Genomic DNA, 133447 nt, shown 5'->3' on the forward strand with positions numbered 1-133447 from the left:
TCCAGGACTCAAGCTGTTTACAGGCAGAGGAGACAAAACCTCATTGTTCTCTGATGCAAAATGGGATGCATAATGTCTATAGTCATTCCGTGGTAAATTCAGCTGCGTTATCACCATATTGACCTCCAGGTGGGTACACACACACACACACACATATATATATTTCTTCTTTATTTCATTGCCTTTGCCATAGGGTGCTGAGGATGATGCTCTACATAACCCTAGTTACACCCTTCTCTGTTCTCTGAAGACAGAGATATTATCTGCACTCCTGCACCCTGTCTTTCTTTGTACTCTGTGGAATATATTCAGTTTAAGCATGTTCTCCCTTGCCTGTTTTCTTCTTTATTCTTGTGTCATATGACACACAAAAGAATCACAAAGAAATCTTTTCTTCTTCTTTTTTGTTGAAAAAATTAAAGCCAAAAGTCATTAAATATGTCAGTCTTCTCTAGGTCATCTGTACCTCTCCTGTTCCTCATTAGGTAATGGGTTTATGCCCGCTGCTGTCTTTACTGTATTTATAGCACCTTTCTCCTTGTTTCCTAACACTCCTCAGTGGTTGTAATTCATTTAGCACAGCAACCTTTCTGCCCTACATGCTTATTTTATTCCTTGATCTCATCCTCAGTAATGTGACCTCATTCTCTTTTTTTAAATGATTCTTCTGGGACTCTCCTATCCTTATCCTACCCTCTGGCTATCAGAAGAGGGTAGAGGTGGCTCTTCTACCATGGGCTTTGTAGCCTGGCTCAAGCACTTACCACCCATGAATGCAGCTCCTTCTTTCCACCCATGCTCAACAAACGTCCCAGGATGTGGAAATGCTCAAATGGGGGGCAACACAAGTCTTCATCAGTAACATAGCATCTACATGACCCACAGGTAGGGCTGTCCTCCAAATTTAGGCCATACCAGGATATGACAGATGAAACTCTCTCATCCACATCCCATGTATCTGACATGCTGTGACAGCAATGGGTGGGAAATTGTGGGCTCTTTCTTTCCCATTCCTCATTTCCACCAGCACTTATAGGAAGGCGAATGGGGCACTACAGAAACATCTCATCCCCCTGTTAGTGAGAGGAAGTCATGGCAATCTGCCCTCATTTTCAAAGTCTGTTGGTCACCTTAGAGTCAGTTAGAGCCTTATTTAGTCTCATTCCTTAGCAGAGATGAGCATTTGCATTTGCAGAACCACTGTGGCAAGTTTAAAAAGGAAGTGGTCTGTTCTCCCCGCTTCCTGCTGAACACAGGAACCGGCACCTCCCAAAACCACCTCTAGAAGGTCTGCAGTGAATTAATGTGGCCTTGGTAAAATTAAAGCTCCTTTGGCAAAAACATCTGTCAGAAAAAGCAAAAGCAACTGCGTGGTAAGGATAACCTGAACAGAAGCACAGGGAGTGTTGAGTGTGTCCCACCAGTCCCTAACGAAAAGAAGGTGATGCGCATTTGAAGATGAAGATAACATATGGATACAACAAGAGGTGGCCAGAGCCTTACCTGTTCCTTTCATGATGCACAACACTGCACCTCCTGCAAGAAAATCCCTATGTTCTTCTGTACCAGCAATGGGCAGAAATATCTGTGGAATGAAGGGGGTGTCCAGTCCCAGATCCTGTCACTCTGCCCAAAACAAATCAGACAAAGAGTTGATCTCAACACCTGTCCAGTTATGACACCAAGAAAAGCTAATCACCATCCCAATACAGGTAGGATATCAATAACTTCCTGTGTCCAGATGAAAATAAGAGTGAATCTGCTGAAACCTGACTTGATCTCACCAGGTAACTTTTCTTATTGGCATTGGATACCAAATAATTTACAACATTCTTGCAATTGTGTTGATACGTGCTGTCTCCACTGGCTGAGCATTTTTTGTGTGTGCGTTACCTAAGTCCCAGAATGTGCCTCCTCAGAATCCTTTCTTTCTGAGATAACAAAGTCTTAGCATTATGAAGCTGTAGAAATGGAAAGCTGTTGTGATTTTAGAACCAGCAATAGAACTACTTGAGTTGAATGGAACCCTCGAAGGCCATTTAGTCCAACTCCCCTGCAATGAACAGGAATGCCTACAGCTCCTTCAGGTGCTCAGAGCCCCATCCAACCTGACCTTGAGTGTCTCCAGGGATGGGGCATCGACCACCTCTCAGGGCAACCTGTGTCAGTGTTTCACTACCTTAATTGTAAAAAACGTTTTTCTTACATCCCATCTAAATCAAAACAGCTGTGGAAAGGAACCTTTCATTCATTAGAGACCACAAACAGGGCTGAAAGCAGAAGTCAAGAAACTTCACTCTTTTCAAGCTTCCTAGATGAAAATCTGATTTTTAACTATTATGAAGATGCATTTTTAGCACTCATTTACCTATACGTCTGGTGCACAAAAACATTGGTTATGATATCACAGAAGCATTCTCCTGCTGACAAGTCTCTAAATGACCCTAAACTTAATCACAGAACAGTGTGAGTTGGAAGGGACTTTAAAGATGATCTTGCTCCAATGCCTGCCATGGGCAGGGCTGCCACCCACTAACTAGATCAAGCTGCTCAGGGTTTCATCCAATCTTTTATCATTGAGATTTTGTTTTGTTTAAGCCTTGGTAATTTAAATTCATGTAGATTCCAAGGAGTTTCCCAAAGCCATCCTGGACCTACCTGCAGTTAGCCCAGGCAGCAGGTGAGTGGGGTTACTTTGTTTTCCAGGCCTGTCTCACCCTCTGTGGCCCCAGCTGAATCAGCAGGACGCAGCAACTTCATATCAGGCTGTGTGAATGCACACTAAAAGCAGCCCTAATTAGTGTTCTTCATGTTTATTTGAGTCACCAAAGATACACGTCAGTTTAAATAGTAAATTTCATCATTGCGTAGGGACTATAGGGCTCAGTTAATTCCCAAATGTGTCCTGGATAGAGCCCAAGATATCTAATACTGTGGGGAAAACACATATTGAGTGTCAAATTAAAGCAACAGCAGCTCTGCTACAAATGGCAACTTCCTTCTGGAGGAGTTAAAGATGGCTGTATGTGCTGCTGCTTTTAAATGTACTTTCAGAGTATTAATAGAGCTGATTTGTTTAGAATAGTTCCTCTCACTCCAGTTCCTGCTTTAACTCATACCCAACTGCTAAGCAGTCTATGGTTGTTCCTTGGGTAATGCACTCCCTCACAAATCCCAGCCATACACAGGTCCCATCTCAGTCTTTTCAGTTTAATGGTTGACAAATGTGTCTGTTTTGCTGACTGCTTAATGAGTCTTAAAGACTTTCCAGGCGTGCAAAAAGATGCTGCTTATTAGAGCTGCTTATAGACTGTTGTATTTGCTTACAGGCTGCTGCAAGTCTAACTTGTGCATCAGTATATTAGGTAAAAAAAATAGAAACTGCAGTGGGAGTATTCCCATTTACACTTGACAAGAGTCAGAAACCAGCACATCAAACTGACAAGATATATACGTAAACAACTACTTCACTTGCGTGGTTATAGGGCAGCTATTGCTCTCTGGCTTCACACTGTGAGCCTCCTCTAGAAACATCAAGGCTCCAATCCTGCCAACTTCAGATCTGCTTAATTTCATGCATCTGGGGTTTATTAATGGCTATACGTAGAGACTTCTTGTTTTGGTGGCCATTCAAAGGGAATATATCTCTTTGTGGAATTGTACACCCATTTTGGGGTTGTATATATTTATTATTTAATTACTTATAGGGGAACAACACCAACAGCTGCCACCAGCACATAAATATGGATATTATCACATGCGTTTCCACCTGCTCTTTGCCACTGGGCCAGTGGTGGAAAGTGTGGATTGAGGGACAAGTGGGGATGCAATAGGGGAGCCCAAGGCAAGGATGCTTGGGGTATGAGAGCAGCTGGAGGAGATGACGAACAGTTGGGGATGGATGCATGGGTGGGAGTGGGGTAAAAATATAACAGAATTTTGTCTATGGTGTGAGCAGGTTTTCACTGACAAATCTACTGCCATCTCTCTCTCCATTTCTTCACAAATGGATGTGTGAGGTGCTGGGATTTGAATGAGCTGTGGGTACGTGGCAGTGCAAAGCGCTTTCAGCAACAAAGAGCCAGATATGGTGAGTTGTACCAGTCAGATGGAGTCTGGGGAAATAAAACACCCCAAAATAGGTGGTCACTGGAATAGAAACAGAAAGAGAAATTGTACATTGACCCTGAGCTCATCTGACCGAGAAAAAGAATAAATCCCTCATTTTTCCAGCATAAAAACCTATGTCATTTTCTAGAGACTCAGAGGCCTTAGATCTCACTGCTTTGTCTTTCCTACTGCTAGTTGGGCATTCAGCCTTAAGAAAACCATTAAGAATATGTTTTCCCAGGGTATCCCGGGCTTTTTACTATTCAATAGCAGGGGGAAAAATGAATTAATATTATCCTGTTGGTTTCACAGACTGAGAGAGGATTTTCCCTTTTTAGAAAAGTCTTATTTTGCAAGTCTTGACTGTACTGATATTAAGCCACGTTTGCTGCAGAATGACCCCGTTAGAGTTTAGCGTGGGCTTGAAACCCACGAGCACGCCAGATGAAAACCATCAGTCTGAAATGAGTGCATCAAGAGAGAAAAGCACTAATCTGAGGGTCTGACCCGATCTTCTTGGGCTGGCCACCGTGTGTGCGTGCTCTCCGCTTTACTCGCGGTGCCCTTGATTTCTCAGGCTGTTTTGAAAGACAAAAAGAAAGTTGGTAATCATACACCAACAGATGGTTCCTGGTTAGCTGCTCTTTATTTAGAGGGAAGCAACTGCGATTCATCAGCTTGTTGTTTTTTTGTTTTGTTTTGTTTTTTATATAGCTACATGATGATGAACTTCCAACTCCAAATCTATTTCTAAGAAATACTGAGCAGCAAAAGATCTATTAATAACAAATGCTGGGCTGACTGGAGATTTATGTTTTCAACGCACATATCCCATTGTTCATAATGTTCCTAAAGTTTTCCAGTTGATACCGTATTAAATATATTGCTTTCACGCCTATAATTAGGCATTAAATATTTCTTACTTTTCTTTAACTTCACCTTAATTGGAAATTGTTAGCAAGTGAGCTATTCTGTGTTTATTTTGATCCTAACAATTTTAGGGGTAATCATTGTTTTCATAGCACCCCACACATGTCAAAGTTAAAGTTAAGAATGCACTGAAAGTTAAGAATGTCCTGACTTGATGGCGGTTTGAACTGCAAATTTGGCCTGCTGCCTTGAAGATGGGAGAGCGTCTTTTTGCAGTAAATGAAGTATGTTTTACAGTCCAGCTTATGCCTTAAGGATGCATTTTCCATTTGATCTCTTTGTATTGATACAGAAATCCTTGCTCAGCTCAGACCCACGAGAAGAGCAGTTTTTCCAAGATATTTTAATTAGAGGTAAATTTTAAAGGAAGCAAATAGATGCTTTTTTGGGGCTTCATGTTTCATGTTTCATATTCATAACTTAGCAGACATCAGCACAGGCCAGCACCAGAATTTGTGAGTGGAAATAAGTGCCCAGATGGAGCAGTATCCAAGATTTCTTTTAGAGATGTGAAGGATGCTTTCACTGATACATATGTTTTCCAACAGCACAAACTCTGAATTGAAATCAGAACTCCTCACTGTTTCATGTAATGAAGTGTGTACAAATTATCTTGATTTTTTTTTTAATAATTTATTTTAAAGAAAGTGTTTGAGATCTGTAAAATAGGGGACTATCTCTATAATTAGTTACCTTATAATGCAGTTGTCATGATTTATTTTAAAGAATTCCTCCGAATTCTGTGAGGAATAGTACCAAAGAGCTCTAATAGCCAAATGCATTTCTTTTGTTCTAAAAAATCCCCATCCAAGCCTCCTCAAATATATAAATCCGTGCCTGAAGCTTAAGGTCAGTTCCTTACATATCTGTGAAACTAACTTACCTTCAAACCAGCCCCTAGCTGGAAGGATTGGACCTCAGTTCAATACTATTTCCAGGTCTCTGCACTGTGCAAGTTCGAAATTGTTTGGAAATGCTTCACCTTTTTCCCAGGTTATTACCACTACCAAACATCTACCTTGAATTTCCTAAAAGGGAAAACAAGAGGAAGAGTCCATCTCTTACAGGTGTTTTATGGACGTACCGCATTCCTGGCCTTCTCACCATGAGTCTACCAGTTTCCTCTGAGGAACACTACATTGCCAGTAGACAAGATCACTGATATGAATGACTCGCTGCTTTGCAAACTGTTGCCTTCTTCACCTTCCCTTTGTAAAAAGCTCTCCTTATTCTTTTTTTATTTTTATTTTTTATGTTTTTTTCCTTCTGTAAATCAGCAGACAGCTGCACATTTCTTCTGGTGTTGTGCTCCCAGTTCATCAGCCAGGATGTGAGCATGCTCAAGCGTTGCTGAAAGGCACCACAATGATGCCATGTGTTAAGATGCCACAAGGAGACACAATGGCAGGTCCCTTAGACACATTCATCCAAAGGCCTGAGCCAGTGATTCCAAAGCTTCTTTCTGAGGACATCCTCCCTGCAGGGAAGCTCAAGGTAGACCCTTTGGCTCATCCAGGAACAGAGTCCATTCCTGCACCACCGCCATGAAGCTAGGCCCACCCTCAGCACCTGGCTGAGGGTCACTGGGGACACCTCCATCTCCTGCCCTGGCTCTTTGGATGCCCAGCTACTGTTGTGCCCCTCCTCCTCCCCTCTTTGGCACTGACCTGAAACCCCCACAGGTCACACAGTGGGCAATGAGATTAGGAGTGGGATTTGTAAAGATGATGCTTTTTTAGACAGATTAACAAACCAGATGCTCATCTGAGGATCAGGCCATCTGCTCAAGCCCTACCTGTACCCAACAGGTCATTGACAGCAGTGCAGCCAGGAGGGGGAGATGATAACAAAACCCAAATGCAGACACCCAGGTATGCAGAAAGACCTCTTGACACAGAGCACGTGAAAGAAAAAAGTGGGAGATGACACTCATGACTGGTATAGCAAAAGGGAGATGATCCCAGCTGCACACATGCTGAAGGACTTCTCTCTTTCAGCACATATAAAGGAGCCCGAGTGTCAGTAAAAAGCATGATTATAATAACTTTGAAACACTGTTGGAGTAGTGTGAACTGAGCCTCCCCTATAAATGAGAGTCAGGGTTGGTCTCCAAAGCCAGCTGTTCCTTTAGTGCAGTGATCTGTCTCCATGCTCACTGATAAGCAGTCTGTGCCCCGTGACTTATAATAAAAGGGAACGATGGTCCCCGAACAAACCCAGAGAAGAGGTATTGATTTGCAAATAGTTTAAAAGAATATTCAAGGGTCATGAGTTGACCCTTTTTCAGCGCTGACATTTTATATCAGGGAGGATCCTATTGAGATGGGAATTCATATTCTAGACATTGTTTTGTCTTGTTTCATAAATAAGTTGAATAGCTTAATTGATTGACACCCGCTGCACTTTCCCAGCTTCCTCAAGCTCAAAAGTACACTGCTGTTTTCTGCCATAAATAATATGAACTTTCAATCAGCTGCCAGACACAAAAAGGAACTGAAAATTCTTCATACAATAGCTGCAGTCTGGCATGTGAGGCACTGCAAGTTTAAAAAGGAGAGCAGTATTTGATATCACCAGGTATTCGTTTTCTTCTTCTGGCAGCAATAGCATTTTTCAACCCAAATGACCTAAAGCCTAAACAAGAAATACCCAGGGGCCCCTGTAGTGAAGAAGGCCATTTTGTCTCAGCATTTGTGTGTGCCCAGAGTGGCTGGGGAGCTGATTTGCAATTCTGTGAATACAACACAGGAATGGACATACAGATCACCAAATCCAGTCCAGAGGTGTTGGTGCAGCTTCCATCCTCTCTGCCCTCCTGGACTCTCCTCCCACTCCATCTCAACTCAAGTAATGGAATTTGTCCTCAGAATCCATACTCATTTCTCTCCAAATTTCAGTCCTATAAACTTCTGAATTTCCAATCCATGCTAATTCATGGTAAACTGAGATCAACATGTTCTCATCTCAAGTTTATTTTTTTAATTACGTATATCTTTTTCTCCCTGAGTAATTATCATCCATGATGGATTTAGTCTTCATTTCCTCTGCTCAGCCTCAGTTGCACAAAGGGAAATAAAAAAGCCTTCTTTAAGGCAATTAAATGATCATGTCAGCAATCCTGGTGACTTTTGCCAAGCTCATCAAAAAGCTAAAAGCTTAAGTTTTCAAAAACTTGGTGCAAAAGTGACTTCAAAAGTACCAAAGATTTCCTCCTAAGGGAGAAAAACATGGATGTAAGAGCTTACCTTCAGCTGTCCAACTTGGATGGAGTTGGCTTCTAACCTCCCTGTGCTTTAATTTCCTCAACTGTAAAACAGGACAACACAGACCTCAAAAGGTAGTAATTAAGGTTTCTAAAGTGCTTCAAGATCTTCAAGTGAAAAGATTCAGTTCTAAAGTCAAAATTTTTTAGTCTGTCATTCTTTCCTTGATACTTCTTAAGGGCTGCAAACCATGGAGAGGTGGCAGAGAGCCAGACTAAAGCCAGTGGAATTCCTCCCTATTGATTACAGTGGAAACCTTCTGTGCAAGGAGTTTCAGATTGAGTGACTGTCATCGGTTGCTAAGACAGAGCAATAAAAACTGGGAGAGAAAGAATACCGGTGGAAACTATTGCAAAGCCAAATGCTAATGTTAGTATTTTTCTTCTTTGGAAGCGGCAGCAAAGAGTTAAGCTTGTTTTTCTTGCTTTCAGATGAAATGTCTCCAAGGACGACCACCATACGCATCCTCATCTGCAATTAATAAATGTTTGGAAGGACACTTTCCCACTCAACATATGAAATTATAGATGATCCCTTAATTCCCTAGACATTTGCAAGCCTTCTCTTGTCAGAATTGAATTTACTACAGCTGATTACCCTGAGAATGCACTGACCTTCTTAGCTCCTGCTGTGGTCTTTATTTTTTCCATGGCAGATAATATGGGGACCAGAAACCAGGGACTTGGTAGTAGGGATTATGTGATACTAATGAGACAAAGCTTATTGTTGATGTTAACTGTTATTACCACTAAAAAAAAGTACACAGCTCCAGACAGATGGACTTCACTTTGTTACACCACGAGGGAGCGAATGAATGTTGACAGTAGCAGCATCTATTTAAAATCTGGATCACATCTGGTGCCTCTCCGAGGCAGACCATAACTGATCAATCAGAATTATGGCTCTTTGCTCTCCAGACGAGTTAGAAGAAATTCATTATCTGTTTTGAAGCCTGCTTCTCTTTCATCTATTAAAAATGAAATAAGATTCATTGTCACTGGATCCATTTAGCTCCTGATAGGGAAAAAAAGAAAAAAAGGATGGTAATTAAACTAACTAGTGGCTCCACATCTGAAGACATGATTAATACTTTGAAACACTGTGCATGTAGGTAGTTGGCCTGCACCAGCCTTCAGTTTCTTAGCTGACAAAATAAATAGCCTAAGATTGTATTTCAGTATCTGAAATTCACCCCCAAGTGAATTTCTTCAAGCTCTGTCAGAGGTTGATATCTGCCTTTCAGTCACATTTGGCCCTCGCACTGAGCATGGCACATGCGAGATGTCACCCTGTGGACAGCAATGTCCCCATGGTGCCTCCTACCCTGAGGATGTCCTGGTCATCCTATGCAACCTCTCCTAGACCAGCAGCTCTGAATGATGAAAATTGATACTGAAATGCTGGGAATTCTTCCATACACGTGAGGTCTGTTGTATTAATACATTCAAAAAGATGATGAGAGCCTTGGCTTACGAATGTCTAAAAGTACAACATAAAAAGATTTGGTCTGGACCACTTAAGTTTCTTCATGCGATTTTTCTGATTACAGAGGGAGGGTTTTTTTGGGACTGATGATTACAAAAGTCACATAATTGTGAATTAACATCTGAAAATCTTGTTAATGATTCCTTCTTTACTGTGTGTTTTCTCTGAGATCCACCAAAGCACACCTCAGAGAGTGGCATTCAAAAGACAGTGAAGTTTTATTTCTCTCATGCACACCATTTAAATAATATATATACTGAAAAAATAAGGCATCATATAGTGATTACACTTGGAGATGGTAAAAGAATAAAAAAGTATTTCAGGGACAGTGAAACTCAGAGTTCAGGTTCCAAACTATTACTTGTGAAGAACAGCTTAAAATCCTCATCGACAGTTGTGAAATACCTCTCAAAACTCATAGTCAGTTTCCTATTTTTTATCTATTTGTGCTAATGAAACCCAGAGGAAACACCTCCATTCCTGTGTGGAGTGGAAGCAGTGACCGTAAGCTTTCAACAGGGGATCAGGTGTGCAAAAGAGACCAGCACTGTGGTTTCCTGTCCAAATCCACATTAGTTTCTTCTGTAGCAGAGACAGCTTAAAAACAAATGTTTATGGATCACATTCAAATGGGTAAAGTGCAAAGATAAATTATAATAGCTGCCCACCCCAAACTGTTAAACTACCCTCAAAATCAGGTGGGGCAGATTAAAAGCCATTTACCTACCATACATGTGAGGATGTTGTAGAAACTTCACTCTGAATGACATATCAGTGGTGTTATTCCAGCAGTACCAACTTATTTGGAACTGCTATGAATTGTGGATGACAATTTTTTAACCAAGAGGTAAAGGCTAATGGTGATGAAGGTGGAGATTCCCATACAAGTAAGTTAAAAACACAAAGCGTTTCAAGACAGCCAATTACTAGAAGCTGCATCAAATACAAGTAAGCTATAAGGAAGGACTGAAGACTAAAAAGAAGTTGTTTGCATTAGGAACAAGAGTATCTCTATCTTTATTATTAGCCCATCAACAATAAGAATATCAGAAGAGTCAAAAATAATGAAGAAATTGGAAGTATTCATCAGATATATTCATTCTTTGTCAGGGAAAAAAAACACAGGTTGTATTCACATCACAAGGAAATAAGGGATGCTTTTGACTCTAGTCATAATCCACCAGTGTAAAACAGTCAGAGCAATGCATTAATATCAGTACGTCCAGATACCTTCCAGCAGGATTGCTAAAAGAGCAGATTGGGAAGCTCTTCTGGAGGCTGATTTTAATAACTCAAAAAGTAAATATTTGATGGCTAGGAAGAAGTGACACAAAATTCAGTATTACGCTCCTTGAAAAAAAGCATTTCTTATCAAATTTTGAAAGATGGAGGAGGTTCGCTGAAGATTAACAGCTCTAATCTGTAAATCTGTGGTTGGCTTTCGTGAAGCAGTAACAGTTTTTTATCAGTGCTGTAGTGGGATAAAGCCGTGAAGCAAAGTGGTCCAGAGCAGCTGCAGAAACACGTAGTTGATACGAGATGCTCTTCTCCCCTCTACTTTTATGCACGCTTAGGTAATTAACCTCCAAAATGAAAAAATATAAAGTATCTGTGAAAAAGTAGAAAAGAAGTAGCCAGACACATCTAATCTTTACCCAAGTCAGGAAGCATGGGCTGTAAATCACTGAAATATCTTTTTTTCCCCCCTTACTTTGTTTTAATCTGTAATTTCTTTGCTGAAATAAAGGGCGTTGAAATCCTTGAGGTGAAGAGATAAATTCCTACTTTGCCCTGAACTTTCTGAAACACTCAGCACACGCTTCCAAGCTCCAAACCACCAGTCCTGCTTTAAAACTGTCCCTGTTGGGTTGGGTGGGGTTGAACTCACAGATCAGGACATGGGAATGTAGAGAGGTATCCAAGTCCCTGCTGCAGTCACTGGAAACATAGTCAACACCATCAGTGAAATCTGACCTCCCCATTTCTAAGATGTGTCTCTTGACTCTTTTTAAAAGGGAAGGAAAATGAGAGCGTTCCCCCAAATGCTGCATGTGCTTTTCTAGCTCCAGACAGGAAATAGCATTGCATCTCAGCCAGGTTAGCAGGGCTAAATCCGTTGGCATGATACGGAGCATGACTGTTCTCCCCAGAAATCCATATTATAACCATCTTTACCTTGAAGCATGGAACTAAGAAATGATCAGCAGGTTTGCTCAATCTAAGCCTTAACCTTTGGCGGAAATTCCCCCACCTCACAAACAGAGTAGGAAGCACATGCACAGCTTGAGAACCAAAGGCATAAAAGTACATTTTTATCAGATCTTAGAGGATCAAGATACGCTGCCAAGTGACTATTTATAGGTACTTGGTTGTTGCACATGCTTTGCAGTATTCCAGAATGTACTAAAAACAGACCCCAAATGGAGGCAATACCCTGCAGCACCACCTCCGATGACAGAAATATTTTCCAACCTGCCAATTTCACACCCAAACCAGTGCCTGTAAAATATACACCATGAGGAGAAACAAAGAACTGGCCCTGGAGTTTTATCCACAATTAAAGAAAACCTGCCAATTTCTCAGCAATCAGCTATTTCTGTTGGAGGTCCGTCAGACGCTTTGTGGATGATATGCGTTTCTCAGCTGTTCTCATTTGGAACAAGGGTATAATGCAGGTGTACTGTAATTTTAAAAAGCAATTGGAGAACCTGAGATGTTGGCTGAACTAGGAGGAATCCCATGGTGGAACTCAGACTCAAGATTATCTAGTTTGCACTCATAGTCTAAGCACATTTCCATCCCGGTTTGTGCTTGGATTTTAGTGCAAATTGCACATGGTTAGACAAGACAAGGAGATTTTTAAATGTGTTGACAGTCTTTTTGCTTTGCAAGCCATGCCCGTTGTCAGTTATGCACCTCATAATCTTCAGATATTTACTCCTGATGTTTTTTCTTCAAAACCTTCTATTTCACATTCCTTGGGTATTCCTCAGAGCCCTGCCCCATCCTCCCGCTTGAACATCACTCACACACCTTCCCCACACGCCAAGCATTACACCGCTTGTTGACTTACTTAACACTACAGCCTTGCAAGATCCCAAGATGCTTGTCATCACAACATTTAGTAACGTAAATATTCTGTAAGAAAAATGGAAGTTTTTGTAAATTATTTTTTCTATTCCCTTTTCTATTGTGCTCTTACTGACATTTTTCCCCAATAAAATTATTAAAACTGAAACTTTAGCACTTTTATGACTTTCAAAAGAAGCTACCAAGCTGAAATGTATTAAAAAAATACACTGAGCTAGACAGAGAGTGCAAAAAGCCAGTCAAAAATGAGGGTCTTGGCAGGAGTCAAGGTTTCTCCAGATGAATTGTAGAAAACTGACAACTTCTACAAAGCTAGACTGAAATCTTCAGCAGTGAAATCGACCTAGCAAAGTAGAGCCCTTTCCCCAGGGTCCTTGCAGCACTGTTTGCCATCAGCCGAAGACGCTTCCTGCTCCATCCCAGCCCATCTGGGAGGTTGTCTGCTTTTTCCCAGCCAGCCAAGTCCACTTGCATTTCCATGCTGGCTGCCCAGGGCCATCCCCTTTTAGCCCATGTGCTCACTTGGCATGCCCCCAGCCCCTTCCCCCTTCCTATGTTTGTGTTACTACTGTCTACACATATACAGATTGCAGCCCGATCACCATGTTGGCACTTCAAATGCTCAGCACCTGTTTTGAAGGTTAACAGATAGTGACAAGTATAATCACAGCCTCTGCTGAGTTTTAGCCTGCCAGCCAGTTGATTATTTCAGTATTTCTAGTAGTTTGTTTCTCCCCGCCACACACATACCCCCTCACTCTGTAAGCCAGCTCTGCAGGCAGTTGCAACACACTCCATTTTGGGAAGATGCCACCTTTTCTTTCTCCCCTTCCTGGTGGTTGACAGCTTTCGATGCTGTCCTTCACCATGCCAAAGCACTACACCATGACACAGCTCCTAGATTGATGCTCCTAGGCTTTGTCCACCTGTTGTTGGTAGGTACCACCTCATGAGGAGAGGTTACCCCTGAGGCACCAGCCTCACTTTTCACCTCTATGGGCTCTGAGCTCTGTGGCCAAAAGGATTAATGAGCCACACAACTCATGGTTGCATGCTGTAGGCTTGGAGATTTGAGCTGAGGTCACTGAAGGCAGGAGAGGGAGGGATGAGACACAATGCCAGCTCACATACCCTCATCTAAATGTGCCTGTGACCAGAAAACTCCTCCTAAGCCCAGTGTGCAGGGCTTTCATTTGTAAGAGGAAGTGCTTTGACAGAGTTCTTTGTCCCAGGCAACCTAGACTAAAGTGTTGTGCAGGGAAGAAAATAGGGAAAAGGACGTTATTTTGCTTTCATTTTAGACCAGATAGGAGAAACGAGGCCCTCTCCCTTCCCTCTAAAGATGTCAGCGGGACTACGGTTGTTTGAAGTCCATCTCTGTTACCAAACCTAATGACCCAAGCTAAGCATCACTGATGCCAAATGACAGTCTTCTTTTCAGGATGCAACACACTGCAATTGATTACTCAGGTTAGAAAGCAAACGTCAAACTTGGTGGACACAAACTGGATGGGCAGAGGCAAAAAACGCCAGGTCATTGCTTCATAAAGCAGACAACTTGTTAAAAGATGATACATTATTTTTTCCCCTCTTAAACTGGAGGGAAAAAGGATTAAAAAAAAATAAAATAAAAAGCAGCTAGAAATGATAAATTAAAGGGTCATCATGTCTGCCACACAAAATAAAGCAAACATAGTAGCACTGGAAAGAGCTGTTAGGAGATGACAGTCTTCAGTTCTTGTTGACAGTGACGTCCATTGCTTACTTCCCATGTAGCAGGTATGTGTACTAACGTCACACCAGAGCCAACTGAAGGCAGCACATTCCTGCAGATGAGTGGTAGGGTTTGATGTGAGAGGGAGGGACAAGCCTGGATGGCAGTGATGCCAAGATGAGAACAGACAGAGAGAACAAGCCCTGATCCCAATTGCCCTGTCCATGGAGAGGGCTGGCAGATACCAAAATGAAGGAGAAGGTGGGACTGGCTCCTGTGTATCACAGAGTGCCTTTTGTAGCATCTGAAGGCACTGGTTTAGCAGAAGGCAGATCAACCCAACTGGTTTCATCTGTTACCTGGACCATGGAGTGTAAAGACACAAATGCAGGTGATTACAGCTCAGCCAGGGCAGCTCACACAGGTTCATCATCCATTTGGTGGGACAGAGTCTCCTCCATTGCTCTAGAGCACTGGTACATAAAAGCTGCTCTGGATGCTAAGAAATGACTTACCAAAACAGTTTACAGAAGCAAAAATGTTATTTAAAGGGTGCTGGCTCAGGCTACACACCAGCAGTTCTCTGTTGGAGGCCAACAACCCTTCTGCAGCAGGAGACAGTGTGAGGTGAGGAGGTGGGTGCCAAGTTCTCATCAACCATTTCAAGGCACAACACTGCTGCTAAATTTAAATGAAATCATTTTGCACGCTGTGCTCTTCCCAGTCACACCAAGCAACCTGAACCCAATCCACAGCCCAGACTTATTTCTGTTCACCTGGTGACCACACATCCCTCCAGAATATCCCATGACTTCAAGGTTTCCTGGGACACCCAGCCATCATTGCATGGGAAAGGCCAGAAAAATGCATGGAGGTTGCTAATGTGGCGAATCCAACATTCCCAGGAAGAGCTGGGATTTGCGTGCTGTCTAATTATTGCATAACACAAGGTGATGTAACTCTTCCAGTACAAATAAGGGCTGTGTTAACAACAAAGTTGTTCCCAAAGAGACCTAACTTCACAAACACTTTTTAATTATTTTTTCTTTTCCTGAGAGAAAGCAAATGTTTTTCCCTTCTTGAGACAGGGGAGGAGGAAATAGCTGCTCACAGCTCCTGTGTCCTCAACTATACATCAGATTGGTAAAGAGCAATGAAGCAGCCCATTGGCCAAGCTTGTACTATTAAATTCAAACTAGTGATGCCACAAGAGTTTTCCCAGTATCATATAATCAAATGAAACCAAAATTTCCATTCCAACTGCACTAATGCTATTGGAATGATGAGTCGGGAAACACCAGGAAAGGTCATGCTGTAAAATAAGCACTTGGCGCTTAGTTTGCAGATGAGCTTGGGTTTCTACATGGCATGGATAGGGGGTTATTATCCGTCTTGATATACTTTTTTTTTGTTGTATTTTAGAAGCAGAGCTTTTAGAAGCCTGAGAAACAATATGTTTGCATAACGCCTGTAAAAAATACCAATAATTAAAATACACTGCAGCATATTGTTAATCTGATATCAAAAATATCCCAAAAGAGAACAACACCATTAGCAAGAAATCATAGGATATGTCCTCAGAAAAAGGAAGCGACACAACACACCTATATTCCACAATGACATCCACAAGTTTCCCATTTGTCAAAGCCAAAATATTGTCATGAGCACAGCATGTCTGAATGAGATCCAAGATGGGTGGGTGAGTGGGAAAAAGCCAGATCCTTTTATTTCTTTTCCTCAAAAATTTATGAAAGGAAATAGTAATTTCATTTACAAAGGCTTTCTCTTTGGAAACATCTATTTTAAAAAGGGAAAAGGAGAAAACACCAACAGCCAATTCTAGCTACATATGATCTTGCCAAAGCAGTCTTTGTAATTATTACTCAAGAGAGATCTGGGCTGAGACTTGAGTTCCCCAGTGTTTATGTAATTAAATGCATAACAACATGAAAGAATTTGTTGTTTTTGCCACGGTCAGTTGTGGCCTGGTCTGAAAGCTGTGGCCAAACTATCAGTGTCAGGCCCTGTGACTTTGCTTTTCCATAAGTAATTCCGTATGGACTGCATGTGGTCTCCAAACAAAGGCTTGGCTGATAGCACCCAGTGTCACTGAGCACAACCCACCCCAAAAGCTCCCAGGCATGCATCTTGTACAGTTCGTTCCCGATGATGATTTCATCACAGGATTCATCAGTTTCAGCTGCTATGTAAAAAAAAGATACAGAAGAGAGGAAATTTATTGACTTGTTAATGCTGAATTCCTCTCTGTGAACCAGCAAAATAATATAAAGCAACTATATAAGACACTTGACCAAAGCCTTTAACTCCAAATAATTTGGAAGAAGACTCAGATTTCTGTTTCAATATCTGTTTTTACCATGGAGGATAAGCAATTTTTGTCATACAGACTTGGAGACATCTCTGTTCATGATAACTTGTCAATGGGAAATAAGAGAGACAAGTGAATTAGTCTTTCAGTCCGTGTGTATGAAAATGGGGATGGACATCTGGGCTGTGGAGTTTTAACCTAAATATCAGCTCAGGATCACGTGCATTTGGGACTCTAGAAAATAAAGCCATCTATATCACTTGTGCATAACAGAAAACAGTGGACAACAGGAAAAGCCTCCTTTGAATTTCAGCTGAAGGTCTTATTTGATCTACAAGCAAAGATCTACTCCCTGACATGTGGCTGAGGGGAGTCTCATGCCACTGAGTCACTCCCCATCATCAGCAAAGCTCCATCCAGACTTGGTCACCAGGGCTGAAAAAAAGCCGACCCTAGCATAGGAGGCAAAACAGGGAGATCATCTTCTATCTCAGCTCATACCAACATAGCACTTCTCATCTTGAGCACCATAGAGTAACAGCATGGGAGACACCAGCCTTGTTCATCTTTCTTGGTTTTCATCCATGACTCAGCAGCTGGCAGCACGAGGCACCCCTGCTCTCCCATCCCAAGGGCATCACATATATATTCACTTTAAATATAGGGAGGTGATCCACTCCTCTAGCACTGATGCTTAGCCAATTAGACTGGTCTGAGTGTCCTCAGCATTTAAGCAGATCACTGACAAAAATAGAAAATCAGAAGGACTTGGGAGCTATTTTGGTCTAGGCTTTGACTGTAAAAGGTATGGCTGATAATTGAGACCACTGGCTCCATTACAAATAAATGCTCCATTTAGAGTAGACGGATGAACTGAATCAAATAGAAGAGCTTCTGTTTTTACATCTTGGTAAGTGTTTTGCTATGAGAAATACTCTTCACTTGGTCTACATTGCCTTATCCCAATGTCCCCTACCAAGAAAGCAATTATCCCCTACTGTCCCCAAATATCTTCTCTCTTTCATAGATATCCAACTACCACTGTACACAAATACTTTCAGATATTGTGTTTTGATTTGGAGCGCCACTATCCATACATGAAAATGTAGCTCATATCTTAAAGCAATATGAGAGGACTTCAGTTTCAAGTAGATAAGATTGCTGCACTAAACCATTCCTTGGAATGCAATATCCAGCCTCTGATCTCTGTGTGACTCAATATTTTCCTCCCACTATAGCATGTGAGAAATGTTAATGGTCTTTTTTTTTCCCAGCCAACACCTGTGAGAGGGAGGGAAGTATCATTATCTCAGTTATACAGAGGATCACCATTAGCAGAAACAAGCTAAGGTCAAGGTTATCTGAAACGTCTACAACCCAGCCAGAAATAGTTCTTCTGGGTCCTTCTGAGGGTTTGACCACACACTGAAAAAAGGTAAGAAAGCTGGTCAAAATTGCTCTTGGAAGCCAAGCTTCCTGATAGTAGAAAAGCACATAATTCAGCAAAAAGCATCACAAATGCCAGTGGATGAAGGCTGAAACAAAGCACTGAAATAGACTGTATTTTTCATAACTGTCAGGATAACTAATCTTACCATCATCTCCCAAAGATAGAGTGGAATCTTCATCACTGTCAGTACTTCAGTCAAGAGTGGATGCCTTTTTCAAGCTCATTTGGAAGATAAGAGCTTGATGTGAAATGATATCTTATGGTCTGAATTATGTAGGAGGTTAGAATGAAAGATCATCATAATCCCTTCTAGCTTTAAAGTCTATGACAGATTAGTGTCTTTTATATGGATGGTTCTTGCTCTCAGCAGATGCTGAATTATTTCAGCATTTAAGTGTTTTGCTTCTGGTTCTGATAGGATTCACTGTTCCTACCATGCTGCCTTCCAGCTCTCTACCTTCAAAAGAATGCTCTGATGGTAAGGGTTGACATGAGCTTTGTTTTCCAGTCACCATTTTGTTCTAACAAACACTGAATCCAAAAACGGACTAACAACTCAAAATAAGACAGTGGCAGAATATCAGTTTACAACCCCTTCCTTAAGACAGGCATGTCAACTGAACACATGGGGAAAATGCTTGAAAAGCACTTCCTGTGCTGTTTTGCTCACTTTGCTCCAGTATGCCAAGGGTACTCAAGAATACACGTCTTGGCAATTTTGAAACTATATCTGGAGTGCCAAGATATAGCAGATGATACCTCCTAACACATCACCTTGGACTACCCTTGAGGAGAAACTTACTACTGGAGTCCAGACTGACTGTAGAATTATGGAATAATTCATGTTGGAAGGGGATTCTGGAGATCCCTGCTCTAACCTCTGCTCAGAACAGAGGACTCAGCTTCAGAGCAGTCAATATTGTCAAGGATGGAGAGTCTCCAAAAAGCCAACTATGTGAAGAAGAGCAATAAGTAATGGAATCAAATTCTTCTTGGCAGTGGTGAAAAGTCTAGTGAGGAACAGTAATGAAGGGTAGAAGAAGAGATAGAAGCTCAGATTGGCCATTAGGACACATTTATTTATTTTCTGGAGGTGCATGGTGCAGTTCTGGGACCTGTATCTGGAGAGGAGATAAAAACTCTACCCTTGAGGTTTCCAAGACTCAGCCAGACAACAGCAGAGTTGGTCAGGCCTACTGTTGCAACAGTAATGCTTTCAGTGTGGGATCAGACCACAGACCTCCAGGAGCCCTCTTCAAATAGTGTGTCTGTGTGAAGTACATAACTCAATGGATCAACCCGTCAGTGGAAGTCAACACAGCTTTTATAAAGACAAGCCATGCCTCACAAATCCATCAGATATTTCTGGAGAGTTGTCCGACATGAGGGTCAGAGCTGTTTTATTGATTCACTGCATCCAGTTTCTGAAAAATACAGACAGCTGATTTCTCTCTTTTAAGAACCAATAAAGGTTCTTAAAGAAATTACTGTCATGAAATATCATAAACTCAGAAGAATGAAATACAGGAAGTTAAAAGTAGGCATAAATAATTCTGTGTTTGCACACATACATATAACAATGCATGTATATATGCATGCATATGTTCCTATGTGTACATAATTGTGTGTATACGTATATAATACATACATAATAAGCTTCTGGAAAGTCCCCTGAGAATTCATGCTGAATTTCTTCTGTTTAGTACCACCACAGTGATCTGGAAAAGGGATGAGCAATGGAATGATCAAGAGATCAGCTGCTGTAAGTTCTCCAGGATTTTCAGATCTAAGTCTGAATATGAGAAACTGTGACAGGATGCTGAGTGACCAGGCAATGAAACCACTGGTAAAATGAAGTGTCAATAAGCACAGGTTAATCTATGTAGGAGAAATCATATTAGCCATACACAGAAAGGAAAAGGACTGGAGTCATTGAGAGTAATCATCTGACAATTCCAGCTCAGTTGCTTTGAAAATGACAGGAATAACCAGAGCAGGGCAAAGAAAACAAAAAGGAGATTGGAAATTTTAAACAGATCTAGTCAATTTTCTCAATAAGGAGATAGCAAAAGGCTTGAAAGGGCAGCCAACTGCCAAGTAACTGAATCAACTCTTCAGCTTGAAAAAAAAGCTAAGAGAGGGATGGATCCCTGCTTGCCATGGCACCAGAAATATATTCTTCTATCTGTAGTTTTAATTTCCTCCAGATCTGGCTTAAGTTCTTTGCAAAAAGCATGACTGTTCACAACTCATACCGATGTACCCAGATGTCACCCATAACAAGTGAAGAGAAGAGGGCAATTAGTAGCCTAAGTTCATTTAGGTATTTCATTCTGAAATGGTCAAATTACATACAAGTGACAAGATCTACCAGAAACCCGCCATTTTAGTCTGCAAATGTAGACTGAGAGAAGGAAAGAAAGCCAGAGACAGACCTCTGACTCACAGGTGTTCAAGTGTGATAAGAATAAACAAGAAATGGTTCAAAATGAGCTGCAACTTTCACACCCACCAGGCCCATAATGGGACAGTAACAACCATGTATTCTTTAAGTAGCATCAGGAACAGCAGGGATTCTGGTTTAATGCTGTTACTACTTGCTTATTAATAGTATCAGTGGGTGGAAACTCGTTTCCAGTTTTGTATGGGAACAAATCATTCGAGAAGCCTCTAGTTTCTCCTAAAATATCAGCATCAGGGGGACGTGACAGGTTCAGTAGCTTGGAGAACAAAGTCTGGGCACTGAGAACAGCAGACAGCAAACCGTACTGCATGTGCCGTGCGGGGTGTGGTGCATAAAATCTATCTCACTCATTACTGTCCTCAGGAAATGAATCCAATGAGGTAAAAGCAGCCCACTTTTCTGACCTAGAAGAGATTCTTCCAGGCTTTGACCACACGTGGCTGTAAAGAATAACTGAATCATTTAGATTGGAAAAGATCACTAAGGCAATCTACTCCAACCATCAACCCACCCCCACCATGCCCACTAATAACACCACTCAGTGCCATATGTACATGTTTCTTGAAAACCTCCAGGGCACCTGTCGGAGGCTTCTGTGATGGATGAACAAATGCATTTTCAGTGGACAGAAGACAGTACTTTCTAGAGAGACTTCCACACAAGCTGCTAAATGTGCTGTAGGAGTTACGATGTAGGACATGAAAAACTAGGATGTCAAAATGGCCTATTTAGTAGTTCCTACACATACCCAAGCTCAGCTTTCCAGATACCATATACAGACCAAAGACCTTCACCACAGAGATCTTTGATGAGCATCATCTAAATGGATGGATCCTGGCATAATCAGTGTTTAAGTTACAAACCGGTGCTGCTCAGCAGAAGTAGGTTGATTTCATCATCCGGCGGAGTTCTAGAACACTGTTATTCACAATGATGAATCGGAGCAGGCTCTGCAATCATGCTAAAAACCTTCAGCTTTTCAAGTTTTTAGCTTTTGACTTTCAGTTGTACCTGATGGGTGTCAAAAAACAAAACTCAATCACACAAAGCTTTGCAAACAGAGAGTGACAGGAAAGTTGGCCAGCACCCAAGCCCATCCTAACAGGGGAAACTGGCACAGCTGTTTCTGAAAACACCTACACAGTTCACCCATGCACAGAGCAGCTTTACAAGTCAGTCATTAACCACTTCACACCCACTGAGGAGCACACAGGCTATAATAACTTTGTGATGAGGCTCTTGAGCTGAGCTGAGTGCCTTGTAGGCATATAACAAATCTAAATCCTCACACAGCTCTGTTGGGGTCATGGGGAGGTGTGGGAGGAAGGAGGTTTCCATACTGTTTTCACTGGTATTTTAGCTGCCAAGGAGGAATGAGGAATCTCTGCTGGTGCATCCCCACATGCCAAAGATAAGTTACAAAAAGTCAGCTGAGGCATTACAGTACCTGAAAATAGCCACTAGAAGCTGCATTGCACAGTAATGCTCACTGGCAGCAGCTCACTGCACGATATGAGTCATAAAAATTCCTTCTCCACCTGGAAAGGCTTCAACTCCCCATGCTGCAGGAAGGTAACTTTAACAGGGGGACACTGATGGTACTGGGTCCAGGCTTGTCCTATTGAGGATAACCCAACAGACAGTCACAAAAGCAAAACTCATGGAGCTAGAAAGAAGTGGAGAAAAATGAGTCTTAGTAATCTGGGAATTCAGTGGAGACCTGACTCCTACTTCTTGCTCCAGCTGGGTGTCCTTATCATTAGGCCATGCCTCCTGTTAAATCTTGAAGTGCAAGGAATGGACTATGCAGAAGAGAACCAACTCTTCTCTTTCATTTTGAAGAGATCTGCTCTGAGAGAGCAGTTTCCTGCCATGGAGCCCATCACCCTCCAGAGCAGGACAAGCCTCAATAATAGCAGGGACTATTTCCCAGTCACCTTCAGGCACTTGAAGAAGCTACCAGCAGGCACTGGGGGCTGCAGAAAAACAAAACAAAACAACAACAAAGCAACAACCAGAGTGGACAAAAAGAGAGCAAAAGTTTTCTCTCCCCTTCATAGCAGTTATGGAAGGAAATCAAACAACGAGCTGTCACAGGGCTGAGATAACACCCTACATACTGTCTGATGCCCCAGTAAGGAAGGCTCCTTCCCCTCTTCTGAGCTGGAAAGTGTGGGATAGAGAACACAACCCAGACAAAGAGCCGAAGGTCCTTGTCACTTGATAGCATCTCTAGGACCTCCCTTCCAGCATGCAGCCTTCTTCAAGCACGGTGGCTGCAGGCTGGGAGCAAGCCCAGTAGGTGGCATTTCCACAGCTGCAGGCAGGGTGAGGCCACGACTGCCCCATTGAGGACTGCCACCCTCTTGAAGGACAGTTTTACTTCCATCTGGCAGCTGTCCATGCAACAAATCAACCAAGGCATTGTTAGTCTTAAGACAAAAGAGGAGGGGAAGAACAAAAGACAGATCAGAACTGATTGGTGTCTTGTCATCCTCCCCATAGTGTTCTTTCCTGTTTATGAGAAGCTTGCTGAGGGCTACAAAAGAATCTCAGGTCCAACCTCTTCTCCAGAGAGCCTTAAGCACCAAGAGGAGGAAATGAGTCTGGGTTTGGTGACACCAGGCCTGACTTTGCTTGCACATCCTGCCACAAACATCAAGCATGTTGCTGAAGAGTCACAGGAAGACACGAGCTCTGTCCCTTAGGAGCTCTGCTACAAGACTCTGAGTCTGGCAAGAAGGAGAGACTATATATTAACCAAAACATTCAGCCTCCATTTTCTCCTCCAATGACCAAAAATGACCAGCTAAAATGTGTTCATTGCCATGCCCTGGAAATGATCTCCCAAGGTGTAAATGTGAACATACAAACCTTCCCCATGGCACAATAAAGAGAACATCTGTGAGCATCAGTGTTGTTTAGTTGACCAACAAGACAATGTTTTCCTCCCAGTTGCCCTACAAATGCAGTCTGTGGTCTGAAATCCCCTGTGTGGGCACCTGGTATATGCTTGGTGCCATTACAGCTGTAGTTGTGACCTATGCAGGCCTTAGTCCTCCAGTACCCTGCTACATCTGTTAATGGACACCATGACTGACAGAACAGAAAGGTGAAAGCTCAGCTTTTTAGTTACTGACATTCCTCCAAGGTTGGCAGTAAACAACCCACAGCAAACAGAGTGCACCACGAAGACAGTAAGGCAGCAGAGGGCTGAAAGATTTTGCAGGTCAGTGGTGATTTGTGCAGAGATGGCTCCATGTTTGCATGTAAGCCAAACACAAACAGCCTTGTTGGCCATATGCAGGGTGTTATACAAGCTAAGATGAAGAAACGGAGGAGAAGGAATCGGGGGCTGCATACACAGAGGATCTTGCAAAGGGTAGGACCACATGGTAGCTTGCACCCCTGATACAGGGTTGTCCCTCAGAAAGGGACGGTCACAGTTCTATCTCATGAAAGATGACTTTTCCCCTTGCTGCTTTTCAGGCTGTTTAAATTAATCTCTTCCCAGCCAGGGAAGTCCAGGGGCTGTCACTGTGCAGGTTTCTCAAGATCATCCATGCTTGGGTCCCGCTCTGGAGACTACAGCAGCCTCCAGATCAGCCACGTGTAGAGTGCTCTTCATCCCAGTGTTAGGCTGTCAGCCACAGAAGGGCTGTTTTCCATTGCAAAGCTCATACACGTCCCCTAAGGGCGATCTGTACCAAAGGACATGCTTGAGCAGGGGTGACACGTCCCACACGGTCAGTGGCCTATACCCCTGCCAGTGCACTGCAGGTGGCCACAACAACTGCAGGCTGTCCTGAAATTGGAGCCTTTTTGACTTGTTAGATAACATAGATGGTCCATTAGTTTGGCAGCCCGACAGGCCCTGTTGCCAAAAAGCCCATCTTTACTCAAAAGGGACACTGTTAACAGTAACTCAAGAGGATGCAATAGAAGAAAATAAACAACAGTTGAGGCAGTTGGTGTAATTGGCCCGCAGACAAAAATAAATGCGTGCCAGCTTGTGAATACGGCTGCTGAGCATGATTCAGTGCATAAATCATGTGGCATGGAGCACAGGGCAGGCAGGAATAATATTAAGTAAATGACAAAGGCCAGGCTGCCTCTTGGAGAATATCGCAGCCCCAGCCGCCTGGCTTTTCCCTTTTAGGCCTGTTTCACTCACATGTGTCTCCTGATGTCACCAATGCGTTGGTTTCCCAGCCAGCCATAATATATTTCAGCTCCTGGGTCACAAACACCAAAAACCCCCCAAAACCCAAGAAGAATTAAAAAAAAAAAAAAAAAAAAGAAAAAGAAAGAAAGAAAAGAAAATGTCCACCGAAAATCCCAACCATTTCAAGTGCTCTTTGAGTGCCATACATGAATAACAAAGAGGCGCCTGCCATTTATTCCTTTGCGGATCACTTTTAAGATCAGCTTTTGTTCTGTGCTTTTTAGAGCAGCTCAAGTCCAATGGGCAAAAATTCCATTCCCAGGAGCACACAAGAAAGAACCCGGAGCCCTGGGCTGCACATTTCACCTTTACTATTTCATTCTATGCTACAAATGTTCAGCGTGGTCTTACACCAAGCCAGCGTCTCCCTTTGTGCAGTCAGCCCAACAGCTTGGAAACTGGGATTCCGCAAGGAGAAAAGTAGGATGAAGGCTATAGTTGATGTGAAAAAGGCAGACCTCAGCCAGGCCAGATGGGACCCTACTGAATATGAACATAACCCGTGCTTTGCAGATGCTGCCTCTGGACCTTACAGGCATCAGAGGAGAAAATCTCTTTCCTTTTCCTATCCTGACCTGGATACGCATAAAACAATTCAGACACCTACTCATCTCCTAGTTTGGCTGCAAACCATACGCTCTCATCTTTGCTAAGCACCGACCTACCTTTGCAGGACAGCTCCAGTTCTTGCTCACACAAAGGTGGTTTCAAAGGCAGAGGAGACCCAACGCTCCGATTCTCTCCCACCTTCACAAGGACGTTCTGACTTGATGCCAGCTCACACCCATCCTTCACAGAGAGTTAAGGGTCTCCTTCCTACAGAAAGAGCACAGAAACATCAACAAGCTGTCAGCAAGATCTTTCATGCCTCTTTTTTTTCCCCTCTGGAACGGGTGAACTGTTTGTTTCCCTCACAAATCCTGATTTGTATCACTCTATGTTTGTCAAAAAACAGGCAGCTAAGTCACATTGCGAAGCAGCGAGGTCACTATAAACTCTGCAGAAGATCTTATCACTGCAGGCCTAAAACTTCCCCCATCATCTTTGCTTTGACTGCCTTGTTTTCCTGAGCCATATGGAATGATGCTCTCACTGCTTCTCAGCAGAATCAAGACGTGAGAATTCTCAAGGGCTGTGTCTCAGATAAAAAAGACACCAGAGCTTACTCTAAGAGTTGGAATTTTTCCTTTCTTCCGATGACAGAAGAAATATTTGGGCCAGATTTTCAAGGATTAGTTCAAATCTCATTTAGGCACAGCAAATAAATGGCCCATTTTTTCCCCCAGAACTTAGAAGCAGAGTGCCGAGCTCTTTGAAAAAATCAGGTCATGACAGTCACAAGGGGAGATGCCGAAGGCAGAGCCCTCCTACCAAACCTTGCTCCAAACAGCTTCCCCTGCCTACAGCATTACTCCTTTGTGAAGAATCCAGCAGAGCTGGGGCAACATTACACTGTCATCTTGAAACAGCTGGAGGAGGTAGGGCCCTCTGACGATAGTGTTGTTGGGTATAGCTGGTGTATTTTAGCAAACACATTTCCAAGCTGTGATAGGATGCACAGATTCACTGAAACTAAGGCCAAGACGATTCACAGTAGTCATCTACCATGATATCTCATAGCCAATTACAGACATCATTTCCTTGTTTGAATATGACAAACGCATCCACTGTATGAATATATCTCCTAGGCATAAGGCAGTTCAGTGTAAGGTTAACAAACTATCCATGATTTGCCTTTTTTTCCTATTTGAAACCATGCTGTTCACTTGAGAAAGCTGCTTGTGACCACGTGTGGTCACAATTCAATTCATCCCAAGACCTCCAACTGCCTTGTAAATATCAATTAATGACTCACATGCCGGAGACAAGGATAAATATCAACTACCCTATTTAATGGACAGGTCAACTGTTGCATGATGAAAGTTGATTTCATTCAGAAACTAAAACCAAAAGGTCATATGGTCATTTTCTGTTTTAAGTGCTATATCCCATTCCCTGTCTTGCATAATGCTACTTCATGTTATGCAACATTTTTTTTCCCAGTATTTAGCATATTGCTATCTTAAATTCTGCTGGCTTCTCTGATTGTTTATTCTGCAACCATAGATAAGCACTCTGCTGCTTTATCAGAGATCTCCCTTACACGCAGGCTCATGTTTTGAGGCCCCCATAAGCTCCCATTCCTACAGAACAGCATTAATACACAGGTACCAGTAGGGATCAAATCTCAAGACTGCATCACTTGGACAAGCTGTGAAACAGACACAGACTGCTAGTGATTGACCAGACACATATGAAGTCCTGCATCAAGCCTAGGTGGCTGGCATGACTGTTCAGGTAACAGCTGGCAAACCTAAGCCATCACTTGAGGTCCATTTTCAGTATTTGACACTCAGCACCCTCCTTTGTTTGGAGAAGCATCATTGATTTTTAACTCAGATTATCCTGGTGTGTTAAATCGCACCTCACACAGTGTGAAAGAAACAGTGTGATCTCAGGACAGACTGTCACTGGAGTGTGACACAATGGCTGCGGCACATATCTCAGCTACGGGAGAATTTCTGCTCTTATTCTGGGGACTTTCTGCTGCTGCCACATGTAGTTCCAGATTTCTTATCTCCATGTTCATCTTCTTTTTGCTTTTCTCTTTATGGCCAAACCTGTGGTAGAGCCGTGCTTGGGATGACAACACTGACTTTAAAAGGCTGGGCTGATAGGCACCAGGAGATGTATTTCTCTAATGGATAAAAATTAAATACCAAGATATTAACATCAAGCATAACGTGCAACTTTTTTTCTAGTGAGTTTTTTCCTTCCTTTTCTTTTTTTTCTTCTTTTGTGAAACAATGGAGCTATTCTTGTCACAGCTACAACGTAGTAGTGGTGCTACAGGCTGTCCCTTGGCTCTCCTCACTCTGCTCCAATGTCCCACAAAGAAATGTCCTGGTGAAAGGAAGCAGCTTTGACAAGACTAAGACAAAACATATGACCCAGGAAGACCACCACAGGAGTAGCCAGAAGCAAGTTTTGGCACCAGCACAAGGAGAGCAATGGTTGGCCACAATTCAACCATCCACCTGCTTCCTTGTCTTATTCCTCTTGGATATGGGATAGCCCTCACATTGCCTTTGCGTCCAGAGTGCACATGAGCTGGCCTTTCAAATAGCAAGACAAGATACCAAGCAATCTTTAAAAACACATCGTCTTCGCATTTGTTGTGAAAGTACCATGTTCATGATAGCGATACCGCATTTTGAACCATATCTATCAGTCCAACAGCCACGCTGCTGCTTGTTGCTCAAACGATATCTTTAAGGCAGCTTACCTTGAGCTTCAAACTGGTTCCCTTCCCTGTGTCTGTCTCAGATCTCCTTTCTAACCCAGTGATGATGGAGGACTTGACCTAGGAAAAACCACACTTCAGTTTCACAGAGACACAGAATTGCAGGGGTTAGAAGGGACCTCAAGAGACCACTGAGTCCAACATCCTTGCTAAAGCAGGTAGGTCGCACAGGTGGGCATCCAGCCAGTATCTCCACAGAAGGAGACTCTACAACCTCTCTGGGCAACCTGTTCCAGTCACCCTTACTATAAAGAAGTTCTACCTCCCTTAGATATTTATAAATGTTTATCAGATCCCCTCTTGATCTTCTTTTTCCCAGGATGAACAAACACAGGTTACCTGGTCTTTCCTTGCATGGAAGATGTATCCAGGAACCATTTTGGCTTAGAGAGATAAAGAGTAAACCTCACTTTCCAAAGAATCAGAAAATCATGAGTTGGAAGGGACCCACAAGGATCATTGAGTCCAACTCCTGGCTCCATAAAGAACTACTCAAAATCCAAACCCTGTCACAAAGCACCGTCCAAACACTTCTTGAACTTCAGTATGCTTGGTGCTGTGACCACTGCCCTTGGGAGCCTGTTCCAGGCCTCCTGCCTCCAGGTTTGAAGTGAGAATGCATCTTCCAGGTTCTCAAAACGTCTTACTTTTAGGCAGGCTCTTTAACTTTCTTTCTCTTTTTGCAGCACAGAAGGGGAAATGCTAGCCTTGCTGATTGAGAACTTTGTTTCATGGAGTGAAAATCAGCAGTGCAGGGGCAGAATAGAAGCTTGAGAAAGAACCATGCTCAAACGAATGCCCTATTGTGAAATAAGTTTTTCTTTCAGTGACAAATCAACATAATAATCCATCTGTAACGTTAGATGCATCTGTCTGTATTACAGCGAGGGACCATCTGCCCATCTGCATATAAGTTCAAAACACTGCTGGGGTGACCACGATGGTCTCTTAACGAAAGGCATTCAGCAATTAGTACTTAAGTAAAATAATATCCATGTGCTTCTGAGCCCTCATTTGTCCTTCTAACGCAACAAGTGTCGGTAACTTCTTGTTTGTTTGTTTTGATTCCAGTAATTTCTTTTGAGAGCAGGTGGGCAGGAGTAAGCAAGTTCCGATTGCTGTGACAGCAGGAAACAAGCAGAGCTGTTATTGACATATGTCCAGTGTGAGCCTGCATGGCTGCTAACTAAGGGGGTAAAACCGCTCATCACTTCCAAAATACCCACCTGCTCAGGGGCCAGGCTGCAGCAAAGCCATTCACTGCGTGGCTCCATCTGTCCCACAAACAGGCTGTGGTTTTGCTGAGAGCTGAATCGTTTTTGCCTCTGTTTACTTCCCTTTCTCTTCCTCTCCTCTCCCCCCTCTTTTAATTGGAGCTTGCTTGAAAGGTGCAGACACCCACAAAAACAATGCAGCACAATGGGGCCGTTAAAAGGCTTCAACTGAAATCCATGGCAAGCTCTGTTGAAGGCTCCATTAGTGACTTCAAGGCACAGCCCTAATGGCTAGGTGGAGCAAGGGATTTCAGTGCTGACCCTGGGGTGGGAATTGAACCTCAGAGCAAAGCATAAGATGTGGAAACTGTGTGCATTGCATAGTACTCAGACAGCAGTTAACAGGAAACACGTCGTATTGGAGGAGGTCTTCCATTGCCATCCACAGCCCAGAACCATCCTGGCAGGTTGGAAAAATGGATATTTCTATCCCCTGTGCAAGAAAATGATGGTCAGGAGACTGGATTACTCCCAGACTGGAAAGCACAGACTGCTGCGTGGAGGGTCATCATTGATTTCCTTCATCTAGTTGCTTAATTTCATTAGGAAAATACCAGATTTCTTCTCCAATGAGACCCCCCATTTTACAATCAAAGGTGAGAAAAAAAGAGAGAGAACTAATTGTGAGTTTAAGTATTTTTATCAAAACCAGTGAATAACTTCTACTAGACAGTGAAGACATCCTAGGAAAGCATGGTATTTTCCTACTAGCCTGGACCTTCTCCATAGGAATCAGTTACACATTTAGTTGGGCTGCTTGTATTAAAATTAGACAGTAAGAGCTCTTTGCAAGTGTTATTATCAGCAGTACCAGCTTTCCAGTGATAGAGTGACAAGCGGAAGATGAGTGTCCAAACACATGACAAGTTAAGGGCAGCTCATTTCCCTGGGAAAAGCCCTCCTCCCTGCAGTGATGTGGGCTTTCTCACTGCAGTCACTCCCCAGCAGTATCTCTAGGGTATAGATGGGAGAGGACTGAGTAGATGTGAAAGATGCATCCAGTTAAGTGTCTAGGATGGGAAGGAGATGGAGGAATATACACTACACACCTGCCATTACATCCCACCAGTACTACTGCTGCCAAATGGGGTAAATTCCTTCACAGGTTACAAAGCTCAAACCTGCTGCAACGTCTTAAAGAAGAGTTCTCTTTTCATTCATATTTATCCACGATCTGTTTTCTTTTGCCACTGGAAATCCATCCACCAATCTGCCCACCCAATACCACTCCCTCCCCAGCAAGCATCTCACCACCACAAGTACACCTCCCATCAACCCACACCTCTTTTCTCTGTTCTCCACCTCTCCAAACTGCACAAACAAAGACCTGAGCTCCACAATTAATACACGTCCTTGCAGTTCAAGGTTTACAGGATTTCAACACCCCAACCCCAGGAACAGCTTCAGGAATGGTCTTCAACTGGATGCGTTGCCAGTTCATACTCCTCCCACACCCTCCCCAAAGAAGGGCTGTTTTCTTGCCATTGGCTCCAAAGCGCCAAAGGACTCCAGCAGCTGTCTGGGGAGGATAAGAAACTCAACGGATGCCCCAGCAGCGTCAGGCAGGGAGCCAGCAAGCCTGCAGCAGCTCCAGGACCCACAGACACAGCCAAGGGATGAGCAGCGCTATCAAAGAGCTGCAGGTGCTGCTCTCACCCATCTTCCCTTGCAGCACACCATGCTCCCTCTTGGCCCTTCGTTTTATCACGGTCACTCCTGCTGCTGCCCTACCTCTCTGCACAGTTGAGGAAGCTGTGGGAACAGGTGTGGAGAAGACAGATGCACTTTGTGAGAAGTCTATGGGGGTATCTTGAAAGATTTTATGGGTTGTAGGAGGCTGGGGATATATTCTAAGCTCACCTGCTCTGGGGCAGGCTTCCAGGTAGCTCTAAAAGGTACTTCACTCACTTTTGGTGAGGCACTGGAACGGGCTACTCAAGGTGGTGGTGGAGTCACCATCCCTGGAGGCGTTCAAGAAAAGAGTGGATGTCACACTGAACAGCATGGTCTAGAGTAGTCAGAGGCATAAGTCGATGGTTGGACTAGAAGATCCTATTGGCGTTTCCAACCTTAATGATTCTATGACTCTGTGAAAAGCCTTCAAATTGAATGCTTTGCCTTGATGGCCTTGAGGGTCTCACGTGGGACACTTCCTCCTGCTCGCAGCCCAGAACCTAAATTCAGCCTTGCAGCACACCTGTCCCAGCCCCAGCACTGCTGCTCTGCAGCTCTGTTCAGTTTTGGACAAACCCATCCTTGTCACAAGGAAGAGATGAAGACTGGGTGGAAGGGGACAGGGTGATGTAAAAGGGGAAGATGTTCAGCTGGCTTTTCAAAGGTCACTTGCACTGACCTTGGGGACCAAACGTTCTCACTACTCCAAACACCATCAAGACTTTGCATACACTCACAGTTAAAAGTTTCATCTGACAAAGGTGAAGCAGTGCCCTGATGCACGTGGCTATATGCAGCAGCTCATCAATCAGCCCGGCTAATGAGCCAGCCCCAGTTACAAAGCCCAGCTCACTGCTTGGCTGGGGGCCCAGCTGCCCTGCTGTACCCCCCCCCCCTTGCATAAGCATCCATGGGGAGCGCAGGGCAGCCCAACAGCTGGCCAGTTACAAAATGGATTAAGAAACCTTTTGTCCCCAGGCTTGCTCCACTTGCATATTCAAGCTTTTCCCTAGCCCTGGTGCCTCTTTTGCTGGAGAGCCGTACTTCTGGCTCCAGTAATGCCATGTCAAGGCTGCAAAAGACTGGGTAGAAAAACTGTATCAGGGAAGAACTTTTTTGAGTGAAAGGAGTTAACCTGAATGTGCAAAACTGAGGTTTGATGCCATGACAGCAACTGACTTTGGAATAGATGTAGGTCTGGATGCTGGAGTACATGAAAACACAGCATCAGATACATCAGTCCAGAAAAAACAAACCTGTAAAGAGTGGCTCCTTTCCTGTCTGAGAGTGCCAGGAAAGTGCCAGGGTCACTGCCACCCCTTTAATAGCTCCCACTGTGCAAGAAAAGCATGAGCCTGAAGTAGTTCAAGATCTAGGTAGGGCTGTGCATGCACAAACAAGTCTTGCATCCCCAGTCCTTTCCTGCTTATGGATTAAAGTCACATTATTTTCTCGTGTTTTAGGAAACTCTCCTTGGCAAATAGGATGCAAAGACTCACAGCAGTTCCCAGCAGCCCTCAGGTAAACTGATAGAAATGCTCTCCTTTAGAAGGAATATCACGGAATCACAGACATGTATATGTTTCAGACAAAAATATATGCAGAGCAGGACAGCTTGCATTTGCTCCAGTTCCGACACCGTGCCATAAACTTTCTGGTTTAAATGATGATAGGTATTTAATTTCCTTTTTCCTATTCAAATTTAGCTTTATTTCTGCTGATTTCCATGTTGTTTAACAACACTGCACCGCAATGTTGTTAAAAATGTATGCTAAAAGGAGATGAAAATTGTGAAGTCTGAATTAGCAAATAGCAGCTGCCTGCAGAATTACAGCTTGCTCTCATGCACTATTCAAGACTATCCATTTACGTAACCACGTACTCTGTCTTCCACAGGAATGCGTCTTGTTTAGTGAATGGAAAGAACCACCGGGAGGATGAAGCAAGGTCATGCAGCAAAATGGGGTCGTTGTGGAGCCTGCAGTCTCGAGAGCTGCAGAAAAGCAAAAACGGGCATTGCTGTAGCTGTTAGCCACGAGTCAGAGCTCTGCCACTATGGGAAATCCATTTAGGCTGTGTCTTAGAAACCCCACCTGACAAACAGCGGTAGCAAGTTGAATCAAGGTCAAGAGGAAAGGCAGAAGGCGGCAGCTAGGACAGCCAGATGACACCTCAGCCCATCGCTGTTCTGGGATTACTTTCTTCCTCCACGTTACTGCAAGAAGGAGCTCAGCCACATCTGCTGTATGGGACACAGGTGTTCAGGACCCAACAGGACAGCCCTCACTCTAAATTCCCATCATCGCTCCCATCATACGGGCTTACCCGAATCAGGGCACTGAGTTTCTTTGTCCAAACGGAGACACTGTGAAACACTGAATTGTATAGCTTGGGCTTTGTTTCAATAGTTTATAAAGCAAAATGCTGCTTTAAGGAAGTTTTCAGCTCATCTCCGTGGAGTTCACATGGTATTCCTCCAGCTCAAATCAGTCCCAGTGCAGATCTTCAAGTCACTTTCAGTAGTAAAACTCCTATGTGAAAAGAACTGCTGTGTGGGTCCAAGAAGCTGCAGACAGCAAAAGGATCCTCATTTCCCCCAGTAAACAGCAGCTCTTAGCATGCTGGTGATTGCTGCGCTGACCAGATGGTGATGGGAGCAGCAGTTTGGATGACGTTAATGACACACAAACTCCAAAACAACCGATGGCAAAATTCACTTGCAAAATGCACCAGCAGAATGGGCTGCTGAGCACACGGTGGTAACGCTCCTCTGAAAACATATTTGTGTGTGTTGCAGGTGGTGCCAGAGTGGACTTGGATACAGTCAGGTACAGATGTAGGCAGTGGTTTCATAAAGATCATTTAGGCCAAGCTGACAAGATAGGGGTTGATCTTCTGGCAAGGGGCAGCTCCAAGTAGGATCTACGTATTATGGTTGACCATGCACTGGGAGCTCCCATTTCTGCTCCAGAGTACTTTCCTTACCACGTTACTCTCAGCCCCTCTTCCTCCTTTATTTATTTACTTCCTTTTAGCCTTGCTTGGAAATACAAGTTGTACAGCTCCAAAGGAAGAAAGGATATGAAAGGGCTGTGGGAAGCCAGCCAGCTTAATAATCTCACTTGGAGGAAAGGGAAACACGGCCATCGCTCCTGACAGATGCTCTTTACAGATCTGCATTTGTGGAAGAGCAGACATCTCTTCACACATCTGCCCCTTAATTCCCTACCTTCCTTTCTTATACTATGTGCCATTTAAGCCCAGCCTACCAAAAGATTTCAAACTCCATTCTTTCAGCGCTCCCTCAAGTACGTTTTCCCATGTCTCAATACATCGCTCACACCGTTCTCTACTGGACCCTGCACTCCTAAGTGCAGCATCTCCTGTGCTTCCCAGGAACACCTGCAGCTCGTGAGCCTTGTGAAATAAATCGCCGTTTGTGAACCTTAGCCTGAAGCTCATTTTTCTTCTACTAACAGGACCAACTCCCAGCTTCCTTATCAGAAGGGCTGCTAACTACGTGGCCCAATGCCGAGCTTAACCCTGTCTAAATTTAGTGCCTCGCTGAAAAGGATCTTGTCTTTCCCCCCCCCCCCCCCCAACCTCCTCCCTGTTGCAACCATTTCTACAAGTTGCCAAGACTATTTTAAATTCTAATGCTATCTTATCGTTCACATCTGTCCAACATCCTGTTGACTGCAAATTTAACACGCGTACTACTTTGTTAGCTTGGTTGCTAATAAAAATGAGAGATAAGTGACCTAGAAGAACTCTCACAGTGCCATGCAGCGCAGCCTTCTGTTCTGACATCGGCTGCAAGACGGAAGGAAACCACTCCCAGCTCAACACAGCCACTACCAAATTCAATTCACCCTCTGAAAGCATGTTTTCTCTTTTTGCAACTCACCCAAAACAGCCACCACAGATTTTATTCTACAACCCAGAGTAACAGAAGAATTCATCACCTATGAATTTCCTTTAGAGCACATCTTCAATATCTTGCGCGTGATGCAAGGCCAAAGCTTGCCCCAGCTGCAATAACCTCACACCAGTAATTCCTTTTACTCTTGGTTCCCATGTGGGATTACATGAGAGTCTGTAGACAAAGTGCACGGATTCCTTTCAGCTGATTTCTTCATTCCCTGTGTCACTGCACAGCTGTTCAACCACTCATTTTCCTGTCACCAACTAATAAGCCTCTGAACTAGATAATTACTACTTCCGACTTTCACGAAGCTTTGCTCTTCAGTATCTAAAACCACTCCTGTCTGTCTGTGTCTATGAAAGGGCTATTTAGAGTTTTAACAGCTGGCTGCCATGGGGCTGGAGTCCTGAGTTACCATAAGCAAACATCTGTACCGCAACTTGGGAAACCTCTTCCTACCCCAAGTATGTGGGTAGGAATGTGACTTTGTGTTGAGTCTAAACAATGCCTCTACAGAAGGAAACTGCAGAACCCTTCGAGACCTGAGAAGTAAATTTAAAATCACAGCCAGCTCATACTTCAGAGCTGGAATATTACCTGCTCTGTTCTTGCCTTTTCCCTGTTGCTCATTAATAGTTGGTGTTCCTTCTGAAGTTTTTTTCTTGATAAAGCACATCTTACCTCCTTTTATTCACATTCTCTGAGGTATTTTCTTCTTTCACTTCTTCCAGAAGCTTGTCTTCCTTGGGGGAGGAAGAGTCAAACGAATTGCCACATTAGCCTTCTCATTCCATGCCATTACAGTTCTAATCAGAGTGCTATCAAACAGGCAAGTTAGCCCTTAAGTGATCCCAGTTGTACTATTGGTCTCTGCTACAATCCTGCATTAAAGCTGATTCAATTTTACTTACCTCTATTACTCGGTTAAAAAAATACACAAAGAGAAATGTGGTTCTACAACTAGTAATTACAGTCCAGGAGGCAGCTTTGTTGTCCCATTATCCATGATGACTGATCGCCATGCTACAGAGCAATTCCCGTGTATCCGCAAGGAAGAATGGCTATAACTCACTTGATATTCCTTGAATATCAATTGATATTCCTTGACTTTCAGTTGCAGAAAATTATTTCTAATAGCTTGTGCATCTATGTGGCACCACTTGCAAGCTCTTTGCTACACAGGAGCAAATACAGAATGGTTTGGGTTAGAGAGAACCTTTAAGATTATCCAGTTTCAGCCCCTCCATCATGGGCAAGGTTGCCAGCTACTAAAACATGCTGCCAAGAGCCCCATCCAACAAGGATTTGAGCACCTCCATGGATAGGGCATCTACAACCAATCTAGGCAGTCTGTGCCAGTGCCTCACCACTCTCTGAGTAAAAAATTCCTCCCTGATTTCAAACCTAAATCTCCCCTCTTTTAGTTTATAGCTATCCCCCCCTTCTCCTGTCACTATGAGATAGTGTAAAAAGTCAGCCCCTCTCCTGTTGTTAAAGCTCCCCTCAAGAACTGGAAGGCTGCAATCGAGTCTCCCCAGAGCCTTCCCTTCTCCAAGCTAAATAAGCCCAACTTCCTCAATTTATCTTTATAGAATTGCCCCAACCCTTTGATCATCTTCACGTCCTTCCTCTGGACCCAAATACTTGGGGAGCAAGATGCACATGTTTCAGAGCTTCTAAAAGAACTCTGCTCCACTAGCAGCTCCTTCATTTACCCATCTAGGAAGGGAAGGATCATTTTCTGTTGCTACAGCGAGCAGCTACACCATCTCCCACACAATATACATTAACACATCAAGAGCCTAACAAGTCTTTTCAGTGATCTCGCACCTTCGTATGCATGCATATCAGTATTGGTATCGCAGGCCACTGCTGCTGCTAGTTACATATGCAGTAGGAGTCACAAAGCACAAAGAACACTTAGAGCTTTTGACTGGCTATCTCAAAGTTAAAGCTTTGTATAGACAGTAAGCCATGCAAGCTAGTTCAGTAATTAAAAGCCAATTCTTCTTATGCCCAAAGGCTGACCCAGACCACAAAGCTGCAGCCCGAGTAATACTTTGTTCAGTCATTTGTCATATGATTCAAGGTATTCATCCCTCACTTTAATCACATCCCATTAGGTGACTTGGAGTGATACTGGATTATGGTTTATAGCACAGGCTACCATAGGAGTTGGTTTGCTTAAGAAGACTAACGTGATGCAATGAAATGCCATAATCTGAGCCTCTCCAGTTCTATCCAATTCAAAATGTCTATTTTGAGATTATTTTCCCTCTTGATCAGGCAAATCCCCATTCCAGCTGAACTAACAAAACAAGTACGTGTTGCAATAGTCTGCACTGAATAGACTATTATATTAGAGATTATTATGGTGTACGTAGTCACTGAGACACTTCTGGGATCTAGCAGGAATTACTCCCCAGCTCCTTAGACTAATCTGACTTCCTTTTTAGATGACCACAAGTCTGCCCTCCACCCAACTCTGCACATAAATTCCATATTACGGAACATGGCCCAGACTCTACGTTTTCCTCCGACAAAATTCAGGAGCAGACACAAGTGCAAAGCAAAATGTCATTTTATTTATATCAAGGACTATTTTCCTTCTAGTATTGCTGAAGGGATCACCTCCTGGGGAACTGATCATTACAAAGTCCCTGTCTAAAAGTTCAAGTGCTCTTGTTGTACATTCTTTTGAACCACAGAAAACATAATGACCAAGTAGGTGGGCAGCTATTTGCAGTTTTATCCCACCTAAATTAGCGCTGCTTCAGGCTAGAAAACAATTCAAGTAGTAAAATCATGGAAAACGTTAACCTTTAAGGTCACTACCATATTCTGATCAAAAAGTCCTGAATGTATGAAAAGAACATTTGTACACGTTATGAAGTTGGTTTTTGTTTGCTTCTTTTTTTTCAATCCAGACATTGTCAGAGATGGCAGTTAAGTATTTTGGACCAGTTGTCAACCAGGTATTTAAGAGTTCTATCCGAAGGTTTATTACCAATTTCATTATGCAATTCACTTTTCACATTAAGCTCTTTAACAAAAGCAACATATACCCGCACCAGAATCACTGTAGACAGATTTAGTTTTATAGAATGCCCTTCTGAAAATTCATTTCAAAATAGAGATGCTTTTTCTCCAGAACTGTAAAAGCCATAAAAATGCAAAATATCTGTTAGGAAATTTTTTATTTTTTTTATTTTTTAATCAAAATTATTCCTTAATGTTCAAAATAACATTTAACCTCCTACTTTTTTTTGTTGTTGTTGTTGTCATCGTCATCCACATACTGATCAATAGACTAAACAGGTAACAATGGTTCACATTTTTCCCCCACCTGAAACATTTCTTCTAACACAGGCCCAAGATAGGCAATACAGAGATTCAGGGACATGGATTATGCATGGCAAAGGTAATCCTCTATCATTTTAATTTAGAACAACTCTGATTCTAGCACACAACTTTGAGACTCAGTTGTTTTCAATCTGCTCTAGGTCCAAGTCCCCACAGTCTAGAGGAAAGATGCCCTCTTCAGTGCTCTCACAATCACTTGTGTCCTCATCGCTTTCACACACTGCAGCTGCTTTCTTATAATCCCTTGTTTTGAAGCTACCTTGGCATGACCCGTGATGCCTTACTTCATCCAGCTGTTCTTTCATTGGACTGGAACCAGGGGTGATGATGTTCATAAGGTCATTTGAGTCACATGGGGATGACACAATTGTCTTCATTTGCGTGTCATCATCATCGTCTTCATAATCAAGGGAGCAAAGACTTTTGGAATTTTTTAAAGTCTGTAATTGGAAAAAAAAAATACATGAATACATTAATGATGAATGTACAGGAGGAGCAGAATTGATTCCTTTAAGTTCTTTCAATGAGGTGAGGATACACACTTGAGTTTAGAGAAGCATATGTCTAAAGTACTGCAGGAAACAACGTGGGGCGCGAGGAAAAAGGAATGAGGGCATTTCTTTACTACTCAACCTGATTTTTTTGCCTATGTAGATTCCAGTTAGTGACAAAAATCCAGCAGACTCCTTTTGTATGCAGAAAAGTCTAAAAAAACACCTAACTTAACAGGGAACTACAATCATCTAGGCTGATATATTCACCTTCTGGCAAACCCAGAGCACAGCAGCTAGTGACATCAGCGTTTAGGTTAGACAGTGGCAGTGCAGCATAGTCAACAACTAATTTCTCCAAGTTCCCGAGCAGGTAGATAATAAGCTCTCCAGTCCCATAGGAGTCTGCAGCAAGACAAGTGGCACATTTGGGTGACCTCAAAGCATCAAGCAGCCAAGCTTCTGTTGGAAGGATCTTTTGTATCTTTCTCCAGAGCCAGCTTAGTTTGTCTTACTTTTGGTACCATTTGAACATGAGCTCAGGAACTTCAGAGCTATTTAAATGAAAAGTATGTCAAAAGGAGAGGGAGTGCTAACCTTTATTTAAACAAAAAAGAAATCCTCGTACAGCTATAAGAGATCCTTGACTAGAACCCAAAAGCAGCGTCTCTAACAACAGGGCCACATCAACAACAGAAGCTGGATTTTGATAAACGTGAAACTTCTAAATTCTGCCTCTTACAAGCACACAGTGAGCAGAAGGGTACAATAGTCAAGGTTCATCTTCGCAGTGGTAAGAATCCACAGAATAACACTGCGGTGGCTGCCCTTAATATCTCACTGCGGCCTTAACACGTACACGGCCACAGCTTATTACAAGTAGATCCGCAAGGAACAAACAACTTTCACACCCATTTTCAACTTCTCCCCCCTCCCCCCATTTGTCATTTCTTAAGTATTTCATGCGAGCCAATACATTCACATGAAATACAAACATTGCAACATTCATACTATGTCACATTCCAGATGCTTTCCCAGAGCACTGGACAAATCTTCCTACTCCACCACTGCATGCTAGCAGCCACATCAGCTGTTTACCAGATCTGTTATGTGGCTTTTAAGACAAACTTCACTGCTTTCATATAATACAAAATAGATCATTAATTAGCAAGTTATAAGTCCAAGGCTGGAAGGATAGAATCATAGAACAGTTTGGGTTGGAAGGTAGATTTAAGACCATCTAGTTCCAACCCCCTGCTATAGGCAGGCACACCTCCCTCTAGACCAGGTTGCTCGCAGCCCCATCCAGCCTGGCCTTGAATGCCTCCAGGGAGGACCCATCCACAACCTCTCTGGCAACGTGTTGCAGTGTCTCACCACCCTCACTGTAAAACATTTCTTCCTAATATCTAGTGTAAATCTACCCATTTGCAGTTTAGAAGCCATTTCCCCTTGCCCTGTCACTATATGCCCCTACAAAAGTCCCTCCCCAGCTTTCCTGTAGTTGGGAAGCAACTATACAGTTCCCCTGAAGCATTCTCTTTTCCAGGCTGAAGAGCTCAGCTCCCTCTGCCTGTCCTTGTAAGAGAGATGCTCCAGCCCTTTGATCATCTTCATTGCCCTCCTCTGGACCCACTCCAACTGGATCTAGAACTGGATGCAATAATCCAGGTGGGGCCTCATGAGAGCAGTGAGGCAGAGTCACCCCCCTCAACCCGCTGGTCTCACTTCTCTTAATGCAATCCAAGTTACAGTTGACTGTCTGGGCTGCATGCACACATTGCTGGCTCATGTTGAATCTTTCATCAACTGACACTCCCAAATCCTTCTCCTTAGGGCTGTCTTCAAGCCATTCTCTACCCAACCTGTATCTGTTAACACAGTTTGCCTGGACAGAAACAATACTTCATTTAGAAGCTAATTTATAATCCCAAGAACAGTATTTGAAGATCGACCTTTAGAAGAAAAGCCCGCGACCACCATTTTATCACAGGGAATTCACTGAAATCTTTGTTAGCCTTGGTTAAAACCCACATCCTATTTTACATGCAACTAGCTTCAACAAAATTGTTAACCTTGCATAATCAAAAAGCTTTCTACTACCCAAGTTCCTCTCTCCAGTGACAAACAGTTTTGGTATAAAACACATTCCTGTTTTCAGAACACATTTCCACATAGCTCACTTACAGCTTTACACAAGCACAAACGTTTGAGCTCCTTTTTATGACTAAGAGGTGTGAATTTCTCATTTACTTAAAAGCAAATCAGCAGATTTTGAAGCAGAAAGTGTTAGAGGATATTTTAATAGCATCTCTTTGCCTCAAAAAAAAAAGAGTACATTTCCTGTCATATACCCCCACATAGAGGACACTATTTCCAGTCCTTTAAATCTTACTGTAGACATTGGGAAGGCAAGGGATCAAATAAAAGAAAGCTTTGAAAGATCTGCTTTCACTGTTTAGAAAGGAATTCCCGAGACCCCCTTCAATTTTCTTTTATTCAATTTACTGCTAGAAATTAATCCAACCGCACAGCTGTCTTTCTAGAAGGTTTGTATACATAAATGGAAAATTGCCTGTTAGCTGTACTGTGCTGAAACTACTTGAATAGGAACTTTTAGCTGGTTTCAACACAACAGCAAGCGCATTCAACTGGTTCTTTGTTCGCCCACTTGTCGCAACTGCACCGAACTAAAAATAGGTGGATTTATTATCTCACAGCACAATCCCACTTCTTTCACAAAGCAAAAAAGGTAAAAAATTGCAATGCATTCAGGCCCTCCAAACTGCAGCTTTCCATGTTCGGCGGGTACAGTACCACACCTTGCACGCACAATTGTGCTCAGCAGGGAGCCAACAAGTACTCGCTCAATGGTCCTCATTCTATAAAGGATGCTGGACAACAAGACAAAAGAGTCTGCAGTTGGCAATGGATAGAACTCAATCAGCTAAAAGTATTCTTTTGTGTGATGGGGAAAAAAAGAAAAAAGAAAAAAAAAGAAACTCGGGTTCTAAAAGAAGTGAGGCGATAAAATGTCTGAATATTAAGGAAAAAAAAAACTTTGTACTGAAAACAATGGTGGGGAAGGAAATAAAAGAAATCTCTCTAGACCCTTGCCATACAAAGCGAGCACGAAAGCCCAGAGTAGCCTGAAAGGAAGCTAATGCCTGTAGTTCACTAAACTTCAAGTTCAGAAACTGATAATATATTGCTTTCCAAATATAAAGAGCAATAGAAAGGTTGGTTTTGTTTTAGTAACAAAACTGGAGTATTTGCAGCAGTAGTCAAAAGAAAACTACATCATTTATATGCACTGAAACCCAGCGCATAACTGGAGCAGCAGTTCTCATGCTTCTTCCCATGTCCCAGTTTGACCCATTTCCCCCCAGTTTACATGGAGTGGAGGATGCAGCTGCTCCAATAGGTACAGCTGCAGCAGCTGGCACCAGGCAGAGCCTTGGAGCCACCCCACTGCTTCTCAAGAATGGCAGGCTCCTGAAGCCCCAGGCCCAGGGAGAAAGGCAGTTTATCAGACTAGTGACCTGGTTTGCTTTCTGGCCCATCCTGAGACTCCTTCCTATGGCTGCATAATGCAAGAGGTGCTGCCCTAAGAGAGATACCGGCACAGAGGGTTTCTCGTTGAGGTCTCCAATAGGGAGAGGAAAGATGAGGGTGACATCAGTTCTCATGCTGAATCAATCCTGGAATTTCCTGGAATATCAGCAACCATTCCAAGTATAGAGCACAGCAGAGACAGCCTGAGCACAGCAACACAGCTTTTTCTGCTGCTTCTCCATATCCTGCCAACTGATGAAGATGGAGATGAAGCTAGATTGGCTGCGCGCTCTGAGGGCTATGCTCACTCTTGCTCATTTCCTGGACTTGCAGCTCCTACAGGTTCCATCAGATTGGCTCAAAAGCAAATGCCCTGATTGCTGGCAAATCAGTTTAAGTTTTAGCTCAGAAGCACCACGTATAGCTTTGTGTGTTAGGTGTGTTAGCACCTCAGTTATCAGCCTACCCCACAAAAGGCAACAGTCAAGCCCCAGCAATAATTAAATCCAGACAAATTCATTACATTGAAGAGAAGGTGGTAGACTTAAGGACCTGAAATTACAGAAACCATCATAAAACACTGGTCTTAAACATTCCATTCTATCCCATTGAAAAGTGCCTTCTAAACATCACACCCTTTCACAAATAGGTACAAACAGAGGAGCATCCCTCTGTAAAAAAAAAAACCCGCATTTACAGTTTATGCACTTATTTGTATAGATAGTGCTCCAGTCATAAGCACACACAGTGCTGTAAGCCACTGCATTTCGTTATGAAACATCACCGTTCTCATCCCTTCATCACCTCCCACACAAAATGAAGACCAGTAAGAGCAATGTTGTGGTGATTTAAGAAACAATAAACCCGACTGTAGAGCAAACCTCTTGTGGTCTGACCAGCTCTTCTGTCTTGGATGGCACTGAGCATTTTGTCAATGCTTTGTGAATCTGTGAGAACCAGAAGTAAGCCAAGTACATGAAATTAGAGCTAAATGACCCAAACCGCTCTATGATTCCAGGAAAAACAAAGGTGACAGGGCAAGATTTCTTCCCTGTGCAAATGAGAAATCAAAGTGTAGAAATGCATTGCGTTTTTGAATTAAAGCATCTAAAAAGTACTTCAAGTGAAGAAAACACTGCATATACTTCTAAGCAAAACATTGGAAATAAGTTAGATGTAATATTTTTCCCCTCATCAAACCATAAAGCCGGTAGTTAAAAATATTTCTATTTTCGTATTCCACTGAAACAGAAGGAAGATTCCTGACATTCTCATGGGCTAAATCTAATCCTTGACTGGATTCAATCCGAGGACCAAACATACTGTTAGCATTCTGTAGCTCTGTAGTTACTCCTCATTTTCTTGAAGATCTGATGTGTTTATGTATATCCCATTTTGAATATTTGGAATGCTCAGGATCACAACACCTATTTCACTGTCTATACACAGGAAGTAGGAAAAACAACCCTGGATATGAACAGGGAAGAGCAAACCACCTCTATCATTTAGCCATGCAAGCCAACAACTGAAATAACCAATCTTTACATCAAAAAGACTTACTGCTGCAGGTTTCTGTACTCAAAAAGCCAGGGACCTAGTTAAGAATCAATACAAACTGACACACAGCAACGTGGCTATGACTCGAAAATGAAAGTTGTTCGGTACTTTGTCTCTGCCTTATCTTCAAAGGTAATTTTAATTTTTTAGATGTAGGTGCCCAGGAAGAAAAATAAACTGACATCGAGTCATTTCACATCAGATGCTAAACAGCATTGTGAAGTAACAGGCTTTCATCTTCCACTAGCCAGACTGTTCTAGATTTACACATGCTGCTTTCTGGTATAGTCTACCATGAAAGCTGATCTATTTATTGGCCTAGATTTTTACGCTTATTCTAAATTGTGCCACGGTATCCCTGTAAATTTTGTTTATGAGCTGTAAGAACTTGTGATTTAATTCAGCCTTTTTATTTAGTGCCATTAGTTGGAAATAAAATATTCTGTTCCAATGAGATAGAAATACTTCCCTGAAATGCCAAGTTTGTCTAATTATACTCACATCTACAAGGATACAAGGCTACTCATCACATGAAATACCTCACCCAAACCACTGGAAAGGTCTACAAAATGGACAAAGTCAGGGAGGAAACAAGTGTGCTCAATTAACTTCCAGCATATTAAAGGATAGTTTGAGTATGTCAGCTTAAAGGTGTTTCTCTGTACATGATTTAAGCACACAAAGCACCACTGCCATTTTACATTGTGTTTTTTATATAGTTTTGGGTCAGATAAGGACAGTTCAGCAAAGAGCTAACAAATGCTTACAGGAAACTCAGGCACAAGAGATTTGTAGTTGCCATAAGTCCAAGACCAGTCATCACTGATCAACATTTGTTACCTTTTTAAAAGGCAAATTGGAATACGACTGAATTAATGCAATGCTTAAACATGGTCAAGAATATAATCCAATAGCGTTACTAACCTGTAGGAGGTGAACGTATATGGCAATTTTCCTCTTATATAAGACTCAGGGCAACATTAAATTGCATTTTTTCAAGTTTACTGTATGGAATTTTAATTAAGATGCTGGAATCTTACGTTTTCCAAGTCTGTGGATTTGTGAACTGCAACCTTTTACCTCTGCACTTTCAGTAAGTATAAATCACGCAGTCTTTTATTATGGGAATGTGGAATTATGTTCTACAAACAGGCATACCTATTTCACCTGCTTGTAATTAAGTAAGAGGGGCTGAAACTTTTTTTAGTACCAGACCAGCAAGAATAAATACCTACAGATGCTACAAATTATTCCATTAACTAGCATAGAAGAGGCTCACACAGTAGGTTTAACTGTTCTAAACTGGCTGATAGTCAATTTGGTGTCAAGCAAAGCGGAACATGACGACATTTACTTTGTTCAACTGAATAAAGCAGCACTAGACTTTGGCTGGGGAGAAAGAAGATCAAGACAAACACGACAGCTACTAGATACAGCAGCAGTGTTCATCTGAAACACACCAATGCTTTAGAACAGAAGTTGCCTCAAAGGGTAAGCTCAAAGGGCAACTGAAGTGGTCAGAACAGGGTTCTAGCTTGTCTTGCAGAGCAGAGCTGCACTCTGGGCTCTCTCGCAGCCTCAAAGCAAAAGCTCTGCATTAAGGGAAAGGTCCACCTTTGCACTTCTTTATGTACTTTCCTGCTCCCTGCTCTAATAGGGGTGGAGCAGAAGAGACAGGCATTGTGGGATTGGGCCTCAACCGTGTTCAAGCTGCACAAGCTGGAGAGGCCACAGGTTGGTCAAGTCACATCAAAGTGAATCAAAGTTTAACGAGGGACAGGGTGAGGAACAAACAGCTGCACTGTTTGTATTCATATGAGGATGAACACATCTGGTTTTGTAGTAGAGTGGCACAGAAGGAAACACAACCACGTGCTTCCTCCATCAGACATGATGCATGTCTTGCCAAGGCTTTTCCACCTTTCCCGATTCAAACCTTTATTTTTCCTTTCACAAAAGAAGCTCAGAAACAATTTATAGCGCATATCACCATCTTCGTTATTAAAACCAGGTACAAAGGGATTCTTTCATATTATCGGTAATGTCTAATTCATACACAGATTTCACAAAGATGCATTTCATTTTCTGCAGTATATAAATGGATACGTGTTTCCTTATAGACACGCATCTACACATCTCACTGTTGTACTAGTCAGAGATATCAACATTTTGAACAAGAATGCTGCTTAACAAAGAGGACCATTGCTCGCATTATGTTCTCATTCAAGATCCAAACAACAAAAGACTGCCCCTGGCAGCCAAAGCCTTCCAAATTAGTCATCTGACAGAGGAATTAAGGCTTCATAGCACCAGCTCAGAAACAGCAAATAGTCTCAAAAAGATAACAGCAGTTTTCCTGAACATCAGGAATTCCAACTAGATATATACCAATGAGAAGATCAAAAGCTGCTTTATGGAAGCACAACCACTCAATCACACTGTGAAGTTGCCTTGACCATGCCAAAGCATTCTCAAGTAACTGGGTTTAAGCTGACATAGTACAACAGTGTAACACAGGACAGGATTTGACTCTCCCAGCCTCAAAATATGACCATATTGGCTTCATTTCCTGCCCTTTATGTGTCATCTATTTTTACAGAGACCTTCCATCCTAAGCACACCAGCCAAGCTCTCATTCCTTCATGTCTTTGCTATGAGCTGCAAACAATTACTCTCGCAATTGAATCACACATGCACTAATTTTGAGTACACCCATGCACCTCCTCTCCAAGTTCTGGTACATTCATTTTTCATCCTCAAGTCAAACATTTTAAGTTGATACGATGGGTCAAATTTTAAGAAATTAGAGAAGTAAACTTGAAGCCCTAATTCTAAAGCTGCCCTCATTAGTTACTGACAGATGTCAGCCTCACCTATATTATTGGGTTATGCTGGCACTCCATCATAACCAGCATTTTAAGGGATTCTATAATTGGGCCATAAAGCTCACTTCTGCCAGGGAGGGGAGGGGAGGGAGAGGGAAACACAAGCTCAGCTTGGGAACAGTTCCCCCTTCTTCCAATCAGTTTTCCACTACAAAAGTATCTGTCCTAAACAAAGCTTTAAGATCTCATTATGCAAGAGCACACAGGGATACACATGCAGACAAAATACAAGCACTGCCATTAGGAATCTTTTACTTAAGGCAAATCCACAATTTAACATTAAATTCTCACAGCAACATTAGGTAGACTCCTGCCACTAATTATTTCCAGACATGAGTTAAGTTGAATACAATGCATTTGTTTAGAAATAACACAATTAGCACTGCTCATCTTCAATTCCGAACACATACTGTAATCTTCCTGCTTAGCATCTGATTTTGAACACTTTGAACATTTCTGAAACTGCATGCTCAAGAGCTGCTCTTAATATTAAGTCACAAGTCTGCTATAGATTCTTAATACCGAGTCTTTAACACAAGTCTACTTGCTTGGTAAAGAGTACATACAACTTGGATGTTCACCAGATCACATACCATGTTGGAAGCCACAGCACTTCAGCAATGGGTGCTCAACAATTGATATTTTTTGTTTGCATTTTTACAAACGTTGAGTCAGAAAACGATGAGTTCCTTCATCCTTCAGCTGTACTGAGAAAGCAACAAAGTTTGTTTTCAAGTACACAGCTGCAAACTCAAGAGCATGGAAGCAACTCATGCAGGTGAATCACCATGCAAAATCCTAAAGCATTGTGATTACGCTAAAACTGAGCTCAACATCTTGTTTGACTGCAGAAGCATATGTCATCATCATAAAGAAATGTATACCTCCAAGGATGCGGAAAGATCAGCTATGTGGTTTATCTGCAGCTAACACCATGCAGTCATCTCTCAGGTCACTTAGACAATATCCAACTGTAGTCTATGAGAATTGTCTAACTGTAGTCTATGAGAAGTTGGTTTAATGGTGTTAAAAGCATCTCCTCAGTTGCATACACTTGAAAAAGAGAATCTTAACAAATAAGGATTTCTTATCCTAAAAATCCAATGGAAGAATGAATTGGCATCATTAATTGATAGAGGTAAATCAGCATGTTTTCACATGCTTGAGACGTCTGTTGGTCACACCTACATCCTACCATGTACCCGTAGCAGGAACCAACCTTTTTAATGAGAGTAACAAAAGACAAAGTGACAGTTAAACTCTAGAATTTCCAAAGTGATTTTGAGAAACTTCTCAGGTCCAACAGTGAGTTTCAGACCACTTTCAGGAGACGGTGCACCATGTCAGAAAGTGACTGTCAAGAGCAAGGGAAGCCTTACGATCACGTTTCACAACAGCATTCAGTATATGAAACCCAAAGCCGAGTTTCAGAATGAAGGGAGTTGTTTCATTCTGCTATTACAGAGATGCACCACGTTATCACACACAAAAAAACAACAACCAAAACACAACCCTGAAAATTAAGAGAACCAATCCCTTCTCCTAGAATCATCTTGTGTTACGCTCAGAGTTCTCTAATAGATTAAGTTAAAAAACCCGAGAAGAGTGCTCTTACCTCTTTACACCCTCTGCAACTCTACGAGTACCCTATACACAACACTGAACTCAATATTGTATTGTATTCCAAACACCACCACCAATAGTTTTTTAGCATAATCCAATTTTATGACAAGCTAAATAGTAATTAAAAAAAAAAAAGTATCCACAGCTGGTCAAAACCTCGCCTGTGAGTTAATAAGATGGCCCCTCTGCTCATGATGTCAAATGCAGCTGGTCTGGTACTCATTAGCTCTTTCAACAATGAACGCTTACTTGCACATACAGGAACTCGCCAGAAAGGAAAGTAAATCTGCAGCAGATATTGACCTGCATCCTCTTATTCACACATGGCTTACAGTGGAGCACTGTAAACATGTAAAGCTAGCTGCAGGTCTGATAAAACAGCAACAGCATGGAGCAGCTCTGGAAACAGCCAGCTTATGTTTAAGACATTTGTTACAGGGTGCCATTTACAAAAGAATAGGAGAAAACCTTCATCCCTAACGAGATTTCCTTCCCTTCACTAACCCCAAGGCTTATACTCGCTCACTGTCAGCACAGGGAACCTCCAGTACAAGGGCTCACTTCGTAAAGGGCCATTTCAGGTCCAGTTTTGCATTGTGACCCATTCTGCTGATGCAAAGAAAGCAAAATGCCAGATGCTCCCTGTGCCCGCTACCTCCACAGCATTTCATTCACAGCTCCCAAAACCTCCCAGCATCCATTCAATGCAAGTACCCCCCAACCCAGGCTGTCCTGTCACAGCACAAAGTGCTGGCTTGTCTTCAGCTCACTTGATGCTTGACTATCATCTCCCAGCCCAGCCTACTCCTATCTCCTTTCCTTCTTCCCAAGCCTGCTGGAATTTGAACTTTAAATGGATGCCCTCCATAGCAACAATAGACAAAAAAGGACCCTTTGATTGCTCATGCGTTTCAGAAAAGAAAGGAGGAGATTCATCCTGGCTGTGACCTAGCAGGAACTCATCAAGCACGGCTCCCCTTCCATTGCAATGGGATGCCTTTGGCTGTAGCTACTCATTCAAGCTCCCTGCATCTATGTTTCCATTCAAAGAGGATGAATTCTCAGGTTTTCCCTCCCGTTAAGAAATTAAATGTTGATCCTATGAATGAAGGGCAACACCACGCTTGGAAAGCTGCCAAAGGGTTCTGTAACACTCCGCAGTTTGGAGTTAATTCAATACTTATTGATATCCAGCAGGATTTATAGCTGCATTATTTATAAGGGGGGGAAAAAAATCACTGAGCTAAATTTAGACCCTGGCAATAAACTATTTTTAGCACCATCTGTTTTTCTAGTTTTCCTCCCTTGTTTAGGCAGGAACTTTTATCCAGTTCCCTTCTCCTCACCCATTTAAAAGAATCCACAGAGCCCAGTGCAAAGCACAAGGAAAGACTGTGCTGAACATTTACTGTGCGGTGATCCTTCTAATCATGTTTTTAGAAGTGAAAGTTGCTGACTAAGGACAGTCTTGAGCTGATGCAACAGTATATGCTTTATAACAAAACAGCAGGTTTTTTCTTCTTATACATAATGCAAGGGGCAATGCTTCTCTCACAAAGGAGGTTAGTACCAGGAATAAAAAAACAACACCCAACCTGATCATTAACCACATTAAACCATCTGAAAAACACTCCCACTCCTGGCACTGCTTTTCTGGGCAGTAGTTGCCAAGTTTCACCCTCATTAAACCCACAGATACTTTATCACAGGAACATTCAGCCAGGCCCCTGTTAGAGAGGGAAGCATGAAGTGCAAGCAGCTGCTGCGCCAGCACCTTGCCTCTGCAAGATGAGGTGTTTGAGCTGCAGCTGCCACCCAGTCAAAGGCTGCCCCAGACCTCAAATTAACTCTTCAAACTCACATTCTGCTCTGAGCGTGGCACATAGCAGCAGTGGCCTCTGGAGCACAACTAAATGGACTGAGCAGAGGGATTGCTGGCTGCTTGAATGCTGAGCAAGCCTGTAGATCCCCACATGCCAGTTGAGTTCTCAGAAACATATGATAGCAGCAATACCTTCATCTTATTTTCCTGTCCCACATAAGTTTGCTTTTTAGCTAAAATAGTAACTAATATTTGAAAGTTTTACTATGATACAAAGCTAAAAATTTATTTATTTATTACTTTGGAATAAGGCACAAAACTCATCTAAAATATAAGCTCATGTAGTTCTCACCCTTTGCAAAGGGCAGTAAAGGCTACAAAAGCTGGTTTAACTAGGCTTGCACCACAGGTCAGGCACTCCTAGAAGGTGGAAGAGATGTAGAAGAAGCAAAAGTAAGCCCCAGCATGTAGCACATAGGTCAAAATTAAATTCTACAAATGCATGATGACAAACACACGGGCACTTTAACAAGGAGCTCTGAGGACTCTGAAACAGTCAATATTATTAAGATAACACTCATTCAGCACTGTTATAATGCAACAATTCCAAGGTGAGAAGGGATGAACAACCTAACAGTATCATCCAACTAGCTGCACTTGGGGATGCCTCCTTTCAATCTACTACTTTATTTCAATGGAGAAAATGGAGCACAGCACTTCCAACACACACAAACTGCCTGGCAGATGGGAGGGCTGTGCGGGTTTACATCCCACCTGGCTGACACTGCTCAGTTGCCCACCCTCTCCCAGAAGGATCTGTCCCCTTCCAGGGGAAGAGCTCCACATCTGAGCTGTTTAGACAGGACACATTTCAAAGGGCAGCCTGCCTCAACTGAGAGGAGTTCAGTAAAACTTGCTCAAATGAAAGAATCAAGGTCTGCAGTACTTCCAGCAGCCATATAAAACACATGGACAAAAGCCAACTTATACAGTAACTGTCGCAGTAAAATTAGGAGCCATTGCCAAGTATGTTTCAGAATAAAAACTGAGCTCTCAACTTGTAGTTGAATTCCCCAAGGCAGTTGCATAACCTGCAAATGTTACAACACAAGAACAAATTAACACTGGTGATGTACCAGGAATGTAATCGGAGGGTCTGGAAGTCTTCAAAATGCATCTTGCTGCAAGCATCATACCAGGGCAACCAAATTTCACGTGGGCAAGGACACTCACTTGTGTGCACTCAATATCCACCTCTTATATAACCATGCACTTCTACAGACTTGGAAGGCAGGATTTACCTTACTTCTCCTATGGAGTTTATACCCTATTAGCTAGCACTTGTGTGCTTAATACAGTTATTCAGTAAGATATGACTATAGGGACTCATGAATTACAGAGTTGCAGAAAGCAAGTGGTAGAGAAGATAACAAAAAGATTGTTAAAAACTGCCCATCCACTCCACCCTTACAAGCCAGATGGCCAATGGAAAGAAAAATCATCCGCCCTTAAAACCCAGTTATCAGAAAGAAAGGACTTTGTGATTAGCTCTCAAGTCCATACTTACTTAAGACACGGCCCAAGGGCAGAAAAGTGAATGGTATCAAGTCAGAAAAGTCTATACAGGTTCCATTTTATGCCCTAATCCACACAGGGACCTCTCCCTTCTTTGTTATCTTTAACCAAATATGTGCCTTTTAGAGTTTTTCTGGTGGTTTTTGTTGTTGTTTTGTGGTTGGTGGTTAAAAAAAAAAACAAACCTTAATTGAACTTGTTACCCCACTTGTCTTTTGAACAATATTACTCTAGTCTTCAGTGATCACCATTCAGCAATGTGCCTCCATGTCAAGGCCTCCAACAGCAGAGCACAAAGAAATGGTACACAAGTTGCATAACGTGTTAAATTCATACATAATGCTCTTCAGGCAGCCATAAACCACAGTCCCTCAATGTGTTCATCCTAGCTAGTTTCAAATCTAGCCTAAAAGGTCACTTAGATTAACTTGTTCAGTGCTAGCTCCTAATTCACAATTCTTAACCTCAACAAAATGCCTCTACTAGGAAAATGGTATCCATGCAAACACAGAGTTTCCAGTAGTTTCTTTTGTCCTACAATTGATTTTTAAGAACATGCTTGTTTACAACCATTCCAAAAGCATCTGCAGACCCTTTGAACAAGTCTGTATTATGTTTCAGCCAAGCTGACATAGATTTCAGAGTCTTTAATTGTTGACATTCAACAAGTTGATGCAAATTTCAGGTATGGCAAGTACTTACAATAAAGATATATCCCCCTCCTCAAACAGAGAAGAGTATAACACTTACTAGATCTAAATCTACCTTACAGTTGATTAAATTTGGTTGTTGAATCAGACTGCTTCTGGACCAAACACATCCAAATCACTACTTCATGTCCAGGTACCCTCTTCACTAAACAAAGTCAATTCCGCCCATAAAAGTGAATTCTTTCTGCTGGCCACATTTCTAGGGTAAGGATTCCGCCCGCAGTGCTCAAGCAAAAAGCAAATGTGAATTGAGAACATCTTTTTACCCCTCCAGAGAGAAGGCAGAAATGAATTGCTTTGGATTTCAAAGACAAATTTAACAGCTCCTCAAAGAATGGGGATTGGCTAAGCTTTCTAGTTTATTCCACTTAGTATCATTAATTGGTCCTTGACTATTTGGGTCTATGCTATCTGCTGTTAAAAATAGTTTGGGCTTCCTAACAGACAGGAAGGAAAATTCTCACTTATTCAGTAACGAAGGACAGGGGATGTGTCCTCACTCTAGGAGATGAAACAGAAGTAATTCAGTTACTTAAATACTACACTCTGCCTTTCATATTTTTGAACATAAGTATAGATACTCTTTAGTTATCTGTTTGAGGTAAAACTGGAAGTTAAACAGTCCACTGCAAAGTTGATTATTTGTGTATCATTTTAAATCCAATTAATCCATTCCTACTCACTTGACCTAATACACCCCACACATACTAAGCATTAAATTTAACAGGCTTAAGATCAATTTACCAATCCAACTGTTGGCTTGCATGACCTGAAAACACATCCTCCTATGTCAACCACATGAGCTTTGCGAGGCTTAAGGCAACAAGATTTTTTGCTCTGTGTCATGAAATTTTCAAAAGCCTTGAAAATTTAAACTTTAAGAGACTTCAGGTTCCATAGTCATGCATGCACAAGTTAGAGGAGCTAGCCTATTCAAGCAGTATTTCTCTTTTAAATGTTTAACTCATGAGCACCATACCCTGAACATTTACAGCAGTACACAAATCACTTCAAGATCTTGCAGCTCATGTTTTGGATTCAGGTTAGTACTTTATAACAAGAGTATAGCTAAGTACATTCTCAAAGAAAAAACAACCTGCTCTGGCAAACTTCCATGTAAAAGTCAACTCTACCTAAAAACTGAAAGGACAGAGAGGGGACAAAAAGATTTTAGAGACTCAGACAACATCAGGAATGTGTCTCTGGGTTGATTTTATCATTGTGCAGTAATGAAGAACTACCAGCATGGCTCTGTGTTGACTACACTTCAAATACAGCTGATCTCTGCCACTGCAAGCAGACAACACAGCAGTTAGGAGTAACCTTGAAGCGCTACAAAATAGGACATGACAGTTAAGCCACAAGGCACCTGTCATATGCTCTATAAGAACTTAAGATCTTTCTTACTACTTATAAATCGTAACACTACTTCCTACCACTTATTTTTAACCCAGTAATTGCATCTAAACAACCTTACAATGCACATCATTTAAAAAAGGACAAGTTTAACACTAACTAAAAATTTATTTGCCCAGCATTACTCAATTCAGAATTTTCCTCCAACTAAACAACAGCAGACACCACAATATTCTTTTTCAAATACTGCAAAGACAGCAAAGTCCTCCTGTTACTTACTTTCAACCTGCCTTGGTGAATACTGATAAATGTAAAACAGAACTGAAAGATGAGATGCTTAAAATGTAACTAAAAGGCAGCTCTGTACAATATCAAAAGTGAAGAGTACTTGCAACCTGCAAAAGCATTTCCCAGAAGGAAAGTACATTTGTAGGGCTTAACCTGCTTGACCTGTCTTAAAGGCTTATTGTGTTCATAGAACATGGAAGGGTATTACATGGTTAAGCAATCAAATATGGATTTCTTGAGTTAATTAAAAGGGGACAAAAAAGATGATAAAAGGGACTATGGCCCTATGATGGCCCTTCAGTGAAAGACAAGACAATTCCTTTAGCCAGTTGGAAATTACAACAGCAATTGTAAATAAGCTCCTGCTTATTTACACTCTTCTGGGTAAGGACAAGATTGAAGAAGGCAAAGAAGAGAATTCCAAGCACAATCCATAGCAGATATCACCCCATAGAAACATTAAAGTTGGAGAAGACCACTAAGACCGTCTAGTCCAAGCCACTACCACCATGCTCACTAACAATTTCCTCCCATTACAGAGAATTACTCCAGCATTCAGCTGAGAGGACACAGAGCCATGCCCCAGTTATCAGCAGGAACCTGAGTACCTGCTAAAGTGAGACCTACTGCTCCCCACTGCCATTTATGCCAATATATGCAACTGGTTGTTGTTCTACTACCCCAAATCCCATGCAGGAAGCATCATACCCTTATGGAAATAAACTAAAAGCAAATCCTTTCAGCTGATAAAGCAAGTGATGACACTTGGAGGTACTAAAAAAGTACTAGTACTTTTAGTACTAGTACTAAAAGGTACTAGGAGCTGAGCATTGCATTCACTGTTATTCTACGATAGTCATTATACTACAAAATCCACAGCCTTCCTCACTGGGTAACCATGCTATAGAGACAAGCCTTGACTTATTTGTATACATACAAGGCCTTGCTACAGCTTGTCCACTTAAAATAGTGGATTGTCAAACTGACAGTATGATTACGGAAAAACAATTTTAAAAACCAAGTTTCCTTTGGCAATACTGCAAAATCATTCATGTGAAAGAATGTTAATGCTGTTTTTAAAGCTAAAACTAGAGGGTGTTGCCCTTTTACAAGAGAGACATTTAACAGCGCGGAGTTATCCTTTATCAAGTTGTCCTGTGTACCCTTCACTAATTAATCACAACACAACACAAGCTTAAATGCTGAACTTCATGATCCCTGTAGTTCTCTTCCAACTCAGGATACTCTGCAATTGAGTTCACTAGCATTCAAGCACATAGAAGCTACGGCGCTAGGTTAGAGGAAAACATCTGTCCAAGAAGTTGCAGAAGTAAAATATCCTTCCCCTGCTTCTGAAGTTTTGCACCACACCATTCCTGATACACACCAGGATACCACTGGCCTTCTTGGCCACCTGGGCACACTGCTGGCTCATATTCAGTCAACTGTCCATCAGCACACCAAGGTCATGCAGTACTGCAACTCTGAAAAACCTAACGCAAAGCAACCTTAGGCTTATGTTTCCTAACAGCTGCAGCAGATGACACTCCAAAAAGCTTGGGCCAAGAAATGAGCTTTTCAAAAAATTCCATTTCAAGTACTAGTCATTAGTTGCTAAAATTTGTCAAAAGTCACTGTCAGCGAGATACATCCTTTGACCTAGCAAAACTAAGCTGAATACAGAAGGCAACATTCCATCTACTATTCGTCTTGTGGACTTTTTCTGCCTAGAAAATATATTTCATCTCAGATTACCTTCTGCTACACTTCAGAGTTAACTGCTTTCTAGGAGCTCCATTTTGTTCTCCATCACTTTGCTATGACAACAGACCTAAAGTCTGAAGTACCATCTTTTTCACTAGTTAATGCAAATATTTACTTGAGCTACTTAATTGCATATTTAAGCTAGATAGGCAATACCTGATCAAAGTATTTTCCTGAAAGTCAGACACACAGCATAGCAAATGTGTTCATGTGACAAAGCAGTGAAACTCATGGCATGTTCCCTAGTGCTGGGAACAGTGCAGAGTTCTATCCATAACAACAGCTGCTCACCTAGAAAAACCCACACCACCTCCTGGTACCAAAACAACACAAGTCCCAACTTCAACCTGTGTTATCCAAAGATAAGCTGTCACTTTCACTCCAAATGAATATCTATGACACACAAGAATCAGATTACTGGTTCAAAAACTAAGCAAACTGAAGACTCCAGCACCTAGGGAAAAGCCTTCTGATCTAACTCTGTTTCTGGCCTCAGTCTGCACAGATAGGAAGAAAATACTCAATGTCTAGGTAGGAAGCAACTAGCAACGTTCAAAAGAACATCAGTCTCTCTTACTCATCTTGACTTTATTTTACATTAATTTGTATGGGAGTAGCAAATATAAATTTTAAAAACCTCAGTATTTTGCTTGAAAACATACACTAAGAAATTCATTAATTTGACCATCTGATCAATAGGAAAACCCCCCCCCATGGATTCCATGAACAATCAAAACTCAAACTGATGGATGGCATGCTCCCAGACTGTTCATGTTCTGACAAAGTTCTCTTTGCCTTTTACAAACTTAAACCACTCTACTTTAAAACGGAAATCCCCCTCCATGCTCACACACAACTCTTCAGTCCTGTAATTTTAGCAAGGTAAAAACTCATTTCGTCTGCATTTGTTATAAGCCTATTTTATTCTTCCACCAAAAGCCCACAGTGTCTCACAAACACCAATTCGAAGCAATTTATTTTCTCTAACATATTTACACAAATGCAAGTCTTGTAATATGTCTAAATACCATATTGAAGTCAAGAAGTCTTTCCAAACATTAAAAGCTTCACAAAAAGTGAGCTTTCTGCACAGCTCCAGCTAAAATCTAAGACCCACCTCAGCTTCTCTTAAGTGTGAGCTGATCTCACAGGAAGTTTCTTGGGTGGGGACATGAAAACGTTTTAAAATGCCTCTGAACAGTTGAATTATAAGCGTTAGTTCAGTTTTCTGTACATGCCTATTTCTGCTGCCCAAAGCACCAGAGCTAGAGCAGAACACAGTTCCAAAGAAAAGCCACTCTCTGGGAACACCTTCAGCCCCTCTGAGCCCAGATGATCACGCACAACACTTAACACAGCAATGAATGGCAACTCTGCACATACTTTATACCCTTGTAGACATAATTAAAGCATGTTAATACGCTTTTCCACGAGCAAGATATGCAAAGCAGCTAAACAACCAGACTTTGGTCCAGGAGGCTTGGAACTGCATGACTAGTCTTGGAAAAGATGCCTTATCCCAAAAGGAAACGGGTAATTCTTCATAACCACACTGAATTGGTGCTTGGCAAAAAACCCTCAAGATATAACTTGTAATAAAAATGTTAATAGCAACTAATAACTTGCCTACAGAAGATAAACTGACCATTGAACCTTAATTGCTCACTGTACAAAAGAAGAAGACAGAAAGGTTTAGAGCTTAGTAACTATCTAAACATTCTCCTTAGCATCTTTCCAATGGATAAAAGCATTGGCATGTTTATCTGCTCAACTCTTTTATACCATCTACCTCAATGACCCCTATGAAAAAGGCTGCTATGATCACCTAGTCCAATCATCAGCCCATCCCCACCATACCCATTAAACACATCCCTCAGTGCCACCACTCCATGATTCTTGAAGACTTCTAAGGACGATGACTCCACCACCTCGCTGGGCAGCCTGTTCCAATGCATTACCCACTCTTGCTGAGAAGAAGTTTTTCCTAATATCCAACCTGAAGCTCCTCTGGTGCAGTGAGGCCATTCCCTCTCATCCTTATAACATACCTTTTTTTCCCCCCATATATATGCACACTGTAGCAAGACTCAATTTCATAAAGAAGTGAGGCCTGATAATAACTCACAATGAGAGTGAATACATAAATGATGCATCTGAAGACTAGTTAAAAGGCGAGAGATTGCCCAAAAGAGTACATCACGTTAGCACAGTTCCTGAGCTGAGCGGCACCAGCCACATAAGGGAAGGCTGGAATATTCAAGAACTGGATTGAAATGATCTCATGGGCACATTTATAGAAAAGCACAAGGTCACGCTATCAAACTGCATTATGAGGAATTCATCAGTTGGAAGGGTCAGAGCAGGACAAAATACAAGTGACTACAGTCTGCAACACAATCCAGCCTTAAAAGGAGACAGAACAAAGCAAAAGCAGACCAAGGCAGAAGAAAACAGCAGTGTTTCGAGAGCAGAATTTGAAGTAGGAGAGGCTCTTGGGAAGGCTGCTTCAGAAGAGCCCATTTACTTACTCCAGTGGACAAAGGGGCAACATAACTCTTCTTCTATATATGCAAACAGTTAAAGGATCAATTGGAACTCTAGGGAACACGTTCATGTAAGAGCAAGTGGTACAGAAGGTGCTATAACAACATGACTAAGTTTAAGGGATTTCTCTCCCCATCTGTTTTCAAAGAGTCAACCACACTGGGAATGAACAATGAAATCCAAAGTCAGTTAAAGCCCACCATTAGCTGCCACTCGTGTGCTGTTCTTAAAGAAAAATAGAAAGCATCAGCTTCTGTTCTATATGTGCCTCCTGCAATGCACTGAAGCCTAAAATACTGAAATTTCTTTCAGCAATATAATTTCAGTAAGTTTGGCTATACAGCAGCTCTTACTTTTATGGAGATTTCACTGTTGCTACAGCATGCAAGTTTAACCCAGGAAGTTGCAGAACAGAAACTGTGGTGGGGAGAGAGAAAGTTACACAAGAACAACCTTATCACAGATTTCAAAATACATTTCAATTGATCACAAAACTGTTTTGAACACAAATTGGTCAGCGAAGGGTGAAAGCAGGCTGAATAAAATGAATAAACTATTCTGAGAGCTGCATTTTAAATACACTAAAATAAAAAGGAAGCAATATTTGAACAGCCTTCGTTGAAGACTAGCATCTCTGGGCAAGTATTCTTTTAAGGGGAAAAAAAAGATAAATGGAAACTTAGAAAGGAACCCATCCAAAAGTTCTCAGAAGCTAAGCCTCAAGTGTCTGAAATGGAACAAAAAGAGAAGAATAACTTAAATAGCTGGAAGCTTGTATGTTTTGTTGACAAATTAGCTTCCTGAAGAACAAGTGCACACGAAAACTAGAAAAAACATGGGAGCGTGAAGCAAAGGTGTGTAACTGAATTCCTTCATCGGAAATTGAACATTGACATTCATTAACATTCAATTGAACTACTGACATTCATTAACACTTGCTGAACATTTACTGAGACCAAAACAGCAGACATGAGCACAGTGAGGCAGTGAGTGGTGCATTTCAGCAGTAGTAACAGCCACGTGAAAGACCAGCTACATTGCAGATGACCATGCATAGCTGTCTCAGTGTGAAATGAAGAGCATCTTGACCAGCTCATACATGCTAATCAGATAATGATTGTTGAAAAATCGTGTTTTGACACTGAGAATGTGCTCTATCAAATGTTACTGCATTCTTTGTATGTTTTCACTTCCGTGGAAATAAATAGAAGGCATTACTTTCAGAGCAACCTACATACATACACACACACTGCTTAGAAAGAGCAAAAATGACAAAAAACACTGCAGGTACAAGTCACAAAACAACATTAGCCCCTTCTACACATCAACTTCTACTTTAACACAAAAGGAATTACTAGCACTCATAGCTTGCTAACAGTTCCAACGGGGTTTGTTCTGACAGATCAGAGACTACAAATATGACTCTTTGGTAAAAGAGCATTTCAACACCCTGCCATTCCTCTTCATTTCCTTCTCTGTAACCCTCAGTTTTAGTTTCCAAGCATTAACTTCAAGGATGGTTATTCCTGCTGCACAAAAGATAACACTATTAAGATGTGTTACAAACTATTTTCATCACTGAATTGTGCTTGAGCCTTACTCTGAATGAATACAGATCAAATGATCCCCATGGAATGCTTGATATGGGATCTGTTCTGTAATAAGGGAAAGGCTCAACAATGGAAGAAAAAAACAACACAAAGAAGATGAAGTAGGAGCTGCAAGTAGTAGTGCTTACAATACTTTCTATAAGAAATCAAAGCAAAAAAAGGTATATTTTTAATAAACACAGGAGAAATTCATAGCACATCCCAAACCCGTCACTCATTATGTTCTACAGACAATGCACTGTAACACTGAATCCATTTCCTGCTTAAGTCAGAATTCCCGCTACTCTCTCTAGTTAGTGTGGTGCTATGACGTGGGCAGAAAAATACCTCAAATTGTCCCTACTAGTTGGAGTAGATAAGGCAGCTTGTTGGATTTTGCTTAGCATGACTGACAACTGCTTTCATCACTGCTTAAGATAACAAGAGTCTGAACTGAAGTTACTTCACAAGTGTGCAAGGAACTCAAGGCAGATGACAAAGCATGTATCAAAACCTGCACTTGGAGAAGAAATACTACTCGTGTTTTGAAAGACATCTCAAACCAAAGGCTGCATATCAAGAACATCAGTTTCACAAATAGCATGGACTTAAGTAGATGGATGCAAGTAGATTACAACTTAAAACAGTAATGTTAAAGATGGAGAAATCATGTTGTCCTGGAAAATATTTTTGCTGAAAAATGTAAGTACACATCAAACAACTGTCAATAAGTGATGAAAAATTATGTTGGACTTCTAATTTTTATTATTATTTTTAAATTGAAAAACAAGTGTAAGGAAGGAAGGAACACAATTTAAGCCAAGACAGTTTGGGGTGTAAAAGCTGGAAGAGTGGCTCCACAGATACTTAATCTCAGGCTTGGTCATACAAACCATCCTTCAGATGTCAGGGTCACTGGGTCCTACATCTAGATAGCCAGGGATCATTTCCATGACTTGCATAAAGCAGCTTCTGCAGCAGCACAGAATCAGCTCATAGGCTCCTCTGTTTATAAGGGAACTGGAGATACTAACATCTGATGGTCACAGCATAACTCAGAAGAGGATCAACAGATGTACTGCACCTCACTAGTACAATGTATAGGATATTTATTCCTGTGATGGAAATATCGGGGTGTTTAGCCATACTCAAAACTAGAAGGCATAATCAGTTTTCTGGGTGGTACTCTAAAAGGGAATCTTAAGCATTTTGACAGCAAACAGTGCATGAAAAATCCTCAGAGAGAAAGCAGCAAAGCAAGACACAGTAGCAAAGCTCTATGTAACACAAAGCAAAAGGCAAAGAGGGACTTCCCCAACAGTAATGTCTGAGAAACAGAACCTGAGGAGTGGTGAGAGTGAACTATTTAAGTCAGCACATTCATCCTGCATCATAAAAGAAAACCTCATGTTTGTGCTTAATCAAGGCCCCTTGCCCAAAAATGTTCTAGAAAAGTTCAAGCACATGCACTATTTTAAAATGATTAGGCAGAAGAACTGGCAAGAAAATGAAGAAAATGCTCTGCTATGATCAGAAAACCACACCTGTTAACAAACCTTCTGACCTGTACGACTCTAATCTGGAGAACAGTTATCAGTTCTGTTTCATTGCAGAGAACTGAAAGCTGCTCTTGACAGCAAAATCATTTAAAGTGAAAGACTGAAAAACTTAAAAAGTCTAATATTGCTCAACCTAAAAAAAAGTATTTCTAACTAAATTAAGAACTCTGTTAGCCAGCAATTCCAGCCTTAAGTAAAGGAGCTTTTTCCTCATAATTAAAGAGAATAACAAACCACATTGATTATTGTATTATTATGATGCTTCCAAAATGAAGCCTTGGAAGGCCTGCATCCCCACGCTTCTCATGTATTTTTATATCTAGATCACTGTTCTGCTTCATGGCAGGGAAAAAGCAGTCAGCTTAACACCTGCATTATCACTGAAGGTATTGGGACAGCATCTCCTTGTTCTGCCCAGAGGCTACCATTGATACCCATGCTTGCTCCTGCAAGTCTGCGACTACGCAACAAGACTTGGATGCATCCTAAGGGTTCTCTTTGGAGGTGTTTCCTGCTCTAGACTGTAGAAATGAATACTGTGCATTTGGAATGGCCTTCCCTCTAAGGAGGTCTGTTCCTTGGAAGAATACTGAAATTAACAACTTCAATGACAAAATATCACCAGTAGCAATAAAAACACCAAGGAGTTCTTCCTCATTTTATACAGCTCTACATGAACAGCATGAGATGCCTTAGAACAGTACAGACTCAGAAGACCACTTATGTCTAAGCACTGAGAGCAAGACTCTCCTATTTAAGCAGAGAGAAGAGGCACTGATTGTGTGCTGCAGGCTACTCGAAATAAGGCCTGTGCTGCCAATTGAAGACCTCCAGCTTGCTGATGCAATTCTTTGTAATACTTTTAAATGAAGCAAAACTAATTCAAAAATAATTAGGTGACCCTAACTCTACTTTAGCTTCAAAACGATCCTTAATATAAAGGATATTTTTCCTGCTCATCTAAATCAAATATGAAACTTGTGCTATATGCATAATAGGTTAGTTTAGACAAGTTTATCATTTAATAATATAATAATTATATAATAATGACAATTTTTGCTACATTATTAAACTTTAATCTCCACTGTCCGAGAAAAACTTCAAGTTATTCTTTCAAGGTGAAAATACCTAACAGAACATGCAATGTGATAATCAATTCCCATTGCTTTTCTATCAGTATATAAAAAGGTGGCACTTAAGACAGCATTTTAGACCAAATGGTGTATCAGGTGGTAAGAAGCTGTCCTCAACCATTCCATAAATGGCAAAATCCCTATCAGATAATGAAGCTTAACAGGAGTGAAAGGCTACTTACTTTCTATTATTTATATTTAGCAACGTCACAAATCCATTATTAGTGTGCCTCCGGTGGTGCAGCGGTAGAGTTCCCATTTGCAACACCAGGGGGCCCGGGTTCGAATCCCCCCCTGTGGAGCAGGGGGTAGAAGTGCCGCTCTGCTACACAGAGGGCTCAAATCCCGGGAGTTGGACTCGATGATCTCTAAGGTCCCTTCCAACTCGCACAATACTATGATACTATGATTGCCTCCTCACATGGAAAGTTCCTCAGGACTCTTCTGATTCACTTACTTTGAAACAAAATGTTATTAGCAGAATATAGTGCCTGTTTCATGCAGACATTGTAATCACTATTGTATTTTCAAAAGGAAAACAAGAAAAAGGAATTCAGCTCCCTTCCTTTGTGTCATCCTCATACAAAACTCAAACCACAGGGGTGGCAAAGGGAAGGGAGCGAGGAAGAAAAACAAACACTGAAGTGGTTTCTGTAACTAAAAAAACTCTTCATTTCAATGCAGACTGGATGGCTGTCTAACACCAACATACAAAGTGATCACAAGGAAGCACACCTTCAGAGAATATGACATATCATCACCAATGTCTGCTTGAGAAAGACTCTCTGAAAAAGAAACTGCTGTTTCACCAACATCATTGCTATTAAAAATACAGCAACTAAGATGCACAAAGAAAGCATCTCAAAGAGTTTTTAAGAACTCAGTGAAGCACTGGCAAACATTTTATGTAGCATCCAAAACCTCCATGGCTGTTCATCCACCAGCAGAATGAAGCTGAACATGCAGCAAAAGGCTTCAAATGAAAGCTGCTTTTTAGCTGTGAGCAAATCAACTTGCACAATAGCATTTGCTTAAGAACACCACTGAAATACCAACAGAAGAATTGGAAGGTTTGGAGAACCTAAACTAAGAATTACACAACAGTGGATGTGAAGGGAACAAAGTGTTTTACAGTTGACATTTTCATTTAAGCAACAAGACTGATCAACAGAACTAATACTAATGATGAGGGAGGAGCTGTATTTCGGAGAATGGAAAAACAGTTTTACTCTACAGAACTTGACTAAAGGAGTTCACAATATGAATTGCAGGGGATGAAAATTAATCTCACCTATAGCTGAAGCTCAAAGAGCATTGGAAAGGAAAGCTGACAAGAACTACAGTTTCACTACCTTTTGTTCTTGAAAAAGGATGCGCTTTCATATAACTGTCAGAAAGTTACAGAGATTTATAAAGACACACCGAGACGTTTTTACTTTGTGAAAGCAGCCACTTCGAAGGCAAAGAAGCAATGCTCAAAGTCTCAAAATCCAGATGTGCTTCACAGCACAATCGGGTGGACTTGACATACTGTCAAGCAGTGAGGATCCAATCTCAACATCTCAGTCTACCCTTGAACAAGGTCCCCTCTGTCATGCTTTCGTAATAACCACATGCTTCCACTAGCGCTGCTCTAACAGGAAACCCCTTACATCGTCTGCTACATTTATTGCAAGCATAAAGAAAGGTTCATCAAAACTGTTCAAAAGGAAAGTAAATTGTACAGGACAGAGCCCTGCAGTCACTTCCACAGCACCCTTTCCCTGTTTTGAGCTGAGCTACATAACTTACACTTTGATAAAGTCCTCAAGTCTGACATGAGGAATTCACTATGCAAGTCAGTTTCGTAGCTCCGCAAGATGCTAAAAGGTGTCATCATTATAAGGCTTACAAAAATCATTATAAGCCTTACGAAATTCATTGTCAAGATGAGTTATAACTTCACTTATCACTCTTATGGCCGTGTTTGAGAATGGTTTAGACAGTGTTTTCCTTCCCCCTGAAAGGAGTGATGTAATATAGCTTGCTTCATTTCAGGAACCTAGACTCCTTTCTCACTTCCACAAGAACTCATCACGCACAGTTAAGACCTAAAAATCACACTTAAGCCAACAACCCTGCAGCAGTAAATCTCCCAGCATTTGCTCCTCTCCTTCCAAGTTGGTCACAGCACAAAGGACTCAATGAGACAGTGGTGCTACATAAGTTTTGGAGCTATTGGTACAAGACTAGTTTGCATTTCACCTGGTACAGTGCTTAGATGTAACAATTAGATTGTTGTGTTAGTTATTAAGCATATAACCAGACAAAACAAAACTCCATTGTTTTTTAAGTGCTTCACTTAAAAACCATCTGGAAGGGGGCTGGGGAATCTTGTGTTATTCCTACTAACTTGTCTATAAAATAACTTGCTTACGGAGAACTTACAGCAGTATTCAAATACCAGAGTCATAAGAACTACATATAATTACAGATAAGCTGTTTCATTAATGTGTTAATAAAGTCACTCTAGAAATGGAAAACAAGAGACCTTTCCTACAGAGCTCATGTAGTTCACTTACTTTGGTTTAGAAGGATGAAAGAAAGACACACAACTATGCCCAAAATGACAAAACCCAAACTCACCCCTGAGCAAAGGATTGCCAGATAATAACAAGGCCCAGTGGAACGCTTTCCTAACAATGTAAATAAGCTGTCTTTAAACTTCAGTGAGTTCCTCAGCTAAAGAGCGTGCATTTGTGGCTTTTAAAAACAGTTCAGTACCTCCCTCAAGTACCATTGCTTAAACCATAGTTCCTGCTCAAGCGATAGACGCAGCAAGAAACATGCCCTAAATGTCACACATCACTACTAAAGAAGTTTAGAAGAACATTAACAAGTATATTTAAGCTACATGAATTCAACCTCAGGAATTAATTAATTCCACAGCTCTCAGATCCAGCCTATCGCACCCAGAGAAGCAGCACTGAGCATGCAGAGGGGAATGAACTGCTTTTCCCAGGTCAGAAACAGGTTTGAAGACAGCAGATTTGGGTAGTTGGTTCGTTGTGTTTTCCTAGGTGATTTTTTGTTTGTTTCTTTCTTTTTTGCTTTTTACATAACTTCAACACAAAGCACCATCTGTGTAACACTTCACAAAGAAGAGTAAACAAAAAAAAAAAGACTGAAAATGTTCAAAATAAATATTTTGTGTAAAGTGATGAGCAACCTATTTTCCTAGAGTGCTTTGAACAGCTTTAAATTATTAAGAGGCAGCTACTAGTGAAATAAATAAGTCTCTGTTTTTGACTAGAAACAGAGGTCTACCTGGATATTACCCCATGTCCTCAGAAGACTCCAAGGACTCCCAGCCTTTGACTATGATTCCTATTGCACAAACTATAGCTCTCTTGAGAGTATATTCATACCTGACATTATCACAGAACAGAAAGGGATAAATGGACACTGACTCCTACTCCCCAGATGCCATATTTAGTGTCTGCTATCCCGCCTCCTGCAGAAGTTGCTTTCAAATAGAGACAAAAGGAGCTCTCATGTTTTTCTTAGCCAGAGGACCAAGCAACTTTAATATTATTTCCATAAAAGATTATTTGTTATCACGACAGTAGGCGAGAGATCCAAAAATACATGCCATTATCTAAAATGAGTCAGATACATTTCAGGGCTTATGTAAAACTGCATTTGCTTCCCACAAAATAGTCTTTATTTGCTATGGAAATCACATCCCTGGAGGCACTTAAAATGCTACAGTGGACAGAAAACCAGAAAAAGATACTGCAAGAAGTTACCATGCATCAACAGGGGATTATAAATGATGATTTAAGACATCTTTCCTCACCCATAATTTCCACATCTGCTTTCTACAGATTGATAGTAAGCCAAACATAAACACTCACCCACACAGACTTCAATTTAACTACTGTACATTACTTTCCATTTAATTTGAGAGCATGGGAGGCATAATCAAAATAGATGCATACTGCTCAACTTCAAAGGAACCAAAGCAGCCTAGAATCCAACTCAAAATATTCAAAGTTTAACAGACATCTGTTATCCAGAGACAGATGCAAAGATTTCAATGAAGCTCTACTGTTTTACCAGTAGGATGGGTGCTGTAACCATCACTGTTATTGCCTCAAGAAGGGTTTTTGTTTGTTTTAACACAGGAGAGTAGGAACCTAGAAGAACAGTTCCAACCTTTTGCATCCCTGTTCCTCTCCAAAGAGGTCTTCTCCATTTCAGTAATTCTCTAGCTTCCAAGCAATAAATTACATAGCTCACCAACCTCTAGCAGATTGAGGTCGGTTTGCATTTCATTATTCAAAACCCTGCAGGCATAGCAGTAGCCTTGTTTCTACTCTACTGAAACTTTGAAAACCTACAAGTATTTTCTTGCATCTATTCCCATTCAGACCTTGGTCCTCCAAGTCACCAGGTTGCCCATAAAAAACACTTCAGCATTTTGAAAGCAATTTTGGTCCCTCTTAACTTAAGTGAATATTGTACATTCAAACAGTAAAAACACATTTTCCTAGTGGTCCACTGCTGAATATTTCTTTTCAGTTATAAATTAATCTTACACATAGAATCACACAATGTGAATTTAACCCATCTGATTTACTTAGCTTGACAATTTTAACTCACTTCTTTCTTTCTAAATAGGACTACTGACTTCTGAGCTTAAATTCCTTCATGCCTTTCGGAAAGCGATAGCTGTTTTCTTCTCTCAAATGCAAAGTTAAAGACACCTCCAGGAATGAGTTCCAAGTTTTCAAATGACAGTCAATTGCATCCTTAGTTCAACTGTTTCATCCACAGCTGATTTCTGGTCTTTAATCTTATACAAATGGAAACCACTGATAAATTAACTAACGCTGCATACTTGCAGTCAGTATCATTCTATTGACCCCATTCAATCCCAGTCCAATCCCTTACTATGCAATGCTCGTCTGTATGATACTTTCCAATTTTGCAAAAGTAAGGTCATCCTGAGTCAAAGATGCATCCCATACAGCGCACCCATTTAGTATGACCAGCAGTGGTGTGTACCACCACGATCACCAAACTGCAGAGCGCTGCCAGCAGGAAGTACAAGTGAGACCTATATTCTGACCACAAGCACTGCATTACACACTCATACAAGAATACTGCAAGAGCTTACATAAAGGCTGCACGCATATTACACATCTTCCCTAAATCACGCTGCATGGATGCAGCATACCAGGCAGAGAACAGCCACTGCTGACTTAGCTGTACCTACAGGTAGAAACCTACCCTAAATAATTTTTGTTCCCATGTTGATGGGAGGCTATAAGAGATGAGCTTTATGTAAGCAATTCAAACTATTTAAAGCAACACAGTTGCTATTTTACCAACACAAACTGAATGAACTTAGGTTAAGCCGATACTTAACCTACTTGAGCTGATGCAGGTTTGACTTAGTGGATAACCTCCTAACTGTTATTACACCACGCTATTCATGAATAAGATACTGTATTTTCTATGTGCATTCTTGAATTCTACTTGTAGCTACTCATGCAGCTTGAGAACACAGATTATGCTACGACAATGTGAATTGAATGAGACCATTGTAAACATGCCAACAGTACATACATGAAAATTTTCTAGACAACAAAAATTAAAAGAATTAAAAGAGAAAGCTTCGGATCTTTTGTTTTTTAATTCATCAAAGGGTCAGGACACAGCTAATTTATCTACCTGCTCATTTACTGACCATTAAGATGGCATTAAATTGCAATGGAAAACAAAACTAACACCTGAAAGTACTCAGTAACAACCAAAAGAATCTAAAGCACAATTACAAGGATAAGTAAAATATTTAGTACCACACTTCACTCACGCACTTATTCACAATGACTTTAAAACAGCCCACAAGAAGTTCAACTCAAGTAGGTGGATACAACGGTTCCATAATAGATATTAAGAATTAAGAAAAAGCAGAGGTTACCTCCTATGGTCTACATTCAGACACATCATGCCTGATACATTTTGTCCTTCTTAAAAATAGATAGTCTCCTCATCACTCCCCTGCAAGGAAAGTTATCCACCCCAGCCATTCACCCATATTACACCCACAGTTTTAAGTTGATAAAGAAATCACTATCAACCAGTCCTTCTGCTCAGCCTCATATTTCTGCTATTCAAGTGATACTAGTCTTGTTGGTTTGGCTAAAGTTGACACATCTTCATGACTCCTTTACTGCCTTCTGTGAGCCCTCCTTGCTTTGTATGTCCACAAAGCCACTACATCACTATAGCATGAAGTGTGAATAACCATAAAATAGGGACAGATCAACCTTTAGGAATCAGAATTTACCCAAGAGTTTTGCAGATTCAAAATCATATACTCCAACGAAAAGAAAGGAAAACATCAAGTCCCATCTGTCCTAATCTTTCCTGAACCCTCAAAACAATACTGCTCCCTGTATAAGGAGCTGTGGAAGGGCACTGAAAAGGTATGGAAGCAGTATAGCTAAAATCAGTCTCTAAGCAGAACAGACATTCCCTACTGCTACTAAAAAGAAGGATAATTTCTTAAAAGCAAGAGTATAAATGTCTTTGTACTCCTAGCTTGCAGGTCCTGGATTAATTCATGCATATAAGGAGTGGTCTCAGTGTCTGAAATCTTTTAAGAACAAAGCTTGCTTCTAAATAACTCTAGACCTTAGAGATTTAAAAACCATCTTCACTCACGTTTGCCAGTAGCTATTATTTCAACACAGTTACATAAATGTAGCTGTAAGTTGAATCTGAAGATATTACTAGAAAACTAACTTACAAAATCAAAACAGCAACATGTTACCATAAACAAACACATTGCAACTTCAACCTTTACTGCTTAAGAGGTATCCAGTGTTAATGAATCAGATGCCATGTAATTGCTGGAATGACTCCTTAATGCAAAACAGCTGGTTTTGTTCAAGTAACTATTAAGGCAAACTGAAGACCACTTCAGTTAGACCACACGTTAGAAAGGTTTCAAGCACAACACCAACTTCTTTTTGTAGCTTCATGCCTACAAGTTAAGAAAAGAAGTGTAAAGGAATGCTGAACAACAAAAAGGCTTCAAATTACAGCGTGCTGTTTGATCTGCAATAGAATAAAACATCGCCATCACAAGAAGACTTGTTTATACACACAAAAAAAATCTTGACTGTTCTTTATTTGTCACACCTCTTTCTGTTATTGCTAAAAGGATCAAGTGATGCACACCTACATGAAGTTGAATGTTTGAAGAAAGCTTAACAGTTTCCTGGGGATCTCCTCAGAAAAGTTTCTACTTTCCAGCTGCAGCTACCAATCCAAGTACCTCCAGCTTAACTTATTCTACATGGCAAGAAACTATTAGCTGCACAGAAGTGAGATTCCAAAGTAGCTCCTATTTGCCTTGCCCAGACATCTGGAAATACCAGGGTGGTCAGATTCCTGTTGGAGAAAGGACCAAATGGAGCCAGCACCTAATGTAGGCAATTGTGAACAAATGCTAAACAGGAACAGAGTGCAGAACTATTCTACAACCATACAACAGCTACAGCACAGATCTGAATGAATCCAAAGTCATTTAGAGTCCTTAGGACTGACTACAGCTATCTCCTTTTGTTATTGTTTGCTACAGTCTTCTCCACTTGTTTTTACAGCTGTCTTCATGTTCTAGCCAGCCTGAAATTGCACACGTTTTTGTTTCCAGCTTTAAATCCAGAAGACCATTCCAGAAGTTGGCACCAAGGACTGCACAACATCATTCAAGAGCCTCTCTTCTATTTTAATCTACTTCTACATACATGAAGTACTCATTTTACTGAGGGTTTTTCCCCCTTATGTGAAATTAAGACATCACAGTCATTTCTAACAAAGCATAGAAAATAAAACAACCAGAAGAGGTAATGAAGTACAAAGGTGATTGGAAGAAATTACCTAGGAACATAAGGAGAAGTTCCTGATAGTAAGAGCTGCCTGATTAAAAGCACAGAACTGAATGTTAAAGAGGTAATACTAGAAAGGAAAGCACAAACAGGTATAGAAACTTGTGATGGGTAAACAAATACAGATCAATAATCTATGAACTGTATTTAGACACATTTTCTATCACTTATGTTTTGCAAGTCAGTAGGGACTGAAGCATCATTAACACAGTCTCTTTGCCTGTTATTCAAGACCTACAACAGCCCTCGCTTCTGGTTAAAGCAAATCATTTTGTTTTGATAAATACTATTTGAGAAAACAAAAATGCCAGAAACCTTAGCAATTTAGGCAGTTGTTTCAATGCCAACCTCTCAGGACTTAAAGTGCACTGGAAGAAACAGCTGCAGACCAAAAGTGCCCTTCAACACAGACGTGACTTCAGTATAGTGCTGCTGCATTAAGCAGTAGTCTTTCCCCTGCAACTTCAACTCTATCATAGCATGGGAAAAACATTCACTGATCTGTTTTTGAAGAAACGCTTGAAAATTGTTTCCTTTATGAATTTAAAGATTTTTTTCATAGCATCACACAATCCTTAAGAGTTGGAAGGGGCCTTTGAAGGCCATCTAGTCCAACTCCTCTGCAACAAACAACACGGCAGCTAGATCAGGCTGCCTACTACCACATACAGCTATACAAAAGTCTCCAAGGATGAGGCATCCACATCATCTCTGGGCGGCCTGTGCCAGTGCCTCACCACCCTACCCTCACGGTGAGGGCGAAGACCTTTTCCTTATATGAAACCTAGACCTACCCTCTTTTAAGCTTGAAACCATTTCACCCTCCATCCTATCACCACAGACTGTGATAAAGGGCCCGTACCCTTCTTTTCTGTATCTCCCCTTTAGGTACTGAAAGGCCAATATTAGGTCACCTCAGAGCCATTTGTTCTCCAGTCTGAACAGCCCCAGCTCTCTGTCTTTCCCGATAGCAGAGGCATGCCATCCCTTGGATAATTTTTGTGGCCCTCCTCTGCACATGCTCCTGTAATGAGGACTCCACATCTGGATGCTGTGTTAGCATACATAGTATGTGGGCACGCGAAAGGACCTGTAGAGCTTGAAGAATGAAAGCAGGTAACCTAGCCTTGAGAAGAGCAACTTCTAAATTTTATAGTCAGTTTAAATGAAGAAATCTGTATTAGACCACATGCGCAACTGAAAAGCAAACCCACCAGAATTCCTCAAGAGAGCAGCAACCCAATCTCAGCAGTGATTAACACAGCTAATTAGGGCTTATTTGTTTCTTTAAGTAAGAAACGTGCATCCTAAACAAAACCTGAAACATTGTCTAGTTGTACCTAGAACAGAGCTGGTTACCAACATGATCAATGAGAAAGTCATTCTCTGTGGCTTACCACCTGGTTACCTACAGCTTTATCAAGTCATATTTCTAAGAGAGAACATCCTTTAAGCTATTAAGTAAACTGTCTCACAAAGGTAGAAGGACCAATGCTGTCATACAGGATTTCAGCTAAGTGGAAGCAAACTTGCTAGCCCAGTGAACATTTCACAGCACATAGTTCAATGTTTTCATAGTATTTTCCCCATAATAAGTTTAAGAACTCCACTGAACTGGGGAATTTAGTATAGATTGCTACTAATAACAACTACAAATTAGTTTGATTTACCAAGAAATAATCTGTCTGCAATTGTTCCCTTCGCACACACAAACTGAGGAAAGTAAAATCTCACCCGTGTCATTTTAAAAAAGTCTAAAGACGGCCTGTTCCATCGTACATCCTCCTCCCGTCTGCGCTTTAGCCGGCTTTTCTTTTCATTCAGAACACAAGGCTGAGAGCGGCACCTCAACAAGCCCTGACGTCGGCTGAGCTCAGGTGTGGAGGTGGGAGTGCTGTTGGCTGAAGGCAAAAGATTCCCGGTCTCGGTGATGTGCTCCTGGGAGAGGGAGAGACGGCGCCTTGGATTAAAGTCACAGGGCCCTCCAGAATTCCAGCGGGTACTGGAGCTCGTGCTTCCCTCGCTGCTGTCCACAAACCCGCTGCTGGCAGAGGAAGGTCTTGGTACTGGTGATGTGTTGAAGCTGGTGACGGTGAAGACATTATTGAGGGACAGTATGTTTTGTGGCAGGCTGATGCTTGTGCTTCTCTGCAAGGTCGCACTTCCATGACTGTTGCAGCGTTGCAAGGTCGCGCTGCCACCGCTGTTGCATCGTCTCTTTGACACGGGAGTCCAAACCTTTGAATTGCCAGGTTTCCAGGGTGAGCGACAGCGAGCCAGCTCATCTGGCTCCGAGAGGGACCTGCAGTGGCGTTTTGTGGGTGGTGCCAAAGGCTGACCCGAGTTTTCGTTGAGGTTTAACTCACTGATCCATCCTGACACCATGGATGTGCTGGAGGGTTCCTGCTGCCACTGCAAAGTGCCATTGCTGGCAGGGCCGGTGCTGAAGGGGCACACGGGGAAAGGGTAGGCAGAATTCCTGGCATCAGTCTGGATTGGACAACCCCCATTTAAAGCTTTCCAAGGACTGTCTTCTAGAAAAAACAGAAAGAAAGATAGAGGTGATAGATGGGAAGGAAAAGGGTACTTGTTTTATGACTGGTTTAATCTAAAGCTGTGACTCAGCACAGGCTCAGAAGAGAGCCACAAATACCCAGCTCTTCAACATTTACAAATATAATTACAAGGCAGATAGCCCCAAAACTATGACGACCAAGTATTTCAGGGAGCACTTCAGGCATTCCTGTACACATGTGAGTACCTAGTTAAGTCTTTTCACTGTGTATTGATGGATTAGAGCTCTGTTTCTTCCCAATGAGCAACAGTAACAGATTCGTTATCTGCTTTTCTAGTGCACACCACACAACAGAAACTAAAACCCTCAGCAGTGAACCAAAGGTATAAAAGTGGATTAACAACCGTTGTGAAACCCTACTAAGGATTTCTATGTTATTTTTCTTCAAAAGAACAGGATCATCTGTTCATAGACGGCTGTCTCTCCTTTGGCTGTAATACTTTTCCATTAAGAACACCTTACTATAGGAAAGTTTCAGAGATGGGTGTTCACATTCCATGCTGTGAATAGCTTTAATTTAAATTGGAAACAGTGTAAAGTTATTTTAGACTGCACAGCGTTTTCCCCTTCCCCCCCCCCCTTTTTTTTGCTCATATTCAAGGTTTCAGAAAAAAGAACCTTAATTCAATGCATTAAAAATAAAGTGAGGATGCCTTCAGAACCTCCTGCAAGTTTTCCTGTGAATACAGACATAACGCATAGTGCACAACTTCTCATCTGAAGTGGCAATGCTGGGTTAAAAGAAGTCTGCCAGCGAAGCCTCTCGCTCTTTTGTGAAGCATTTCTTTGAGAACATTCTGCACATTTTACAGCTGTTCCTCCACATTATACAATGAAGTGTAAGAAGAACTACAGCAGACTTTGGATTTGCAAATTGAAAAGCAGTAAAACTGTTGGCCAGTTAGCAGTGCTTCATGCTTGGTTAGAAAATTTGCTAATTTAAACCAATTAGCCAAAGAAGCTTCACTTATCCTGGACTTAAAGAATTGTTTAAAATATCAAGGTTGTTTTTTTTTCCCCTCTAGACCTCTTTTAAGAGTCTAGAATACAACCTAAATATTAAATACTGGTGTTTTCTTGCAGTTAATTGTCCAAAAAGTTCTTCAGAATCAACAGATAGAAGTTTTTCAGAGTTGCTTTAAAAATTACCAATCCAAATACTTGTACATGTTCCATGCCCAAACTATGTCATGGATTATCCTGTTTATTTGGATCTTATTTAAAGAACACCCTATTGTCTCAAAATCATTTAACTGTGCAGACAGCTGGCCTATTCAAACAACATGTTTTATTAGAATTCCTCTGTCCTTCCTCCTCCATTCTTTCAGATGGGTACAACCACATACTGTGCTTTGCCTTAAGCACGTAAGCTCTTCAAGGCAGAGACCATCCATAATTCAATGCAAGTAAAATAGCCAGCACAATGGGATCCAGATACTGTTTGAAACTCCTTGCATCTATTGTAGGACTAATTTTTAGCTTGGACTGGCTCGATTTAAAATAAAAATGCTTAGGAAACCTACTTCTAGGATGGCAGATGATTTAAAGTCTGCTGTGAAAAGAGTCAAAAGTTGCACATGTGCTTTAATAATTCACATGCTATCAAAAAACGTTATTTTGAGACAAACTATTTCCCTTTGGAACCTCCAACTAACCAAGCACCACACCGAGCAACTAAGAATTGCTCATGCTGTAAGACAACAGAACACAGAAAGTTCCAAATCCATCCCTTAAAAAAGCAGCACAACGTTTCCATATCAGTATCACTGTTTTGATTTTCAGTGATAAAGTTTACTCTTAACAGGATTAAGGGAATATTGGCTGGGGGGGTGGGGGGAAAGATAATGCACTCAAAGTACCGGACGTCAGCTTATGGCTTGCATCCCACTGGATATTCTATGTGGCAAAGCCTGCAAGAAGGTGTGTAAAGAGGTCAGAGATTTCCTCTGGTAGAGGAGATGTTTAGTATGAAAACCAGCATTGCTGAACTTCTGTAAACCGCTGCAGATAACAAAAAAGTGCTACCAGGGCTTTTACTATGCAAAGCAGATCACACGAACAAAACTAACAACCAGCTATTCCCAGTATTGTTCATAGACCAGCTTAAACCAGCAGGCTCTGCAACTGCATGCTCCATCCCCCTCACCTTATTTACAAAAGAAAGGCTGCTTGCTATACCAATTACCTCAGTAAAACACAGCTAAGGCTTCTGAAGAACTTACCGTTGATTTCGAAAGAGAACAAGCTGCCACTTTTGTTCAACTTCTCAGATGAGTACTGAAACCAATCAGAAAAACAGTTTTAACTGTGTGAAAGAACCAGCACACACCCCAAGGAAAACACATGCAATTTTCAGTTTCCCTCTATGCGCCCCTAACAACCTCCTTAAAAGGAATGGGTTTTGCTGGGTACCTTGAAGAAATTCCTGAACAGCAGATCTTTTCTGAATGAAAACTCTGAAGTTTAACTACTGGCAATATTCCTGATATGTTGTTAGGTATCAAACTGTTGTAGCCCACGTGAGTAAACTGCAGAATTAAAAACGTTCATTCACTTCATGAAAAAGATTTGATTCAATTCTCATTTCGGTGGTGACTGATTTACCATCTGACAACTATGATTCCATGCTCAATATTAAGGCTCAATAGCAAAATACTTCACCTTAAATGAATGAGGAATAGCTTTAGATAAATTAAACGTACAAATTCCAAAGGTCTCCACTAGGAACCTCACATCCAAGACAGGCTTTACTCTTATTTTACACACTCTTAAACATCAGCACAGCAAAATGTTTCTTTATTTTAATACTCTTAGACATTGAGTATACCCTGTCCAAAACTCATCTTTTGCATAGTTTTTGAAATCCTACAGTTTACTGGCAATAGTCTATTAGTTTGAAACAATGTAAGACCATACTGAAAGCAAAGTTTGCATGTAAAGGCCTTCAGAATTTAGGATTAAGTTTTGCCAGTAGCACCTACGCAGTAATAGAGGCATATCTATACGTAGGGCAGTTTCCGTTTCCTTAGTGAATTTTGCCTAGGAAGAAATATCTCTACAAAAGCATTGTTAGAGCCCAGGTTTCTCAGGCACCGAGGATGCTGAACAGTAAGCTGCAAAAAAAATACTTGCAAATAAAATGGCTTCGGGCACCCAGCAGATCCAAAGGGCCATTCTTTATTCCTCTACATCAACAACTCAGGATGGAGAGGAAGATTACTTTATATAAGAAGAGTTACTCTTTTAAACTCTTTTTTGGGTGCAGCCAAAGACAACTGTGTATCATACAAGGACTTCCTTTCCAGACAATTCTTTAAACATCATTGGTCTACAAAGCTTTCATTTCTTGCTTTATAGCAACACAACTGAATATCGTTGATGCACTTCAATCCTTGAATATGACATAAATACTAAGTTATGGTACTATTCCCTTGGCAACTTTGTTTCAGAGGCAGGGAATGGATAAACTACTACTGAAAGGACAGACCACAATCAGATTATTAACCTTACTTCATATCAAGGCCAGCATATGAGAGAAGCCATTTGCATCACCTTTCTCTTTGCACCTACAGATGCATTTATAGCTTCCTACTTAAAGAAGAATACTTTAAGCAGCAGAAGCTTAAAACTCCATCCAGTTTGCAACTGATGAGTCCTCAGAAGACTCAAATCAAACTTGAGAGTAAGAGCTACCACTCTCACTAGCTTGCCTGTCATAATTGCAGTTATCAGTTATATCAAACACACTAATAAAGCTAGTATCAATAATTTACTAGACAACTTCTAAGATAATATACAGAACACGAGTACACTGAGATAACAGTAATGGCTGTGTTTTATCCATCTCTGAAGGACAAAAAACTTAAGACTTAAACATAAGATTACTCAAACTCCTCCCTCTCCAGTTTTCCCCAAATTGAAAACAGCATCGATCTATTCAACTACCAATTTACAACTAAGGGAAATATATACAGTTTCAATGTGGCACTTGATCTAATAAAGCTAGTTCATATCAAGCCACATGGAAAAGTACAATGATTATTAGAGTTGTTTAAGAGACTATATGCACAGGCTAAGATCTTGGATATGAAGAAGGATGAGAACCTTGAGGACAATCCCACATGAGCATTGTCAGGTTGCTATTTAGGTTTTGCAAACACTTGACCAAATGCATCTTTCACAGGGTGCTCTGCATGAACATCTGTTTCATTTGCTGCAATCTAGCCACCTTAGAAAGCCTTCTCCTCCAAATAAAAACCACTCTACTGCATCTCTGACAGCTGAGAAAAGCATTTTTTGAAAGGGACTTGAAAAAACTGGACTACATATACGTAGATCATCTGTACTACAGGGAATGGCTGCAGTGTTCTTAACAGCCAGCAGTTCCATTCTTAGAGCTATTTCTGAGCAGCTTCTCAGGAAGTCAGAGCTCCGTTCTGTGAGATAAGCACATTACAGCTACAATTTGTTCTCTGAAATGATCATTTTTACAGAATCCTGTTAAATCACGAAAAGTGTCAATTCTTTGGAGACTGAAACCAAAAAGCCCCATTAAGTGAGACATCTGATACTCAATGCAAGAGAAGGGAAAATGAGCATCATTTTCGGTATAAGCTTGATGCAGTGAAATAGGGGGGTGAAGAACCTCTCTTACATGTACTTGGGCTTGCTGTAACTGAAACTAAAAATACGTGGAAGCTTTACCTGTTAGTGTATTTTAATGATGTCTGTAAGTTCAAACTTGAGTAGGATCTGTAAAGCTGTAAATTGTTTACTGCAGTTAGGAACCTTTTTATCTATAGAGAACATGGCAGATGTCCCACTAGGTTTACTGTAACAAAGCCCTGAACCAGTTTATCAGCTCTCCTGTACTAGCTACATACACTGCTTTCCTCCAGTCAGCCCCTTTCATAGGAAGAACTACCCGAAGCTTCCTGAACAAAGAGTCCTTTCATTTATTTATTTTTTTATGATTTTACTGGAAAAAAGATAAGCAGAGTTTACAAAGCAATGGGGAAGTCTGCTAAGTTCCGTGTGAAGGACGCTTCCTTTAAGCAAGGTCAAGTTATTCAATCAGGTCATTTACCTGATAGACTCCAGAGCTCAAGCATGTCCACCTTCCAACTATTGCTTTTTTGAACAAATGCTTAAAAAAAAGCAACAAGAAAACACAGATTTTACCCTAACAGGCATATTTCTTAATCCTCACAATCTGAAAATTAACTTGTCACTTTAATGCATTTTCTCCAGTTCCCAAGTACATTTGGAACTCCTCCAATTAGTTGGCTTTCTTCCCAAACCACAGGAAAGCCAGAGTTTACTATTCAAGTCCTAATTTAACCACCACCATGTAAGTGTGACGTCCATAGTTTGAATAAGCGCACAAATCAGACTTTCATTTCTACCAAACACCTTCTAATTATGACTAGCCAGAAAACAGAATGGAAAAGTGTTTCATCTGTTATCAGCAAATGAAGAAGTGATCAAGTCAAGACCCATTTTAGACTTGGCCCTCAAGTCTTCCTACCAGTGGCTTTTCATCCAAAGTCAAGATGTTCTCAATGATATTTAAAAAGTCATGAGAGAAAGTTTAAGTCCCCAGTGACCAGAAAAGGTAACATAGCACCACCCACTTTTAAGAAGGGTAGAAAGGGTGACCCAAGGAACTACTGACCAAGCCTCATCACAGTATCAGGGAAGAACATGAAGCAGATCCTTCTGGCAGATATTGCTAAGGCATATGGAAGAAAGAGGAATGCTGTGGGATAACTAGCACAGCCTCACCAAGGGTAGACCCTGCATGACCAACCTTGTAGTTTTATGCTGGTGTAACAGCATCAGCTAACAAGAGAAGAGCCGCTGATGTCATCTACTTGGACTTCAGTACAGTCTCTGACACAGTCCCCCATAATATCCTTCACTCCAAATTGTATAAACATGGATTTGAAGGGTAGATTGTTTGATGGACAAAGAGATTGTTGTGAGATCATACCTAGTGAGGGGTGGTCAATGGTTCAACATCAGAATGCAGACTAGTGATAAGTGGTGTCTCTCAGGGGTCAGTACTGACTCTGGTGCTCTTTAACATCTTCATCAGTGACACTGACAGCAGGATCAAGTGCACCCTCAGCAAGTTTGCAAATGACACCAAGCTGTGTCATGCAGTTGACATGCCCAAGGGATAAGATGCTTTTCAGAGAGACTCAGACAGGCTTGAGCAGCAGGTCCAGTTGTCTTGCACCTGGATTGCCACAACCCCCACTAAGCTGGAAGAATATAAGGATCAACCACAGCCTTGCCAAAAAGGGCTTGGGGTTTACTAGTGGATGGCAAGCTGGACATTAGAAAACAATGTGCCCCTGAAGCCCAGAAAGCCAACCCTGTCTTGGGTTGCATCAAAAGAATACTGGCTAGCAGGTCAAAGGGAAGAGGATCCAGCCCCTCTACTCTGATCCAGGGAGACCTCAGAACACTGCTTGCAGAACACCTCACTGCTGAGACAGCCAACCAACTATTCTACTGTTCTACTTTGAGTTACAATGGTCACCGAGATAAAAATTCAGGATAACCTAACACCCCTATCAGGAATCCTTACTGCTTCAACTGAAGGAAAAAACAGCCATCTTTGTTTCAATCTCCACATAGACAGGTGCAGCACAAGACTGTGGGACATAACTGAGGGCAGACTGATTAAATGTGTTACAGTAGGCTGAAAACTTACTATGTTGGTTAACAGAGTAGCAAGAGAAGCTACAGATGATATACTGCAACATACTTAAGCAAAAGCAAAGAAATATAATTTGTCTTTGTACAGGTTACACAAATGAAGAAGTGTATTATATCCTATATATGTTATATTCATAAAGAATGGTAGCCATGAGGTAAATGGCATTCAAAGCACTATTTTTTTCTTTTGTAGCCCTAACTTATGATCTGTATGGCTTTTTTTTTCCCTACTGGCTGAATACATGTCGTTTTGTTCTTCAGACAGGTAGATAACTTGGGAAAGGCAAGTTCTTATTCTCTGCATGTGCTAGGAAAACACTTCATACAACTAGAAGAGAATTCTCTTCTTACAAAGTCTTAACTCATAATGAAAATTTATCTGTAGCAATACCATTTTCCTCCCACAAAACCATACTGGAACAGAGCCATGACAGAGCCTGAGAAGTCACCTTCATGAGGGTGAATAAGAACATGCTCAAATGAAACAACCCCTTCCTCCAAAATACACTCCTCACTTCCACCCAAGTCAAAGTATCCTTAATGGCTCTTTCTTGATATTAGCTCTCTACAGAATCGTTTTCACGTTCTTCGTATTGCTGAGAAAAATACATGACATTCACTAGGTTCTAACTGCTCAAACTCTAACAACTTCTGATCAGTTACCCACAAAAATCTAGAAACTGCTCAAAAAAATAGCCACCAATGAAGTAATTCCTCCAGAAACAGAGAAGAAAAAGCAAAACTGTAAGAAAATGACTCTTTAAGAGAATATCTATGGGGGGGGGGGAAATAATTGAGAAGGTTAAATAAAGAAAGGAAGTTAAGAGAGCTTTCTAAAAAGCTTATTCCACACTGCTACATGGGCTCAACAATCAAGCAGGTATTTTATCATATATATTTTCCTGTTAACGAAGCTGACCAACTTGAACTTGTGCTTTTATGGAACTGTAATCCGACCCAGGTCAGCAAACATTGCTTTGCTAAGGAAAACTTAAACAGGACAAGCTTCTGGAACAGCTTCTCCACTCCCATGATCATGATTTTTAAAGCCTGAGGTCTTCTGGAGGTATTTAAAGGTCTTTGAGACCATTAGAAGCGAAGTGCTTGAAGGAATCCTAGCAGGCTCACATAGTTCAAGTCTAGGCTTAGCTTCAGGGTCATTTCAAGTCAACATACAACAGCCAGGGAAGAGAGGAAATGTTGGTTTATCTACTTATGCCAAGACATGCAGTTATGCAGATGCACTGTGAGCAGGATCATGAAACTGATAAGACAACATTAATCCAAGGCAAGAGAGGTTAGCTGTGATCCTGTCAGCTCATGAGATGATTCACTGCATGGTCCCACAAACTTGTGCCAGCATATGTGAAGGAAAGCACAGGCAAGACTATTTAAGAACTGTTTCTTCTACTAACAGACCTCAGAACCCATTTTCCTTCAAGGAACCAACTACTTGATGGTTCAAAAGGGGGAGGAAGGAAGGAGATTCATGCACTGACAAGACATCATTTGTCATTTTCATTTTCACACCAGTAATTCTTCCCCTTGTTTTACTTTAAAGACTGATAAGTAAAAGAATAAGAAATCAACAGAAGAGCGGTGGAATCACAGTGTGAAAGTACTCCTGTGTGAAGTCCATGCAGTGTAAAAGTAGCAGTACATCCTCCTTCTGCTCAAACAAGTCCCTGGTCCAAAAGCTACAGTGACCGTCAATAAATGGAGGTCTCAATTCCTAAAGTTCTGCAAATTTCAGAGGCTCAAACTATTAATTACAAGCTGCCCACTACAGTTCAGAAGCACTACTGCTAACTGCAGGTCATCATTTACCCACATCTAAGCCTACAGTTTAACTAGAAGTGACACAAGATTGCCAGATTACGATGAAAGCAGATTCCCCTACAAAATGCCTATCCAAAGTGCTTCAACATGCTAGCTGAAATAAATGCAAGCTAAGTATTTCTATTTTGAGATATCCTGTTTCCCATATTTTACATACGCCTTTCAAGAATTGGACATATTTCAGGTGGGGATTCAAAACCATGCAAATTACTAGAAGACCTCTAAAGGGAGCTGCTCAAGTTTTAAAAATAAATATGAATAGTGCATACTACTAGATATCTTTTTTAATCAGGTTTCATGCACCCACAAAACATCTGATTTCTTAGCAATGTGGAGGAGTAAAGCAATTCACATATATAAGAATTACAGGTATTTATGCACAAGTTCCACTGTCTGGGACTGACCAGGTCTGTACTTGTAAAGTAAATAAGGAAGCTGTTCAGTTACAGAAGTACAGGTTACAACACAGGAAGAAGTCTTACTGCTAAAAGTAACTGAACATGCCTCAGGTTCAATGCTTGCATTATTTAATATTTAAGTAACCGAAGTAAAGTTTAACAGTATTTTGACATAGTCATTAATCTTCCCTCCCGCCCCTGTTCCATTAGCACCCTAGAGTTTTATCTGTAGAACTGCAATTAAAGTCAATGAAACAAAGCTGCTGCAGCGCCACACTGCTGTGCATTATAAGCATCAGGTGGGCACCAAAGATTAACAAGAGACTACCATGAAACACCTTTACTTAAACTCTTTGGAGTAGAGTGAATCTAATCTCACAAATCAGATGTGAAGAGAATAGATTTCTCAGTCTGAATATCGTGCCTGAATTGCCCACAGGCAATAAACAGAAACAAACACTGGATACTACAGAACTTTTCCAAGTGCACCTGCCCCCTGACACACTGATAAAGCAAGGACCTGCTGATGTAGACCAATAAGCCAATGGCCAGGAATCTTACTTTCAGTTCAGCTGTGTTCAGGAGATGGTTATCTTCTTTCTCTCATGCTTGACAGCTACTAACAAGTGGTTACTGATATTTATAAGACAATGCTGTTTAGTTATATCTAGCACATACAAAGCAAAGAGTTTCAGATTCTGGTATTTGAGGTTTTGTTGGGGGAAAAAAAAAGGAATATTAAGAAGCATAGATATTTTTTCTGTTATTTGTATATAGGCTTTCAGCTATTTAAATGAAAATGGAAGGTTAAAAGATAATTGCAATAAGAAACCATCTCCTTAAATCAACCACACTACATTCACATTGCTTTGCCCCTTAGACCCTCAATACATGTGACAAGGCAGTCCGGCTGATCTACACTCTTGAAAGTAGTTTTTAAGTTGCCTTTGACTACACCGTATTTCATATTTACACAATGTTGATATATCCTTACCAGATTAATATTGTACGTTTTACACGTCAGATCATCCAAGCTCTGGTTCTGCAGCTTTTCTGTTATTAGTGTTACCATTGTAGTTGTTCCTTTGCTGCTGCTCACACAGAAGTGTTGGAGGCTCTTAGGTGCCTTGTTTCAATAATCACAAGCCATTTCTGTTTTGGTTTAAAGTCTTGAGATTTATGCTTCCATCTTACTGCCAAGGATTATTTCCAAATGCTGTCAGTGTTTCATGTCTGCTTTTCTGTAAAACTGAGACAGAAAAAGGAAGAAGTCAGAAACATTATTGCGTACATCATCATCAGTATTGTCATAATAGGACTTGTTTGGTCCAGGAAGACATGAGCATGTCCTGCATTTAAACTACTACCCTGAAAATGCAGGTAGGTGCATTACAACAGCCTATGGAACATGCAGGTACATGCCATACTGCTGTACGTTCAGCAACAGCTACACCATTTCGTTTCATCACTAAAAGAAGAGTGGAACAGTGGGTAGCTGAGTGCTCTAACCACTTTTCAAACCCTCAGCTACTTTTAATGCATTCCTGTGGTTTTTGTTGCTTTTTTGAAGACTACATAATTGCTGTCTGTCAGCAAACATCAGATCTTAACCTGGTAAGCAGGAGATAACCATACATGTAAAAACATCACTGACAAAAGCTTAGATGTTTATATTCCATGAGCAATCATTTGTATCAAGAGCAGATTTGCTCTCTGCCTCCTCTCCTTAAATGTAGTGTCATTGGATCTCTAGCTCTCTTCTCTTAGCACCAGTATAACCTTCAAATGCTGCAGTTCATTGCTCAATGTCTTTCAAACACACTATATTGGCTGGTTGGTTATACCACAGCAAGTGACCTTCTTTTTCTCAATTCAATACTGTTTAAGTAACTAACCAACAGTAGCAAAAGAAAAGTCCCTTGAGTCCATGACCCATGTTAAACCCACTTAAAACTTCTTAATTGTCTTGTGCAATTACCTTTGAGACCTGGTACCAATTTGTTAGCTCAAATATGATTTCATATGCTGGCCACCTTCACAGAAACCCATTTTGCCAGTCCCCTAATTAGGCTGAGAGATGTTGAAAATCCTAACTTCTGACCATCCCTTCATCCCCATCCTCCTATCTAGTTTTATTTGCAACAAGGCAATGCTTACATCAATGTATAAAGCTACCCAGGTATCTGGATATGCGGAGACACTTCACTGAATGTGCCCAATCTTCCAGGAAAGCACCCAAAGATTTTAACTATTTACCGTTTCTTGTTCTGAAATTACACCGAGTCAAATATCAGAAGCATTCAAATTGACATGCTCACTGGTAAAAGTTACATAGACCCTTTTCAAGGCAGACATCTGCCATGGAAAGTGTGATTCATGAAATAGCAAGTTTAAGGGCAAATGTGAACTAAGTATTATTTGAAGTAGTCTGCTTAAGTGGATCATCATGCAAAGGGATGTCTACCTCCCTTCTAGCCCTGGTAAAGTTGGAACTCAATCTAAAAAACCAAAACACAAGTAAAAAAAAACCAGAATGGATGGCATAAGTTGTCCATATACTGGCTAAATATATCATGCAAACAAAGGACCTAGTAACCAGCACAAAGACTTCCAGATTATTTTGAGGATTAAGATCTCTGCAGCTAAGAAGTTACTATTAAGAAACAGCTAAAAAGTTCAGCAGGTGCTTAATTACTAAGCTTTAGGCTTTTGAGGTGTTTTTTTTTCCCCCCAGAAATAGAAGAAAGCAAATCCAATAAAGTTATGGAAAAGAAGAGGAGCAAGGTTCTAATCTGTAATCAGTTAGCTATATAACGTATTTGCATTTTGCTTTGTGTCCTAATCTTTGAATGCTTCACTGGTGCTCTCCCCCATCAGCGCATTCAATTTCTCAGAACCAAGCATGAAGAATATGAGTTTAAGTTCAGACCAGAAGGATGCTTTGGAAAGGAATTCCCTCATCCTCTTTCAGCGTACTTTACCTCGCATCACAGACCCACCTCACCCAGAAGTAATCCACTCTGACAATCTGCCAAGCAGATTCTCCTGTAATTAGGAATTAGATTCCCCCCCCCACACACACACACCATTCCAAAGCAAGGTCTGAAGATGCCTAGCTCCTCTTTTCCAATCCATACTCCTATGCTACTCAAATCCAGCAGCACAAAGCCAGCTGAAATCAGCCCTGCAGTTTCACTCAGTCACAGAAGTCCCAGCTGCCATGAGCTGAGCTACTCATGTTCTACAAGGAATTACTTTCCCTCATCTTTGCTAGTTCACATTGACCATTTGAAAATGGGAGGTTTCTAAGGGTCACTCCAGCTCCTCCGTGCAGTTGTCATTTTAATACTTCACTATTATGTCTATAGTACAGAATTTTCAAGCCTTGCAAGATCTTGGCTCTCAATGCCTCCTAAAATAAAGTTCCATGGGCTACAAAAACTCCTCGTGGCATTTTCACTTCTTTTGGTAGTTAATCTCTTTATGTACTTCTTCCTAATATGTTCGTTTTAGAGTTGTTATAAGGCATGTGACTTTCTTTTCCAATCACCCTTCACTCTCATCAAGCTGAATGCCCCTCTTACTACTTGGTGCTTCAAACTAATTGGATTTTCAGCCATAGGAACCCCTTCGGCCATCCTTGCCGGGATGGATCCTGCTGCATTTGCATTACTTGAGCAGCCTCACAGCAGGGCTCTTTGTGCCACTAAGTTCTGCCTACCACTGCAACCACATGCCCTACACAAGCCACAAGCATATCCCAAAGATACACACCTCTGCTGTCACCAAGACTCCATACTCTGTCTGAACTTGCCTTGCTCAGCTGCTGAGATCTTCAAACCTGAAGAGAACAATAGCTCTTGGAAATCCAAACTTGGTAAGGTCCTAAAAGATTAGGGCCATCTTTCCCTTAGCACACCATCTTTTATGAAGCCTGATTAGGTCAAAGCTAGAAAGCTGAGGCATCCAAGATAAACACGCATAACAATAAATGTTATGCGACTTTGTGCTGGGAGAGGCTTAATCTTGCTAGGATCTCCTTAAACTCGGAGGTGGGGGGTAAAGCAGCTATTTTTATTGCTGAAAGACAGACTAGTGAAAAGGAATAACATAAATGGGATACAAAAAAAAAATCTCCAACAAACTCCAAACACAACAGCAAGCCAAAGCTAACATTCCTCGCTGATTGAGAATGCACTGTGATGGATATCAGTCTCTCCAGCATTTCCAAATTCACATTTCTGTTGTACGACAAATACTCCGCAATTTGAGTATAGGTTTGTTATTCTACTTCTGCAGTACTAAAGAAGGGGGTTTTATTACTGCATTTGTATAGTAATATGAATTAAGAGTCTTATTGCCTAAGAATTTTAGCTGCAAGTAGTGAAGTCTTATAACACCTCTGGCCAAAACTAAGGGTGGAGAGAGAAGTGCTCATGTCACAAATTGTGCATCTTCTCAGTGATGTCACTCGGGTCTTTTTTGGGAAGACTACTAAAAATACGGCTCCTCCTCCCCAGTCAGAGGATGCCAGAGGCTCATCTCATCCGACAACCTGCTTTCAAAGCGATGAAAAGTCTTGATGAAGAATATAAAGCCAATTCAGAAATCTCTTCTTGGCTCCTAGAGAGCGAGGCAGCCAGATTCATTTCCAACACACTCCTACTGCTCTGCATCCTGCAGGACACAATGTTCCAGCAACAGCTCTCTTGCTGGGAAAATTCACATTTGTTTGAAACACTTCTAACTATTTCTCCTCTGTCCCTGTAGTTCCATCTTGGATAAAGAAGAAGAGATCACAAGATTTTAGATTATCTGCCCATAACACTAATGTAGGTGTTTCTGATGATTGCAATTCCACAGGTCTACCTATGGGACTAATACTGCCTGCAGAGAACGCTCAAAGTTGTTCTCTTTTTTTTTCCTTCATATTATTTCTTACTCTTTGCCCAGCTAACTACATGGAGCCCTTATTACCAACAATCCCATAACGACATACTTAGTCAGCTCCCAGCAGAAGAAGAGGATTAGCTAGAGTCAAAATTCCAATTCGGATAAGTAGGTCCTTTAAAATATTATCTCTGCTTCAGCAAGCCAAAGCAGTTAATCACCCCAGCAGTACTAACTCCAGATCTAGATGATTTTACTACTGGACTTCAGATGAAACACGCTGTGATTTTTGCCTCCTGGCACCTCCTGCAGCAACCAGGAAGCATTTCAAAACTGTAACACCGTGCAAAGCCAATAAAGTTTTAACAAAGCATCGTCCGTCCCATCCCAACTTTGCTTTGCTTCAAGCACAACTACAAGTTTCCTTTTAAGCTTCTAAACTAACACTTGATGACATCTGAAACAAACTACATAATATCTAGTTTCTCACAATGCTCAAGTCCAGCTTCCAAATGGAAACAGAACATTCTGCTTATAAAACACGCTATTTACCACAGTGCTAAGAAGTTCACAGGGAGGCTAAGCATTCCTTGTAACATAAGACTATTATTACCAACTTTTAGCCCAGAAAGGTTATCAACAGTATGCATTTAAAGAAAATTATTTGGATTTTCGGTGCTTTTTAGCACTAATCTGCAGAGAAGTTCTTTTGAAACATTCCAAAACTCCACATCAAGCCTAAATTGAAGCTTTAATTATGAAGTTTTCTGCCACTACAGAACTATTCATCAGTGTTTCACAGGACAGGTATCAGAAGCAGACAGTCCCATGCGTTATACCATGGGAGCCCTCTGCTTGTATTTCACCAGTAACTTGTTGCGCTGTTTTCCAAAGGTTCTCTGCATGTAGAAAAACATTCTGTATTAGAACAAAGTTTCTAATCCAAACAGGGTTAAGAAAGTACGGTTAATAACCACAGCTTCACAGCTAACAAATCCTGTTTAAACAGTGGTTCTTCTCCCTGAAGAGACACAACACAAAAGGCAAGGCTCAACAAAACCCTCCCATATATGCTGAAACTCAAAATGAAGCCAGAGAAGCTAGCTCCAACATCTGCAATTGAGAGCTTTAAAGACTGGGAAGGTATTTCTTGAGCTAGACTCTCTCGCAGCTTTCTCCATACAATTCTTTCATAAGCCAGTTTTTATTAGAAGAAAGCCTCAACATTATGAGGTGTTCTAGCCTGGATTATGGTTGCCACAACTCCAGCAGAAAACTGCAAGAAAAAGAGACAAGAAAAATGCTGGAAGGCATCTTTTATATTATCTGATGGACACTAGAATCAAGTTTCTCAGATATTCCACTGATTCAGGAAGCGTAAGCAATATAAAGAGCTCAAAACAGTCCACAGAAGAACATACTTCGCCTACTGTGCAAACAGGACTATATTTCACCACTCTAAGCCTGAGGAAAAAAAATAGGATTTGGGTTGTTATCGCCTCCAGCGATAGAAGAGCACAAATAGAAGGTCCACATGCCTCAAACGCAGGGAAATGGCAATGGAGCCTTGAATTTCCCTACGTATTGACCTTATAGCATTACCATTCCAGCACCATCTGGTCAAGGAGACAGCTCTGACCAAATATAAACTGCTAACAAAGTCAGCATCTATACATTCCTTCATACTCTAACCCCTACACTTCAGATGCAGAAGCTCCTGCAAGAAAGGAGCAAAGCCTGAACCACCAAATACAGCCTTTGGACTATTCCTTAAAATGCAACATGTTTTGGCAAATCCTCTGAACTCAAAGGGAACAAGAAGTACTCAGTTTTCTGATTGAAAAAACAGACCTTGTTCAAAGGCTCCCATGTGAGATGGAGAAATCTGCAAGCAGAAGAACCAGAATTAAGCTAAAAAGAATATCCTGGCTGAAGTCGTCAGTTTCCAGTTTGCAAAATTCACAGCCAGATGATGTGCTGGAAAGAGCTTTAAAGGTGATACTTCAGCATAGAGGTTTGCCTTCAAATGCAGAATCCACCCAGCTCAGCTGAAAAACACATACAGAGCAAAGACCTGTTTTCATAAGATCTGAATCCAGAAATACATTTCTTGAAACAATGGCAGCAGTGGTGGAATAAGCTCATGAGACTTCTTTCAGGTCACACCTAAATAGGTAACGTATCACCACAGAAATTCAAAGTGAAGAGCTCAACCCACTGCCAAAGGTTAAAGCTTTTATTGTTGCCAACTTGCATCAACATGAAGCCTCAACCCATCCTTTAGACCTAAGGAGAAGTTAACATTCACATCACAGGTGATCCTGCATCTTCTGAAGTATCTTTGTCAGGCAGGAGAACAGATGATCTGTGTCTTGTGTCTCATCCTATATGAAGATACTCTTGTTATTAGTGTTCCTTCCAAAAATAATCCACCACTATTTAAATCACAGGCAAGGATTTCATTAATTTTGCCAAAGGATATAAATATCTACTATGTTCAGAGTTGCTATCAGGATTAGTCAACGACCAGTCATCGACTGGGGAGCCGCAGTGTAGGAGCCTGACTTTTTCCTCCTTCTCCTCAGCACGACCACAGAAAGCACAGAAATGCTCTTGTACTGAGTTGAGGAACACAAGTCTGTTCTACTGAGGCTTTTACACACAAACTCCATGCTTTAGCTAGAATCATAAACAAAGCATGGCAACAGTCATTATTTCAAGACTATCCCAGCTCAAACTTGGTTCTCTGGCTCATTTAAGTAGTTCAGACCAAAATCTAATGGGCAATCATCACTTAAGAGTATTACTTCTACTTGTAGTCTATGACATCACTGACAGATTGAAGACTTGAATAATTTCCCTCTCCACAGACTCTCTCCACAGAAAATATCCCATTTAAAAACCAATGGACGGTTCTCATTTTTGTATCTAGTGAGACACAAAATTCACACTCACTGCAAAGTAATTTATACAGGGAATATTTGCTTATGGAGAAACATGTGCACCACCTAACTAAAGCAAATGATTCACTTGATACAAGACTCACAAGATATTACTTTAAGGCTGTGAAATGTACAAAGATAAACTGGCTCTGCCACTGGGATATTTGCCTCATTCCAATTAGAGAAAAGGCAGGGGAAAAAAAAATGAAGATAAGCAATAGCATCATCTACTTTCCCTTAGCGATTGCATTGAAAATGAGAAGTCACACAGACACATGCTTTAAAAATAGTCAGGCCTGAAAAACACATAGCACTGACCCCTAACTTGTATGTGCAGTAAACACTGTCACTATCACACACCCTGACCCCTGTGAAAGGCCAAAATCAGTAGCAGTGCTGTTGTGTTGCCAAACCCTATGGGCTTGGTGTTAAGGGATTACACAAATCCCCCCCCCATACACCTCACTCCCCAAATACAGCTATTAAGCCTCCTCCTATTTGCCTTCAGGTTCATTCTGCAGAGTTTCAAACATCTGACTGGCTCATTTAGAACAAAAAGCCCAACTACTAAGTTTGTTTTTATGATCCCAAGTATGTTCAAGCCAGGTGAAACACATTTGTGTTGAGATGCTGCTTCATGACATTTCATAGACCTAATGAGCTGCATAATCTGCACACAGGGAAGTCTCTCAAACATTAGCCTTTCTATAGGCACGGATGTTAAAAACAAGGAACCTATGGCAGATCAAATATTTTTTCAATAAGTAGTACAGCTGGTGCATTAAAGACACTGCTAAATTTAGAACTCAAGAGCTTAGCAGTGTTCTGTAAATATCCATGCATCTCGGTGCTCGTAATAACACCAAGTACACTCCCCCAGCCTTACTGCCCTAATTCTCCATATTAAGAGCAGCGTTTCCCTCAGGACACACAGAGCTGCACCCAATTTAGGAAAGTTTCAATCTGTCTAAAAAGTGTAACTCTCCAGAAGACCATTTTGTAATTGTATCAAACGAGCAAGCAAGTATGCCCTTAATTTTAGCACTTCATTGTTTGGGTATTCCTATATAAAACCCAAAAGCTTCAGGAAGCATGTAAGTTACAGATAGAGCTATGCAACAAAGTCCTCTACTGCTTTCTGCTATATCATCTGTCTTGAAAGAGCACAGACGGGCTTTGAGCAGATACAAGACATCGTATGCAACAGACAAATCGAGTACCCTTTCACAGCCCCAAGCTTGTTCTCAATCATGGCTGACCACATGCAATTTCCTACCCAAGAAAGTTCAATTCCTCTGGCAGGAGACATCACCTCCAGCACTTCACGAGGCAGCACTTCAACACCATGTTTTCTAACACCAATCCAGCCATCTCTCCCATTAGAGTTCAGAAAGTCCACAGGACACACAGCTTTCAAGTAGCATCATTTTTTTTTATATAGCAGAGGTCTCATACATTGCCTTAACAAATACCAAAACCAAATACTAGCCTGAGGTTGTTGCTGGTGTTCCCTAATCTTCTAGACTGCTGTCTGGTGACTTCCAACATCTGTTTTGCACACCCCTGTAAGTTTTCAAACATCAAGAACTGCTGAACAGGTCCACACTACATACATACAGCTCATAAACTTGCATATAAACAAGCTATGAAGTTCCCCATAGCAATGGGAAGAAATAGAAGACAGCAGCACATACACTGATATCATGTGGATTTTCAACGTTCAAGTCAGGCATTGCTCGTGTCATCATGTGTCATCAGGGGCATCCCTCTAACCAGGCCTATATTTAGTTACTTCAATAAATTCCTTTAAGCTATGCAGCTTAGACTCTCCTAGTTCACTAAATCACTCCAGAAGCAAGGCAACTGCCTTTCTAGTCTGAGCATTCAGCCTTCAACTACACACTGAACAGCTTAATCAGGAAATGCTCTGTTAAAAAACTCAAGGCACAAACTAAAAGGGGGACAACCTCCCCCCAAATTACATTGTTTTTTTAGATCTTCAGCTCAAAAGATAATCTCAGCATTTTCAATGTGCACTACCTATCAGATGTTTAATGAATGAGTCACTAATTCTACAAGAAAGGCCTGTGGAGAGATTCATTTGCCAAAGTGGATTATTGAAGTCACCAGGGCTCCAAGCCGTATTTACTCTCACCCAGTATAGGGCACATCGCCCTAATGCAAAACCATACTCCTGGATGGGAAGCAAGTAGACACAAGGTGCCAACCAGCACACACATATCATGGATTGTGTCACTTACTACAGTGCATTTTTACCTGTGTCTCAAGAATGCCAGACAAGAAGTGAAAGTTGGGACAGATAAAGTCTTCTGTTTTAAATCTTTACTGATCAGGACATAAGGCTGGGGCTTTAAATGGTGGCAGGTAAACTGCTTGACTAGGAAGTCAAGCATGTACATCTGAAGACAAAAACAGAGCAAGAGCGCAACAGTGTTTAGACAAGAAATCTGTGTCCTCCCCTCTTGGGCAACTATGCTTACAGATGACTGCATTCTGACAAGATCAGCTCCTGGTAACCAAGTTGAAGGACAAAACAGGAAAGATTTTAATCAGATACAGTCAACAGCAAGAGAGATGCAAGCTTGTCCTTTCAGCTCTTCACTTGAAAACTCACAGCCTTCCAAGTGAAAGATTTCAAATGAAATCTTTCAATACCGATAATGGCGTGCTTTATCTAAACACACTTCAAAATAAGGCTCTGAGATTACATCTGAGATTCTGGCATCTTCACTCTACCAAAGGTTAAGCACGTCGTAGTCTGTAAAGAGCAATAATATGTTTCCTGCTGAAGTTCTGAAACACCAAACCACTGCATACAAGGGAAGTCAACGGCTGAGCACCTGAACCCAAAGAGAACTTCAGTGATAAACAAGTTTCTGACAGCTGCAGACTACTCCACAGGTGCAAAAAGCATGTGCTTCAGTTGGGTTCAGTTTAACAGTTCACCTAGTTCAGAACTCAGAAACTGGTTTTATGTTATTTGATCCTGCTCAAGAGAGAAATGGGGAGCAGGGAAAGGAAGGCCCCAGCCCTCCTGCCTTCCCTCACTAGTTCTGCTCTAAGGGCAGCCAAAATCAGAGTCATATTATTTTCAATTAAGTTTATTTGAAATGCTGCTTTGAAGCTTCTCAATTAATCCAATTTATTTAATACAGTCTTATTTAATAAAGACTTTGACAAACAAGGTGCATTAAATTTAATCTCACTTTCAATCCAAGAGCAGCTGAACTATTACGTACATCTTACTACGACAGAAAAGTGACGTTTAATCAATTTCTAGGTCTGGACACCTACCTGCACAACCTACTGTAGGGAACCTGCTTTAGCAGGGGGTTGGACTTGATGATCTTTTGAGGTCCCTTCCAACCCCTGAGATTCTGTAATACACATTTCATCACCCACGCTGTTTTAACACCTCAATTCCAAGAGATGCTGCCTTACATTTGGCAACACACTGGAGGTCAGAAGTAACACCACTGAAGTGCTCTCAGCTAGGATTTTACAGACCAACATTAAATGCTTTTAGAAAAGGATGACCAGACTTTTTAAGCCTTCTCTGAATTTAAGACTGCAGCATGATTGCCAAGGATAGATGCCTGTCTCCTTGGAGCACACAATGGAAAGAAATCATTACAAGAACTTATTACGCTTTGTAGCCAACAGCATTAAAACTGTGCTTGACTGCATCCGAGTGATGAGGATCAACTGCTAGATATGTGTAGATCGTGCACAGTGCAATGATTAGAGCAAAACTGCTGGAAAGGGGAGATTAAAGTTTACAGGGATGGAGGCTGGAAGAACAACAATGAAAAGTATTTCCAGAACTTAATCAAATAATTCTAACAAAGTCAGATTCATGTTACCAGTGCCCCAAATCTCAGTTTTAAACACTAATAGGTAATGAGGAGGTGAGCAGCAAGCAATCAGGCTCACTTTGGCACCCCAGCACAGGGTTTAGGGACAGGAGAGGAACCACTGAGGTCACACAGTCAAGTTCAATGACTTCTGATGATGGCAAGCAAAGGCTCTACAGTGAGTGCAGTTCCTGTTGGAGAACCATACCCAGAGAGCAGCTATCAGTAGCACACAGGAGAACATACCAAGCAGGAATCCAGTTCAATTCACCGATTTCACTGTCAGTAACAAATGATGGGACAAATAGCAGAAAAGTAGAAAGAACTGCAAAACAAAACTCTGCACAGCTTTGACACACTGGAAAACTGTCCTGAACGATATCAGATACAATTCAGCCATGAAAGTTGAGCTTGGGCAGCACTAAGCAAGCAAACAGCAAGGTGAGAGCCTTGACAGAAAGCTGCTGGCTGCACTGGAGCAAGAAGCTAGCCCTGAAACAAGGGTTAAGCACCTGTAGGCAAGTCAAATGCCTGGAGATGCATAAACATGAACACACATGAAAACAACAACCCAATCAGCACTGGAAAGTCTCAGCTAGAACGCAAAGTTGGGCTTCAAGCACCACACTTGAATAGCCATGCAAGCTAACTTAAGGGTTATACAAAGCAAAAAGAACAATTGGAGCTGAAAACATGACCTCCCGTGAAGATACAGATACATTGGCTTTACACAGTCCAAAATCATCACAAGGCTGGGCGAGAGGGGCAGGGAAGATGTGGAGAGACAAAACACAAGAAAACAGGAAGATGACAAAAAAAACAGTTCAAATATTTCTGGAATATTACTACAGGGATAAGAATAGACATCCCTTGTGCCCACGGGATTAGACAGCAAGCTTGCACTGCAAAAAGGAACATGTCCAGCTCTGTATTCAAAATGAGTTTTAATGCCAAGGACAAGCAAAATGCTGAACTGGGGAAAAAGTAGAGCTGGTCAAACTTTTTATGAATCACATTAGGTGCACAATACAGCTGGCCATAAGGCTTACAAGCAGCCCACATCCTTTTCTACTATTTTGGGGGCCATCTCAATTTGAAGCTACCAAACACTCTTACTCTGAATGAGCTAGAAGTCAGTCTTCTCAATTTTCAGAAAACAGCTTCATGTTTGCTTGTCCAGGTGCCTTTGGAACAGAAAATTCATACCTGCCCCATACTTTGCTCATGCAGAAATAAATCAAGTCCAATTATATCTCACAGCAATATGAGAATCTCGGCAGTATGCTGTTGCTGTATGCTGTTGGTATCCTTCTGTTCTGACCAACAAATTCCAGAATCATATATGCCTTATGACAACCAAGCAACAGCGATCTAGTGATGTAATGGCTTTTTCACTGTGGTGTCACAGAGCATCCTCACAAGAGTACACACCTTTTACTGAAGCTATAGCCTTAGGCTTGGCTACAACTTCCTGTACATGGAAAATGCTGTAGACAAATCAAATGCTCCAAAATAAAAAACTGACAGATACAGAACATATGGAGCCAAAGCAGACAGTATTAGCTACAGTAAGCCGGAAGAAGTCTGTGCCCAAAATAAGTCACGTGCACATTGAAAGTGCAAATTCTGAAGTCATTAAACTGGGAAAAAATGAACTAAGAGCTTAAGCACAAATACGGCACCTAAGAATCACATAATCATAGTGGTTGGAAGGGGCAAGAGATCAAAGCAGGCTCCCTACACCAGGTCACACAGGTAGGTGTTCAGGCGGGTCTTGAATATCTCCAGAGAAGGAGACTCCACCACCTCCCTGGGCAGCCTGTTCCAGTGCTCCATCACCCTCACTGTAAAGAAGTTCTTGGGCACATTTGTGTAGAATTTCCTATGCTCCAGTTTCTGCCCGTTTCCCCTTGTCCTGTCTCCACACACTGCTGAAAAGAGCCTGGCCTCGCCACTTTGCCCTCCACACCTCAGATATTTATAGACCTGGATCAGGTCCCCTCTCAGTCTTCTTTTCTCAAGGCTAAACAGACCCAGTTCACTCAGCCTTTCTTCACAGGGGAGATGCTCCAATCTCTTCATCATCTTTGTGGCCTTCTGCTGGACTCTTTCCAAGAGATCCCTGTCTTTTTTTGTACCAGGGAGCCCAGAGCTGGACACAGTATTACAGGTGAGGCCTTACCAGAGCAGAGGGGGAGGATCACCTCCCTCGACCTGCTGGCCATGCTCTTTTTAATGCACCCCAGTATGCCATTGGCCTTTTTGGTCACGAGGGCACACTGCTGGCTCATGGCCAACCTGTCATCCACCAGGACACCCAGGTCAAGAAGCACACATCAGGTAAAATACCATGTATTTTTTCTCCTCTGTAATAGTTTTGGTAGTATAAGTGGCTCACCAGATACAAATCTGATCTATAGGTCATCATTCTGAACAGATTTACAAAAAAAAACAAAACAACAACAAAAAAAAAACAACAAACATAAAGCAAACATTAAGTGCAACAAGCAGCCTGTCTCACCTCCAGAGTACCATGATTTCTTATTCAAACACTGATATGAACAATCCCAGCCAGTATGCAGTGTTGATGGACGCATTAAGTGAGCACACACCTAGCTATGCTCAAGTGGAATACCACGTCCAGAGAGGTGAGCAGCCAATGGGCTTCATGCCCATGTTTCAGTGACCAAGAGTATTCTCTCCTAACCAGGAGCTCTGCTGTTCTATCTCACCCTTCCAGGCCTTTACAGCAAGCCACAGCACTTCACTTAAGCCCAAGTCACCCACACTCTCCAAATTCATCAACTTGGCTTTATTTTTGACTGTATTCTAAAAAAGCAAAGATGAGGTTCTAGGTTCTTGTGTGCCTCCGGTGGCGCAGCGGTAGAATTCCCGTTTGCAACACCAGGGGGCCCGGGTTCGAATCCCCCCCTGTGGAGCAGGGGGTAGAAGTGCCGCTCTGCTACACAGAGGGCTCGAATCCCGGGAGTTGGACTCGATGATCTCTAAGGTCCCTTCCAACTCGCACAATACTATGATACTATGATATGATATGATATGATAGGTACTCACTCCTTTCTCCTTTTCCACTAGAAGAAATATATACCATGTTTAGCCAGTTCACCGATCAGCTACTTACCAGATGCTGTTCTCATCACTCCTCCTCCTCACTAAATACCATGAAATAAATGATGCTATGAAGCACAGCAGTAGTCTTAGAGCATGCTTACACAGCACTGTGCTCCATTCCAAGCAGGACATAACAAGTAACTATTAGACACTGCTATTAAGACTGTGATAGACAAGCTAAAAAAGAATTCTGTTCCAGAGCCACTTGGCCAAGCACATTTCCACTATTCCATGTTCAATTCACATCTTACAGCACAGCAGACTCCAAGCACACCAGCCTTTTTCACATTCTGCATGTGATTTCTGGAGTCTGGAAGTTGATAAAGCAACAGGGTTTGATAGATCCCACTGACATGCAATTTGGGTTGTTGTTTTTTTTCCCCTTTCTTCAAGTTTCCACCCCGCTAAAATCAGAAGAGGTCAAATCAGAACCTTCAGAGGAAGACATCTGTCAGTGGGAAAGTAGAGGGAGTTAAAGGAAGCAGTAACTTAAAGACAAGAATTCTCCCTATGAACAAGCTTTGACAAGCAGAATAGAGAACTCAAGTATCCACTAGGAACTGCATGAAGTGCAGGCAAGACAGGAAGACTGCAAAATGTAAAGCCACAAACAAGATAACAAGACAAAATATAAGTGCAGAGTACTGAAGGAAGAATGCAGCACCATTTACCTCAACACAAACTGCATAGAGAAGAATTAAACATGCCATAATAATATAAACTGCTCAATTAGGCTGAAAAGCACATTTACCATACAAATTTCGAAAACCTCCCAAACCCCTCAAAGGCATTAAAGCTGTTCACAATGTTATTTGAGATGCAAATTAGAGACCTAAAGTTAATATAGCACCAACAGAAGCTCCTATTACTCCTGTTCTTGGCTCAAGGAAAGGTGACAGTATAAGAGGAGCCACAGGCCTGTCCTGTGAAGTCCCATTAAGACAGTAAAGGTTCTTGTTTGTTTTTAATAACTCACTTTGTTACTAATATAGAAATCTCTAAATTATAACTATCTTCCATAAACCCGTAAGTTTTAAATGCGCTAAGAAGTAGCAGCAAGCCAACTGCCTGGGCTGACAAGGAGAAACAGGTTTCCTTCAGAAGACCTCATGTCCTATCTTCCCAAACCACAGACCTCAGCACAAAAGTAAAGGTGCAGACACTGCTGCTGCAGTCATTCCACCAACCCTTTCCTGTACCAGCTGGGTTCCAATTTTAAAGCTCAGCAAAAGCTGCTTTCTTCCATCTCAGATGCCTTTCCTGCAACGACATGCGTTTCTGACTGTACCGAGACAGTTCTGTAAACACTTCTAATGACAGCTCTAGGCAAAACGCAGTTTGGTTTCACACCCTTGGCTCTATCTGTACCCACACGCATCGAAGGGCAACACCATCTCTGGCACTGGGTGAGGGTGTTTCTGTGCTCCCAAAGCTCTGGGCCTGCAACCTGACTTAGCATGGCAAGTATGCATCCCTGCACTTAACTACTAGAGGTTCGTTTTCACAGGTCTTCAGCCAAGGTGGCCACACCAAATTCAGAGCAATGATGCTAACATTAGGTAATCAGAACCCTTGCTCTTATGGCTAACATCAATAAGCATTACACAGGTGATGGACAGCATTTCAATAACACATAACATAAATACAAGCAGTGCAAAGCTAGCTGCATTATTCTGGTTTTGCAATTCAGTAAGTTGTCTTTATATAAAGAAACTTTCTATATATTCTAAAGTGTGAACTTCAGCTGCTTTCATGAAAGAATGCTGCTGTCAGGAAACCAAGAGCCATAACCCAGATAACATATTTAGCAACAGCCCTCCCTGCTGCCTCACCCCAAGCTAGCAATTCACAGAAACACAGCCTTCACAAGTTTTTTCTGCCCACTACAAAACACTGACAGTTGTGACTTCCTTGCCAGCTCGTTGATGACATGACTGCATGAACTGATTGTCTCGAGAAGGAGATAAAAAAAAAGCAGTAGAAAAGATTAATATTAGAGAGCAGACAATTCTCTTCATTTTAGGCTCTACACTCGCGTAGTCCATGAACAACAGATGACAAGTATAATAGTTTAAAAATAGCCCAAATTTACTTTAGAGAAATAAAAATTCCAAGCAAACAATGTTTCCTTCTAAAAGAACATAACTTGTATGGCTTGAAGGGAAGAAGGAAACTCAGCGCTGCCAAAAGGCAAAATTGCTGTGTATATTATCACCTCCCAAGTATGCAAAAAGAAATGTAAACAACAATATAAGTACTAATACTTTCCATTAAAGGTTTAACGAGATTTCTCGCTGCTGTTTAAGAGAATTCCAAGCAAAAACAATAAGGACAAAATGCTACAAACAAAACATCAGCAAAAAAGTGTGTGGGAGCAAAAAAAAAAAAAAAGGAATCATGTTTGGAAAGTTTTAAGTACACATGTTTCTAAAGGGAATAATCTATCAAACCACAGGAGGTGACTAGAACTGCCATCATCACTGCTAGCACAAAGGAATGCAGATTGGGGGAGGCAATAGAGGAAGGGGGAGAAAGGAGAGAGAAGGGAAAAGGGGTCGGTACTAAAACAAGGCAGCCACAATAATGGTTACCAGACTCTCCAGGAATTCTTATAGGAAAGAATCAGCCCCACACACCATTTTAAAGTAAAACAATCAATGCAATAAATTAATCTGGAAGTTCAACTTTCCTATTCTCAGCACAGTTTATTTTCATAAATGCAGCTTTATGCCATGCTTTAAGCTTCTAAAGACTTTAACACAACGTTGCAAATGAAGGTATTTCTTTCAGCCTCCTCATTCTCCCCAATCACAGCACCCTGCACTCAACAGCTTTCAAGAGGAAAATACAGAAACTTGCTATGCCCAATCTAAGACATTTCTTCACAACCACTTCACTAACTTGAAAAGTTTCAAGTTAAGAGACAATAGCATTGAGTTCCACGCTGGCAGATACAGGCTGCTAGAGGACAGGCAGATGGCCACCAGCAGCACAAGGTGGCCTGGAGGAGTATCATTAGAGAAGGATCTTGAAGATGATTTTCAGTTTATATCTGATAGCCAGCATGCGCTTCCACATGCCAAAGAGCCTTAAAATGAGGGATGATTAAACATAACTGATATTAACACAGATAGAATTTCCTAGAAACTCAAAACAAATGAGTAGCAAACAATTTAAGTCAGCAGCTCCACGTTAACCACATGGAAACCACCTCATGTTAAGCTGATCTGGATGTATGCTTTGGTTCCCTAAAAAAAACAACACCATTTTCTGCCTCAAAATGTGTCTCCCAGGCATTCCAGAAGCACAATAACTGTAAAGATACAAGCTCTTGTATCATGCCCATTGCACCTCCAATAACACCAGATCTCAAGTCACATGCTCCGTTAGGAAAGTTTCTGCCATTCAGCAGACATTGTGCTCCACGTTCCCTAAGCCTGACCCGAAGCAATCAGTACATTCACAATTAAAACCTATCCAGAAACATTTCAGCTCACCACAGCGTGCAGAAACCTTCTGCTTCTTGCCAAAAAATGGCCTGGATGGAAACGTTTCCTAGCAGTTAGGATATGAATCGGAGGCAGCGTAACCATAAGGGCTGTAATCAGCGTTCTCAAGAGCTAATTTTAATGTAAGCACAAGCAAAGCAGAACAGAGCTCAGCTCTGCCCCAGGCCTGGAGCTCAGGGCTGAGATCAACCTCTTACCCCTAAATAACAGTGCTGCTACAAAGCAAGGGAATTTTCTCAGTGCTTCTAGGGGACACGGGCCTTAACTAAAGAGAAAACCACTCAACTTTCAGCTGCCTGCTAAGAGAGAAGTGACGCAATGCTAACCCAGAGGGCCACCTCCTGCTGCCAGCCCCACAACCCCTCCAGCCACCTCAAATCCCCAGGAACCCACTCTTATGGAATCCCTGCATGCAGGCTGCAGGAGAGCATTTGGCGAGCCAAAGAACCAGAACAAAGCCCTGAGAAAAGCTGGCACAGCACAAAGAGCCCGTTTAAGAGTGGGTCTGACGCTTCAGCCCGTTAAGCTGAGGCCGTCATTCAGAACCGAGCTGCCCGAGGCTGCTGGGGGATGAAACCAACCCCAGAGAGCAGCCCCACGTTTGCACAAAGGCCTGGAGAGCTCCTAAATAACCAACCGGCCTGCTACCTGCTGATTTATAAGTGCCTGCTAAATGCCTGTTAAGATTCCGAATGCCAATAATGTATTTTTGTGAGGATTTTTGGGGGTACTTTTCTTTATAAAAAAAAAAATTTAAAAAAAAATCTCGTCGTTACGTACGATTTTTTTTCTCCTTCCAGCAGGGCTGTTGCCATCCCGACTCTCCCTTTAACAGCAGCGGAAAATGGAGCCAGGCTCACCTCCAGCCGCCAGGCTCAGCACAGCCCCACCGCCACACACGTCCTCACACAGGCGGCCGCCGCCGCAGGGAAGGGCAGCCCCGGGTGCCCTCCCTACACATACATACATACATACACACACAGCCGCTACCGCAGCTCCGTGAAGGGGCCTCGGCCTCACCGCCCGCCCTGCTCCCACCGCACGGCAGCTCCCAACCGCTATCTCCAAAGGCCGCCGGTTACCCGCTGCCCTCTCACCCGGGCCCGCGGCCTCCCTGCCACCACCGAACCCACAGCGGATACCTGAGCCCGCACGGGCCGCCTCCCCTCCGCATATGGACCAGGCTCCTCAATGGCAATTGAACAAAACACAGCTGGCTCCGCCCCCGCCCGGCTCCCGCGCGCTCCTATTGGTTAAAGCACCCGCCCGCCGACCTTTCACCCGCTCTGCTATTGGCCTGCGATGCGCTCTGACCCCGCCCACAAGGGGCGGGAGGCGGGTCTGTGCCCCGCAGGGCCGTACAGCTGTGGGGCCGGGGGGACGCGGCAGACTACAGCTCCCAGGAGGCGTTGCGGCTGCCTTCTCTCATTGGCTGTCCCGGGGAGCGTACGGAGGCGCGCTTGTGCAGAGAGAGAACTGCGCTCCTAGCCGGGGGGCGATGACGTCATCGCGTTCCCGGATGGGACCGCAAGGAGGATGCTGGTGCGCTTGTGGCGTAAGCAACGGGACCGTACGCCTCTTCCTTGGACGTACGCATGCGTAGTGGCGGCTATGAGGGGATTACCTCAGGATGGGCGGAAGGCGGTTGCTGCTGCCTGAGCTGCTCTAGGCGGCGGTGGAGCAGGGACTCGGATAAATCGAGAGTTCCTACGGGCCGGAGCAGGGCAATTCAGGTTCCTCCAGCCTACCGCAGCGGATTTTATCTCACCGGGTCCGGCTATTTTCTTTGCCTTCCCCGCATCTGGCTCTTCTCGGCCTTTCATGCAGCGTACCGGTGGGGCTGCACTGCCCTCTGCCTGCTCCCCGCATCGCTCAGGGAGCGCCTCAGGTGCGGCTCCCCGGGGGTCCCGCCTGGCTGGGGCCATCTTCTGTTGTGTCTCTTAAGATGGAGGCCAGAAAAAAAAGAAATAGAATAAAAACAATTAAAAATAAATAAATAAAAAATGAAGCTGCTTGTTATTCTGCAAGAAATATTCCTATGGGAGTTTTACAAAAGCAGTTATGAGTCAATCGCAGCGAGGAAGTGGGATGTGTTTGGACAGCAATTACACTGTACGCTTGTCAGGGCAGAGGCTGTTTTATGTGGGTGCATAATCCCTACCATTCTGAGAAACCAAACCCTGATTTACTCTTGCCTACAGGCCTAACATTGCTTGGCTCACAGGTATTACTTTATTAACGGCGACTACGAATGAGCTCCTGGCATCCCTCTAACAAGCATCTGTTATTTCAGCCTTCTGCAACCTGTCCTTTAGATTTTCCACGTTATGCTTCAGCACTTTTCCTGTGACACAGAAGGTTGTTTTCAAGCTGACTTTACCCCATCATCAAGACCACGTTGCTCTTCTCACATTCTTCTTTCGCAGTCATAGAATCATTTGAGTAGGAAGGGACCCATAAAGGCCACCTAGTCCAACTCCCCTGCAATGAACAGGGACACCTACAGCCCTATCAGGTGCTCAGAGCCCCTCCAGCCTGACCTTGGGTGTCCACAGAGATGGGCACCCACCACCTCTCTGGGCAACCTGTGTCAGTGCCTCATCACCCTTGTCAAATTAAGAGACCAAAACCTTAAAACTAATCCCACTTCAAACAGCATTGCCAGGTTGCGCCCCTTGTTGTTTGTTACTTTCCTTTATTCACAACCTCCTTCGCTACCCCTCTTCTTGAAAACGTTTGCAGTTTTACTTTGGTGAACCTTAATCTGAAATCTTTTCAGACAGTTTTCCAAGCTACCTCACGCACATTATAAAGCGAATATTTAAATTGGTGTGCTAGTTCTCTGAAAGATCAACACCTACCCTCTCTTTAGAAAGATCTTTCAAGAGATTAAAGGTTCGCAGAGAAAGGCACAGCTTTCTCCCATAGCTCAGTCCTGGCTCTTGAAATACTTTCTGCTTGCGCTCATTTTGCTTCTGGCCTTGTTGTGAATTCTAGTGCATGGGAAATTGTAGCTCATCTGCTTTCGCGATCCTATCCGTACCTTTGGCAGAGATTTGGCTCCATTCTGTAATCAGTTTTGTACACAGAATTCACCATGGAAAACAAATTATCCTCCAAGCATTTCATTGCTAAATCCTCATCCAAACTTAGAATTAACAATATACTTTTTTCTTTAAAAAATAAAAAAAAATCAAATCATAACAATTTTATCTTTCACAACCATTAAATCTAAGTATTCCACTGTCGTTCAACAGCTGAGGTGAAAGATTTTGATGTGAAATTGGTCTTCCCTTACCTACAAGTTTAACCATTTTCATAGCTGCACTTACTTAGGGCACTGTGCTTTCCCACAGCCTCCTGTGGTATTTCTGCTGTAAGTAGAATTAAGAACCAGAGGGGTCTTTTGCTTCTGAAACTGAACTGCTTTTTGGTTTCAACAGTTTACTTACAGCCAATCCTGTGGCCATGGGGGAGGCATGTGAAAGGGGCTACAGCTGCTTTCCCCTAGCAGTCAGCTGGAGACTTTCAACTCGGATAAAACCACACAGTAATTAAATTACCTTACGGACTCTTCAGTATTCTATCCCATCTTCTTGGTAAATACATACCTACGTTCCCTTCTTGAGAAGTTCTGATAGTGACTGTCTAACACTTTAGAATACCTAATCACAAACATGTTACCACGTGTCACAGCGGTCAGTGTCTGTTCAATCAACTGCGTGTCTCCGGGAAGTGCCATCTGTTTCTGACACACACAAAAATATCTTTACAATAAATAAATAAACCAAAATAGGTGCAGCAAGACAATCAGAATGACCCTTGGGAGAAGGTTTTCACCTGGGGAAACAGATGCATGGTGTGATTGCTCAAGATATCATCCTGGGGGTTACTTTATGCACCTGAAGTGCTAAAGTAAGCATATAGAAGTCTTCAGCATATATATGGATAATAGATGAGTTTGGGCCTTTGTGACTTCTATATATGAATAGCAATAGCATATACGTATAGGAATAGCAGTTCCTCTTTTAGCCCATCTCCTGGGTCCATCTAGCTCGTAGGACCTGTTATTCAGGAACAAAAGGGAGTGTTTTTCCTTTCTTAGTCAGAATGCAGTGTGTAGGCATGTGTGGCCCATTGACTTTGCCTCTCAGGCAAAGAAGTAAGTTGGGATATTGATATAAAGACTCAGGTAAATTTACCTCAAGCTGTGATATTTCTCCTCCTTTAGTAATCACTGTTAGTTATTCATCTGTTTCTACATAAACTATGTAAAACGGAAAAGAAGCCTCTGTTTCAGAATATAAAATTTATGAAGGCCCCTCAGAAACATTCCAGATCTAATAAAATCCTTCACTGATCCTGTTTCTATCGGGGTCACTTTCCTGTTGACCTCAGGAGCAAGCAGGCAATGTGGATTCCATTTCTCAGCCCATCACACAAGGGAGTGAAGAAGAAAAGACTTGTCTGGCTCCAGAGTCTGATATGGAACAGGTACAGGAGTCAGAGCATGCGGTTCTGAGGTGTCCTGTATGTTTAAAGAAGGTGTTTGAGCATGGCTGAGTTTCATCATAGATGCTTTTTGTACTTCTCCATTCTCTCTGTTTATCACTTTCACAGCTGAGCGTACAGATTCTGGGCACAAGAGGAAGTTCAGTCACTAACTGCATGTATCAGTTGGTGGTTTTCATGTTAGCCTTGCTCAGACTGCTCAAACAGATCAGTTTTCTGTGTAAGAAACTTTTCCTTGCTTATGTTCATGGGTTCATTATAAGTGAGATAAAGCAGTAAGGATGCTAAACAAATAAGCTGGAACTGAGAAGCAAAGGAGTGTTCAGCATCAGAATCGGAAACAAGCAGGGAGCTGACATCCTGGGACATTGGAATCGAGGGTCTCATATACCACTACAAGTTGGCTAGACTTTATATTCTTTGTGAACTCTTAGAAGGATTGTTTTAAATGCTGAGTTAATTGTGACCAGATCGGGTTTTATTGGATTTCATGGCAGGGTGACTCCATCCTATGCCCCCTGTACACAGCCGACTTCTACACCCAGCCTTTCACCTCCATTACCTGCTATTGCAGCTACACAGTTGCCTGCCTCTACATAAACTGAGCCATCTGGCCAGGATATTCACCATTTTCCAGGGTCTGAATTAGCCATAGGAATTCAGAAAGGGCAAATCAGGCTCCAAGAACTGAGCCAATATAGCACTGTTCTGCTTTTCACTGCAGTCTCCTAGGAATGGTCCCACTCATGAGAACTCGAAATTGCTAAGAGTTCAGCCAAAACATCTTCTGCCTACTCGAGTTTCTAAGTCCCTCCTACATGAATTTCCAAATGCCTCGTTCTTTTTGCACTTCCTTCATAGACCTTCCAAGACTGTACACTTGCTTGCTTTACAAAATATCATATTCACCTCCTCAACCTTTTTCTCAGCCCAAAACTTCCCCCCAATTCATCTCTCCTTGAGCAAAGCCAGGAGCAGCTAAAATGCAAAAGTTACACGTAACCTGGTGCATCTCTGAGAGCTCCTATTGCCCTCTAATACCCGTCGGTTCGGTTGTGGCTGGGTTTGGAAATCTATTGCATACTCCAGTGATTTCTAATATGATGCATAAAGAACGCCGATTGCTAGCACATAAAGGTGATTAATGAGCATTGTCAGTTAAAGCACACTCGGTGCAACGTATCATGCAACAGGTTTCACCGTACAGAATTTCTATAGGAGCCTTTTCCTCATTTTTAATGAGTGAAATTTGGTTTTGGTGGTTTTATTGCTGTTCTGTTTCGTTTCGAAGCAGACAGTAGTAAACCTAGTTCCAGGACTTAACTCTTTTTTTGTTGTAACTTATCCAAGAAATCTAAGGCAGCAAGTAACAAAGTCACTGTCCTTAGAAACACGCTGGATGACCACCTTCTCAGTGTAAGAATTGGTTATACCTGCATAGATATGGTTTTCTTCTTTCCGACCTCACAATCTGCTGAGGAGCGGTGGAAGATGTACGGAGGTAGGTGGCATTGTGACAGGCCTTAATGCCTTTTACCTGACACCTTCCAAACATGAAACCTTATCTCTATCTCGTTCTTAAATCTACTGTGGTTAAATAAAGAAGGAATTGTTTTAATGACCAAATCGAACTTGGGATTTAGGGATACATTTTCATATGCATTTAGCGTAGAGCAGAGTGATATATCCCTAAGATTTGAAACGCGGGTTCTTCACATGAATTTTGTTCATGCTAATCATCAGGTATATGGGTTTTCTTCTACACTGTGTATTTCTGGGTAATTTCCCTTGCAGATGACAATTCAAATGAGACGTTTCTACTCACGCTCCCAGAGCTGCCTCCTGTACTCAAACTGAAATTGTAGCCTGTCTCTCAGAAATCCCATCCCCTGTTAATACATAACTGTCAGATCAAGCTCAGTGTGACTCAAACAGGACTTTTCATTTTCTCTCCATTTCTACTTGACTAACACAATCATCCATGTCCATTCAGAATGGTTCTGCGTCTCGCCATGTCCTTTGGCCACACCAACTTTCTGCTTCCAACTGTCCACTGTCTTTGTTTTTCTTGTGTCTGTCTTCCATTCAAAGCCCTTTGTAGCCCATTCCACCTCTGTCTTTCTTTTACTAAAGCGAAGGCAGCTTTTACCCCTCAGCCCCCCCCCAGACACTGCGCCATGCGATCACCTCACGTGACCTCTGCTCGCCTCAGATCTTTATATTTTAGCAAATAGGCCCATATATTAAACCTAAAGGTTTCAATTAAACTGAAGTATTTTAATTCTCCGGAGACTAACCTGTGTTTCACAAGCAGAAAACAAGAGTGATCGCTTTTGCCTGAGGCTTTTACGATGGTCTGAGTGATTCAGAAGGTCAGCCAGGCCGATGGCTGTAGAGAAAGGGCAGGGAAAAAGAAAAGACAAATGAACCTTCATGTCCCTGCTCCTCCAACTGGGAGGGAAATCTCATCCTGACCCACAATGAACCCTGTGCAGGGGAGCAACAGACATCCATCAGTCCTGTTGAAAGAGGGGTTTCCCCATCACTTCAAAGCACCCACTTAAACCGTTCTGAGTTTCAAGCTGTGAGCCATCTAGGATGCTTCTGAAGAAGGGAGGAGATAATATTTGAGCTAATAAGTAGGCCTGTTTTAATGAAACCTGGTGTCTTTTGGATGTGTTTCAAGGCTGACTGACTAAGATGCAAGTCCTGACTGAATCTTTGTCTGCAGCTGGGATTGGTGTAAAGCCTCACAAGCTTTTTTCCTGTGTTCTCTGTGTCTAATACTGTGGGAGCCGATTAAGTAGGTTTATCTTCAGTGGGAACACTTGTAGGGTGTCTTCTTTTCAGTTGGCTACTTCCATAAATTGTCTACAGCCTTAATCCTGTTTGAGGCCTCTACGTCTTTACCAAATTCAGATGAAGTTGTCCAACTGGTTTTAAACGTATTGCTGTGAATACAGATATGCACGGACAGACACGGCACACATTGGTGTCTATGCACTGGGAAAAGGAAAATGGGGAGCAATTATTTCTCTCCCTTCTCTGATAGTATTGACTAAGGACAGGAGATGTGATCATAGGCATTATTTTAATGCTGACCCAGGATTACTGCAGGTGCATTGAAGGCTGTGCACAGAGCCTTATTTGCAGAAAGGACTGAGCAGATTCCTATATGGATTCTGGTTTCAGGCAAACTGAGACCTTCCAGTCCCAAACATGGAAACCACAGAAGCTCCCTGGTTTATTTCTGAAGCTATTGAAGCTTCTTATTACTTGGCTTATATTGATAACGAGCACAATGCATTGCTAAATCAGCAGCAATGCATGTTTACAATCACAACCTAAAAAGAAATGTATGTGATTTCAATTCATAATATATCTAACACATTGAGGGCCACCAGAACCCATAGCAAGGATCAGCTATCATCTCCTTGTTAAGCTATGACTGCGCACCTCTTGGCTTTTTCCTGTGGCAGTCTGAGGGCTTCAGAACAACTCCCTCTTACCCTGAGGTCAGGGATTTATCTCCTCCCATAACCCCTCCAGTTTTGCTCTGATAGAAGCTGGTGAAGCCTGCAAATGATGTGCTGAAGACGCTGTTAACCAAGCTGACCATCATGCACAATCTGCCCAGTTCTCTGCTGGCTGCCTGCCTCATCTTTATTTTGGCACTTCTTCAGGCGAGGACTGTATGTTTAACCTGTGTTGTACAGTGCCTAGCGTAACTATCTCTATAGTTCCTAGATACTGTGATTAGATGGCAAGAAATTGTTTTAGGAACTCGGAGATTGGGAGGAGGGGGAGGGGGGAGCAGGGGAGGATGTATTTTCTGTAAACTGAAGATTTTTGCTTGCCAAAAATAAATGAATCAGTTAAAATATTCCACACACAGATCTGCAGATCCAAAATGCAGAGAGGTCACTATAAACAGCTGAAAGAATTTCCCTCTCCCCAAGAGAGCAATCATCAAGTACGTTCTTTGCGGAAGAAGAAGTGCAGTTTTAGAATGTGTTTCCTGCTTCGGATCATTTTTAATGTTCTGAAGGCAGCAGGTACTTCATTTAAAACAAGTATTTCAGACCTTGTAATTAGGATAGCTGCTCTAATTATCTTTTACAAGTGGTGCATTTCAAAACTAATTATATATATGTATATATGTATGTTAAGGCCTCATGTGAAAAAAGAAATGCAAAGCAAACCTCACAACAGCAATGTAAGGCCCTGCCTGTTTTTCTCCTGGTTACCAACCCTGTACAAATTAAAAGCACATTAGCGACTTTGAAAACAAATCTGACTGCAGTTCAACCTTTTCTCTTTGGAGTTTTAGTTTGCAGATAGCAGTGGCATTTCACTGCCTAAGCCACTTGAGTGAATTTCCTGGTTCTGCTTGGTTGCTTAATTTCCTGTTGGGCTCATATTTTGCTTAATTTAAGACAAAAAGACCCCTATAAATTGGATGAATGATTGAAATTGCAGAGCTGGATGTAGTAGTTCGATTGCAGTTCAGTATGTGCCTGTCTGAAGAGAGGTAGGATTTCTGAGACATGCATGTAGCTCTAAAAATGTCTTTAATTCGGCATTTTCTCTCCTTATCGAATTACCCCTCTAAATATCCAAATATCTGTTATCAAAGGTCTTCTCTTCATGTTCAGCTTTTAATGCGTGTCCATGACAAGTTTTCCCCTGTTATGACATAACTCTTAAGTCTCTAAAACAGGACCAAAATAAAACAATAGGAAGTGCCACAGTCTGTTATTCATAACAGCTCTCCAGCAGTACTTGGGAGTACATTTGAAACAGATCTACTTCTCTGCATTCTCTGCGTGATTATTCCAGTACTAGGCTTTACATTCATCTTTTATATACTCGAGATTGTGAATGGGGCTAAATAATGCTTTAGTAAAAGCCTGTAAATAATGGATACAAAATACACACAATATGAATCTCTGACCTGTTTGTTCTACACGTTGTACCTTTATATATATTGCCTCTCGTGCTCTACAAAATTACTCAGCTATGAAAGCTAAAAGTAAAACTGAGCTTTTTTTCTGGTGTTTCCTCCTTACCCACAATCACAGACTCACTCAGGTTGGAAAAGACCACTAAGATCACCCAGTCCAACCCAGTCCAACCCAGTCCAACCCGTGCCCACTGACTGTGTCCCTCAGTGCCACATCTCCACAGTTCTTGAACACCTCCAGGGACGGTGACTCCACCACTTGCCAAAAATGTTTCCTGTATTCATTTATTTAGAGGTCAGATGAGCAGAAGACGTTATGAACTGAGATATGCACTTCTACACTGCTTCTGCACTATCTGAACACCATCAGCCTGGGCCCCACCTGGTCTTTTTATATAAGGATTTCCAGATTACTTCCACCTGAGAATGGAGTTTTTCCATAGCAGTGCTCCAGGAATTACTCAGCGTATCTCCTGCATGGGGCTGGAAGCTTCAGGATTCAAACTCTGCATTGACCGGATCATAGCATCGTAGAATCATACAATAGAATCATAGAATAGAATCATAGAATATTCTGAGTTGGAAGGGACCCACAAGAATCACTGAGTCTGACTCTTGGTTCCACATAGGACCACCCAAATCTGAGGCTACATGAAAGTCATGACATCACCCTGTTACAGAACCTACTTCTGACATATCTGTAATTCAAGTTTCTTTTCGATCAACAACTCGATGGGTACCAAATTATTAACTTAGGTGAGCTGAACACTTGTTAAAATGAAAAGCTGGTGTGGCTGTGGATGCCTGGACTGTGATTCTGAAAGGGTGGTGTGAACCACATTTCCAGCAGTCTGATTTGCTTCAGACATGGCAGATGGATCCTGCAGGAAATGGAAGTGCTCTGCCTTCTTTTCTGGGAAATATTGTTGTTATTCTTAAGCATTACTCTTGTGTCTTTTTTTCAGATGGTCTATTAGTGGCAGCGCTCTCCCTTGCTTGTACATCTGGTTAATGGCCTAGAACATCATCACTGTTTACAGTTATTTCTAACAGGAACTGAGATCAACGATCAAGTTAATGGAAGAAAGAACAATGCAAGATGAGAGCCAGCCCTCTGGTAGGAGGGACTATATTCAGCCCTTGCAGAGCCTTGTCTGGTAAGTATTTTTCCATCTCTGACTTCTATAAGCCAGATACTCTGATCTTTATATTGACGAGCTTTGTATCTAAAACTACATCAACTACATTTAATCGGGGCATATTTTTAACCCACCGCCTTTTCAGTTCATCAAAACTCAATTCTACCTGTCAAGGGCTGTAACACTGCCCCCAAACCACTGTGCTTAGGCATCCTTCAGCCATGAGCTTGGACTTGAGGCTGCATCATCTTCTGGGTTCTTGCAGACAAATGAATACAGGTTGAAACAGGGGAAACAATTTCTCGTAGGGATCTAACAGCTTCTTGAATCCTTGCAGACTAAGTAGGCCTAGAACTGAACTCACATTTCTGACTATATGGCAGCAAATTTAGAAGGGTGTATGTAATATAAACAGGGCTGAGGTACTGTGACTGATTTGGGTTCTTCTGTTTTTCTTTTCTTCCACGCCATGTGGGGTTTAAATTAAACCCATCACTTCCATATATTTGAGGAGAGATTTATAGAAGATGCAGACACTTTTCATGCCAATTGTGCACGCACCCATTGAGAATCAACAGTTACAGTTAATTTCTGAACCTACACTGCAGCAGTGAAGCTGCACCGTGCCTTTTTATCAACACACATGCATAGAGATAAGGTTCCCTATACATTTTTTCCAGTGATGTCAGATCCTGGGTGTTGTGAAATGCCTCCCATTTCATTTGCATGCATTTGTCCAGGCCAACATGAAGGTTCAGGGGACGGCAAAGGGTCCAGCAGTGCTGGAGAGCTGTACCCAGAAGTCACAGAGCAAACAGAAGCAGCCACTGCTACATTCCACCTGTTATCTCTGGGAGTCAGCACGCTGCCTTCCCCCTCCAGCCTGCCTGCGAGTCCTGGCAGCGCCAAGATAACATTTTGCTTCAGATCTGCTCACACCGGGTTATCGATGAAGTCAGGAAAACGAATACCTGGAAGGGAATGAGGCTAGATTTTCAGTTGGCTTAATTTATGGGCCAAGTCTGATCTGGCGCAATGCAAGTCCAGCTGTCGGTGTTCTTTGTCATCCAGCTTGTAGGCCCATGCCATTTTGCTAGGGCAAGCATGAAAGATGGGGATATGAAGACTTTGCAGCCAGGCAGCAGTGGCTGACTGCCGCCTTCTCTGGTTACAGCTAACAGCACGTTCTCACCAACTCTCTCTGATTCTGTTTGTTCACAGGCCCGGGGCAACCAGAATACCTCTCTTTTGTTCCGTGCTCCTTCATCACCACAGCAACAAAGGGGCAAATATTATTTATTTATTTATTTATTTATCTTGGAAGTAGACTGCTGAGTTTTTAAGACCACACACACATGTGCACACTGCTGGTTCGTGTCCATCTCCTTCCATCGGGACCCCCAAGTCCTCTACGGGGCTGTTCTCAGTGAATTCTACTTCCCAGTCAATGGTTATGAAAGCAATGGAAATAAGACGGAGGTCCCTCAAGGATGGCTCTGATCTCATCGTAACTGTTGCCACTGGTGGAAGCAAAGGTCAGGCTTTGTGCACGAGCTTAAAAATTGAGTGTGCACCCCCATGGGGACACTGTAACCCACAGTCCCTAAACACAGTGCAGTCAGCAGCAGAAGCAAGGTGGGCACTGAATGGGGAGCAATAGAAGCAACATCAGTGACTCCTATCCTGAGTTCTGCAAGAGGGGATTCACCTCAGGTATCCACCTTTGTGCAAGCAAACACCTCTGCATCACCGCTGAGCCCCACCGTGCAGCAGCAATTACAGCATCAGAGCTACAGACGATCTACAGACGATCGTGGACTACTTGTTGTTGGTTCTGAGTCTGGGAAGGGATCCTTGCCAGCTGCAGCTGCTGGAAGGTACAACGACTTGGCATGGTTTGGGGGCTGATGGATCATCTGGCTTCGGAGCCGAGGAAGCTTGGACGCTCTCATCCACGGCCTCTGGTTCCAGGAGTTCGTCAGAAGGTCTCCAGTTTTTCCCTAATCTGAGGTTTGTGAGGCACCCTGAAACATCTGTATCACCAGGTTATTTCATGGGAAAGTTCTTTTTGCTGGTTACGTGTTGCTGCTTGCACGTGTTTTCTTCCCCCCCACTTCTCCTTCCCCCCCATGTATCTCCACCATCTATTCTTTTCAAGTGACAGATACTAAAAGTAGTAATCTGTAAAAACATGTATCACCGGAGTTACAAAGAAGATCTCTTGGGAGACGGTGAAACAAACCCGAGTCCCAGACACCCTCCCCTTCCCCACGGTGCCAAATCACCTCCTCCTCCCCTCCCTCTCTGCCAACAGCTCCGTTCTTCCCCTGTGCCCACAGGGAGGTGGTAGCAGATCCAAATCCCAGAGCGCCGGGTTCCTCCCAAAGCACATGGAAGGCGAAAGGCTGGCGGTGCCCTACGCAGGGACAAGCACCTTTTCAGCAGTATAAAATATATTAAATTCCCATCGCCGGAGCCAGTGTTGAAAGATTTCAGCAAGGCCAACACTTGACCTTTAGCAGACAATAGCCACGGCCCTAATTGGCAAGTGCTCATTGTGCATTCTTGTGTGTCGTGAACAGGCGGGTTTCATGCTCATTCCCCTCCAGGCTCAGGTCTGGGGCTGTAAGCGGGACGCAGGGAAGGTTTGGTGGTTTCCGATTGTTCCGGCGGTGCCACCTGCTGACTCGTGGGCGACAGTAGCCAGTGTATCAAAAGTCCTTTCACACAGCCCCGCTTTAAACTTCAGCCCTATTTATATTAATGGGATCATTCAATGCATTTCACTCACGTTTTGATTTAGAGCCGGAGGACAGACCTGAGTTACAAATCCCAAGTGAACACCATGAGATGTATTGGGACGCTGGCTGTACCCGCTCATTGTGCTCCAGCTGCTCTGCGACTACAAAACGCAGCTACAAAACAGCTCTGAAAAGGTCTTGAGACTCAAAGTACAGAAGTGCCACGTTTAAGGCACGCTGTGTTTTCTCATGCCTGCTCCACACTATGCGCCAGCACCACAGCGCATCTGCAAGCAGTACCCAATAATTAGTATCCAATAATTAAATATCCAGCACCCAGAGCAAATCTGGTTTAGGAGCTCCAAGCTGACATGCAGGGGATGCCTTTCAGAGCAGGAGGAGTTCAATACTCTCCAGCACAACACAGACACTGCAAAGCCTTTACACCACTTTCCTCCTTCTGGCACCTTAACGGGGTCTAATTTTTCCTCTGGTCTCCCACACGTTTAATGAAAGATGCACATTCAGTCAGGCTTTGTGCCCAGAACACAATTAAGCATCCAACTGTCCGATCTGTGTGGCCAAATCCTCAGCGTTCCCGGGGGTTCTCAGGTGCAGGTTCACACTGGTTCATCAGGTTTCCATAGGGGGGAGGAAATGTAATTTAGCTCTTTCAGTCTTAGTCATTGAGAATAAAAGGGGAGTAAGTGAAGCTTGTCTTTGGCGGTAGGAATGGCAAACAAACCAGGCGTGATCCTTTATCTTAAAGTGAAATTTGCAAGTGAACAAGGCATTATAATTGATGCAGATTTCAAGATATAAGGTGAGGCTATACTGTGCTTAGGTTTAAACGACAAGCCTTATCTCACTTTTCCCATCCCCTCCCTTCTTCTTCCCTTACACAACAGAATGCTGCACCATCATTTCTTGAGACCCATTCCTCAGAGCTGCTGTTCCCCAGCAATTTCTGGAGCAGCCCTAAGAAACTGCTCCCCTCAAACATTCCTCTTGCTGCCAGCTGACCGCAGACATGCCCCAATACCTGACACACGTTTCCATGTGCCGGGTCATTCCGTGCTAACAAAAATGTTAGTTGTAATGAAAAATAAAACTACCAGAACCCCCCCAACCTAACATCACAACCTGGAACATTACTGATGCATCAGCACACATCAACACATGGAAGGATGTGAGGATATATCTAAGGAAGGTCACATTGAGTCTATTTAATTTAGGACCTAGATTCAGTGTTCTCTGATGACATTTAAGAGGGGAATTCAGAAGTCTTTTGGGGAAAGGACCTTTCAAGTCCTCAAAGGGGAACTATTGAGGCCTCTGCTGCTGATGTGCTGCTCTGCAAGGGACCTCTCAATGCAGAAACCACTGAGCTCAAGAACAGGCTGCCCAGAGAGCTGTGGGTGTCCCATCCCTGGAAGCTCTCAAGGTCAGGTTGGATGGAGCCCTGGGCAGCCTGATCTGGTGGGGGGTAACCTGCCCATGGCAGGGGGTTGGGACTGGATGGGCTTTAAGGTTCCTTCCAACCCAAACCGTTCTGTGATTCTATGACTCTATGACTGTACAATAGCTGTGTTCTGTGCCCAGAAGTACCCTCCCATGGGATGACTGGCAGGACATAGGGGATAGCAGGTATATCTAAAGTATCACCAGCCCAGCTGTTGTTTCGCTTTGGATATGTTGAACCTTGAAGTAGAATGTCTTTGGCCTACAAGGCAACCAGATGCTCCCAGAAAGGACCATGGTGCCATACAGAGTACGTGGAGACAGGTTGTAACCACCTTCCTTCATGACAGAAAGCAACACCTGCTCCTGTTTTATTTAGCAACATGGATATTGCTAAGGAAGCAAATATTTTCATATCTCGAGACTTACCAGGGCAAATTCTTGGATTTAACTAACCCCGAAACACTGACAAACACAGTGGAAGCCTTGGTCTCTTCTGTGTGTTTAGGAAGTGGGAACAGGAAGGTTAGAAGATGACAGGAAATGATTAATATCAGAAAAAGGTCTAAGATGAATGGGAATGTAAAGTAAAATATTTTATAATTCCATTAGTAAATAACAGCGATTCTTCAGTACCCCAGTGATATATTTTCTGTGTGAAGAAGGATATCCATCCATGCAGAGATGGTCCTGTCCAAAAGCAGATTGTAACCTTGATCTCTCTCTACTCTCTTGCTTGGGTTTGGACATGGCATTGATTTTACCCTTCAGCTGTAACTGAGTAAGGAAACATAAACTGTACAGAGGAATAAAATCTGCATGAACACTCAAACTTAATGCAAAGCACTGGAGCTACAGGTTCTAACATTTGGCTTTGCATTTTGTGATATTACGGAGCTGTCATTTGACTGAAGGCAATGCTGTCCACTGAAATATTGGACTGCAAAGAGGGACAGGTGACCCTTTGGTGAATTAGCTAAGGAGAGAAAGTGGTGCACAAAGAAAGAAATGACACCATGTAGAACATATGGAAGCTAAGCACACCTCTGGCTTCATTCTTAACGTTGCTAGATTCATGCAGGAAGGGAAGTAATACTGTGGTCCAGGGAACTTACCCAAGCCACAGCCCTATCTACTCCTTCCCAGCCTACCCTGCTCCTCAATACCGTGCCTGCAGCAGAGATCCCCAAACAACCTCAGCCCCACTGCCAGGCTGCTTTGGGGTAGGAACATTCAGCTTCTCCTGAAAGCACAGCTCTAAGCACATCTGCACCACTGAGACGCTGAGGAGCCTCAGTACTAAGCTGAACGTGGGCTGTCAAGACTTCCTCCTCCTTAGGACTGCATCCCAAAGAATGAACGGAGCTGGGAATGGCAAGAATTGATTGTGAAGGCAGAGCCCATGAAACTTCTTGGTCTCACTTTGGAAGCAAAGAAACACCAGGCCTGGTGTCTGAAGGGTTACGAGGCTGTTGTCTTCAAGAAACTACAGATTTAAAGTAATTCATAAGTGAAAAGTTACCTTTCAAAACTCATACAAGCTTTCTATAGAGTTGTATAGTATTAATTGCCACGCTGTGTGGTGCGCACTGTGAAGGACCGTTTGCCTTACTCAGCAGATCTGTACTGAGCAAACCAGAAGGCTGCAGATCTAATGAGGAGTTAGTGCTTAATTATACGGTGTTTATTTTATTAGTTATATATTAGTAACGTCTCAGCGTATGAAATGAGAGTGAGAAAGAGCAAGAGCACTTAATCTGAGGAAAATGAATTCTCAAAACACTTTGAAAAGGCAACATCAGGCATTCTGCCCCGTATTTTTGTTGCTTTCTAAGATTATCGGTGCAAATTAAAGTCCTGCTGATGTTTTCATTCCAGTTTGGAAATAAACACTGGATGACAAATCCCATTAGAGACTGAAAGTAATTGGCTGTTTGCAGCATAAGTGAGATGGGAAATCTTTCCAAGAAAATGGGAAGCCTATAAGGGACAGCCTGCTCACTTGTCTGCAGCCTTTGGGCTCTAGGAATCTTCCCAGCCCCAGATGTGAAGTCTGACTGGAGTGGAGGGAGGAAGGAATGGGGTCATCAGCAAGGAAACGCAGTTGGCTGGTAGAGTTAGAGCGTGGGGAGGCTCACTTCTTCTAGACTGGACTGTTGGATTCAGTGCTGCAATACGAAGAAACAACCTGAACTAATGGTGAATTCTTGGGTTGTTGTGCACAGCTCCCTCTATTTTCCTCATGATATTCATGTCATATAAATGCTATATAACATGCGTACTTAGTTGTCATTATTTAATCCAGGCTTCGTATGCCTTGGGTATAGGAACCAATATTTAACTTCATATGTTGTGCCGTGATCAGAATAAATGTTCTAACCCAGTATGGAGCATTTCTGCAACCACTGGTCTTTGGCACAATTTTTTAATACCTTGTAACACAGATTAGGGTATTCTTTGTAACACAATTAGGGTATTGCATTCTGTTTTAATCTCTGTTACGAGGGGAAGAACGTGTAGATTGGATAGGCCAGCCAGAAGACCAGTGGATACAGCAGCTTCTTTGATGGCTGACAACAAGCACAGGAGATGCAACAGGAAAGGAAGCACAGCCTTATATCGGACAACAGAGACTTAGGGAGAAAACCTCCCTAAGTGCTTTGACTCCGATGGCAGTAAACTACCATTATTTGCCAATAACACAGTGGAAATGATGAGCAAAGTGCCAGTCTTTGAAGCCACGGCTTAATGCTGAATGATGCATTATTTGATGGGAACAATGAACACAGAGCTTGTCCAAGAGGTTGGAAGGAGATGGCATCACTGGTCTGTGGACCCACAGCCAATGCAGCACTACAGGAACCGCCATGCCTCGGCACAGACACTGAGCTGCAGCCCAAAGAGATGCACAGAGCTTGTCCTGTGGATCACCCCCTCACAGCTGCATGCATCACGTACTTCAGAACAACAGATGTGGCACCCAGGATGATCGGCATAACTCAGTCACAGGAGATGTTGGTTCATTTATAAACACGAGATTTCTGTCCCCTTTAAATTAAAGGGGATAATAAAATTTAAAGTCAAAATACTTCTTTATTTATATTGCGGTATTCAATAAGGCTTCCGTTTTAGTTGAGCATTTACTTAGTGCCCAAAGCAGAAGGCTGGATTTGTCCTATAAGTTACAGGACAGAACTGAAGCATGGAAAATAGGCCCCTCTGTGCCTCTGACCTCCTAAGTGACACTGGGCAAAGCCATTTCTCTTCTGTGCTGCAGTTCCCCATCTGTCATTGGAAGTGATGATAACACCTTCTTGGGGAAGCACCGTTACGTAAAACCCACAAAGGACAATCACATCAATTTTCTCTGTATCACAGAAGTCTCTTAAGTCCATCTGTACGGCTGACCAGGTTCTGCACTTTACCAAACATCTCCAAAGAGAAGGTGAGCATTGAGCCTTCGCCCAGCTGTGCTATTCCTGCTCATTTTGCAAGCAGCTCTGGCTGCTGCTGGCTGCTGGGATCTCGCACCACAAGTTGCACTTTGATGTGGCATTGGCACAAGGATGCTCCCCTCCAGCAACGCACCCAGTGAAGCCACAAAGTGAAGTGCTGAGCCCGGGCAGGGTCGGGGTGGATTCCACAGCTTTTGTGTTGCTGCCTCTGCCTCCGCTTCAGTTTTCCCTTCCTGTAGCAATTATTGCTCATCAGCACAGATTAACAATTGCACAAGCCAGCCCTTGGAACAAATGAATTCAGGGCCAAGGGCCAATCTTAGTGGAGCTCTGCCACTGACTTTAAAAGGGCTGGGGATTTAGCCCTGCAGCCTCCCCTGTACTTCCTCCCTTCTCCCATTCATGTGCTGCACATGTGCAACTTGCTGGCTGCGGGGTGAGGCACTCCCAGGTACGAGCTCCAGAAATTGCTCTCACAACCTCCTGGCATTCCTCCCCACCGCTGCCCGGCCCCATCCTCCTGCTTTGAGCTGTTCCAGCCATTTTATGGTTTCTTTTAAAAGGTAGGACTAAAATAGATCGCAAATTCAATCCTACAGGTTTCTGATGGGCTGTGAAGAACTCAGAGGTCCTCTCACCTCATCTCCGGTTTATCTGGTAGCCTCGGGCCTCATCTACATGAAAGAGTTGCACCAATTCAACTCGATGTTAATTTAAACCAATTCATTAAACTAACACAAACCCTGGAGCAAAGCGGAGCAATGGACGTTCCTGCAGTGTATTAAAACCAGACTCCAATCGGTTGACTTTAATCTGGTGAGAAACTAAACCAAAGCAAGGAGCACCCATGGGCAGGTTTGCTCTGGTTTTAATGAACATATGGAAAAGAGCAATGCAAATCACACCACGGAGTTCTCACTCCGCTGAGCTCTGCTTCTTGTTGGCCTGCAGGGACCAAGATATGACTTGAAAAGAATACATTCCCCTCCAGCCCAGCTGTCTCTGGTGCAGTTCTTTGCTTTCCTTTCTTGCAGAAGAGCAGCAATCTGTCACTGTTTTAAGTCTTTATAGAGGATTCTTCAGGGCATTTGAGGTTTTCAAGAGCCACGTAGATGTGGCACTGAGGGACATGGATTAGTGAGCACGGTGGTGTTGGGTTGATTGTTGGACTAGATGATCTTAGAGGTCTTTTCCAACCTTAATGATTCTATGGTTCCATAATTTGGGTTTTGCAGGAAGTGGGTTGGAAAGTCAGCACAATGCTGATGGATGTGGAATCATCTTCTGTTCTACAGGAAACCAATAGGGAGAAGAAGCTTCTACCACATCATTGAGGTTCCCCAGGGCTAATCTATCAGTCCCTGGTCTTGGCCTCAAGCTAGCTGAGCTCTGGAAGCACAAAAATATGGCCAGGAACCTTCAACATTCATGACTGCCATAAGCACGTCTCTTGCAATGATATGCATTGTTGAGGTCCTTTATGTCTTATCCAACCCAAGGCGCACTGTTCCAGACCAGCTCCTGGCTCCACACACAACCACCTGAAATCCAGACTCTGAGGGCAGTGTCCAAATGCTCCTTGGGTTTTGGTTGCTTGTCTAATGTTGAGGCAGTCTGTTGTTTGAGTGGGGAGGTATTACCTAGGTGGTCAGTCATCCAGCAGAGAAGGTAAGTAGAAAATTGGGAGACTTGAGTGTCTGCAAAGTGGTGCCAGTTACCGGCGTGTAATTCCATAAAGTAACACCAAAAGTTTCCCATCAGGAAAATGCAAGTGGGAAAGTGGAAGCCTACCGAGAATATTCCTTGGCAGCCACCTACCTGCTGAGCGGGCCCCACTGAGAAGTTTTTACTCCAGGGGACCCATCCAAGCTAGGAAAGCATGTGAAAATGTTTCCTGGTGTTGATAATATCAGTTGGCTTTCTCCAGCATTGGTAAGTACTGGGAGTTTGAGTGTAGGTGGCTGCTGGCTGGTCCTGGCACTTCAGAGCTACATCAGTAAGACATGTTCTGAGCAGCACTGCAGCACGCTGCAGGGACTCTTAAGTCATGAGTCCTACATTTCCATCATTGTGAGTATTCAAGACAGGAAGAGAAACGGAATCAGTGTTTATGCAGGCAAAAGCCATTAGCGTGCATATGGGTAGTGTAAGTATAACAAGGGTCTCAGAATTTAAGGGGAAGAGGAGGAAAAAAGGAGGGATTGCTTTTCGAAAGAGTATACATGAATTGAATAGTTTTACTTTTGGTTATGTTTCAAGATGCATGTTGGCAATCCTGCCCGTGGCAGGGGGGTTGAAACCAGATGATGTCTGAGGTTCTTTTCAACCCAGGCCATTCTACGATTCCATGATTCTATACTTAGGAAGAAGATTTGAAACTTCACTTTAAGGGAGATTTTCATCATACTGGAGAAATCCTGGTGTTTTCTGCTGGACGTGTTTGTGTTCCTGTGGGTCTTTTCATCCAAGGATCTCAAATTTTCACTCCAAAGTTTTCATGGATTCAAAGACACGATTAAATACATTTGCAAGAGGAAAGTATGCCAGGTGCTGTGAAAAACAGAAGCACGATCTCTAACTCAGGAAGCCCTCAAGCCACAGATAGCTGGAAGCTAGGAGAACACACCAGAGAAATCTTAAATTATATGTCTATTATTGCCTTCTTTTCTAGCATCCAACAGACGTTACTGGCTACGTGCTGCTTTCATGTTCCTAACTAGTCCCTTACATCTTTGGTCAGAGGAATGTGATGTTGCATCTCCCAATGGTTTCACTCACCCTCTTATATTCACAGTTATCCCTAACTCCTTCCTTGACAAGACTTGACAGCCCGTCATCCTACAGCTGGGCACATCCCAGGGGTTGGCACAGACAGCGAGCACAGTCCCATCTGATACCACGATAAGGAGTGGGGGCAGAGGGACAGGCTGTGTATGCAGTGGCATAATGCACACCCTCTGTCGTTACCTCCGCTGTTCTCAGCACCCCTCCCTCACTGACCCTGTGCAAATGGAGATCCCTTTGAGATGCAAACTCTCTTTTGTTCCTTTTGTGGTTTTCTGCCTTCTGAGGAGTCGATTCAACATGTGCCAGAGCTGGCCAAAGGGAGAGGAAGGGAAAGCACAGCTGGAAGCAGAAGGAAGAAAAGCAAGCTTTTCCCTCCCCATAAACAAGCTGTTAAATTCATTCTTGCCATAAGAACTGCCTTCAGGCACAGCTCCACCTATCTGAAGATCTTCGGAGCATCCCTCTTAGTTTCTTGGTCCTCTTACATTCCTGCAGTGGCTCTGCCTCTCTCAGTCTGACAACTACAGGAGGTAGCACAAAGTAAGTGGAAGGACCATGTGGCTGCCTGGAGATAAAAGGAGAGGGGAAACAGTAGGAGAAAGCAGGCTCCTCCATTTTAGCAGCAGTTGAACAGCTCAGACTCTGTTACATAAGTTCATCTCCCCTTATCGGGTTCAGGACAGTAGCAAAACAGCCCCCTAAAAGCACTTGCCATTAACAAAGCAGCACCAATCTTCCAGCAAAATTTGGCTTGGAAACTACTCATACAAGCTGGATCAAGAGACCAGATGCAACTCCTCTAGACAGATGGTTGGCGTGGGTACCATTTAACACTCTCTCATATGGTCAGGGGAAACTGACCTACCCTAAGCCTCCCAGCATGAGGACCAAAGATGGACAGACTTTGGTCTGTATTAGTCCTCCAAATGCCGTGAACTAACATGCTACTCATTGAGAGCAACAGAAATCAGCCTGACTCTGAACTTACAAACTCAGTGCAGGAGGTTTGTCAGCGGAAAAAGATTCTTGTTGTGCTTCATCCCATTGGCCTCAGCCCAGCGATCCAGCCTGTCCAGATCCCTCCGCAGGGCCTTCCTGCCCCCAAGCAGATCGATGCTTCCTCCCAGCTTGATGTCATCTGCAAACTTACTGAGGGTAAACTCAATCCCCTCGTCCGGGTCATCAACAGAGATATTAAACAGGACAGGTCCCAATAACGAACCCTGGGGAACACTTGTCTCTGGTGAACCCAGTGATGCACTTGGGATTAGGAAGAGGCCTGGCAATACCTGCCAGGAACATGATGCGTGAAGCTGATCGTACTAGAGGTGAGGGCACAGTCTTAAGGTCTTGTCCTGTATTGATGCTCGGCGTTAACTAGAACTTTTTTCTGCTCTTATATTTGACTCATTTTTTCCTTCCCACTCCACAAAACAGATGTGGTTACAAATCGGAGACAGAGTATAAGTATGAAGTGTAAGAATGCATGAGCAGATAACAGATTTGAAGTTGTTGGGTTGTGACTGATGTCAACAATTTTCAAGCTGCTGTGACCTTAATCACAACACAGTCCTAAGTGGTTGCGCACTGTCTGCTCTGCTGCATTTCTGTGTCAATACAACTGCAAGGGATGAATGAGTTCCCATGTGCATCACAGAGCCTGCTACAGGTCTTTGGATGACTGCTGGGAGAAGCCTCACGGGCACCTGATGTTGCCTCTAGCTGTTTCTGCAAGATGATATGGACGATCAAAGCTCTATTGTAGATGCAACAATTTATACCTTGCCACTCAGATGACCCACTGGGTGTTCAGTGAAGGCCCTGCGTTCAAAAACCATGTTCAGTAAGTCCACAACAGAAGCACAACGTGGGTGTAGATGTGAAATGAGAAATCAGATGGAGGCAGAAAACCTGATGTAATAGAACTGGAGTTCCTTATCTATCACAGGTTGTGCCTCGTGGCCTTCCCCGACATCCAGTCTGGGTCATCTGCAGTCAGACAGAAGATTCTACTTACTGCAATAGATTTGATATCAAACAATCTCAAGCACTCATACACCCTTTCAGGCACTGAAGCCCACTTTGAACCTACTGGTTCAAACTGCTTTCTAAGTAAGATGTCCAGACATAGCTGAGGGAAGAGGGTGCTTAGTGAAGAAACCTCTCAATGAAATTATCTCTAAGAGCATACAAACAATCCTTCCATTGCCAGAGAAGCTTCGCAATTTATCACCCTTCACTGCACCGAAGGCTGGTTTCTATTTGGTTTAAAGCGTTGCAGAAAGTTGACAGGAGCTTGAAGAAATTGTACTGAAAGTGGTGGTTGTTACTGGGCTCATCTTTAGTTTTGTTAAAGAGATTAGGACTGGGGCAGTAGCAAGCTTTGGAAGACAACTTTTGTTCAGATTTCCACACACAACCGTCCTCTGGGCGTTTTGTGTTGGCTCCATTAAATACACCCAACCCAAACACAAGAAAGTAAATCCTTGGCCACCGAAGATCAAATATATTTCAATCATATTTAACACATGGGGTCGTTTTTGCGCATTCACAGCTGTGAAATGAAGACAACAAGCGAGAATATAAACAGCCCACATAAAGCTGAGCAAAGAAACAAGAACCTGCATCTCATCTTGTTCAGACAGCATGGGAAAAAGGCTGGGGGGGGGGGGGAGGGAGGGACACAGCCAGAGCAGCTGCAAATAACTGTGTCTGTTTCAAATTCAGAACAAATCATCTCCTTGCTGTAATTCCTGACCAATAATTTTCATGTCCAACAATTTTTATGTTGATCCCACAGGACTGCTGGGATAATCATCCTGACACTGCAGATAACAGGATTGCCATCATAAATCTTAAGATTCAAGTACATTCACCATGGTCCAGTGACCTCCAGCATTTTAAGGGAATGAGAATATTTCTCCCCCCCCCCCCCCCCCCGGAAAAGACGACAGAGCGAAGGGCACATAAGCAGAAAGTGAAGTCTCTGAATTTGAGAACAATGCAGCACTTCTATTTTCAATTTGCCATGCACTCCTTATCGTTTCACCCACGTTCTGCCCACTAATCAAGGCGAGAGGGTTTGGCTGGTGCAACTGGTTCTGGACGGGTCTGTTTGTGGCTGTTGCCATTGGAGCAATAGCAAAACTGCCTTTTTTTTACTGAAGAATCTAGGCTCTGTCCCAGGATACAAGAGACTTTATCTGAGAACAATTATTTTTGTCTACGGAGTGAAAGAACCTTTACTGCAGAGTAGCCCTGTGTGGAGCTTTTCCAGGCAGGCATGTGTAAACAATGAGGGAAGGCATGTCTGTTCCCATTAGTTGGCCCTGCCTGCTGAAATCCTGCCTTTTCCATATGAAGAGAAATCAGGTATTCGAACGATATCGATATTGTAGAACTGCAGAGCTGTATTTTGCCTTAGGAATAATGAACTTTGCCTTTGAGGCCGGCCGGTCTTCCGCAGGCAAAGTGAGGAAAATACAAACTATGAGTGAGTTGTTTATCACCATGAAACACTCGGCTGATAAAAAAAAAAAGAGCACTAATCCGCAGCCAAACCCTGCTAACAGCCCAGCTGACTCATAGAAACCACCACCTTACTTTCCCTAAAGGGCTTTGATGTGTCGATACAGCCAATTCCTGGACAATGCCTGCTATTGGAGCCAGTGGTTGACCGCAGCCCTACGTGTCCACAGTGATCACAGAAACGATCACCTTCCAAAAGGTGAGGAGTGTGACGTTAATAAAGGCACACGTTCCACACCCTGCTGGGCAATATACTAACCTAGCAGGCACGCCACATCCTACCCCTTGCAAACTAGCTGCAACATACAGCAAACACACTCACTGGGAAACCAATGATGGGCTATGAGTCCGGATATGCTTCCTTCCCCAAGGCTCTCTCTCTCCAGCAGCCAGCGTCTCCTTAAACTGCTGTCATGTGTTGTGCACAGATCTTTACCAGCCATACCTGAAACGTCCTATAAGTTCTGCCCTAATGTTGTGAAGTGCTCTCCTCTTCCACACTGTGCGTTTCTCACATCACTGGTTGTCATTCCCGGGCCACACAAGATACCCTTTTAAAGGGAACACAAACACAGCTAAAACGCAGACGGGGTGGAAGTAAACGGCTCTGAAAAAACGTAGAACAGGGATAAAGGCTGAACTGCAGCCTTAGCCAACAGGGTCTTACAAAGGGTCCCCTTTGCTTCCATTTTCCCTGTGCTGCAGGCAGCCTTGTAAAGCAAACAGACCTTCCAAACAAAGCGCCGCCGCCTCACAGGATGCCCAAGCCTTTCTGGAAAAAGTTGGTTAAGTCAATGAGTAAACAGTTTTGTTCGGGTTGCAATGAAAGTGATTCGGAGCGCAGCGAAAGCAAAGCTTCTTACCTTCTTTCTTTGCAATTGCAAAGCTCACACGACAGGACCCTCGCGCTCTTGTTGCATGGTTTATATATCCCATGTGCGTGGGAGCGCTCGTGGATTTGGGAAGGGGGGGAAGGGTGGAAAGGCCAAACAAAACATTTAGATGTAATTCCTTTGATGGTGCGGCTGTGAGAGGGCAACTATCTGAGGCTGTTTTGCTACGAGGCTGCGTGGCTATAACTGATCTTTATTAAATATGCACCTGAAGAAGCACAGAATTCATGTTTAGGCAGCCGGCCCCTGCTGAAGTCATCTCTCATCCCATAGCGGACCTCTGTTCTACATCCACGCCCAACACCAACTGATGCTTCATTTCCTCCCTCATCTACATCCCGCTTCTCTCCCAAGCACTGCTCACATGCAACAGGTATTTCCCAAACACCGCATGGAAAAGTAAGCGTGAGCTCCATCTGCCATGGGAGAAAACTGTACAATAGCCCCCAGCTGAGTGTCAAGGCATTATCCTTTCCCAGCTCCTTCACATGCCTGTGCATTCGTTTACGTTTTGCACGATGGGTGCACCACTTAATCCCAGGCTCCACAGGCTGCAAGGAGTGCCAGCGGAGAGCTGTTCCATCTCAAGGCAATCCAGCAGCAGCAGAACTTGGAGTTGTACAGTGGGATGATGCAGCCACACCACTGGGCACAACGCCTACTTCTGTGTACAGTGTTGTGCCCAGATCCCTGCTGGCTCCTTCAGTGTTTTATTCTCTTTCTGCAAACCTGCAACCCCTTCGCTCCAAGTGTCCGACCCCTTCTTGATGACATCAGTTAAATACAGGAGTGCTACAGGGTCAGGCTTATGGTAACGGGCTGCAGATAAATGCGGTCAATTCCACGCATAAAGCAAGAAATCAGCTACGTGGTGGTGCTGCAGTGTCTTACTGCAATGAAAGTGGCGAGGGGGCAGCAGGGCAGGAGAGGTTTGGTGGTCTTCTTTTTGGTTTTATCCTCCGTATTCAGTAACACACCTGAGGGTTTTTCAAGCTCATGTGCAGAAGTCATAAAATAAACGCAAGACTTGGGCCTTCCCTGATAGGGCAAAACCATTCAGAAACGTCACCATCAAACCTAGACACAGAGCAAAGGTATCTCCTCAGGCACCACCTCCCTCCCAAGCCATCCTCACCGCTGGGGCTAAATCCTCACCACCTGGGGCTAAATGCCCCAGCATCTCCACATCCCTGATACTTGCACCATTACTATCAGGTCTGCAAAACCAAGCGATTCCTGTCACACTCTGTACTACATAGAACAGCACCCAGAAAGGGGGAGGTGTGGGGAGGGAAAGTGTTACCAAGGAGCTCCAGGATTTTCTCCAACAGACGTGGTTCATTTTCTCTCTGAAGCTTCTGTGTTTTCTTTTTTTTCTCCCTTTCGTCCCACATCTCTCAATGGTCTGGTGCCCTCAGAGAGTCCAGGAGCAGACACCAGCTGGCCCTTTGCAAAGGCCACATCCCCCACTGCCTGTGTTGTTCTCTCTAGCTCAGCTATATGGATCCCTTAATTGCATGCATGTCTTTCAGGCTATTCTCCATGCATGAGCTGTCAGCAAAACCTTGCTGGAAATGCTGGAATTTCACATTTTTCATGGAGATTTCCCATATCAAATGGGCACTTTTACATTTTCCATGAAATTCCTAATGACTACCAAAAAAAAAACCCAACACCCCACAGCCGCAGCATTTGGAAGGACTCTCTCAGCTTGCCTTCAGGCCCCATTTGAGCGCTAAAGGCATGTGTGTGAATTCACTTAGCATATCATTTCAGGGATGGGATTGGGATATTTTTTGTTGTTGCGGATGACAGGGGAGAAGCGTGCATTCAGCCATCCATTCATAACCCCAACTTGTGGCGCTGCACGCTGGGGAAGGGATCTCTCGCATCATTTTTAAAACAGAAAGAGCGCAAAGCCCTGTCAACTGACAATATCCATCCAAGCTGTCATTGCCAATCACTTGAATGGACTGCAGCAGAGAGTATTTTCCACAATGAGATACCAATGGGGGTGACCATTAGGTCAGGAATCTTATTTTCTCAGCTCACCAACCCCTGCAAATAAATTCTCACCAAAAGGAGAGAAAAGCCTCATTGATTTGACAAGCGATCAGACACCGCAGTTGTCATTTTCCCAGCAGTTGCTAGCATATTTTTTGCCTGGTGTGCGAGATATGAATTTCCTGACTGAACCTATCAGGCTCTTAAAGGGATCATCCCTTTTTCATCTTCAGCCTCATGAAAAGCAGAGCGATCAGCACAAAAAAGTCTGAAAGCAAAACACCCATCTCAGCTTTAACGCAATATTAGTTGGTTTACAATAGTCAAGCGGAGCCTCTCTTTTGCTGTTAAGAGGCAGACATGCTCTACCAGCAAGAATGTATTTTTTTCGCCTTCGATACCCACTTTACGTTGTAAATTGCATCTTTCCAAAAGCCATTTGCTCTATTGTGGAAAAAAAATATCTTTAATTCCAGCTAAGGGACCCAAATTATGGATCTGGTGAAACAGAGCGGTGCTGGGAGGAGACACAGTGACAGCGTACCTCACTCCGTGCCACCCAAACCCACTTCACCTCTAAGAAGCACAGAGCAAAATTCCACCTTAGAGTAAGGTGGAAGTCTGGGAGTTTTTGGAGGGAATATCTCAGCATTTTTAACCCAGTTGATTTATTAACTGAGATAAACACACGGGCTTGGCCGACAGGAAACTTTTCACATGAAGTTTCTTTGGGTGCATTTGCTGACCATGAGGAGAGCCTGGTCCCAAACTGAAGAATACTTCAGAATCCACACAGATGTGGCGGTCCTCGCTGTAACTGCCTCCTCCTCATCAGGCCTTGCTTAATATACATACGATTATCAGTCAGAAGAATGTCACTCACTAATACTGGGAGCTCTATGTTAACACTTCGGTCTACCTATGTGTGTATATGCACATTTTTATATACTCATGCTTATTTATATATATTCATCCCCAAATGATACATACATACATATATATATATATATATATATATATATATATGAAATGTGTGTTTATTATTGGGATGAAAATCTGAAGAAGTCTGAATGCTTCTTCAGATTTATCTTTTAGAATTGGCCAGAATGTCACAAAAATAGATGACAAGTCATGTAAAGCCTTACCGCCACACCGTACACTTCACGCCATACGGGCCTTGCATAAAGCTTGTTACTGCTAGTTTGGCTTGCTTGGATGGTACCCTCTAAAAAGAGAAAATGAAGGGATTTTATAGTCAGACGTCAAAGAAAAACTGCAATGAGTTCATCTGGTAAACTGGCACCAAGTCTACCAAACTATCACCAGTCCACTGCTTACCACTCAGTACTGTATATTTTCTTACCTTTTCTTTCAACTCCAGTTGCACGCTGAGGATTCAATCTGCCTTCAGAGAAGTGTGGCTTGCTTCATTTCCTCCTTTTTCTTTCCAGATAAGGGACAGCTGACCACCAGAACATCACTTTATTCCTTATGCATTTATTACTTCTAGCTTTGCCGTGTCCTTGCATACAATGCTCAACCACTCAGGCTATGAGCAGTCTCTGGATTAGACATTTTTGGGCTATTTTCCGGTGTTTTTTCCTCTATGCAATGTATGTGATAACATTAGCAACCTATTCTTTTCATTTGCTGCTAATTCCTTACTTTGATTTGACATCCAGCTCTCCTACTACAGCGTATCCTTTTTAATTCATACGGCAATGCTTTTAGAGCGCCAACAATTCGGTCGATATGAGACAAACACGCGCTAAACAAATATGTTGAAGAAAATGGATTCAATTGCTTTGGAAGGTCCCAAAACCAATTAACTGTGGACAAAACCCCTAAGTGAGTTTTCCTTCAGAAATCTCAAACCCTTTGGAAACAATAATAATAATAATAATAATCCTTTATTCTTCGTATAGGAAAAAAAAATGCCTTTATAAAGCCATTTAAATAAGCATTTTCAGATCCTTCCACTGCGTAGCTCCAGGGAGTTTAAATACAAGCAGGCCAGCACTATCTGTCAGGGGGACTCCCCCCAGTCCATTTTTTCTCTGTCTCCTGTTAAGTTACTATTATCCTCCATTCCCTCCAATAATGGGCTTAAGATCAAGTGAAACTGGAAATGGAACGAACAGTGAAAGATGACAGACTTGAAGGGATTTTATTGGAACTATGGGTTGCTCCTAAGGTCAGAATCAGTAAGTATAATTAGATTCCTGGCATTTACAACAAATGTAAAGTAACTCTGAGATTTCTTTTGTGCGCATGTAATTATACGCGCACTCTTAGTGCCCTCTGCAGTACTGCAAAGTTACTTTGATTCTAGCACATGAAAGCTGTTTGAAAGAGCAGACGCGAATCTTCATCTCTATATTGCACTCATATTTCTGAAAACAAAGCATTTTTTTTCTGAAGAAATGGAACAGCCCCTTCCTAATGGAACGCAAAAAGGAAGGTCTTTTTTACTAATAATTACAGCCTTTTCAGTACCTCCCAGGAACTTCCTCAAAAGAAACTTGCATAGAAAGGAAGCTCACAGCGCAGAAGGCTGAACACCACTTTAACCCATGAAGGAAGTTCCAACGTTCCACTTTAAGTCACTGTTTTCCAGCTTGTGCACAAATCATCCAATTTTTGGAGAAATTCTCCTATCATTTAAATGCAATCCAAGGGAGATAAGTGACAAGCTCAAAGAGGAAACCAGCATTGATAGTCCAAACATACAGCGGGGGGCAGAAGTGACAGATGCTAGATCTCGATTCCTTGCATGTTTCCTATTGTAGTACTGCTTGGATGCTGCAGATTTAACTCTACTGACTAAATTCTCCCCTGCAATATTACTTCCTCCCCCCCCAGCTGACATATCACATACGCTACTTCCTAATTACAGTGGGCTCTCTGAAACAAGGACAGCTTTTGATCCTTCCTAAAGAAGCTTCAGTCTCTTTGTCACTCACGCACTGTTTTGACAACACTACCCGTGGAAGCACTCAGAAAGGAATTCCCCAACAGCAGATGAACCCATCTTCTCATGCTTTGAGAAAACATAGAGAGGAAGGAGAACTTCCACTAAGCTCTCATTTCTCTCAAAAGGGCTCTTTTCCCAATCCAATTTTGATTAAAGAAACAACAGCTTGATCCCCCAGCAGACTTCCACACGGACCTACCTTCAAACGAAGCTACAAAAAAGCTTGTCTTTATGCTAAGGATCTTATGCGCCTTAGCAACACAACAGAGCAGGTAATCCCGAAAATAACTTCAGTAAATATACATGGGCACAAAACGTTGCTTGGAAGAGTCTTTTGACTCAAAAATTGATTCATGGGACAAAGCTGGTTTTAGCTCAGCTTCCTTAAAGAGGCTTAAATCGCTGCATTGTCAAGTTGTTTTCAGAGCATCTGTCTCAATAATTCTAATTTTTGAACTAGCTTTCTATTTCCATCTGTAGTTAAGAAAAGGGGACATGCTTTCCTTTAAGCTTCATCTGATAATAGCAAAATAATGAAGGAAGGCCCCGTTAACGTGCAAATGAAGGAAGAGCTGGACAGCTTAGCTCTTTGCTTGCCACCTGATCAGCACACATTATCAACTATCCAGTCAAAACAGATGGACAATTTGCCAGAGCTAAGACTGTCAGCCAGGCATGGTATGAAGGATGCTGAAAGAGGGCACAAGACTTTCACAGAGACCACAGAGTGAGAGGAACATAAAGCAGAAGGCATGGACCTATTGAATGCAGGGCTGACAGGTTTTGCTGCCCACGTAACAACCTGCTCGCTTTTATTCTTAAAGGATTTTGACTTGATAAGGCAGGTGTTTGGCACAACAGCATCCTTCATCTGATGCAGACTCCACTGCATGCAACCACGCACAAATAAAGATGTGGACGTTATTCATCTCTAACATCGTCTTAATAAGTAGAAATCAATGCGAGCAAACTGCATTTCCCACATTTAACCACCAGAGGGCTTCATTCAACTGCAAAATAGTTTCCCTGATCAGCCCCTTTGAAAAACCATCCAAGTCAGAAAACATGGGAGCTCTCCTTAAACACCACCGTGGAGGATGCTGTATTTATGGATCACATCTAAGTGTTTGAATCAAAGCAGAGCAGTTCATAGGGTTCGAGACACGACTATGGATGCGCAGCTGTTTCACAACAGATCCAAAATCTGTGCCTGTTTCCCCACCTAATAACTTCCCACTCCGAAGAGGTACCACAGTTCTTCCTGATGTTTTGTCCACAGTCCCTATATCTTTTAGCACACGCCTTTTGTGTTACTTAATGAACAGCCTATCTCAGCCCATGCATTTTCTCTCTTTCACCCTTCTGATATCTCCCCCATCCCACTGTGGGGAGTGAGTGGGTAGTCATTAAGAAGTCCAATTGCATCTCTTGACTCCAATACTGTTTCATCCTGCTTCCCCACACACAGCTTAAAATCATTTGCTATAGGATTAAGGTAATACGTTACAGCCCACACTACCCAGGAGATCAGTTTGCATTCATCTGTTGGCATCTCTGGACTAACCTGAACAACCTGAGAATAACGTTGCCAAGTTTTGCCATGATATCTGTGGGAAGTTTAGATATAGTGCGATGTTACGAGTAATATGAAGAAAAGCCAATTCATTGATCACCTCATTCCATCCATAGCCTACACAGCAAGACAACACCAAACCAGATGGTTTGGGTATCTCTACTTATTATGGCAGGTGTACTAGCAGAACAAGCAACTGCCACCAGTTGTTAAGTGGCACAGAGGCAGAACTACATGAAGCCCTGATGGGCTGATGCAAATCACATGTGTTAACTATTTAATAAGAAAAACTAAACCAGAATATCTCATAGGAAGCAGTCATGATTCGTAATTCACACACAATTTTCAGACCTACCATCCAAGTTAAAAGATCTGCCACAGAGAACAGTCACAGCAATACCCAGGCAGTCAGGTTTCGAGGCCTTTGACTTTCAGCTAGCACATAGAAGCCTTAAGGAGCAGCACTGAATGATTCCACGCAGACATGGACAAGCGTGGCTT

At 42.3% G+C, this 133447-nt stretch overlaps 1 protein-coding gene across 2 annotated transcripts; it reads right to left on the reverse strand.

Moving 5' to 3' along the window:
• Nucleotides 1-37840: 37840 nt before the first annotated feature.
• On the reverse strand, nucleotides 37841-102159 carry FAM53A (family with sequence similarity 53 member A). Of its 2 annotated transcripts, none has more exons than XM_072334983.1 (5): nucleotides 102059-102159; nucleotides 83566-83820; nucleotides 75831-75885; nucleotides 72768-73567; nucleotides 37841-39079 (listed from the first exon to the last, which is right to left on the reverse strand). In XM_072334983.1, exons 2-5 carry the CDS (start codon nucleotides 83641-83643, stop codon nucleotides 38756-38758), a joined length of 1257 nt encoding a protein of 418 aa, XP_072191084.1. In that variant the 5' UTR covers nucleotides 83644-83820; nucleotides 102059-102159; the 3' UTR covers nucleotides 37841-38755. The 2 variants fall into 2 exon arrangements, with proteins under 2 accessions (XP_072191084.1, XP_072191085.1); XM_072334984.1 differs by lacking the exon at nucleotides 102059-102159 and adding an exon at nucleotides 101697-102035.
• Nucleotides 102160-133447: the final 31288 nt, after the last annotated feature.

This window comes from Excalfactoria chinensis, chromosome 4, assembly GCF_039878825.1.
Source record: "Excalfactoria chinensis isolate bCotChi1 chromosome 4, bCotChi1.hap2, whole genome shotgun sequence".
NCBI lineage: Eukaryota > Metazoa > Chordata > Aves > Galliformes > Phasianidae > Excalfactoria > Excalfactoria chinensis.

What these genes read in the sequence shown, in the direction of transcription:
- FAM53A (XM_072334983.1), bottom strand. Translation starts at nt 83,643, where the DNA reads ATGGTAACACTAATAACAGAAAAGCTGCAGAACCAGAGCTTGGATGAT. An exon ending in AAACGTACAATATTAATCTG is followed by an intron (nt 75,886 to 83,565) that starts GTAAGGATATAT and finishes GATTGGTTTCAG; the next exon opens with TACTCATCTGAGAAGTTGAA. An exon ending in GTTCTCTTTCGAAATCAACG is followed by an intron (nt 73,568 to 75,830) that starts GTAAGTTCTTCA and finishes TGTTTTTTCTAG; the next exon opens with AAGACAGTCCTTGGAAAGCT.